The sequence below is a fragment of the Stegostoma tigrinum genome, chromosome 38 (assembly GCF_030684315.1).
Source record: "Stegostoma tigrinum isolate sSteTig4 chromosome 38, sSteTig4.hap1, whole genome shotgun sequence".
In the NCBI taxonomy this organism is placed as follows: Eukaryota; Metazoa; Chordata; class Chondrichthyes; order Orectolobiformes; family Stegostomatidae; genus Stegostoma; species Stegostoma tigrinum.
In genome coordinates, this window is record NC_081391.1 from 21,505,082 (window position 1) to 21,626,977 (window position 121,896).

General features: G+C 44.2%; 10 protein-coding genes across 12 annotated transcripts; 8 read left to right on the forward strand and 2 right to left on the reverse strand.

Moving 5' to 3' along the window:
- Nucleotides 1–2,825: 2,825 nt before the first annotated feature.
- Nucleotides 2,826–13,133, forward strand: LOC132206458 (ferritin, higher subunit-like; the record flags this gene model as incomplete). The annotated part of the gene is made up of 6 exons (XM_059640640.1): nt 2,826–2,918; nt 4,027–4,173; nt 4,704–4,829; nt 11,919–12,065; nt 12,637–12,762; nt 12,987–13,133. Coding segments are annotated over 6 exons (786 nt in total), but the record flags the coding sequence as incomplete, so codon positions are not given.
- Nucleotides 13,134–16,742: 3,609 nt separating this feature from the next.
- Nucleotides 16,743–19,710, forward strand: LOC132206541 (ferritin, heavy subunit-like). The gene is made up of 4 exons (XM_059640737.1): nt 16,743–16,844; nt 18,502–18,648; nt 19,190–19,315; nt 19,564–19,710. The coding sequence occupies exons 1-4, from the start codon at nt 16,743–16,745 to the stop codon at nt 19,708–19,710; spliced, it is 522 nt and encodes a 173-aa protein (XP_059496720.1).
- Nucleotides 19,711–24,004: 4,294 nt separating this feature from the next.
- On the forward strand, nt 24,005–26,387 carry LOC132206376 (ferritin, heavy subunit-like; the record flags this gene model as incomplete). The annotated part of the gene is made up of 4 exons (XM_059640436.1): nt 24,005–24,106; nt 25,185–25,331; nt 25,876–26,001; nt 26,253–26,387. Coding segments are annotated over exons 1-4 (510 nt in total), but the record flags the coding sequence as incomplete, so codon positions are not given.
- A 4,533-nt stretch (nt 26,388–30,920) lies between these two features.
- Nucleotides 30,921–33,279, forward strand: LOC132206542 (ferritin, heavy subunit-like). The gene is made up of 4 exons (XM_059640738.1): nt 30,921–31,022; nt 32,124–32,270; nt 32,771–32,896; nt 33,133–33,279. The coding sequence occupies exons 1-4, from the start codon at nt 30,921–30,923 to the stop codon at nt 33,277–33,279; spliced, it is 522 nt and encodes a 173-aa protein (XP_059496721.1).
- Nucleotides 33,280–33,645: 366 nt separating this feature from the next.
- LOC132206543 (ferritin heavy chain A-like) lies at nt 33,646–37,089 on the forward strand. The gene is made up of 5 exons (XM_059640739.1): nt 33,646–33,673; nt 34,681–34,772; nt 35,856–36,002; nt 36,602–36,727; nt 36,943–37,089. The coding sequence occupies exons 1-5, from the start codon at nt 33,646–33,648 to the stop codon at nt 37,087–37,089; spliced, it is 540 nt and encodes a 179-aa protein (XP_059496722.1).
- A 3,557-nt stretch (nt 37,090–40,646) lies between these two features.
- LOC125447290 (ferritin, heavy subunit-like) lies at nt 40,647–43,578 on the forward strand. The gene is made up of 4 exons (XM_048521596.2): nt 40,647–40,748; nt 42,389–42,535; nt 43,059–43,184; nt 43,432–43,578. Exons 1-4 carry the CDS (start codon nt 40,647–40,649, stop codon nt 43,576–43,578), a joined length of 522 nt encoding a protein of 173 aa, XP_048377553.2.
- A 4,813-nt stretch (nt 43,579–48,391) lies between these two features.
- LOC125447280 (ferritin heavy chain, oocyte isoform-like) lies at nt 48,392–50,498 on the forward strand. Its single transcript, XM_048521581.2, has 4 exons — nt 48,392–48,496; nt 49,330–49,476; nt 49,667–49,792; nt 50,346–50,498. Exons 1-4 carry the CDS (start codon nt 48,395–48,397, stop codon nt 50,496–50,498), a joined length of 528 nt encoding a protein of 175 aa, XP_048377538.1. The 5' UTR covers nt 48,392–48,394.
- A 12,707-nt stretch (nt 50,499–63,205) lies between these two features.
- On the reverse strand, nt 63,206–89,153 carry LOC125447281 (ferritin, heavy subunit-like). Of its 3 annotated transcripts, none has more exons than XM_048521583.2 (5): nt 89,117–89,153; nt 75,172–75,642; nt 69,766–69,912; nt 67,206–67,331; nt 63,206–65,800 (listed from the first exon to the last, which is right to left on the reverse strand). In XM_048521583.2, the coding sequence occupies exons 2-5, from the start codon at nt 75,271–75,273 to the stop codon at nt 65,648–65,650; spliced, it is 528 nt and encodes a 175-aa protein (XP_048377540.1). In that variant the 5' UTR covers nt 75,274–75,642; nt 89,117–89,153; the 3' UTR covers nt 63,206–65,647. The 3 variants fall into 3 exon arrangements, with proteins under 3 accessions (XP_048377540.1, XP_048377539.1, XP_048377541.1); XM_048521582.2 differs by lacking the exon at nt 89,117–89,153 and adding an exon at nt 85,919–86,176; XM_048521584.2 differs by lacking the exon at nt 89,117–89,153 and adding an exon at nt 77,338–77,423.
- On the forward strand, nt 86,375–97,130 carry LOC125447277 (ferritin heavy chain A-like). The gene is made up of 4 exons (XM_048521577.2): nt 86,375–86,676; nt 95,086–95,232; nt 95,339–95,464; nt 96,673–97,130. The coding sequence occupies exons 1-4, from the start codon at nt 86,407–86,409 to the stop codon at nt 96,826–96,828; spliced, it is 699 nt and encodes a 232-aa protein (XP_048377534.2). The 5' UTR covers nt 86,375–86,406; the 3' UTR covers nt 96,829–97,130.
- A 4,768-nt stretch (nt 97,131–101,898) lies between these two features.
- On the reverse strand, nt 101,899–104,409 carry LOC125447279 (ferritin heavy chain-like). Its single transcript, XM_048521580.2, has 4 exons — nt 104,145–104,409; nt 103,585–103,731; nt 103,335–103,460; nt 101,899–102,336 (listed from the first exon to the last, which is right to left on the reverse strand). The coding sequence occupies exons 1-4, from the start codon at nt 104,244–104,246 to the stop codon at nt 102,181–102,183; spliced, it is 531 nt and encodes a 176-aa protein (XP_048377537.1). The 5' UTR covers nt 104,247–104,409; the 3' UTR covers nt 101,899–102,180.
- Between the last annotated feature and the right edge of the window lie 17,487 nt (nt 104,410–121,896).

Genomic DNA, 121,896 nt, shown 5'->3' on the forward strand with positions numbered 1-121,896 from the left:
GTTCCCTCCCTAACAGCAGTATGGATTTGCCTACACCAAATGGGCTACAGTAATGCAAGAAGGCAAATCACCACATTCTCGAAACTAATGTTGGCCCTGATCTCTGAGGGGTTCAAATACCTCTGGATGGAGAGGTTTTGGTGAAATTGTCAAGTTCCTGTTCAACCATAGCTGGAGTGCACAGTTCTGGCAGGTTCGACCCAAAGATGGTTATGCACGGAATTTCTGGAAGTAACCTGGACAGAGAGATGGTTAATTCATGATAATGGCTTGTCCAGTCCGTCTGTGTAGAAGGTTAAGGGATGGCTGTAATTGATATTTTTCGGAGGATTAATGGATTTGACAGGGTAGAGAGGAAAGAACCCATTTCTTCTCAATGATCATCTCGGACTGTGCGTAGAATGGGATGACAATCTTCACATTAGAATTACATCATCCAGGACCATGTCAAAAACAGTTACTTTGTGGAAAGGACAATATCTGCACGCACAGATATTTACTGCACAAGGTTTGATGTTGCCAATCGCTTTCCAATTTCAAGACATAAAAAAAGTGAGTAATGCATTTTCGTAGAAGAAACACAGAAAGACAAAACAGGCTCGATGTTACAAATCTGATGTGAGTACAGGAGCTCAGAGACTTTCGGTTTCAAGTATGTGATTATCTGAAAGTGATCAGGCAGGATGAAACTGTTATTAATGGAGATTTAGCCACTTATGTGAACCTTGTGTTTTCAAATTGAGGCATCGAGTATAAAAGCAACGAATTGATGTTACACCTCTACAAATCATTGGTTAGACCACATTTCAATTATGTACTCAGTTCTGGGCGTGGCATTCAAGGCAGGACATGAAAAACCTCAAAAGAGTTCAAAGGAGATTTATTAGAATGACCCCAGGAGTGAGGAATTTTAGATACACGGAAAGATGAAGGAAAATGGGGTAAATCTCCTTGCAGGTGACCTTATTGAGAGGTGACCTTGTTGACGTGATCAAAACTATGAACAATTTTGATAGAGTAAACACGATATTCTGATTTCAGCAGTTGACTTGTCAGTGACGAGAAGTCACAGTTTGTCAGTAGGAGAGATCAGAGTGAAATGGGAAGAAACCTCTTTGCTCAAAGTTGTTCGGATTTGGAATGCGCTGCCTGGGAGAGTGACGGAGGTGGATTCCATGGGAGGTTTCAAAACAAGAGTTGGATATGTCCTTGGAAGTGACGAATTTAGAGAGGGACAGAGATAGGGCTGGAAAGTGGGACTAATCAGGTAGCTCTTTCAGAAGCTAATACAGGAACGGTGGGCTGAACGGCCTCCTGTTGTGAAGAACGCTCTGAATTTCCACCCAGGAAATTCTGAGAGTTTGGGGACGGGGTTTTTAATTCCACCTGTAGGAGGCACCTTGAATGTGGGAAAGCTGTTACACATCAGCAGAGACATGGTCCTTTACACAAGGTAGACCCAGTTCCACAGGTAAAGAAATGTTGACTGGGGATCCCCCCACTGCTGGCCAACACCCACTGTCACAGCCAACGATCGCACACACCTATCTTCCACTTGGATGGCCGGTGGGGACTGGTTTTGCATTGCACCTTATCAGGACCCTCCCCTCGATCATACCGTCCAGGGTGGCCCTGCCAGGAGGTGAAATCCTCTTCACTTATCACTCTGAGAACCAACAGAACACTCGAGGCTCTCCATCACTGCGAGGTGACAATCCACAGGCAGGAGCTGGAGGCAGGGAGATTCTGCTCAGGTACAGACCCACCACAGAATCGGAGAATTGTTATGGCACAGCAGGAGGCCATTCGGTCCTTTGTGCCTGTACCTGTTCTGGTTGTTTTCTAAATCTGCCTGTAGAGATGATTTAAGATCTCTGGATCTGGTAGGAACTTGTACCAAGGCCTCTTGGTCCAAAGCTAGGGACATTACCCCTAAACCACAAGACCCTGGCTGCGCTGGTTGCACAAACATAGAATCATAGAAAATAAATGTTGAGTCGGCCATTCATCCCTTCCAGCCTGCTCTGCCATTCCATGTGATTGTGGCTGATTCCAGAACTCAGCACCATATTCTCACCCTCTCTGCAATCCCTTTTGATCCAGCCCTCAAAGCTCTCCCCAATTCCTGTTTTGGCTTCAATCCTTTTCTGTGGCAGAGAATTCCACAGGTTCCACCACCCCGCCCCCCGAGGTGAAGAGATTTCTCCTCCCCTCAGTCCTAAACGTATCCTTAGATTGCAAACCCTGGTCCTGGCCTCCCCCATAATCAGGAACATCCTTCCTGTCTTTTCCACAGCAGACACTGTTATAATTTTTCTATGACCCAGAGACAATTTCCCACCCTTCTTTCCCAAATCCCAGCACAACAAGCTGAGAAACTGATGCCCCTCTTCCTCATTGAATCCCTCGTGCAGTTGCTCACAACCACCTTAATTTTTAAAAAATGTGTAACTTTTTTGAAACCAAATTGACTTCTTTTAGAAAAGAACCAAATGACCTATGACCTGAGTGAGTGGTGCAGAAGGTTTGAGATGCCGAATGGCCTCCTGCTGTTCCAATCACAGAATAACCATCCAGACCTGGCTCTCATCTCCACCTCTGATCAGCTCTGCTTAACACACCCTCCCCCTCTTTCTCATTGGTGCCTGTATGCAGGGGTGGTTCCTGATTGGCCAGCAGCAACTGTCAGTCATCATCAGTTCTGCCTCTCTCTGTGTGACTGCAGGATGGTCCCAGGACTATAAATACAAGAGCCTGTGGGAGAGAGAGACTTAGTTCTAGAGTTTTCTTGGTGCTTGTGAGCAGGAATAGTGAAGATGGTTTCCCAAGTGTGTCAGAACTACCACAAGGACTGTGAGGATGCTGTTAACAAGCAGATCAACCTGGAGCTCTATTCCTCCTATACTTACCACTCCATGGTGAGCTTTGTGGAATTGAAGCCTGTGCTATGATAGTGTTGACCTGTTTGGTTTTTACGCTGGGTTAATGAATTAGCTGTAACATGTATTATTTTCTGTGGCCCTTCCCCTGTTGCAATCTAGTGCAGGTCTTAACACTGACTCTCTGTTCAAAACCTGACCATTGTCTTCATGTCCAACTGGCTCCTGGATGTGGACGCCCAGCTTGCTGTCTCTGGACAATGTAACCCTTGGTGATTTTTCATCTAACTCTGGAGGGATGATGTGGTCTTTGTCAATAACTAACTTTTAAAATTGGTTGCATTCCTTTTCTCAACAAAAGCCTTCCCTGGTGGAAACTTTTCCTGACACAAATATACTCCTTTTTGTTTAAAACCTTGCCCCATTCACCAGACTGTCTTGTGCTCAAGATGTAAAGTTCCCTGAACTAAAAGAACAGCAGCTGCTGGACACTAAACACCAACAGAAAAGCTCTAAACATCTGGTTGAAAACCAAGCTCTGGGTCCACTGACCCTTTCTCAAGTGGCTTTGAGCTGTGCAATGTGAGGAAAGAGGCACATTTTCACACTATGTAGGTGATCTTTTTTCTCTCTCTAACAAAGCAGTTAGAATTCTGTGGAGTGGATGGTAGGACACTGGGGTTATTCAGGTGGGTGATGGTGATAATGAGGCTGCTGACTGAGCTTTCTGGCTGTGTTCACGAACACATGTCCCTTCATTCAGTTGGACAGGGGCCTAACTGGTCTCCACCTCCTGAACAATAGTGTTTCTAACCTGCAGAGCAGGGATGTCTAATGGCTATAGACAGCTCTCCCCTTCATCAGGCACCATGCCACATGTACTGTCTCTCTTTCTCGCTCACACAGGCCAGGGATTGCATTTGCTTTTTGTCCTTGATTTCCAGAAAGCTGGTGAAATATCTGCACAAAGGCTGCTTCAGTATTTGTTGTTTGGGTTATAATCCATGGAAGGTGACTTCCTGCTTTGTCTGTTTTTTACCACTTAAATGTGGAATCAAGATGGTGCCCAGGTTATTTCCTGAGTGAGGAGTGTCATTCACGAATTTCAGACAGTTTCCTTTTAACCTCTCTCTCTCTCCCCCCACAGTTCTCTTACTTTGAACGGGATGATGTTGCCCTGCATCACTTTGCTGAGTTCTTCAAGGAGCAGTCCCATGAGGAACGGGAACACGCTGAGAAACTGATGGCATTCCAGAATAAACGTGGAGGTCGAGTCCTCCTGCAGGACATGAAGGTTGGATTCTGAAGCCTTCTGTTTGTGTAGCTCTTTGTGAGCAGCTACAATCGACTGGTGTCTCCCTCTATTTAGCTTTAGCATTGAACAAATACTGTATGAAGGGGAGGTTGTTCTGCAAAATAGGCTTCCTTGAGGTGAAAGGAAATAATCATCAATTGAGACTCACCAGAATAGTGAGTAGATATCAATGTGAATGACTCTCCTTTAGACAGAATAAGGGAACAAAAGCTAAGACAGGAAATTGTTGCAGTGTGGAAAGTAGCAGTGTCCAGCCTAACAGAATCTGGAAGATGTTTCTAACACCACAATCGTGAAGCCTATTCTCTGCATGTGAATTGAGAATCGACATGAACAGTAGAATGTGTTTAGAAAATTTCTTATTCCCTCAGTACAAAATCTAGTTGTCTTGATCAAATTGAAGTTTGTTTGTTGTACCTCCTACAATGATGAGGGATACTAACCGATGTAGACTAATGATACAACTGCCTGCTGAACTCTGCTTTCTGTTCCCACTTCCCTCCCTCCAGAAGCCAGAGCAGGATGAGTGGGGCAATGGTCTGGAGGCAATGCAGAGAGCTCTGCAGATGGAGAAGGATGTGAACCAGAGTCTGCTGGATCTGCACAAACTGGCCTCTGGCCACACTGACCCTCATGTGAGTTTGTAAACTGTATTCTCTCTCTTCCTTGGAAGAAAGTGATGTGTTTGTGCACTCTCTCTTGGTTTAAAAATCCAATTACCTTCTCCAAGCTTCCTACCGGCTGGTAGAACCTTTCAAAGGCATCACCTAAGTGGACCTCCACGTGGTGGTGATGGTCACATCTGTCATGGGAAGTCACTTTCAGACACCTTTTTGATCCTCTGGACTAATTTTGTCTTCCAGCTGTGTGACTTCCTGGAGAGGCACTACCTGGATGAGCAAGTGAAGATGATCAAGAAGCTGGGAGATCACATCACCAACCTGAAGAGACTGGGAGCCCCTGACAATGGCACGGGAGAGTACCTGTTTGATAGGCTCACACTCAGCTGAGTGGGGTCAATAATATCTGTTGTACATGGTGACCTCATTCTCGTGAATGGCTTTGGTTGTGCTCTGAGCAAATAAAAGTAGTGTTCACCATGGAACTGAGTACTGTGTCACTTCATAGCTGCTTCTGGTTGCTGTTTTAACAAGTGATCACATAATGGATTTTGTTCTTTGGCAACCTTTTGATTCACTGCCTGCCCCAGTTATTGGCTCGGTGTTTGCTTCTGCTGAGCGTCTGTCTGTAGGGATTGAGTGGGCAATCTTGACCTTGGAAATGCCACAACTGGCAAACATCTGCATTGCAGACAATGCCACAACAAAATCTGTCCTCCGCTTCCCCAGGACAATTTTTCAGGACCAGCTTCTGGTCAAAATCATGACTGAAATCTGTCCTGTGCCTAAACAATTGGCATTGCCAAGGCCTGTCCATTCACTCACTCTTCAGCATTTTTGGAAAAACCAAGCTGACACTGGAAACCAGGAACAAAAGCTGCTGGGAAATCTCAGGTTTGGTAGTGAGAAGTGTTGAACAGAACCGGGACACGAGACACGTGTTTATCTCTTGACTGATTTTGTTGGCAGGCCCTGAGGTGTTTTGCACCTACTTGTTCTCTTGCTTCAATTCTACTGACTTTAATAGGTCACAAAATTCCTCATTAGAAGAATATAAAGTTGACCAATCGTGCAAGGTACACCTGCTTTTCTGCAACTGTTTACCATTTACATGTTTCCTGAGCTAGAGAATTGGTTTCTCTCGTATGTCCTTTCCATTCACTAGAATGAAAGCTCTGCTTTCTCCCTGACAATGCTAATGACTATGGCCTCTATTAGGCAATGAAGCAGTGCCCACCTTGTAAAGCATCTGCTGTAACTCCTGTCCTTGCTCTGCAATGCAAAGGTGACAAATGCTGAGGACACCTGGTGAAAATCAAGCTAAAAACAAAATACCACTTGCAGAAGTCAGTAGTTCCAATTTCCTTTACATTTAATTGTGAAGAAAATCAGCTTTCTGGTGTAATCTGTCCTCCATGTGGCTCCACACACGCTGCATTGGGTCTAGCTCATTGCTGTCAATCACAATCAGTCACTGGTTTCTAATGGGTGACCACTGACAATTCCTTGACAGGATAAGGATGTCACTGACCAGGCAGCATTTATCCTCTGTCTGAACTGCCCATGGGACAATTAGTCAACCACAGTGCTTTAGGCTTGGTGTCATATACTGGCCAGACCAGGTAAGGATGGCAGTTTGGCAGTTCCCTTCCCTGAATGACTTCAGTGAAAAGGATATTTTATTCAGACTAGGAATTGCATGCTCATTTTTAGGTTCTTAATGCCCGAAGAGAGTTGTTCAGACAGAATCAGGACAATGGGCATCAGTCCAACACTCCAGAAGCTTAACAGTTGCCAGCTCAGAGCAGCCACGAGATTCACTCCTTCCACACAGGGACTGCAATGTGTACTATCACCAAATGTTGTAGAAATCCACCAAAGCTCCTTAGACAACACCTTCCAAAGCCCCCATTACTTGCCATGGGACAAGGGCAGCAAATACATGGAACACAACCGCCTCTAAGTTCTACACCAAACCATTCACCATCCTGAGTTGGAAACATGGTCCCATTCCCCTAGGTTGCTGGATCAGAATCCTGGAATTCCCTCCCTAACAGCATTGGGGATCTGCCTACACCAAATGGGCAACAGCAATTCAAGAACGTAAGCCACCACATTCTCTCATCTAATGTTAGGCCTGATCTCCGAGGGTTTCAACTACCTCTGGCTGATGGTTCTTTTGTGAAATTGTCAAGTTCTAGCTCAACCACAGCTGGAGTGCTCAGTTCTAGCAGCTTCGACCCAAAGATGGTTATGCACAGAATTTCTGCAATGAACTTGGACAGAGAGCTGGTTCATTGATGATAACGGTTTGTCCCAGTCCCTCTGTGTAGAAGGTTAAGGGATGGCCGTGTTTGAAATTTCAAAGAGGATTAATGGATTTGACAGAGTGAACAGACAGAATCTATTTCTTTTCTATGGTCATTGAGGACTGTGTGCAAAATAGGATTATAGTTTTCACATTTCAACAAAATCATCCAGGATAATGTCAAAAACAGCTTCTTTGTGGAGAAGATAATATGTGCACGTGCTGTTAGATATTTATTGGGTAAGGCTTGACTTTGACAATCACTTTCTAATTTCAACACTAAAAATATGTGAATAACACATTTTGTTTGAGAAACATAGAAAGACAAAACAGGCTCAATGTTACAAATCTGATGTGAGTACAGGAGCAGAGAGACTTTGGGTTTCAAGTATGTGATTATCTGAAAGTGACCAGCCAAGATGATGCTGTTATTGAGAAGGCTGTGGTGAACCAAGCATGTGGATGAGGGAAGGGCAGTTGACATGGTGTACATGGACTTCAGTAAAGCCTTTGATAAGGCTCCACATGGTAGGCTATTGGAGAAAATACAGAGGCACAGGATTGAGGGAGATTTAGCAGTTTGGATTAGAAACTGGCTTTCTGTGAGAAGGCAACGAGTGGTGGTTGATGGAAAATATCCAGCCTGGAGTCAGGTCACTCGTGGTGTGCCTCAAGGATCTGCTTTAGGACCACTGCTGTTTGTCATTTTTATAAATGACTTGGACGCAGGCATAGGTGGATGGGTTAGTAAGTTTGCAGATGACACTAAAGTCGGTGGAGTGGTGGACGGTGTGGAAGAATGTTGCACGTTGCAGGGAGACTTGGATAAACTGCAGAATTGGGCTGAAAGGTGGCAAATGGAGTTCAATGCAGATAAATGTGAGTTGATTCACTTTTGGGGGAATAGCAGGAAGGCAGAATACCGGGTCAATGGAAAGATTCTTGGCAGTGTGGATGTGCAGATGGCTCTTGGTGTCCATGTACATAGATCCCTGAAAGTTGTCACCGAGGTTGATGATGCTGATAAGAAGGCTTACCGTGTGTTAGGTTTTATTAGTAGAGGGATTGAGTTCCGGAGCCGTGATGTCATGCTGCAACTGTACAAAACGCTAGTGCGGCCTCATTTGGAATATTGCGTGCAGTTCTGGTCACCCCATTACAGGAAGGATGTGGAAGCATTGGGAAAGGTGCAGAGGAGATTTACCAGGATGTTGCCTGGTCTGGAGCGCAGGGCCTATGAAGAAACGCTGAGGGACTTGGATCTGTTCTCATTGGAGAGAAGTAGGCTAAGAGGGGATTTAATAGAGACATACAAGATGATCAGAGGATTAGATAGGGTGGACAGTGAGAGTCTTTTTCCGAGGATGATGACTTCAACTTGTACAAGGGGGCATAGCTACAAATTGCGGGGTGGTACATTTAAGACATTTGTCAGAGGCAGGTTCTTTACTCAGAGAGTGGTAAGGGCGTGGAAAGCCCTGCCTGCCAATGTAGTTAACTCAGCCACGTTTGGGGCATTTAAACAGTCCTTGGATAAGCATATGGATGATGACGGGATGGTGTAGGAGGTGGGGCTTGGATTAGCTCACAGGTCGGCGCAACATCGAGGGCCGAAGGGCCCGTTCTGCGCTGTATTGTTCTAAGAACCTTGTGTTTTCAAATTGAGGCATCGAGTATAAAAGCAATGAATTGATGTTACACCTCTACAAATCATTGGTTAGACCACATTTCCATTATGTACTCAGTTCTGGGCGTGGCATTCAAGGAAGGACAAGAAGAACCTCCAAAAGAGTTCAAAGGAGATTTATCAGAATGAGCCCAGGAATGAGGAATTTTAGATACACGGAAAGATTAAGGAAAATGGGGTGAATTTCCTTGCAGGTGACCTTATTGAGAGGTGACCTTGTTGACGTGATCAAAACTATGAACAATTTTGATAGAGTAAACAGGATATTCTGATTTCAGCAGTTAACTTGTCAGTGACGAGAGTTCACAGTTTGTCAGTAGGGGAGATCAGAGTGAAATGGGAAGAAACCTCTTTGCTCAGAAAGTTGTTCGGATTTGGAATGCGCTGCCTGGGAGAGTGACAGAGATGGATTCCATGGGTGGTTTCAAAACAAGAGTTGGATATGTCGTTAGAAGTGACGAATTTAGAGAGTGACAGAGATTGGGCTGGAAAGTGGGACTAATCAGGTAGCTCTTTCAGAAGCTAATACAGGAACGGTGGGCTGAACTGCCTCCTGTTGTGAAGAACGCTCTGAATTTCCACCCAGGAAATTCTGAGAGTTTGGGGACAGGGTTTGAATTCCACCTGTAGAAGGCACCTTTAATGTGGGAAAGCTGTTACACATCAGCAGAGACATGGTCCTTTACACAAGGTAGACCCAGTTCCACTGGCAAAGAAATGTTGACTGGGGATCCCCCCACTGCTGGCCAACACCCACTGTCACAGCCAATGATCGCACACACCTAATCTTCCACCTGGATGGCCGCTGGGGACTGGTTTTGCATTGCACCTTGTCAGGACCCTCCCCTCGATCGTACCATCCTGGGTGGCCCTGCCAGGAGGTGAAATCCTCTTCAGGTATCACTCTGAGAACCAACAGAACACTCGAGGCTCTCCATCACTGCGAGGTGACAATCCACAGGCAGGAGCTGGAGGCAGGGAGATTCTGCTCAGGTACAGACCCACCACAGAATCAGAGAATTGTTATGGCACAGCAGGAGGCCATTCGGTCCTTTGTGCCTGTACCTGTTCTGGTTGTTTTCTAAATCTGCCTGTAGAGATGATTTAAGATCTCTGGATCTGGTAGGAACTTGTACCAAGGCCTCCTGGTCCAAAGCTAGGGACATTACCCCTAAACCACAAGACCCTGGCTGCGCTGGTTGCACAAACATAGAATCATAGAAAATAAATGTTGAGTCGGCCATTCATCCCTTCCAGCCTGCTCTGCCATTCCATGTGATTGTGGCTGATTCCAGAACTCAGCACCATATTCTCACCCTCTCTGCATTCCCTTTTGATCCAGCCCTCAAAGCTCTCCCCAATTCCTGTTTTGGCTGCAATCGTTTTCTGTGGTAGAGAATTCCACAGGTTCCACCACTTCGCCCCCCCGAGGTGAAGAGATTTCTCCTCACCTCAGTCCTAAATGTATCCTTAGACTGCAAACCCTGGTCCTGAACTCCCCCATAATCAGGAACATCCTTCCTGTCTTTTCCACAGCTGACACTGTTATAATTTTCTATGACCCAGAGACAATTTCCCACCCTTCTTTCCCAAATCCTAGCACAACAAGTTGAGAAACTGATGCCCCTCATCCTCATTGAATCCCTCATGCAGTTGCTCACAACCACCTTAATATAAAAAAATGTGAAAACTTTTCTCAAACCAAATCACCTTCTTTTAAAAAAGAACCAAATGACCTCTGACATGAGTGAGTGGTACAGAAGGTTTGAGATGCTGAATGGCCTCCTGCTGTTCCAATCACAGAATAACCATCCAGACCTGGCTCTCATCTCCACCTCTGATCAGCTCTGCTTAACACACCCTCCCCCTCTCTCTCATTGGTGCCTGTATGCATGGGTGGTTCCTGATTGGCCACCAGCAACTGTCAGTCATCATCAGTTCTGCCTCTCTCTGTGTGACTGCAGGATGGTCCCAGGACTATAAATACAAGAGCCTGTGGGAGAGAGAGACTTAGTTCTAGAGTTTTCTTGGTGCTTGTGAGCAGGAATAGTGAAGATGGTTTCCCAAGTGTGTCAGAACTACCACCAGGACTGTGAGGATGCTGTTAACAAGCAGATCAACCTGGAGCTCTATTCCTCCTATGTTTACCTCTCCATGGTGAGCTTTGTGGAATTGAAGCCTGTGCTATGATAGTGTTGACCTGTTTGGTTTTTATGCTGGGTTAATGAATTATCTGTATCATGTATTATTTTCTGTGGCCCTTCCCCTGTTGCAATCTAGTGCAGGTCTTAACACTGACTCTCTTTTCAAAACTTGACCACTGTCTTCATGTCCAACTGGCTCCTGGATGTGGATGGCCAGCTTGCTGTCTCTGGACAATGTAACCCTTGGTGATTTTTTTTCATCTAACTCTGGAGGGATGATCTGGTCTTGGTCAATAACTAATTTTTTTTAAACTTGGTTGCATTTCTTTTCTCAACAAAAGCTTTTCCTGACACAAATATACTCCTTTTTGTTTAAAACCTTGCCCTATTCACCAGACTGTCTTGTGCTCAAGATGTAAAGTTCCCTGAACTAAAAGAACAGCTGCTGGACATTAAACACCAACAAAAATAGCTAGAAAAGCTCTACAGAGCTGGAAGAAATCCAAGCTCTGGGTCCATTGACCCTTTCTCAGAAGTGGCTTTGAGCTATGCAATGTGAGGAAAGGGGCACATTTTCAGACTGTTTTTTTTCTCTCTCTAACAAAGCAGTTAGAATTCTGTGGAGTGGGTGGTAGGACACTGAGGTTATTCAGGTGGGTGATGGTTATAATGAGGCTGCTGACTGAGCTTTCTGGCTGTGTTAATGAACACATGTCCCTTCATTCAGTTGGACAGGGGCCAAACTGGTCTCCACCTCCTGAACAATCGTGTTTCTAACCTGCAGAGCAGAGATGTCTAATGGCTCTAGACAGCTCTCCCCTTCATCATCCATGGAAGGTGACTTCCTGCTTTCTGTTTTTTAACCACTTAAATGTGGAATCAAGATGGTGCCCAGGTTAGTTCCTGAGAGAGGAGTGTCATTCATGAATATCAGACAGTTTCCTTTAGCCTCTCTCTTCCCACAGTTCTCTTACTTTGACCGGGATGATGTTGCCCTGCATCACTTTGCTGAGTTCTTCAAGGAGCAGTCCCATGAGGAACGGGAACACGCTGAGAAACTGATGGCATTCCAGAATAAACGTGGAGGTCGAGTCATCCTGCAGGACATCAAGGTTAGATTCTGAAGCCTTCTGTTTGCAGCTTTTTGTGAGCAGCTACAAACTACTGGTATCTCCATCTATTTAGCTTTAGCCTTGAACAAATACTGTGTGAAGGGGAGGTTGTTCACCAAAATAGGATTCCTTTAGGTGAAAGGAAATACTCTGCACTTATGAGGGCAATTGAGACTCACCAGAATAGTGAGTAGATATCAATGTGAATGACTCTCCTTCAGACAGAATGAGGTAACAAAAGCTGAGACAGGAAATTGTTGCAGTGTGGAAAGTAGCAGTGTCCAGCCTTTCTGAATCTGGAAGATGTTTCTAACACCACAATAGTGAAGCCAGGAATTACTTCCATTGGTACCCATTCTCTGCATGTGAATTCAGAGAATCTACATTAACAGTAGAATGTGTTTAGAAAATTTGTTATTCCCTCAGTACAAAATCTAGTTGTCTAAGAAATTTAAAGTTGGTTTGCAGTACCTCCCCTACAATGATGAGGGATAACTGACTGATCAGATGTAGACTAATGACTCAACTGCCTGCTGAACTGTGCTTTCTGTTCCTGCTTCCCTCCCTCCAGAAGCCAGAGCAGGATGAGTGGGGCAATGGTCTGGAGGCAATGCAGAGAGCTCTGCAGATGGAGAAGTATGTGAACCAGAGTCTGCTGGATCTGCACAAACTCTCCTCTGGCAACACTGACCCGCATGTGAGTTTGTAAACTTTCTCTTTACTTGGAAGAAAGTGGTGTGTTTGTGCACTCTCTGGGGTAAAAATCCAATTACCTTCTCCCAGCCTCTGGCAGGCTGTTAAAACAAAACCGTTCCAAGGCATCACCTGAGTCCACCTCTGCTTGGTGATGATGGTCACATCTGTGATGGGAGGTCACTTTCAGACACCTTTTTGATCCTCTGGATTAATTTTGTCTTCCAGCTGTGTGACTTCCTGGAGAGGCACTACTTGGATGAGCAAGTGAAGATGATCAAGAAGCTGGGAGATCACATCACCAACCTGGAGAGACTGGGAGCCCCTGCCAATGGCACGGGAGAGTACCTGTTTGACAGGCTCACACTCAGCTGAGTGGGGTCAATAATATCTTTGTTTATGGTGACATAATCCAAATAATTTGGTTGTGCTCTGTGCAAATTAAAGTAGTGTTCACCATGGAACTGAGTACTTTGCATAATTTCACAGCTGCTTCTGGCTCTTGGTATTGCTGTTTGACACCTGATCATTAAATCCTCCTGTTATTTCTGATTAACCTTTGATTCAATGCCTGCCCCAATAGTTTGCTTTTTTTCTCTTGTCTATAGGAATTAAGTGGGCAATCCTTGTAGTGGAAATTCAGTGAGCCTGTGGTGTTTTTGGGTTTGGCTAGTAAGCAGTGTTGTACTGAATCAATTTTTCAGGACCAGTTTCTAGTCAATACCCTGATTGAGCAGCCCCCTGTCTAAATGTTTGGCTCTGAGCTGCAGCCCTTCCCTGTGCAATGTTTAGGTCTTGTTGAGATAAGCAGCTACTGGAAATCTCCGGTTTGGCAGCTTTTGCACAGGGGAAACTGTTCTCGGTCCCAGGACCTGAGACACATCATCTTTTGACAAGTGTTGCTAGACCTGTGAGGTTTTTCCAGCAATTTGTTCTTTCACTTGGAATTTAATATTTGTGCGTACATTCACTCTTTCAAACAGGAATACCAAGTAAAACATTTAGCATCTAAGATGCACTGCTTTTTTCAGTTTTTTTTGATAAGCAATTGCTTCCACAGGTAGGGAATCGGTTTCTCTCTCCTTTTCCCCTTTCTGCCTTATCAGTGGTGGAAGGACTTTGTCCAGTGGCTGCATCTTGGAGAATGGCAAAATCAGCTTTCCCTTGTATCAGTCTCTCTCGTCATTTAGAATGACCTGTATTTGGAAATGCAGCAGTGCGCACCTTGGAGCCCATGTGGTAGAACTTCTAGCATTGCTCTGCAATGCAGAGATAACAAATGCCAAGGGCACATGGTGAAAATAAAGCTGGAACCAAACTACCACTGGCAGAAAACAGCAGTTCAGATTTTTACTTTATTTACTTACAATGAAATCAGTGCTCCTGCTCCTGAGTGACCTGCACATGTGCTGCACTATGGCTGCCTAATTTGTGATGGTCTCCTTTTAATAAAAGGATAGTGTTTATTATCCATGTCTGATTGTCCCAAGGCCAGGCCAGAGTCAAACAATTACTGTAGTTGTAGGGTCATACGCAGGCCAGACTGGTTAAGGATGGGTTTTTGACACTTAAGCTAATGATTAGCATTAAGTTAATTCCAGAGTGTTGGTAGACAGAATCAGGAGAACAGTCCAACACTCCAGAAACTTGATTGGCTTCCATCTCCAAGCAGCCACTGGATTGCCTCTTTCCAACACTGATGTGTGGGGACTGCAATGGGTATCACCTCCCAATTCCTATACAAATCCAAAGCATTCTGAAGCCCCTATTACTTGCCATGGGAGAAGGATATCTGATACATGGGAACATCACGCTCTGTAATTTCTACACCAAGCTACTTGCTGTGCTGAGTTGGAAACATAAACCCATTCCTCCAGCATTGGTAGATCAGAATCCTGGAATTCCCTCAAAGGCAACATTGTGGATCTGCCTGCGCCCCATGGGCAACAGCAATTCAAGAAGGCAAGCCACCATGTTCTCTAATCTAATGTTAAGCCTGACCTCAGAGTGGTTCACATACCTCTGGACAGAAGTTCTTTGGTGAAATTGTCAAGTTCAATTACATGGGGACTCCACAGGTCTAGTAGTTTTGACCCAAAGCTGGTTATGCACAAAACTTCGAGAATGAACCTGGGCAGAGAGCTGCTTAATTGATTACAATGATAATGTTTGCCCAAGCGCCCCCCCCGACCCTGTGTAGAAGTGTGAAGGATGCCTGTGCTTGAAGTTTCCAAGTGAATTTGAGAGGATAGATAGAGAGATCCTGCTTCTTTTCAATCCTCATCTAGGATTGCGAGTGGGGAATATGATTACATTCCGAGCATTAGCTGTAAATCATCCATGATGAAGCCAAAAACAGCTTTGCTTTGGAAAGGATAATATGTGAATGAGCAGTTAGATTTTTTTTTTATTCAGTAAGATTTGATGTTGCCAATCGCTTTCAAATTTCAACATAAAAGATGAATGCATTTTGGTTGAAGAAACAGGGGAAAGACATAACAGGCTTGAGGTTACAAATGTGAGGTGAGTACAGGAGCAGAGGGACTTTGGGTTCAAGTGTATGATTATTGGAAAGTGACCGAGCGGGACTAAGCTGCTGTGAAGAAGGCTTTTGTGAAATGTGTGTTTTTAAATAGACGCAGACAGAATAAAAGTGAGGAATAGATGTTACACCTCTACAAATCATTGGTTCGACCACATTTGCAGTGGTGTGTTCAGTTCTGGGCGTGGTATTTAAGGAAGGACATTAAAGCCCTGGACAGAGTTCAAAGCCCACTTACAAGAATGACACCAGGAATGAGGGATTTTAGATACAAGGAAAGATGAAACAAATTGGGGTAAATCTCCTTGGAGCATAAATGTTTAAGAGGTGACTCTGTTGAAGTGATCAAAATAATGAACAATTCTGTCAGGGTAAAGGAGAACATTCTGTTTTCACCAGTTGATTATGGCAGTAATGAGGGGTCATAATTTGTCAGTAATGGAGCTCCGAGATGAGGACAAACCTCTCTATTCAGAAGGTTGTTAGGATTTGGAATGTGATGCCTGGGAGAGTGGCGGAGGTAGATCCCATAGGTGGCTTCAAAACAAGAGCTGGATATATACTTGGATGTGATGAATAAAGAGGGTATAGGGCTGGAGATGGGGACTAGGTGGGTAGCTCTTTCGGAAGCCGATACGGACATGATGGGCTCAATGGTCTCTGTCATTAAAAATCCTCTGAATGTCCACCCATGAACTTTTGTAAATTTTGGGTTTGTATTCCTCTCTGTCTTAAATGTCCAACCCAGTCCTCTTACATCAGGATACCCTGATCCTGGACTCCCCCCATCATTGGGAACATCCTTCCTGTCCTTGCCCCGTCTGATCCTGTCACAGTTTGCTACGACCCAGAGCCAATTTCCCACCTTTCTGTCTCATATCCCAGCACAACAGGCTGAGAAACTGACACCTCTTCTTCATTGACTTCCTCGTGCAGTTTGTCACAACCACCTTAATTCAGAAACAAAATGTTAAAGCTTTTTTCAAACCAAATGCAGTTCTTTTTAAAAAAGAGCCAAATAATTTATGAAGAAGTGTCCAGACCTGAAACGTCAGCTTTCCTGTTCCTCTGATGCTGCTTGATCTGCTGTGTTCATGCAGCTCAACACCTTGTTCTACAAATGACCCATGACCTGATTGAGTGGAGCAACAGGTTTGAGATGCTGAATGGCCTCCTGCTGTTCCAATCACAGAATAACCATCCAGACCTGACTATCATCTCCACCTGTGATCAGCTCTGCTTAACACACCCTCCCCCTCTCTCTAATTGGTGCCTGTATGCATGGGTGGTTCCTGATTGGCTAGCAGCAACTGTCAGTCATCATCAGTTCTACCCCCTCCATGGGTGAGTGCAGGATGGCCCCAGGAGTATAAATACAGAGCTTGTGGAAGAGCAACTCACTTCTTGAGTGGTTTTGGTTTTAGTCAGTGGGGATAGTCAGGATGGTTTCCCAAGTGTGTCAGAATTACCACAAGGACTGTGAGGATGCTGTTAACAAGCAGATCAACCTGGAGCTCTATTCCTCCTATGTTTACCTCTCCATGGTGAGCTTTGTCACATTGAGGACCTGACCTCAAATTGAAGCCTGTGATAGACTTGCATTGACTCTCTTAGGTTTATTTTCTTGCTTAGTTTAATGATTTAGTTGTAGCATGTGTTTTGGTCTGTGGCCCTTCCCTGACTGAATCCAGTGAAATGGTTCACACTGACTCTGTTGGAAACTTGATGTTTGTCTTGTATTGCAACTGACTCCTGGGTGACAATGGCCACTTTGTTATCTCTGGACAATGTACCCCTTTTGTGATTTTTCTCCTTGCTCTGAAGGGATGAGCTGGTGTTGCTGATAAACCTATATTTTCCTTTAAATTTGGTTGCAATTTTTTAAAGAAACACTCTTTTCCCTAGTGTAAATGTTTCTGTGCAAAATGTACTTGCACTCTTAAAATGTTGCTCCATTTGCCAGGCTGTCCTCTGCTCTGGCCCTAAATGAGTTTTTCTGTTCTAAAAGAACAGCAACTCCTGGAAATTAGGAACAGCATAAAGAGCTGGAATAGCTTTAAAGATCTGGCAGGACTTATAGAGAAATCAGTTCATGTTTTGCGTCCAGTGACCCTTCCTCAGAAGTCATCCTCCTAGCTATTCAGTAGGAGGAAAGACAAGTGTGGTATGTTCTCACACTCCAAATGTGAAATACTGAAGAAACAAGTTAGAACTTAGTGCTGGGGAGAAGGTAGGACAGAGTGGGGTTATTCAGGTGGGTGATGTTGGTAATGCTGGAGCTCACTGCGATTCATGGTTCTGTTCATCCATGTGTCCCTTCATCCACTGCAGCGTTCCTGATTGGCTGGTTCTATGTCCTCTCTTTTGGCTATAATCCATGGGAGAAGACCTCTTGTTTCTGCCTGTCTATCATGTTCCAGTAATTAAATGTCCAGTTCTGGTTGCCACACTAACAAAAGGATGTGAATGCTTTGGAAGGGGTACAGAGGAGGTTCACCAGGATGTTGTCTGGTATGGACGGTGTGAGCTAGAAAGCAAGGTTGAGTAGATGAGGCTTATTTTCACTAGAAGGTGGGAGATTTGGGGGTGTGGTCCTGATTGATCCCCTCAAATTCATGAGGGGTGTAGACAAGGTGGATAGCAAGAAGCTTTTTCCTAGAGTGGGGGACTCAATTACAGGGGTCATGAGCTCAAAGTAAGAGCAGTAATGTTTTTAGGGGAGATTGGGTTAGATTCCTTTCAGTACGGAAACAGGCCCGTTAGCTCAAAGTCCACACTGGCCCTTGAAGCATCCCACCCAGACACATTCCCCTATATCCCCCATACTTCTGAATGCTATGGGCAATTTATCATGTGGATATGCTTGGAAAGCTCATTACGCAGAGGTTGGAGGGAGCCTGGCACACACAACCTGTGGAGGTGGTAGACGAAGTCACGCTAGTGTGTTAAGATCCAGCTGGACAGGTACATGGATGGGCAGGGAGCAAAGGGATACTGACTGCAGAAAAGAGATGACAGACGTAAACAGGATCTCAATCGGTGCAGGCTTGGAGGGCCAAAGGGCCTGTTCCTGTGCTGTGATTTTCTTTGTTCTTAAATGTGGAATCAAGATGGTGACCAGGTTAGTTTCTGATTGAGGAGTGCCACTGATTAACTTCAGATATGTTTCCCTTTCCTGCCTTTCTCTCTCCCTCCCCACAGTTCTCTTACTTTGACCAGGATGATGTTGCCCTGCGTCACTTTGCTGAGTTCTTCAAGGAGCAGTCCCATGAAGAGCGGGAACACGCTGAGAAACTGATGGCTTTGCAGAATAAACGTGGAGGCCGAATCCTCCTGCAGGACATCAAGGTTGGATTCCAAAGCTTTCTTTTGCCGCTTTTTGTGAAATACCACTCAATTGTGGCTAGCTCAATCAGTTTAGCTTCAGGACTGAACAAATGCTGTATGAATGGGGGGTTGCTCACACAATAAGATTCCCTTCACTAAAAGGAAACACTTTTGCACTTGTGATTGAACAACAGTTGACAATTGAGATCATCCAGTATTCTGGATGGTGAGCAAATATCAGTGTCCACCGTTGCTTTGGACAAGATGAGGTGTCAAAAGGGAAAACCGAAATCTTTCAGGTGTGGAAACCATCAGTATGAAGCCTTTATACATCTAAAGATGTTTCTGATGCCTTGTGATCATTCTGATCACAGCATAGCAGGATCTGTTTAGAAATGTCCCCTTCAAGAACAGTACCAAATACAGCAGGTGTTTTGCCAAGGTCAAGTTGGCCTGTAGTACCTCCCCTACAATGATGAGGGGTAACTAACTGATCAGATGTAGACTAATGATACAACTGCCTGCTGAGCTGTGCTTTCTGTTCCTGCTTCCCTCCCTCCAGAAGCCAGAGCAGGATGAGTGGGGCAATGGTCTGGAGGCAATGCAGAGAGCTCTGCAGATGGAAAAGGATGTGAACCAGAGTCTGCTGGATCTGCACAAACTGGCCTCTGGCCACACAGACCCTCATGTGAGTGTGGTGTATTTAAATCGGGGATTTTGTATAAAACCAGGAATCAGACACTTGGACCTTTTCGTTAGCCACAAGATCTCAGTTGACATTGTGGAGGGTTTTCTTGGGTTATACCAAGATCCTCCAGTTTCTAAAACTGAGCACTTGCTCACGTGTATTTGGCAATCTCCATGACATCACTTCACTGTTTGGTCTCCCAAGCTGTATTTGGTCAGATTTAACCAGTTCCCCTCTTTGCTTTCCAGCTGTGTGACTTCCTGGAGAGGCACTACTTGGATGAGCAAGTGAAGATGATCAAGAAGCTGGGAGATCACATCACCAACCTGAAGAGACTGGGAGCCCCTGACAATGGCATGGGAGAGTACCTGTTTGACGGGCTCTCACTCAGCTGAAAGGGGTCAATATCTATATCTGTTGTACAAGGTGACCTCATTCTACTAAATGACTAGTTGTGCTCTGAGCAAATTAAAATAGTGTTCACCATGGAACTGAGTACAGTGTGTAATTTCCATAGCTTCTGGTTCTTGGAGCTTTTTGTGTTTTCATGTCTGATCATCAATCCTTTGTTCTTTGTGACATCCTTTGATTCAATGCCTGCCCCAGTAACTTGCTCAGTGTTTGATTTTCTGCTGTGTCTGGGGATTGAGTGGGCAATCCTTTTATTGGAAATTCCATAACTGGTAAGGTTGTTGACAGATAAATCAGCATTACTGACATGTACTCACAGGGACAAGTTTGCAGGACCAGCTTCTAATCAATACACTGACTGAAATCAGTCCTTTGCCTCAAGGGTAGGCACTGATCCAATGTACTGCCCTTGGCCATGTGTTTGGGTCTCTTTAAATAAGCAGATTATGGAAACCAGGAACACAACCTGCTGGGAAATCTCAGGTTTGGCAGCATTGGGAGGGAGAAGGGTTGAACAGAACCTGGCCGTGAGACACGTGATCATCTCTTGTTTGATTTTGTTGCCTGACAGTGAGGTGTTTTCCAGCAATTTGTTCTAATGCCTAGGTGTTACTCATTTTTGTAGATCCTAAAATTCCTCCTCCCAAAGAGTAAGATACAATGCTGTTCGACAGTTTTTTTTCTTTTGACCTAAGCAATTGGTTATTGCACTCTTCCCTGAGCTAGGGAATTAGTTTCTTCAGTATCTCCTTTTATACATGGAAGAGAAAGGAAACATCTACCTTGTCTTACAATGCAAAAGATGAGGAACTGCTTTGGGAATGAAGCAGTGCCCACCTTGTTCCCTGTGTGATAATTTCTATTATTACCCTGCAACAAAGAGGTGACAAATACAGAGGATGCCTGGTCCAAACTCAAGCAAAAATGCAAAGAGCAAATGCAGAAATCAGCAGTTTCAATTTTCAAGCAGATCAGATCTCCTGCTGTCGACTGGCTGATCTGTGACTCCACACAGTGCACGCTGGGGGCCTAATCACTATCAATCAGCCCTGAATTACAGTGTTACTGGTTTGTGTAAGGGCTTTTAACAGGATCAGGCTATCACTGACAGGCAGCATTTATTATCCATCCCTGATTACCCACCCAGCCCATGAGTAATTCAAATTAAACCCCTTTGCTGTGGCCGTAGGGTTACACATAAGCCAGAGCAGGTAAGGATGGCAGTTTCTTACAAACAAGGACAGTAGTGAACCAGAAGAGGCTTGTTTGGACCATCACTTCTGGCATGAGAATGATGTGCAGGAAATTCAGTGATGTCAGACAGAATCAGGATAACAGGCAGCAGTCTAACACTCCAGAATGTTGACAGCCTCCAGCAAACGAGCAGCCACTTTAGTCAATCCTTCCACCACTGACATACGCAGAGGCTGCACTATATACCATCTACCAAATGCTGTAGGAATCCACCAAAGCTCCTCAGCCAACTTCTTAAAACCATAACTACTTTCCATCAGACAAGGGCCGCGGATATGTGGGAACACCATGCCTCGCCACGTGCTACACTAAGCCACCGCTCATCTGGCGTTGGAAACAAAGCCCCACATTCCCTCCTTAACAGCAGTATGGATTTGCCTACACCAAATGGACAACAGTAATGCAAGAAGGCAAGTCACCACATTCTCGAAACTAATGTTAGCCCTGATCTCTGAGGGGTTCAAATAACAAATGGAGAGGTTTTGGTGAAATTGTCAAGTTCCTGTTCAACCACAGCCGGAGTGCACGGTTCTGCCAGGTATGACCCCAAAAATGGTTATGCACAGAATTTCTGGAAGTAACCTGGACAGAGAGATGGTTAATTCATCATAATGGCTTGTCCAGTCCCTCTGTGTAGAAGGTTAAGGGATGGCTGTAACTGATATTGTTCAGAGGACTAACGGATTTGACAGGGTAGAGAGGAAAGAACCCATTTCTTCTCAATGATCATCTCGGACTGTGCGTAGAATGGGATGACAATCTTCACGTGAGAACTACATCATCCAGGATCATGTCAAAAACAGTTACTTTGTGGAAAGGACAATATCTGCGCGCACAGATATTTACTGCACAAGGTTTGATGTTGCCAATCACTTTCCAATTTCAAGACATAAAAATAAAGTGAGTAATGCATTTTCGTCGAAGAAACACAGAAAGACAAAACAGGCTCGATGTTACAAATCTGATGTGAGTACAGGAGCTCACAGACTTTCGGTTTCAAGTATGTGATTATCTGAAAGTGCTCAGGCAGGATGAAGCTGTTATTAATGGAGATTGAGCCACTTAAGAAGATTTATTAGAATGACCCCAGGAATGAGGAATTTTAGATACACGGAAAGATGAAGGAAAATGGGGTAAATCTCCTGGCAGGTGACCTTATTGAGAGGCGACCTTGTTGACGTGATCAAAACTATGAACAATTTTGATAGAGTAAACACGATATTCTGATTTCAGCAGTTGACTTGTCAGTGACGAGGGGTCATAGTTTGTCAGTAGGGGAGATCAGAGTGAAATGGGAAGAAACTTGTTTGCTCAGAAAGTTGTTCGGATTTGGAATATGCTGCCTGGGAGAGTGACGGAGGTCGATTCCACGGGTGGTTTCAAAACAAGAGTTGGATATGTCCTTGGAAGTGACGAATTTAGAGAGTGACAGCAATAGGGCTGGAAAGTGGGACTAATCAGGTAGCTCGTTCAGAAGCTATTACAGGACGGTGGGCTGAATGGCCTCCTGTTGTGAAAAACACTCTGAATTTCCACCCAGGAAATTCTGAGAGTTTGGGGACAGGGTTTGAATTCCACCTGTACAAGGCACCTTTAATGTGGGAAAGCTGTTACACATCAGCAGAGACATGGTCCTTTACACAAGGTAGACCCAATTCCACTGGCAAAGAAATGTTGACTGGGGATCCCCCCACTGCTGACCTTCACCCACTGTCACAGCCAACGATAGCACACGCCTATCTTCCACCTGGATGGCCGTTGGGAACTTGTTTTGCATTGCACTTTACCAGGACCCTCCCCTCGATCGTACCGTCCTGGGTGGCCCTGCCAGGAGGTGAAATCCTCTTCAGGTATCACTCTGAGAACCAACAGAACACTCGAGGCTCTCCATCACTGTGTGGTGACAATCCACAGGAAGGAGCTGGAGGCAGGGAGATGCTGCTCAGGTACAGACCCATCACAGAATCGGAGAATTGTTGTGGCACAGCAGGAGGCCATTCGGTCCTTTGTGCCTGAACCTGTTCTGGTTGTTTTCTAATTCTGCCTGTAGAGATGTTACAAAATCTCTGGATCTGGTATGGACTTGGACCAAGGCTTCCTGGTCCACAGCTAGGGACATTACCCCTGCATCACAATACCCTGGCTGCACTGGTTGTACAAACTTAGAATCATCGAAAAAAAATTGTTGGATTCGGCCATTCAGCCCCCTCCAGACTGCTCTGCCATTCCATGTGATTGTGGCTGATCCCCTAACTCAGTCCCATCTTCCCACTCTCTCTCCATACTCTTTGATCCCTGCAGCCCTCAAAGCTACACCCAACTGCTCCTGGAAAACATTCAAAGTTTTGGCCTCAAATGTTTTCTGTGGCAGAGAATTCCACAGGCCCCCCACTCTGTCGGTGAAGAGATTTCTCCTCATCTCAGTCCTAAATGTGTCCTTAGGCTGTGACCCCTGGTCCTAAACTTTTCCATCATCAGGAACATCCTTCCTGTCTTTTCCACAGCTGACACTGTTACAATTTTCGATGACCCCGAGCCAATTTCCCACCTTTCTTTCCCAAATCCCAGCACAACAGGCTGAGAAACTGACACTCCCCTTCCTCAATGAGTCCCTTGTGCAGTTGATCACAACCACCATAATTTAAAAACAAAACGAGCAATCTTTTCTCAAACCATATTTACTTCTTTTAAAAAAGAACCAAATGACCTCTGACCTGATTGAGTGGTGCAGAAGGTTTGAGATGCCGAATGGCCTCCTGCTGTTCCAATCACAGAATAACCATCCAGACCTGGCTCTCATCTCCACCTCTGATCAGCTCTGCTTAACACACCCTCCCCCTCTCTCTCATTGGTGCCTGTATGCAGGGGTGGTTCCTGATTGGCCAGCAGCAACTGTCAGTCATCATCAGTTCGGTCTCCCTCTGGGTGAGTGCCGGTTGTCTCAGGAGTAGAAACACAACAGCTTTGGGGATTGAGGCCTTTGTTCCAGAGTTGTCCTTGTGATTGTGAGCAGGAATAGTGAAGATGGCTTCCCAAGTGTGTCAGAACTACCACAAGGACTGTGAGGATGCTGTTAACAAGCAGATCAACCTGGAGCTCTGTTCCTCCTATGTTTACCTCTCCATGGTGAGCTTTGTGGAATTGAAGCCTGTGTGATAACAGTGTTGACCTGTTTGGGGTTTTTATGCTGGGTTAATGACTTAGCCGTAGCATGTATTGTTTTCTGTGGCCCTTCCCCTGATGCAATCTCGTGCAAGTCCTAACACTGACTCTCTGTTCAGGTTTTGAACACTGTCTTAATATACAACTGGCTCCTGGGTGTGGATCCCCAGTTGTCCATCTCGGGACAGTGTAGCCTTTGGTGATTGTTTTCGTTGAACTCTGGAGGGTTGAGCTGGTTTTGCTGATAAATTTAACTTGGTTATATCCCTTTTCTTCAGAAAACCTTCCCTGGTAGGACACAAATGTATCCTTTTGTTTGAACCTTGCCCCATTTGCCAGACTGGCTTATGTTCAAGATCTAAAGTTCCCTTAACTAAAGACAGCAACTGCTGGAAATCAAACAGCAACAAGAATAGCTAGAAAAGTTCTACAGATCTGCAAGGAATGGTGGAAGAAATCCGGTCAAATTTTGGGTCCACTGACCCTTGCTCAGTGTGTTTTGTGAGCTATGAAAAGTGGCACACACTTGAAATATTAACTCGTGTACAACAAAGCAGTTAGAATTCTGTGTGGAGTGGGTGGTAGGACACTAGGGTTATTCAGGTGGGTGATGGTGATAATGAGGCTGCTGACTGAGATTTCTGGCTGTGTTAATGACTGACTGCATTATTCATAGCATTTCATTCAGTTGGACAGGGGTCTAACTAGTCTCCACCTTGCGAACAATAGTGTTTTATCACCTGCAGAACAGGGATATCTAATGGCTATAGACAGCTGTCTCCTTCATTGTGCACCATGCCACACTCTATCGCACCATTTTAGCAAAACACAGGTGAGGGATTGCATTTGGTTTTTGTCCTCTATTTCCAGAAGTCTGGCTAAGTATCTGTTACATGGGTTATAATCCATGGAAGGTGACTTCCTGGCTCTCTCTAGTTTTGCCCACTTAAATGTGGAGTCAAGATGGTAACTGGGTTAGTATCTGAGAAGAGGCATTGATGTATTTCAGTCATTTCCCTTTATTGCCTCTTTCCACCGACAGGTCTCTTACTTTGACCGGGATGATGTTGCCCTGCATCACTTTGCTGAGTTCTTCAAGGAGCAGTCCCATGAGGAGCGGGAACACGCTGAGAAACTGATGGCTTTCCAGAATAAACGTGGAGGCCGAATCCTCCTGCAGGACATCAAGGTTGGATTCCAAAGCTTTCTTTTGCAGCTTTTTGTGAAATACCACTCAATTGTGGCTAGCTCAATCTGTTTAGCTTCAGGACTGAGCAAATACTGTATGAATGGGGGGGGGTTGCTCACCACAATACGATTCCCTTCACTAAAAGGAAACACTTTTGCACGTGATTGAACAATAGTTGGCAATTGTGATAATCCAGTATTCTGGATGGTGAGCAAATATCGGTGTCTACCGCTGCTTTGGACAAGATGAGGTGTCAAAAGGGAAAACAGAAATCTTTCAGGTGTGGAAAGCATCAGTATGAAGCCTTAATACATCTAGAAGATGTTTCTGATGCCTTGTGATTACTCTGATCACAGCATAGCAGGATCTGTTTAGAAATGTCCCCTTCAAGAACAGTACCAAATACAGCAAGTGTTTCACCAAGGTCAAGTCGGCCTGTAGTACTTCCCCTACAATGATGAGGGATAATTAACTGATCAGATGTAGACTAATGATACAACTGCCTGCTGAGCTGTGCTTTCTGTTCCTGCTTCCCTCCCTCCAGAAGCCAGAGCAGGATGAGTGGGGCAATGGTCTGGAGGCAATGCAGAGAGCTCTGCAGATGGAGAAGGATGTGAACCAGAGTCTGCTGGATCTGCACAAACTGGCCTCTGGCCACACGGACCCTCATGTGAGTGTGGTGTATTTAAATCAGGGATTTTGAATTAAAAACAGGGATCAGACACTTGGTCCTTTTCGTTAGCCACAAGATCTCCTTTGACATTGTGGAGGGTTTTCTTGGGTTATACCAAGATCCTCCTGTTTCTAAAACTGAGCACTTTCTTGAGTGTATTTGGCAATCTCCATGACATCACTTCACTGTTCGGTCTCCCAAGCTGTATTTTGTTGGATTTAACCAGTTCCCCTCTTTGCTTTCTCCAGCTGTGTGACTTCCTGGAGAGGCACTACTTGGATGAGCAAGTGAAGATGATCAAGAAGCTGGGAGATCACATCACCAACCTGAAGAGACTGGGAGCCACTGCCAATGGCATGGGAGAGTACCTGTTTGACAGGCTCACACTCAGCTGAAGGGGGTCAATATCTATATCTGTTGTACATGGTGACCTCATTCTACTAAATGACTAGTTGTGCTCTGAGCAAATTAAAATAGTGTTCACCATGGAATTGAGTACAGTGTGTAATTTCCATAGCTTCTGGTTCTTGGAGGTTTTTGTGCTGTCATGTCTGATCATCAATCCTTTGTTCTTTGTGACATCCTTTGATTCAATGCCTGCCCCAGTAACTTTCTCACTGTTTGATTCGACTGTGTCTGGGGATTGAGTGGGCAATCCTTTTATTGGAAATTCCATAACTGGTAAGGTTGTTGACAGATAAGTCAGCATTACTGACATCTACTCGCAGGGACAAGTTTGCAGGACCAGCTTCCAATCAATGCACTGACTGAAATCAGTCCTTTGCCTAAAGGGTAGGCACTGATCTAATGCACTGCCCTTGGCCATGTGTTTGGGTCTCTTTTTAAATAAGCAGATTCTGGAAACCAGGATCAAAACCTGCTGGGAAATCTCAGGTTTGGCAGCATTGGGAGGGAGAAGGGTTGAACAGAACCTGGCCATGAGACACATGATCATCTCTTGTTTGATTTTGTTGCCTGACAGTGAGGTGTTTTCCAGCAATTTGTTCTAATGCCTTGGTGTTACTCATTTTCGTAAATCGTAAAATTCCTCCTCCAAAGAGTAAGATGGAATGCTTTTCTGCAGTTTTTTTCTTTGACAGAAGCAATTGCTTATTGCACTCTTCCCTGAGCTAGGGAATTAGTTTCTTCAGTATCTCCTTCTTACATGTAAGAGAAAGGAAACATCTACCTTGTCTTACAATGCTAAAGGTGAGGAACTGTGTTGGGAATGAAGCAGTGCCCCCCCCTTGTTGCCTGTGTGATAATTTCTATTACCCTGCAACGAAGAGGTGACAAATACTGAGGATGCTTGGTGCAAAATCAAGCTAAAATGCAAAGAGCATGTGCTGAAATCAGCAGTTTCAATTTTCAGGCAGATCAGATCGTTGCTGTCGACTGGCTGATCTGTGACTCCACACAGTGCACTGTGGGGGCCTAATCACTATCAATCAGTCCTGAATTACAATGTGACTGCTTTGTGTAAGTGCTTTTAACAGGATCAGGATATCACTGATGGGCAGCATTTATTATCCAGCTCTGATTACCCACCCAGCCCATGAGTCATTCAAATTAAACCCCTTTGCTGTGGCTGTGGGGTTACACATAAGCCAGAGCAGGTAAGGATGGCAGTTTCTTACAAACAAGGACATTAGTGAACTAGAAGAGGCTTGTTTGCACCATCACTTCTGGAATGAGAATGATGTGCAGGAAATTCAGTGATGTCAGACAGAATCAGGAAAACAGGTAGCAGTCTAACACTCCAGAATGTTGACAGCCTCCAGCAAACGAGCAGCCACTTTAGTCAATCCTTCCACCACTGACATACGCAGAGACTGCAATATATACCATCTACCAAACGCTGTAGGAATCCACCACAGCTCCTCAGACAACTTCTGAAAACCGTAACTACTGTCCATCGGACAAGGGCTGCTGATATGTGGGAACACCACGCCTCTCCACGTTCTGCACTAAGCTACCGATCATCTGGCATGGGGAACATAGTCCCACATTCCCTCCCTAACAGCAGTCTGGATTTGCCTACACCAAATAGGCAACAGTAATGCAGGAAGGCAGGTCTCCACATTCTCTAAACTAATGTTAAGCCCTGATCTGAGGGGTTCAAATACCTCTGGATGGAGAGGTTTTGGTGAAATTGTCAAGTTCCTGTTCAACCACAGCCGGAGTGCACAGTTCTGACAGGTTCGACCCCAAAAATTGTTATGCACAGAATTTCTGGAAGTAACCTGGACAGAGAGATGGTTAATTCATGATAATGGCTTGTCCAGTCCCTCTGTGTAGAAGGTTAAGGGATGGCTGGAATTGATATTTTTCAGAGGATTAATGGATTTGACAGGGTAGAGTGCAAAGAACCCATCTCTTCTCGATGATCATCTCGGACTGTGCGTAGAATGGGATGACAATCTTCACATTAGAACTACATCATCCAGGGTAATGTCAAAAACAGTTTCTTTGTGGAAAGGACAATATCTGCACGCACAGATATTTACTGCACAAGGTTTGATGTTGCCAATCACTTTCCAATTTCAACACAGGAAAAAAAGTGAGTAATGCATTTTCGTAGAAGAAACACAGAGACAAAACAGGCTCGATGTTACAAATCTGATGTGAGTACAGGAGCTCACAGACTTTCGGTTTCAAGTATGTGATTATCTGAAAGTGGTCAGGCAGGATGAAGCTGTTATTAATGGAGATTGAGCCACTTTTGTGAACCTTGTGTTTTCAAATTGAGGCATCGAGTATAAAAGCAACGATTTGATGTTACACCTCAACAAATCATTGGTAAGACCACATTTCCATTATGTACTCAGTTCTGGGCGTGGCATTCAAGGAAGGACATGAAAAACCTCAAAAGAGTTCAAAGGAGATTTATTAGAATGACCCCAGGAATGAGGAATGTTAGATACATGGAAAGATTAAGGGAAATGGGGGAAATCTCCTTGTAGGTGACCGTATTGAGAGGTGACCTTATTGACGTGATCAAAACTATGAACAATTTTGAAAGAGTAAACAGGATATTCTGATTTCACTTTCCAGCCTTATCTCTGTCACTCTTGAAATTCGTCACTTCCAAGGACATATCCAACACAAGGTTCACAAAAGTGGCTCAATCTCCATTAATAACAGTTGACTTGTCAGTGACGAGGGGTCACAGTTTGTCAGTCGGGGAGATCAGAGTGAAATGGGAAGAAACCTCTTTGCTCAGAAAGTTGTTCGGATTTGGAATGTGCTGCCTGGGAGAGTGACGGAGGTCGATTCCATGGGTGGTTTCAAAACAAGAGTTGGATATGTCCTTGGAAGTGACGAATTTCAAGAGTGACAGAGATAGGGCTGGAAAGTGCGACTAATCAGGTAGCTCTTTCAGAAGCTATTGCAGGAACGGTGGGCTGAACGGCATCCTGTTGTGAAAAACACTCTGAATTTCCACCCAGGAAATTCTGAGAGTTTGGGGACGGGGTTCGAATTCCACCTGTACAAGGCACCTGTCATGTGGGAAAGCTGTTACACATCAGCAGAGACATGGTCCTTTACACAAGGTAGACCCAGTTTCACTGGCAAAGAAATGTTGACTGGGGACCCCCCCACTGCTGGCCAACACCCACTGTCACAGCCAGCGATAGCACACGCCTATCTTCCACCTGGCTGGCTGCTGGGGACTGGTTTTGCATTGCACTTTATCAGGACCCTCCCCTCGATTGTACCGTCCTGGGTGGCACTGCCAGGAGGTGAAATCCTCTTCAGGTATCCCTCTGAGAACCAACAGAACACTCGAGGTTCTCTATCACTGCGAGGTGACAATCCACAGGCAGGAGATGGAGGCAGGGAGATTCTGCTCAGGTACAGACCCACCACCAAATCGGAGAATTGTTATGGCACAGCAGGAGGCCATTCGGTCCTTTGTGCCTGTACCTGTTCTGGTTGTTTTCTAAATCTGCCTGTAGAGATGATTTAAGATCTCTGGATCTGGTAGGAACTTGTACCAAGGCCTCCTGCTCTACAGCTAGGGACATTACCCCGAAACCACAAGACCCTGGCTGCGCTGGTTGCACAAACATAGAATCATAGAAAATAAATGTTGAGTCGGCCATTCATCCCTTCCAGCCTGCTCTGCCATTCCATGTGATTGTGGCTGATTCCAGAACTCAGCACCATATTTGCACCGTCTCTGCATTTCCTTTTGATCCAGCCCTCAAAGCTCTCCCCAATTCCTGTTTTGGCTTCAATCCTTTTCTGTGGCAGAGAATTCCACAGGTTCCACCACCCCGCCCCCCGAGGTGAAGAGATTTCTCCTCACCTCAGTCCTAAACGTATCCTTAGGCTGCAAACCCTGTTGCTGGCCTCCCCCATAATCAGGAACATCCTTCCTGTCTTTTCCACAGCTGACACTGTTACAATTTTCTATGACCCAGAGACAATTTCCCACCCTTCTTTCCCAAATCCCAGCACAACAAGCTGAGAAACTGATGCCCCTCTTCCTCATTGAATCCCTCGTGCAGTTGCTCACAACCACCTTAATTAAAAAAAATGTGAAAACTGTTCTCAAACCAAATTAACATCTTTTAAAAAAGAACCAAATGACCTATGACCTCATTGAGTGGTGCAGAAGGTTTGAGATGCTGAATGGCCTCCTGCTGTTCCAATCACAGAATAACCATCCAGACCTGGCTCTCATCTCCACCTCTGAGCAGCTCTGCTTAACACACCCTCCCCCTCTCTCTAATTGGTGCCTGTATGCAGGGGTGGCTCCTGATTGGCCAGCAGCAACTGTCAGTCATCATCAGTTCTGCCTCTCTCTGTGTGACTGCAGGATGGTCCCAGGACTATAAATACAAGAGCCTGTGGGAGAGAGAGACTTAGTTCTAGAGTTTTCTTGGTGCTTGTGAGCAGGAGTAGTGAAGATGGTTTCCCAAGTGTGTCAGAACTACCACCAGGATTGTGAGGATGCTGTTAACAAGCAGATCAACCTGGAGCTCTATTCCTCCTATGTTTACCTCTCCATGGTGAGCTTTGTGGAATTGAAGCCTGTGCTATGATAGTGTTGACCTGTTTGGTTTTTATGCTGGGTTAATGAATTAGCTGTAACATGTATTATTTTCTGTGGCCCTTCCCCTGTTGCAATCTAGTGCAGGTCTTAACACTGACTCTCTGTTCAAAACTTGACCATTGTCTTCATGTCCAACTGGCTCCTGGATGTGGACGCCCAGCTTGCTGTCTCTGGACAATGTAACCCTTGGTGATTTTTCATCTAACTCTGGAGGGATGATCTGGTTTTGGTCAATAACTAATTTTTAAAATTGGTTGCATTCCTTTTCTCAACAAAAGCCTTCCCTGGTGGAAACTTTTCCTGACACAAATATACTCCTTTTTGTTTAAAACCTTGCCCCATTCACCAGACTGTCTTGTGCTCAAGATGTAAAGTTTCCTGAACTAAAAGAACAGCAGCTGCTGGACACTAAACACCAACAGAAAAGCTCTAAACATCTGGTTGAAAACCAAGCTCTGGGTCCACTGACCCTTTCTCAAGTGGCCTTGAGCTATGCAATGTGAGGAAAGAGGCACATTTTCACACTATGTATGTGGTTTTTTTTTCTCTCTCTAACAAAGCAGTTAGAATTCTGTGGAGTAGATGGTAGGACACTGGGGTTATTCAGGTGGGTGATGGTGACAATGAGGCTGCTGACTGAGCTTTCTGGCTGTGCTAATGAACACATGTCCCTTCATTCAGTTGGACAGGGGCTGAACTGGTCTCCACCTCCTGAACAATAGTGTTTCTAACCTGCAGAGCAGGGATGTCTAATGGCAATAGCCAGCTGTCCCCTTCATCAGGCACTATGCCACATGCTCTCTCGCTCTCGCTTGAACACGGGCCAGGGATTGCATTTGGTTTTTGTCCTTGATTTCCAGAATGCTGGTGCAATGCCTGCACAAAGGCTGGTTAAGTATCTGTTGTTTGGGTTATAATCCATGGAAGGTGACTTCCTGCTTTGTCTGTTTTTTTTCCACTTAAATGTGGAATCAAGATGGTGCCCAGGTTAGTTCCTGAGTGAGGCGTGTCAATCACAAATTTCAGTCAGTTTCCTTTAGCCTCTCTCTTCCCACAGTTCTCTTACTTTGACCGGGATGATGTTGCCCTGCATCACTTTGCTGAGTTCTTCAAGGAGCAGTCCCATGAGGAACGGAAACATGCTGAGAAACTGATGGTATTCCAGAATAAACGTGGAGGCCGTGTCCTCCTGCAGGACATCAAGGTTGGATTCTGTCTTGTAGAGTAAATGCAAATTGTGTAGTTTCCTGCTTGTACAATGGCCTTGCTGTTCAAGACTCCCCTGTACATCTTGTGTGGAGATGAGTGAAGTGTCTTGGTAGAAAGTCTCTTCTTGATGTGAGTTGGTTTTGCTAATTCTTGCCTTTCTAAAAATTCAACAAATCTGAACGCTCAGAATGTGAGGGTTTTAGCACTGACCTGGCCCAAATGTCAGTTTAGACTATGATACATTACTGTAGACTTGCCTGAATACAGGTAATGTTGTCCTACTGTTTCAGCCAGTTTTTAAATCCTGATCTGTCAGCAGTTCTTCATGATGGATCAAATGTCTGATAATGGTCTCCATGACCTTATCTGAATTTTGAATTGACGTTCATCCTTTGGGTGGACTGAGCACAGAGATTACCATATGTCTCCATTTCCTTGCCCTCATATGAGTCTTGGACCTTCTAACCACACTAATGACCATCCTTCTCCCTCCAGAAGCCAGAGCAGGATGAGTGGGGCAGTGGTCTGGAGGCAATGCAGAGAGCTCTGCAGATGGAGAAGGATGTGAATCAGAGTCTGCTGGATCTGCACAAACTCGCCTCTGGCCACACTGACCCTCATGTGAGTTTGTAAACTTTTTTCTCTCTCTTACTTGGAAGAAAGTGGTGTGTTTGTGCACTCTCTCTCTGGGTTAAAAAGTCCAATTACCTTCTCCCAGCCTCCTGCCGGCTGTTAATGCCTTTGAAAGGCATCACCTAAGTGGACTTCCACGTGGTAGTGATGGTCACATCTGTCATGGGAGGTCACTTTCAGACACCTTTTAGATTCCTCTGAATTAATTTTGTCTTGTTTTCCAGCTGTGTGACTTCTTGGAGAGGCACTACTTGGATGAGCAAGTGAAGATGATCAAGAAGCTGGGAGATCACATCACCAACCTGAAGAGACTGGGAGCCCCTGACAATGGCACGGGAGAATACCTGTTTGACAGGCTCACACTCAGCTGAGTGGGGTCAATAATATCTGTTGTACATGGTGACCTCATTCTCGAGAATGGTTTTGGTTGTGCTCTGAGCAAATTAAAATAGTGTTCACCATGGAACTGAGTACTGTGTCACTTCATATTTGCTTCTGGTTGCTGTTTTAACACCCGATCACAAAATGGATTTTGTTCTTTGACAACCTTTTGATTCACTGCCTGTCCCAGTAATTTGCTCGCTGTTTGCTTCTGAGTGTTTGTAGGGATTGAGTGGGCAATCTTGTCCTTGGAAATGCCACAACTGGCAAATATCTGCATTGCAGACAATGCCAGAACAAAATCTGTCCTCTGCTTCCCCAGGACAATTTTTCAGGACTAGCTTCTAGTCAAAACCATGACAGAAATCTGTCCTGTGCCTAAACGTTAGGCATTGCCAAGGCCCATCCATTCATTCAATCTTCAGCATTTTTGGAAAAATCAAGCTGACCCTGGAAACCAGGAACAAAAGCTGCTGGGAAATCTCAGGCCAAGCAGCATCTCAGGCGCACAAAAGCTGACGTTTCGGGCCTAGACCCTTCATCAGAGAGGGGGATGGGGAGAAGGAACTGGAATAAATAGGGAGAGAGGGGGAGGTGGACTGAAGATGGAGAGTAAAGATGATAGGTGGGGAGGGGATAGGTCAGTCCAGGGAAGACAGACAGGTCAAGGACGTGGGATGAGGTTAGTAGGTAGAGGGGGGTGCGGATTCGGGTGAGAGGGAGGCAGAGACAGGTTGGACTGGTTTTGGGATGCAGTGGGTGGGGGGGGAAGAGCTGGGCTGGTTGTGTAGTGCAGTGGGGGGAGGGGATGAACTGGGCTGGTTTAGGGATGCAGTAGGGATTTTGAAACTGGTGAAGTCCACATTGATACCATTGGGCTGCAGGGTTCCCAGGCGGAATATGAGTTGCTGTTCCTGCAACCTTCGGGTGGCATCATTGTGGCACTGCAGGGGGCCCATGCTGGACATGTCATCTAGAGAATGGGAGGGGGAGTGGAAATGGTTTGCGACTGGGAGGTGCAGTTGTTTGTTGCGAACTGAGCGGAGGTGTTCTGCAAAGCGGTCTCTAAGCCTCCGCTTGGTTTCCCCAATGTAGAGGAAGCCACACCGGGTACAGTGGATGCAGTATACCACATTGGCAGATGTGCAGGTGAACCTCTGCTTCATGTGGAATGTCATCTTGGGGCCTGGGATAGGGGTGAGGGAGGAGGTGTGGGGGCAAGTGTAGCATTTCCTGCGGTTGCAGGGGAAGGTGCCGGGTGTGGTGGGGTTGGAGGGCAGTGTGGAGCGAACAAGGGAGTCACGGATTGAGTGGTCTCTCCGGAAAGCAGACAGGGGAAGGGATGGAAAAATGTCTTGGGTGGTGGGGTCGGATTGTAAATACCTCCCAAGCGTGTCAGAACTACCACCACAAGGACTGTGAGGATGCTGTTAACAAGCAGATCAACCTGGAGCTCTATTCCTCCTATGTTTACCTCTCCATGGTGAGCTTTGTGGAATTGAAGCCTGTGTGATAACAGTGTTGACCTGTTTGGGGTTTTTATGCTGGGTTAATGACTTAGCTGTAGCATATATTGTTTTCTGTGGCCCTTCCCCTGATGCAATCTCGTGCAAGTCCTAACACTGACTCTCTGTTCAGGTTTTGAACACTGTCTTAATATACAACTGGCTCCTGGGTGTGGATCCCCAGTTGTCCATCTCGGGACAGTGTTGCCCTTGGTGATTGTTTTCATTGAACTCTGGAGGGTTGAGCTGGTTTTGCTGATAAATTTAACTTGGTTATATCCCTTTTCTTCAGAAAACCTTCCCTGGTCGGACACAAATGTATCCTTTTGTTTGAACCTTGCCCCATTTGCCAGACTGGCTTATGTTCAAGATCTAAAGTTCCCTTAACTAAAAACAGCAACTGCTGGAAATCAAACAGCAACAAGAATAGCTAGAAAAGTTCTACAGATCTGCCAGGAATGGTGGAAGAAATCAGGTAAAATTTTGGGTCCACTGACCCTTCCTCAGTGTGTTTTGTGAGCTATGAAAAGTGGCACACACTTGAAATATTAACTCGTGTACAACATAGCAGTTAGAATTCTGTGTGGAGTGGGTGGTAGGACACTAGGGTTATTCAGGTGGGTGATGTTGATCATGAGGCTGCTGGCTGAGATTTCTGGCTGTGTTAATGACTGACTGCATTATTCATCGCACTTCATTCAGTTGGACAGGGGTCTAACTGGTCTCCACCTCGTGAACAATAGTGTTTTATCACCTGCAGAACAGGGATATCTAATGGCTATAGGCAGCTGTCCCCTTCATTGTGCACCATGCCACACTCTATCGCACCATTTTAGCAAAACACAGGTGAGGGATTGCATTTGGTTTTTGTCCTTTTATTTCCAGAAGTCTGGCTAAGTATCTGTTATATGGGTTATAATCCATGGAAGGTGACTTCCTGGCTCTCTCTCTAGTTTTGTCTACTTAAATGTGGAGTCAAGATGGTGACTGGGTTAGTATCTGAGGAGAGGCATTAATGTATTTCAGACATTTCCCTTTCTTGCCTCTTCTCCCCTCCGCAGTTCTCTTACTTTGACCGGGATGATGTTGCCCTGCGACACTTTGCTGAGTTCTTCAAGGAGCAGTCCCATGAGGAACAGGAACACGCTGAGAAACTGGTGGCATTCCAGAATAAACGTGGAGGCCAAGTCCTCCTGCAGGACGTCAAGGTTGGATTCTGACGCCTTCTGTTTGCAGCTTGTTGTGAGCAGCTACAATCGACTGGTATCTCCATCTCTTTAGCTTCAGGATTGAACAAATACTGTGTGAAGGGGAGGGTGTTCAGCAAAATAGAATTCCCTTTTAGGCAAAAGGAAATGCTTTGCCCTTGTGACTCTTCAGCAGAAGGCAATTGAAATGAACCAGAATAGTGAGTGGATCTCATTGTGAATGACTCTCCTTGAGACAAGTGAGGTAACGAAAGGTATGACAGGGAATTTTTGCAGGTGTGGAAAGTACCAGTGTCCAGCCTTTGTGAATCTAGGAGATGTTTCTGAGAACTTGTGATAATTCCAATCACCACAATAGGAAAGCCAGGAATTACTTCCATTGGTACCTATTCTCTGCATGTGAATTCTGAGAATCTACATTCACAGTAGAATGTGTTTAGAAAATTTCTTAATCCCTCAGTACAAAATCTAGGAGTCTTTACCAAATTAACATTGGTTTGTAGTACCTCCTACAATGATGAGGGATGACTAACCAGTGTAGACTAATGACTCAACTGCCTGCTGAATTGTGCTTTCTGTTCCTGCTTCCCTCCCTCCAGAAGCCAGAGCAGGATGAGTGGGGCAATGGTCTGGAGGCAATGCAGAGAGCTCTGCAGATGGAGAAGGATGTGAACCGGAGTCTGCTGGATCTGCACAAACTCTCCTCTGGCAACACTGACCCTCATGTGAGTTTGTAAACTTTCTTCTTGGAAGAAGGTGGTGTTTGTGTGCACTCTGGGTAAAAATCCAATTACCTTCTCTCCACCTCCTGCAGGCTGTTAAAACAAACCTACAAATACATCACCTGAGTGGACCTCCACATGGTGTTGATCGTCCCATCTGTCATGGGAGGTCACTTTCAGACACCTTTTTGATCCTCTGGATTAATTTTGTTTTCCAGCTGTGTGACTTTCTGGAGAGGCACTACTTGGATGAGCAAGTGAAGATGATCAAGAAGCTGGGAGATCACATCACCAACCTGAAGAGACTGGGAGCCCCTGCCAATGGCACGGGAGAGTACCTGTTTGACAGGCTTACACTCAGCTGAGTGGGGTCAATGTCTATGTTGTACATGGTGACATAATGCTCGTAACTTGGTTGTGCTCTGAGCAAATTAAAATAGTGTTCACCATGGAACTGAGTACTTTGCATAATTTCACAGCTGCTTCGGGCTCTTGGTATTGCTGTTTTCACATCTGATCATTGAATCCTTTTCTGTTACTTTGGATTAACCTTTAATTCAATGCCTGCCCCAGTAGTTTGCTCCTCTTTTGTCTGTACGAATTCAGTAGGCAATTGATTAGTGGAAATCCCACAAGTGTTCAGTTCTTTTTTTGTCAGTACAATACTGTCTACTAGCCAAACAATTTTTCAGGACCAGCTTCTAGTCAATACCTTGACTTAGACCAGCCCCCTCCTTAAGTGTTGGGAACTGAACTAGAGCCCTGCCCTGTGCAATGCTCAGGTCTCATTGGAATAAGCAGCTGCAGAAAATCTCAGGTTTGGCAGCACCTGTGGCAAGAACTGTTCAGTCCCACGACCTGAGACACATTATCATCTACTGACAGATGTTGCCACGCCTGTGAGGTTTTCCAGCAATTTGTTCTAGCACTTGGAATCTAAATGATTTGAGCATACATTCACTTTTCAAACAGGAACATAAAGTAAAAAATGTAAGCTTGAGGATGCACTGATTTTTAAACTTTTTTTAGATAAGCAATTGCTACAAATTGGTTTCTCTCCTATTTCCTTTGCTTGTTGATCAGTGGAAGGAGTGAGTCTAATGGCTGCCTGTAGGAGAATGGGAAATCTCGTGCGCTCTCTCTCAACTTTTAACATTGCTCTGCAACGTAAAGATGACAAAGGCGAAGAACACCAGGCAAAAATAAAGCTAGAACCCTAAATACCACTCAGAGAAATCAGTAGTTCCAATTTTTAGCTCTTTATTTTCAATGAAATGAGCTCTCCTGCTCTCAAGTGACCTGCAAGTGACAGCACATGCACTAGTCTATGCCTGCCTAGTTCGTGATGCTCAGGGGGACAGTCTCCTCGAGTCAAAAGATGTGGATGTCTCTGAGCTGACAGCATTTATTATCCATTTCCAAAGTGCCCCAAGGCCAGGTCAGAGGTGCACACATCACTGTGGTTGCAGGGTCATGTGCAGGCCAGGATGGGTTTTTGACACTGAATTTAATGCTCCTCATCAGCTCCTCAATTCCAGAGCGTTATCAGATAGATAGAATCAGGAGATCAGGCCAACACTCCTGAAACTTGATGGCCTCCAGCTCTGAGCAATGACTGTCAAGCTCATTATTAGGTTCTTATTGCCAGAAGAGAGTTGTTCAGACAGAATCAGGTCAACGGGTATCGGCCCAACACGCCAGGAGCTTAAGAGCCTCCAGCTCAGAGCAGCCGCGAGATTCATTCTTTCCACCACTGACACACAGGGACTACAATATGTGCCGTCTAACAAATGCTGTAGAAATCCACCAAATCTTCTTAGACAACACCTTCCAAAGCCCCCATTCATCCAGTGTTGGTGGATCAAAATGCTGCCATTGCCTCACCAGAAGCATTGGGGATCTGCCTCCACTAAATCAACAACAGTTCAAGAAGGCAAGCCACCACGTTCGCGAATCTAATGTTAGGCCTGATCTTGGACCAGTTCAAATATCTCAGCGTGGAGGTTCTTTTGTTCTAGTTCAAACATATCTGGAGTGCACAGTTCTAGCAGGTTGGACCCAAAGATGGTTATGAACAGAATTTCTGGAATGCCCCCGGACAGAAAGTTAATGGGTTATTATGATAATACTTTGCCCAAGCCCTTCTGTGTAGAAGTGTAAAGGATGTCTGTGCTTCAAGTTTCAAAGTGGATTGATGCATTTGAGAGGGTAGAGAGAGAGATCCTGCTTCTTTTCAATCCTCATCTAGGACTAAGAGTGGGGAATATGATTACAATCCTCGCATTAGAAGTAAAACATCTATGATAAAGCCAAAAACAGCTTCGTTTTGGAAAGGATAATATGTGAATCAGCAGATACATTTTTATTTGGTAAGATTTGATGTTGCCAATTGCTTTCCAATTTGAACATAAAAGATGATTGCATTTTGGTTGAACAAACGTAGAAAGACAAAACAGGCTCGATATTACAATTCTGAGGCGAGTACAAGAGCAGAGGGACTTTGGGTTTCAAGTATGTCATTACTGGAAAGTGGCCGAGCAGGACTAAGCTGCTATGAGAAGGCTTTTGTGAAATGTGTGTTTTCAAATGGACGCAGAGAGTATAAAAGGGAGGAATAGATGTTACACCTCTACAAATCATTGGTTAGACCACATATGCAGTGTTGTGTTCAGTTCTGGGCATGGTATTTAAGGAAGGACAGAGTTCAAAGGGCATTTACGAGAATGACACCAGGAATGAGGGATTTTAGATACAAGGAAAGATGAAACAAATTTGGAGTAAATCTCCTTGGAGCATAAATGTTTAAGAGGTGACTCTGTTGAAGTGATCAAAATAATGAACAATTCTGTCAGGGTAAAGGAGAACATTCTGTTTTCACCAGTTGATTATGGCAGTAATGAGGGGTCACAATTTGTCAGTAATGGAGCTCCGAGATGAGGACAAACCTCTCTATTCAGAAGGTTGTTAGGATTTGGAATCTGATGCCTGGGAGAGTGGCAGAGGTAGATCCCATAGGTGGCTTCAAAACAAGAGCTGGATATGTACTTGGAAGTGATGAATATAGAGCGTATAGGGCTGGAGAGGGGGCCTAGGTGGGTAGCTCTTTCGGAAGCCGATACAGACATGATGGGCTGAATGGCCTCTGTCGTTTAAAAATCCTCTGAATGTCCACCCAGGAACTTTTATAAATTTTGGGTTTGTATTCCTCTCTGTCTTAAATGTCCAACCCAGTCCTCTTACATCAGGATACCCTGATCCTGGACTCCCCCATCATTGGGAACATCCTTCCTGTCTTTGCCCCGTCTGATCCTGTCACAGTTTTCTATGACCCAGAGTCAATTTTCCACCTTTCTGTCTCATATCCCAGCACAACAGGCTGAGAAACTGACACCTCTTCTTCATTGACTTCCTCATGCAGTTTGTCACAACCACCTTAATTTAGAAACAAAGTGTTAAAGCTGTTCTCAAACCAAATGCAGTTTTTTTAAAAAAGAGCCAAATAATTTATGAAGAAGTGTCCAGACCTGAAACATCAGCTTTCCTGTTCCTCTGATGCTGCTTGACCTGCTGTGTTCATCCAGCTCGACACCTTGTTATACAAATGACCCATGACCTGATTGAGTGGAGCAACAGGTTTGAGATGCTGAATGGCCTCCTGCTGTTCCAATCACAGAATAACCATCCAGACCTGACGATCATCTCCACCACTGATCAGCTCTGCTTAACACACCCTCCCCCTCTCTCTAATTGGTGCCTGTATGAATGGATGGTTCCTGATTGGCTAGCAGCAACTGTCAGTCATCGTCAGTTCTACCTCTCCATGGGTGAGTGCAGGATGGTCCCAGGAGTATAAATACAGAGCTTGTGTGAGACCAACTCACTTCTGGAGTGGTCTTGGTTTTTGTGAGTGGGAATAGTGATGATGGCTTCCCGAGTGTGTCAGAACTACCACAAGGACTGTGAGGATGCTGTTAACAAGCAGATCAACCTGGAGCTCTATTCCTCCTATGTTTACCTCTCCATGGTGAGGCTTGTGACATTGAGGACCTGACCTCAAATTGAAGCCTGTGATAGACTTGCATTGACTCTCTTAGGTTTATTTTCTTGCTTAGTTTAATGATTTAGTTGTAGCATGTGTTTTGGTCTGTGGCCCTTCCCTGACTGAATCCCAGTGAAATGGTTCACACTGACTCTGTTGGAAACTTGAAGTTTGTCTTGTATTGCAACTGACTCCTGGGTGACAATGGCCACTTTGTTATCTCTGGACAATGTACTCCTTAGTGACTTTTCTCCTTCCTCTGAAGGGATGAGCTGATGTTGCTGATAAACCTATATTTTCCTTAAATTTAGTTGCAATTTATTTTAAAGAAAAGCTTTCCCTAGTGTGAATGTGTCTATGCAAAACATGCTCCCCCTTAAAATGTTGCCCCATTCACCAGGCTGCCCTCTGCTCTGGCCCTAAATGAGTTTTTTCTTTGCTAAATGAACTGCAACTGCTGGAAATTAGAAATAGGAACAAAAATAGCTGGAATAGCTTTACAGATCTGGCAGGACTTAAAGAAATCAGTTCATGTTTTGGGTCCAGTGACCCTTCCTTGGAAGTCCTCCTCCTAGCTATTCAGTAGGAGGAAAGACAAGTGTGGCATGTTTTCACACTCCAAATGGGAATTACTGAAGAAAAAAGACCCGTTAGAAGTCAGTGCTGGGGAGATGGTAGGAGAGTGGGGTTATTCAGGTGGGTGATGTTGGTAATGCTGGAGCTCACTGCGATTCATGGCTTGGTTCATCCACGTGTCCTTCCACTCAGTGCTGTGTCCCTGATTGGCTGGTTCTATGTCCTCTCTTTGGGCTATAATCCATGGGAGAAGACTTCCTGCTTCTGCCTGTCCATGTTCTAGTCATTAAAATGTCCAGTTCTGGTTGCCACATTAACAAAGGGATGTGAATGCTTTGGAAGGGGTGCAGAGGAGGTTCACCAGGATGTTGTCTGGTATGGAGGGTGTGAGCTAGGAAGCAAGTTTGAGTAGATGAGGATTATTTTCATTTGGGGGTGGGTCCTGATTGAGCTCCTTAAATTCATGATTTGTGTAGATAAGGTGGCTAGCAAGAACTCTTTCCTAGAGTGGGGGATTCAATTACTAGGGGTCATGAGTTCAAAGTAAGAGCAGGAAAGTGTTTTTTTTTGTTTGGAGATTGGGTTAGATTGCTTTTCAGTGTGGAAACAGGCCCTAAGTTCCAAGTCCACACTGGCCCTTGACGCATCCCACCCAGACCCATTCCCCTATAAACCCCATACCTCTGAATGCTACGGGCAATTTATCACATGGATATGTTTGGAAAGCTCTTTACGCAGAGGTTGGAGGGTGCCTGGCACACATTGCCTGTGGAGGTGGTAGATGCAGTCACGCTAGTGTCTTAAGATCTATCTGGACAGGTACATGGATGGGCAGGGAGCAAAGGGATACAGACCCTATGAAAATAGATGACTGATTTGAGACAAGATCTCACTCTGTGCAGCCTTGGAGGGTCAAAGAGCCTGTTCCTGTGCTGTAGCTTTTTTGTCATTAAATGTGGAATCAAGATGGTGACTGGGTTAGTTTCTGATTGAGGAGTGCCATTGAATTTCAGATACATTTCCCCTTCCTGCCTTTCTCTTCCCCACAGTTCTCTTACTTTGACCAGGATGATGTTGCCCTGCGTCACTTTGCTGAGTTCTTCAAGGAGCAGTCCCATGAGGAGCGGGAACATGCTGAGAAGCTGATCACATTCCAGAATAAACGTGGAGGTTGTGTCCTTCTGCAGGACATCAAGGTTGGATTCTAATTTTTTTCAGCTCACTACAATTGACTGGTATCTCAATATGCTCAGGTTCAGGATTGGGCAAATGCTGTGTGAATGGGAGGTTGCTCACCACAATACGATTCCCTTCATTAAAAGGAAATACTTTGTACTTGTGATTCAACAACAGTCAGCAATTGTGATCCACCAAAACACTGGTGAGCAAATGTCTGTATACAGTGCTGCTTTGGACAAGATGAGGTGTCAAAAGGAAAAACAGAAATCTTTCAGGTGTGGAAAGCATCAGTATGAAGCTTTATGCATCGAAGATGTTTCTGATGCCTTGAGATCACTCTGATCACAGCATAGCAGGATCTGTTTAGAAATGTCCCCTTCAAGAACAGTACCAAATACAGCAGGTGTTTCACCAAGGTCAAGTTGGCCTGTAGTACCTCCCCTACAATGATGAGGGATAACTAACTAACTGATCAGATGTAGACTAATGATACAACTGCCTGCTGAGCTGTGCTTTCTGTTCCTGCTTCCCTCCCTCCAGAAGCCAGAGCAGGATGAGTGGGGCAATGGTCTGGAGGTAATGCAGAGAGCTCTGCAGATGGAAAAGGATGTGAACCAGAGTCTGCTGGATCTGCACAAACTGGCCTCTGGCCACACGGACCCTCATGTGAGTGTGTATTTTTAAATCAGGGTTTTTGGGATTTTAAAAATAGGGATCAGACACTTGGTCCTCTTTGTTAGCCACAAGATCTCATTTGACATTGTGGAGTGTTTTCTTGGGTTATACCAAGATCCTCCAGTTTCTAAAACTGAGTGCTTTCTCAAGTGTATTTGGCAATCTCCATTACATCACTTCACTGGTCTCCCAAGCTGTATTTTGCTGGATTTAACCAGTTCCCCTCTTTGCTTTCTAGCTGTGTGACTTCCTGGAGAGGCACTACTTGGATGAGCAAGTGAAGATGATCAAGAAGCTGGGAGATCACATCACCAACCTGAAGAGACTGGGAGCCCCTGCCAATGGCATGGGAGAGTACCTGTTTGACAAGCTCTCACTCAGCTGAATGGGGTTAATACCTATATCTGTTGTACATGGTGACTTCAGTCTACTAAATGACTAGTTGTTCTCTGAGCAAATTAAAATAGTGTTCACCATGGAACTGAGTGCAGTGTAATTTTCATAGCTTCTGGTTCTTGGAGGTTTTTGTGTTTTAACATCTGGTAATCAAATCCATTTTCTGTTCTTTCCTGCAACCTTTGATTCAATGCCTGCCCCAGTAACTTGCTCAGTGTTTTCATTCTGCTGAGTGTCTGTTGGGATTGAGTGGGCAATCCTTAGTTGAAATTCCACAACTAAAAAGTTAATGCTGATTTATGTCATCTACTTGCAGGGACAATTTTGCAGGACCAGCTTCTAATCAATACACTGACTGAAATCAGTCCTTTGCCCAAAGATTAGGCACTGATCTAATGCACTACCCTTGGCCATGTTTTTGGGTCTTTTTTCCTTTAAATAAGCAGATTCTGGAAACCAGGAACAAAACCCCCTGGGAAATCTCCTAGTTTGGCAGCCTTTGTAGGGAGAAGCATTGAACAGAACCTGGACCTGAGATGTGATCATCTCTTGACTGACTCTGCTGGCAGACCTGAGGTTTTATCCAGCAATTTGTTCTAATGCTTGGATGCTACTGATTTTAGCACATCATACAATTCCTCATCAGATGAATATCAAGTTAACATTTATCTAGTAAGATACATTGCTTTTCTACTCCTTTCTTTTAGCTAAGTAATTGCTTATGATGTCATTGTTCTGTGAGCTAGGGAATTAGTTTCTCCAGTATTTCCTCTTCCTTGCAGGAGAATGAAACATCTGCCTTCTCTCACCATGCTTGGAAATGAAGCAGTGCCTGCCTTGTGACCTGAGATAATTTCTCTCATTGCCTGAGAAGGCAGAAGTGACAAATACCGAGGATGCCTTGTGCAAATAAAGCTAGAATGCAAATACCACTTGCAGAAATCAGCAGTTCTGTTTGTAGCAAGGAAATGAGCTCTCCTGATGTAGACTGACCAGCAGATACCGACACCTGCAATGCACTATGGCTGCCTAATTATTGATGCTCAGGGGTGACAGTTTCCTTTTATTTCAAGGATGAGGCTGTCTCTGAGCTGCCACCACTTATTTATCCATGGCTCATTGCCCCCTCCACACTCACTCTCCTTTCTTTCCCCGGCCCCACCCCAAGGCCCGGTCCCAGTCACACACATTGCTGTGGTTGCAGGGTCATATGCAGTACGCAGGCCAGACTAGGTAAGGATGGGTTTTTTGATCCTCATCCCTCCCAGCTGTCACTAGATTCATTCTTTCCACCACTGACACGCAGGGACTACACTGTGTACCTTCCAACTGCTGCAGAAATCCACCAAAGCTCCTGAGACAATAGTTTCCAAAGCCCTAATTACTTGCCATGGGAGAAGGGCAGCTGTTACAGGGGCGTACCACCCCCCTCTGAGTTCTCCACCAAGCGACTCGCCATCCTAAGTTGGAAACGTGACCCCATCCTCCAGTGTCGGTGGATCAGAAACCTGGAATTCTCTCACTAGGAACATTGTGGATCTGACTACAGCAAATAGGCAACAGCAATTCAAGAAGGCAAGCCACCACGTTCTTGGGCCTCATCTCTGAGGGTTTCAAATACCTCTGGATGGAGGTTCTTTTGTGAAATTGTCACGTTCTAGTTCAACCACATCTGGAGTGCACCGTTCTAGCAGGTTGGACCCAAAGATGCATGTGCACAGAATTTCTGGAATGAACCTGGCCAGAAAGTTAATTGGTTATGATGACAATAGTTTTGCCAAGCCCCTCTCCGTAGAAGTGGAAGGGATGTCTGTATGTCTGTCATTGAAATTTCCAAGTGGATTCACGGATTTGATAGGGTAGATAGATACTGCTTCTTATCAATTCGCATCCAGGACTGAGAGTGGGGAATATGATTACATTCCTAGCATTAGAAGTGAATCATCTACGATAAAGCCAAAAACAGCTGCTCCTTGGAAAGGATAATATGTGAATGAGCAGTTAAACACTTATTCAGTAAAATTTGATGTTGCCAATCACCTTCCCGTTTCATCATAAAAGATGAATGCATTTTGGTTGAGAAACATGGAAAGACAAAACAGGCTCGATGTTACAAATCTGAGGTGAGTACAAGAGCAGAGGGACTTTGGGTTTCAAGTATGTGATTATCTGAAAGTGGCCGAGCGGGACTAACCTGCTCTGAAGAAGGCTTTTGTGAAATGTGTGTTTTCAAATAGACGCAGAGAGTATAAAAGGGAGGAATAGATGTTACACCTCTACAAATCATGGGTTAGACCAGATTTGCAGTATTGTGTTCAGTTCTGGGCATGGTATTCAAGGAAGGACATTAAAGCCCTGGACAGAGTTCAAAGGGCATTTACGAGAATGACACAGGAATGAGGGATTTTAGATACAAGGAAAGATAAAAGAAATTGGGGTAAATCTCCTTGGAGCATAAATGTTTAAGAGGTGACCCTGTTGAAGTGATCAAAATAATGAACAATTCTGTCAGGGTGAAGAAGGATATTCTGTTTTCACCAGTTGATTATGGCAGTAATGAGGGGTCACAATTTGTCAGTAAGGGAGCTCTGAGATGAGGACAAACCTCTCTATTCAGAGGGTTGTTAGGATTTGGAATGTGATGCCTGGGAGAGTGGCGGAGGTAGATCCCATAGGTGGCTTCAAAACAAGAGCTGGATATATACTTGGGAGTGACGAATATAGAGGGTATAGGGCTGGAGAGGGGGACTAGGTGGGTAGCTCTTTCAGAAGCCAATACGGACGTGATGGTCTGAATGGCCTCTGTCGTTAAAAATCCTCTGAATATCCACCCACGAAATTTTGTGAATTTTGGGTTTGTATTCCTCTCAGTTTTAAATGTCCAACCCAGTCCTCTTAGATTAGGATACGCCGTTCCTGGACTCTCCCATCATCTCCTCTCCACCTATCTTCTTTCATCTCCATCTTCGGTCCGCCTCCCCCTCTCTCCCTATTTATTCCAGAACCGTCTCCCATCCCCCTCTCTGATGAAGGGTCTAGGCCCGAAACGTCAACTTTTGTGCTCCTGAGATGCTGCTTGCCCTGCTGTGTTCATCCAGCTTCACATTGTGTTATCTTACTTTTAGATTGTTATTGGGTAAGGTTTGACGTTGGTAATCATTTCCTAATTTCAATACAAATGTGAGGAAATGCATTTTGGTAGAAGAAATACAGATGGGCAATATAGGCTCAATGGTAGAGCTTAGAGGTGAGTACAAAAGCAGAGAAAGCTGAGTTCAAGTACATAATTATCTGAAAGTGGTCAGGCAAGATGAAGTTTTTATTAAGAAGGCTTATAGAATCCTTGTGTTTTTAAAGAGAGGCATAGAGTACAAAAGCAAGGAATTGTTGCGAAACCTTTACAAATCATTGGTCAGACCACATCTGGAGTTTTGTGTTCAGTTCGGGCCACCACTCTTAAGGAGGGATGTTAAAGAGCTAGGGAGAGTTCAGACGAGGTTGACAAGAATGAAACCAGGAATGAGGGATTTTAGACACAAAAGTATATTAAAGAAATCAGGCTTTTTCCTCCCTGGAGCAGAGAAGATTAAAAAGTGACCTTATTGAGGTGTTCAAACTCAAATAATTTTGTCAGAATAAAGGGGGACATTCTGTTTACAGCAGGTAGTACGTCAGTGAGTGGCGGTCATAATTTGTTAGCAATTAGACATCAGAGTGAGATGAAGAGAAACCTCTTTATTCAGAGAGTTGTTTAGATTTGGAATGTGCTGCCCGGGAGAGTGGTGGTGGTCGTGGAGGATTCCATGGGAGGTTTCAAAAAAATAAAGAGCTGGATACATATTTGATAGGAAAACCAAAAGAACTCTGTTTGCTGTAAATCAGGAACAAAAATAGTTGCTGGAAAAGTTCTGCAGGTCTGGCAGCACAGATGCCACTGATGTACTCTCTGATGAAGGGTCTAGGCCCGAAACATCAGCTTTTGTGCTCCTGAGACACTGCTTGGCCTGCTGTGTTTATCCAGCTCCACACTTTGTTATCTTGTATTCTTCAGCATCTGCAGTTCCCATTACCACTGACGTACTACCTGCTGTAAACAGAATGTCAGGATAAAGGGGGACAAAATTGTTTGAGTTTGAACACTGCAATAAGGTCACTTTTTAATCTTCTCTGCTCCAGGGAGGAAAAGTCCTGATTTCTTTGGCCTACCTCATATCTTTACACTGCGACCCCCTGTTCTGGACTTCCCCCCCCCCCCACCATGGTGAACATCCTTCTTGTTTCTGTCCCATCTGGTGCTGTTACAATTTTCTATGTGCTCAGGCTAATCTTCCACCTTTCACACCCAAATCCCAGCACAACAGGCAGAAAAACTGACCCCCACCCCCTTCAATGAACCGCACCTGAAGTTGGTCACAACAGAACTTATCTTAAAAGGGAAACTTTTTCTCAATTCAGATCAATTTCTTTTTAAAAAAAAGAACCAAATGACCTATGACATGATTGAGTGGTGCGGCAGGTTTGAGATGCCGAATGGCCTCCTGCTGTTCCAATCACACAATAACCATCCAGACCTGATTACCATCTCCACCTGTGATCAGCTCTGCTTAACACACCCACCCCCTCTCTCTAATTGGTGCCTGTATGCATGGGTGGTTCCTGATTGGCTGTCAGCAATTGTCACTCATCATTGGCTCTGCCTCTCCCTTGGTGAGTGCCGGACGTCCCAGCAGTGTAAATACAAGAGCTTGTGGGTGAGAGGCTCAGTTCTGAAGTTGTCTAGGTGATAGTGAACAGGAATAGTGAAGATGGTTTCCCAAGTGTGTCAGAACTACCACAAGGACTGTGAGGATGCTGTTAACAAGCAGATCAACCTGGAGCTCTATTCCTCTTATGTTTATCTCTCCATGGTGAGGCTGGTGGCCCTGATTAAAATTCAGAATGTGATTATATTTGCATTGAGTCTTTTAAGTGTTTTCTTGACCAAATAATTAGCTCACTTGAATGTTAAGTCTGCCAGTCTTTCTTTGACTGAACCTGATGAACACTTAATGAGGAAACCTTTTGTTCCAATGTTTAGAATATATTTTGGGTTTCTGCTGCATGAATGTCCCCAGTTTGCTGTAACTGAACAGCATACCTACTGGTTCCTACTCTCCTAGCTGTGGAAGGCTGGTCTGGCTCAAAATGTGTTTGGTTTTTTACTTCTTGTAAAACAAGCCTAATTAACCAGGCTGTTGAAATCTGAGTAAGCTTATTAACTATTCAACATGAAAGTAGCTAGGTGTGGTACACTTTTTTCACTTGAAATGTGAATGTTTTAAATATACAGTTAGAATTCTGTGTGGAGTAGATGGTAGGACACTGGGATTATTCAGGTGGGTGATGTTGTTCGTGTGGTAGCTGACAGACTGATTACTGTATTAATCAACACATTTCCTACTGAAACACAGGGCAATGTTCTGACTGTGTCTTCTAGCACTGAGCAATAGGGCTTTTAATGAGCCTTGCAGGTTCAAGTCTAATGGCTGTGCCCCACCTGTGACCTTCATATTCCAGCATACTGGACTTATGCACTCTGTAACCACGATACAGGTCAAGGTTACATTTGTGCTTTTGACTTGTTTGGGGTTTTTTTTCCCCTCCTTAAGTAAGATCAAGTGTCACTGGGTTAGTTCCTGGCTTAAGTTCTGTGGGTGAAAGTGAGACTCAACTCCCCTCTTTTTGTGTTTTACTTTTACAGTTCTCTTACTTTGACCGGGATGACGTTGCCCTGCGTCACTTTGCTGAGTTCTTCATGGAGCAGTCCCATGAGGAACGGGAACACGCTGAGAAACTGATGGCATTCCAGAATAAACGTGGAGGCCGAGTCCTCCTGCAGGACATCAAGGTTGGGGTCTTAATTTGGCTTTCTTTCTACTAGATTAGAAATAACGCTATTCTGTCTGGATTTGAGGTGACTTAACTCCAGATAATGGCAATTCCAAACTGATGCCCTGTTAGCCCCTTCTCTTGCATCTTTACTGGATTGAATGCTCACTAAAAAAATGACCACCTCTTCTCTTCTGTTCTGCCATCAGAAGCCAGAGCAGGATGAGTGGGGCAATGGCCTGGAGGCAATGCAGATAGCTCTGCAGATGGAGAAGGATGTGAACCAGAGTCTGCTGGACCTACACAAACTCGCCTCTGGCCACATGGACCCTCATGTGAGTTTGTCATGCTCGTGACCCATGAGGAAAGCTTCAGATTACTGCTGGAAGGTGACTCTGTCCTTTTATAGCTGTACTTCTGAATGAAGCTAAACTACCTAAATTCAAACATGTAATTGAACAGGTGTTCATAAGCAGACATAACTGAAAGCTGTATCTAGCAGCATCTGTAGACAGAAAGCAGGTAATGTTTTGGGCCCAGCAACCTTTCAGAACACTTCCTCCCTTTTAAGGTAGGGTTGCTAAATTGGAAACACGAATAATCCCTCTCCTCAGATGCTGCCAACCTGCTGAGCTTTCCAAAAACTCTTTTGCTCTAGAGGCTGCAGTCCTTCCAGTTTTAACTTTTTTTTAAACTTGTACAGTCTAGCAGATTTCAGCCACTATTGCTACTGTTATAGAGCAGTGACTTTGTTTAGTGCCATGTCACAAGTGACTTGTGACTCCCTGGATATGACTCTCTACTAGCTGGCAAGAGCATGCTGTATTAACTTGTCTCTTAGTTTTAAAACCTTGTTTCCAAAAGTCTGCTCACTTTTCTCCTTCACAGCTGTGTGACTTCCTGGAGAGGCACTACCTGGATGAGCAAGTGAAGATGATCAAGAAGCTGGGAGATCACATCACCAACCTGAAGAGACTGGGAGCCCCTGACAATGGCATGGGAGAGTACCTGTTTGACAGGCTCACCCTGGGGGAAGAGTGACTGAACTGCCTGCAAGGAGCAGGACCATATCTGGGGTGGGGAAGATATACATCTTTAAGACTTGAGCAAGCTTGTGGCTTTGCATGTTTTGGGAGCATGTTTGTTTTCAGATTTGGAAGAAAACACTTCAGGTGCTGATGTCTCCAAATACTTTAACTGTATCAAGTAAAAATAAAAGTGCTGGAATATGAAATGGCTTGCTATATATCAAGCAACACGAACCAGTAACTAATCAGTTTTGCCTCCACTTAAAACACACTCTCTTGCATGAGCTTTACTTCATCTTCTACATCCTTTTGCGCATGAAGGAGTTACAGTTTGTCCAAGTTCTGAAGCCTCTTGAGCCGCCTTTGCCACTTTTTTAACACCCAAAAAGTAGATGAGCTATTTGTCTGTCTGCCATGTTTTCCATTCAATCTTCCACATTGACAGGATGTGTAACTAGTTTCAAGTTTAATTACGATTTCCCAATTAACCAAAAGGTTGCGTCAACCCTGATGTGGATCTGGAGTCACATGTAGGTCAGACCAGGTTAGTTGGTTTTTTCTTTTTTTTAAAAAATGCAAGTGTAAATTATCTGGTTGGCTTAATGACCAAGCAGTTGCATCGTTGCTATTAACATTGCATTTTTTTTTTGGTAAACATGACCTTATTCCTTGGTGGGAATTAATGTCTCAAGAATATTTGTCTTGAGCTCCACGTTGAGTTAGCCACTACCACTCCATCATCCCTGCCCTAAATCAAATGGGGCCGATGCTTAAATTCTTGCCTATAAGACAGTTCTGCCCTCTTAGAATTCTCACAATGGGTTTTCCTTTCCTGCTTCTGTTAGCTAAACTAAGGCCAGCTTTCAATTCTATTGTAATTAGTAGCAAATGCCACTAACACTTCAGTGGCTATGACTTTCTCTCCTGGGAGAAGATGCCCCCTGCCAATTTCCTGTTGCAGACAGGAAAACACTAATCATTAAGCTCTCAGGTGCTGAGATGAAGTGGCTCCCATTTAACAATCTGTTGCATTTCCTTTCCCCCATCCCTTATCTTTCAATGTATTCACAAATATTTAGAGCACTCTTAACCAGACTTCAAGCTTACTGTAAAATATGAAGTAATATTGAAACCAATACAAATTGTTTTAATTGAACCATCTCATTGATTTCAGTAAATGGAACTTTTGTCCTCAAATTGCCAGTATGAACTTTTTTTTTCATTGCAGTGTAGGTGTTCAATGGCTGTTATTCCTGGTCCTAACAGACTAGGGGTTGCAATCACTTTTTTTTGGTCTTTTCAGCTCGATCTTCTCCAAAAGGATCCTGCACTCAAACAGGATATCACCTGCTGATGAGGTGCAGGGAATGATGTTAAAAGGAGAAAGTTGAGCTTAGTCAGCCTCCAATCTTTCTCAGCCCATTCTCATTTGTTATTTTTTTTCCCTGACTTAGTTAAAGTCAAATTCCATATGGAATTTGTTTCTGGTGTGTTGATGCTGGTCTTTGACTACAGCAGTCAAAGTCACAACACCAGATGACGGAGCAGCACTTGGCTTGTGATTTCAAATAAATCTATTTGGTCTATAACCTGATACTATGTTTCTTACTTCAGCATCTTTGTTTTTTTTTTCCTTATTTTAAAAGTTGGAATAAAGTTTGTTCATCAGAACTCCAGGATCCCAGTCCAACACCACGATGGTATTCAAAACTCATCAGAAATGTGTTTAAATTTTTTTAACATCCTGCTTAAAGTTTAATGCTTTTTGAGTTGAATAACTAGTTAATTGGTTCAAATTCCAAATGAGTAATATCCTGTTTGCCCCACCCCCTCTTCAGGTTGGCCAGCTTTGGATATGCTTCATCTATCAAAGGTTTTATAGCTGTTGCCTTCACTTTTTTAATTGACTACTTGATGGTTATTTGGTTTGAGTGGATATAATTGCTGGGCATGAGAAGACTTGACTGGAGAAAATCAAATGCTTCAGGAAAATCTCTAGTGGAGTTTTGATGCATTTTGGCACTTAAATATAAAATATCTAGAGGACAACTGACAATTTGACTTAGCCTTTTTAAGGTTTTACCCAGAAAGACAGGTATTTATTCATGCCTCTTTTTGTAAGAAAAGCTTTGATCTGGCAGTGCTCAGGGGATTGGACAGCTTACTACTTATCCAGTCCTACTATCTGCTTAATCTTTTTGGCCAAGTCAGACCCTCTAATCCCTGAACAGAATCCCCAACTAAACTAGTCCCACCTACCTGTTCCTGATCCACATCCCTCCCAAACTTCTTTATTCATGAAATTATCCAAATGTCTTGTCAACATTGTATCTGTACCTGCATCCCTACTTCCTCTGGAAGGTATGACACAAATTACCCTTGGTAATAAAAATTACCCCTCTGGCTTTTAAAGTCTTGCTCCTAGCACCTTAATATGCCCCTCGTCTTGATGTCTTTCCCAGCCTGGGGGAGTAATGCTACCTTTTAACTCTAACTCTACTTTTTCATGCAGTGGCCTTCACGGGTCCTCTTAAGCATGGTGGTCCTTGACTGCGTGACCCAATTTAAAACCAAAAGAACTGCAGAGGCTGTAAATCAAGAACAGAAACAAAGTTGCTGGAAAAGCTCAGCAGGTCCGGCAGCATCTGAAGAGAAAACAATTAACATTTTGGGTTTGGTGACCCTTCCTCAGCTCAGTCCCGAGGGAAGGAGCACCGGACCCGAAACGATAACTGTTTTCTCCTTCTCAGATACTGCCTGACCTGCTGAGTTTTTTTCCAGCAACTTTGTTTCAGTTCCTCTGTGGCCAGAAGTTGTGATCGGCAGGAGGCCAGCCCAGTGGACGTCAGTGAGCTCCCTGATTAGACCAAGTTAACAGCCTTAATCTGTCAGCCAGGGCTCCTGAAATAAACAAGTGTCAGGGGTTCTTTACACTATGCGCTGGATCAGTCTCAGACCGGTAACAGATAGTGGCCCATGGAGTTACTTTACTCATCTTTCTCATGCAGATGACAGCTTTGTACAAGCTGAGTTTGTTGGTATATGAGCAACATACTTGTTTACAACAATGGGCTGATCGCTTCCCAGAAAGGAAGCAGAATGCCGAGTTCCAGCTTGGATGTTTGGGCTGTGGTGCTGGGAATGAATCGCCTGTAACAGGGTATCATGGTCAGAAATTTTTTTTAGCTTTGTTCACAGCTGTAGGTGTTGCTGACTTTTCCGGCTAGTGAAAAGTTGCTGCCTTGAACCACTATTGCTTGTGTGGGTAGGGATGAGCAACCACTCTTCTCTTATGAAGTGCCAGACATTGTTCCAGCAACACAAAAGGAACACTGTTTGGAGTCAGATAATAGGAACTGCAGATGCCGGAGAATCCGAGATAACAAGGTGTAGAGCTGGATGAACACAGCAGGAAAGCTGACATTTTGGGCAAGAGGGTCTAGGCCCGAAACATCAGCCTTCCTGCTCCTATGATGCTGCTTGGCCTGCTGTGTTCGCCTTGTTATCACTGTTTGAGGTCAGTGTGGCTTTCACATGGGTTTCTGTGCATCTACCAGCGTCTTGCTGTATTAACGCACAATTGATGCAGCTTTAGTGAGTAATTCCTGTGTATCTTGGACACTGTCTTTCTTGGTGACCAGTAAGCATTTAAATGTGGATGTAGTGCCAACTACTTTGGCCTAGGTGGACTCAATTCTCATGTACTGTGGGAGCTATGCTCATCTGGGAAAGTGGAAGGCATATCAAACACTGGCTTGTACTTTGCAGACGGTGGCAATGCATTCGAAAGTGAGATACCAGTGTAGATTTCCTTGCCTCGGAGTTACTCTTAAATACTGTAGGTATATCAGGATGCATCAGTTTCTGGTCAATAGTAATAACAGGATGTTGATGGTGGATTTATCAGTAATGCTATTGCCATTGTTTTTAATCTAGCAGTCTTTGAAATTCAAAGCTATGGATGCTGAAAATCAGAAAACCAGGAGTGGCTGGAAAATTTCCGGTTCTAATAGTACCTGTGGAGAGAATCCCAAGCTAACGTTTTGGATCCAGTGACACTTTGGAGCAGGATGATTAAAGTTATTTTCTTCAGGGAAATCTTAGAACCCAGACAGGAAGAAGCAGGCTGTTCCACCCTCAGAGCATCGCAGTCAGGCTCCCACTCATACCCTAGCCCTGCATTTTCCCATGGCTAATCTACCTTGCCTGCACCTCTCTAGACACTATGGACAATATAGCATGTCCAATCCACTTATCCTGCATAACTTTTGAATTGTTGGAGGAAACTGGAGCAGAAACAGGAGGAGAACATGCAAACGCCACACCTACGTGAGGAAGCAATATTAACCACTATGACACCGTTTACTGTGTTGTTTGCTCATACTTTATCAGCCTGGGATGAGATGTTGTCCAGGTCTTGCTGCATCTGGTTATAGATAGCTTCAGTTTGTAGGGAGTCCTAATAATGCAGAACTTTGCAATCGTCAACAGCCATCCTTACTCTGTGAAGGCACAAAAAAATCTGCACACTCTGGTTCTGTCCAAGAGTTGGCCACAGCAAGTTCCCAGCTACCCTTGACATCAGGCATTCTGCTCTACTGAGCAATCACTTTCAAATTAGTTCCTCCCATTCACCAATAATCTGAAGCACTTTAGTGTGATATTTAACCCTCTATGCAGGATACAGCAGCCTTCAATAATTATGTACGCTGTGGTTTTAAAAAATATATATAAAATGGTTACACCCTGTAACATCTGGCCTATGTAAACTCCATTCACAAAGCCACTTTACCACAAGTGGAGGGTGATTGATTGATTTCAGAAGTGGATGAAATCTACGTACACCTCCAGGCAGCAGAGAGTTTCAACCAAGAGGTTCAGAAAGGAATTCAGGTTCCATCCGAGATAACAAGATGCAGAGCTGGATGAACACAGCAGGCCAAGCAGCATCAGAGGAGCAGGAAAGCTGATGTTTCAGGCCTAGATCCTTCTTCAGAAAAAGGGTCTTGGCCCAAAATGTCAGCTTTCCTGCTCCTCTGATGCTGCTTGTCCTGCTGTATTCATCCAGCTCCACACCTGGTTATCTCAGATTCTCCAGCATCTGCAGCTCCTAGTACCTCAGGTTCCATGCGTCTTTTCTCCTGCCTGTCTGCTCCTCATCTAGCCTCCTTGACCTGTCCATCTTCCCTCCCACCTACCTCCTCACTGACCAACCCCCATCCCAACTCCCTACCTACACTCACCTTTTACTGGCTCCATCCCCACCTCCTTGACCTGTCCGTCTTCTCTCCACCTATCTGCTCCTCTATCCACCTTCTATCATTGCGTTCCCCCCTCTCTATTTATTTCGGAGCCCCCTACCCCTCCTCCATTTCTGAAGAAGGGTCTAGACGCCAAACGTCAGCTTTCCTGCTCCACTGATGCTGCGTTCGTCCAGCTGTACACCTTGTTATGCCAGGTTCCATGTGAGCTGCTGGTTCTACTTTTCCAGCAGGTATTTTTGACTCCTGTACTTTCCCGTCTCATTGTCTTTTGCCACATTGTTCTCCCCATCCTGCCATAAATCCGTCCCTGCTCTTCGCTTCATTTAAGGGGAGAAGTGCAAGTTTCTGGTGTGGCAGCAGAGTCGCTAATCCTGAGCTACTGGTGGTCAGGGTTCATTTCCCACTTCCCCCTAAAGCGCAGTAAGGTGATTAGAAATCCATTGACCAAATAATGGATGGGGCATGCTGGCAGGTATAAGGGGAAATACCACTAGAGACAAATGGGCCAGATGGTCCATTTCTCTGCTGCTGTTCTGTTCTGTCACATGTGTAATTAATAGCACAAAAGTAAGAAACTTAGCACCCCATTACAGAATGAAGTAGGAGTGATGGCAATAGTGTCGCTGAAGTAATCCAGACCCCACCCTCATGATCCAGAGAGGCAAATCCCCATGACAGGAAATTACTTAATTCAATTAATTTATAAATTGAAACCATAGATTTGGCAGAGATAATGGGAACTGCAGATGCTGGAGGATCGAAGATAACAAAGTGTGTAGCTGGATGAACACAGCAGGCCAAGCAGCATCTTAGGAGCACAAAAGCTGATGTTTCAGGCCTAGACCCTTCATCGGAGAGGATGCTCTCTGATCTTCATCTCTGATGAAGGGTCTAGGCCCGAAACGTCAGCTTTTGTGCTCCTGAGATGCTGCTTAGCCTGTGTTCATCCAGCTCCACACTTTGTTACCATAGATTTGGCAAGCTAGTTTCAGGAATGCTGATCATGGAACGAGCATTGATTGCCACTGTTAAAAAATCTATGTTTGTGACTGCTCTGTTCTTGCCCAGTCTGGTTGATGTGTCTCCAGATCCGTAGTGATATGGTTGACAATTAACTACCCTCTGAAGTGGTCAGGTGAGCCACTCACTTCAAGGGCAACTTGGAATGGGGTGTGGGTGTAACAATGAGGGATGGCACGGTGGCTCAGTGATTAGCATTGCTGGATCACAGCGATAGGGACTTGGGTTCGATTCCATCCTCAGGCAACTGTGTGGAGTTTGCGCATTCTCCCAGTGTCTGCGCGGGTTTCTTCCAGATGCTCCGGTTTCTTCCCACAGTCCAATGATGTGCCAATTAGGTTAGATTGGCCATGCTAAATTATCCATAGTGTCCAGGGATGTGTAGCTTAGATAACAAAGTGTGGAGCTGGATGAACACAGCAGGCCATGTAGCATCTTAGGAGCACAAAAGCTGACGTTTTGGGCCTAGACCCTTCATCAGAAAAGTGGGAGGGGTAGAGGGTTCTGAAATAAATAGGGGGAGAGGGGGAGGCGGATCAAAGATGGATAGAGGTGAAGATAGGTGGAGAAGAGACAGACAAGTTAAAGGGACGGGGATGGAGCCAGTAGAGGTGAGTGTAGGTGGGGACGTTGGGGGATGGATCTGGGTGGGATGCTCTGAGGGTCGGTGTGGACTTGTTGGGCTAAAAGGCCTGTTTCCACACGGTAGGGAGTTTAAGTCTAGATCTTTAGCCTTGCCAAGAATGCCCCAATCCTAGGGGAAGTATTTCTTTCATAGCTCGCACAAAACTAAACATGCAGAAATAAAATAAATGCTTGCTATGACAGAAATATCAATGCAGTGAGTTCCAAAATCCACACACCTAATAAGTTGATTGCAAAATTGGCTACACCCTCCAGCCTTCAGACCCTTGAGTGAAAATCGACTTGACACCCAACAGGCCAAGTGTAATGACAGCTCTGAAGGTGAGGAGAGGCTAATCATCTGATCTCATAAGAGCTTTGGAAAGTTGAATTGATTTAATGTGAAAGAAGTGGATCTCAGGAAGGCTATCACTTTTAAAAAAATGAAACCGGCCATCATTTAGGCCTCAGCTGGAGATTTTGAGTTGACTCTGGGCCCTAAGTGGCTTAGGAATGATGCCAAAGCATTGGCAAGGGTCTACTTGAGGTTTTCTCAAATGGTAGCAGTGACGAAGGAAGAGGACTTCTTTCGAGCAGGTTAAGGGGGAGATTTAAGCAACTTTGAAAATTCTGAAGGAGTAAATGAAGTTTCAACTGAGGGGCAAGTAGGTAACCAAAGGTAACTGCCATTATAATCCAAGAGTTGAGGCATTTTTTTTCCCACAACAATTTGCTGTGATTTGGAACATGCTGTCTGTAACAGCAGTGGACAGAGGTTCAATAGGAGCTTCAAATTAAGAATCAGATACTAAGGTGAAAAGGATAAATATGGAGAACTGTGAGAAACAGCAGAAAGGAGTGGGACAGTTGTAAAGCTTCTAAATGGGGAAAAATTATCTGAGTGGAATCATTCTGTGCTGTATAATCCTGCAATTTGGATAATGCACCCGGATTGAAGGGAAAATATATTAACCCCATTGTCAAACAACTTCCTGACCCCATGCCTATCTTTCAGAGTTCAAACATTTCTTGTTCAATTTCAAGTCAATTTATGATCATATAGTAAGCCCACACTTGAAAGGTATTTGGTTAATTGCATGTAATTGAGGGTCAGAACATTAAATATATTTATAAATCTGTAGATTTGTCAACTGCTCGAGCATATGGCATTCTCCAAAGGCTCTTAGTCTATAACTAGAAACTGCAGAAAATAGGTTCAAGGTTTTTGAAACATAGAAGGTTCTCAGGGAACTTGATAAAGTAGATGTTAAAGTTTGTTTACCCCCTTGCAAGACAATCTATGACCAGAGGACATCATGTCAGAATAAGACATTGCTCATTTAAGACAAAGATGAAAAGGAATTTCCTCTTTCGGAAGGTAGTGAGTCTGTGGAATTATTTGCCATGGATGATGAAATGCCTGCTTCCAAGAGTGGTTTGATTTCTTGCCCTGCCAATCCACTTCATGAAGTTGCATTATGACTCACAATTACAGTTGGATCTACTGGCGAATCAGTGCCAGAACGTATAAGGGAACTGGCCAAGTACTGGAAGATGAACCTAGAGTAGTTAGATGTTTGATGATGGATGTGGATGTGATGGGCTGAAGGGCCTTATTCCATGCTGTAAAAAAAATCAAAGACTCAAAGGGAAAGCAGAACATTTTGGATATTTGTAAAATTGTCTGAAGAAGTCCCAGGTAAATGCCTGTTTATGAAGATTTGCAGGAGTAGGTGAGAGCTGTGGGTGACCACTGGTACCTGAGAGAATTTCAACACAAGAGGTGTCTCTCAGGGTGTAAAGGACTGTTGTAATGAGGAGCTAACCAGCTGTTCTTCACTTGGCTGTAAGTTGTGAACTTACTCTTAAGTTGACCCTGAGCTGCCACGAGACTATCATGGAGATCAGACCTAATATGTCACTTACTATTGAATGGAGGTGTAAGAAAAAATTTCTATTCTATCCATCGAGATCAAATTTAACTTCTGTGAACATATCGGATAGCTCCCTTCCACACTTGGTGAAAGCTACATCACAAAAAGTTTTGGGAGTCTTCATGCATTAATCACAAAAACCCAGCATCAAGAAGCTAGCATTCAGCAGGTAATAGGGAAGGCAGGGAATGTTGGCCTTTATTTCAAAGGCATTGGAATAGAGAAAACTTGTTATAACTAAGCAAGGTACGAGGCAGATCACAGCTGCAATATTGTAAACTGGCTTTGGGCCCTTTTACCTAAGGAAAGATATTCTGATATTGGAAGCAGTCCAGAGAAGGATTACCAGGCTAACCCCAGATATGGACGGACTGTGTTACAAAGAGAGATTAAGTAGGTGAGGACTGTGCTCGTTGGGGTTTGGAAGAATGAGAGGCATCTTTATTGAGATGAATAAGGTTCTCAGAGGACTTGACCGGTTAGATGTTGAAGGAGAGTCTAGGCCCAGAGGGCATAATCTTCGAATAAGGGGTCACACATTTAAAACAGATGAGGAGGAATTTCTTCTTTCAGAACGTAGTGATTCTATGGAATTAGTTACCGTGGAGCTGGGTCATTAAGTATATTCAAGACTGAGATAGACATTTTATCATCAGTAAAGGAATTAAGAATTATGGGGAAAAGGCAGGAAAGTGTTCCCATATTCTCATTGAATGGTAGAACAGGCTCAATGGGCCGAATGGCCTACTTCCGCTCCTGCGCTATTTGATCTAGGCACTGCCATCATAGACTAATAGCAACAAGGAGATTGATGGCAACAAATCCATCCAGGGTGTCTCAGATTGTTCTTGTGTTTGTTTAAGGATTCATTATGTTGTACAATTACGTTGGTCTTGCTGGTATCCAACATTATAATAAATTCTTGATTTTAATATGCACTGTTCTGCAGCAGCTGTAATGCACCTGTAAAAGCAAATGGATAGCTTCTCTGTCTTTGAATCTCTACTGTCTAAGTATCTTAAGGCCCCCGTGTTTCAAATAACCAGAAAAACCTATTCCACTTCTAAGGGTATGATAAGGGATCATGTTTCCATTCTCCTCATCTTTTATGTATTCACTCATGGGATGTGAGCATCATTGGGTGATAAGTTTGCATCCCTAATTGCCCCTTCAAAAGGTGAAGGTGAGCTGCCCCCTTGAACTGCTGCAGTCCATATGCTGTAGGTAGACCCATAATGCCCTTAGGGAGGGAATTCCAGGAGTTTGACCCTGCAACAGTGAAGGAACAACAACACATTTCCGAGTCAGGGTGGCTGCAGCTTGGAGGAGAACTTTCAGGGGGGTGGTGCTCCCATGTATCTGCTGTCCTTGTCCTTCTAGATGAGTGTGGTCATGGGTTTGGAAGGTGCTGTCTATGAGCCTTGGTAAATTTTCTGCAGTGCACCTTGTAAATAATACACGCTACTGCTACTGAGCATCGGTGGTGGAGGGAGTGGACGTTGAAGCTGGTGAAGGGGGTGCCAATCAAGTGGTTAACTTTGTCCTGGATGGTGTCAAGCTTCCTGAGTGTTGTTGGAACTGCAGCCATCCAAGCAAGTAAGAAATATTCCATCACACTCTGACTTGTGCCTTGTAGATAATGGACAGACGTTGGAGTCTGGATGTAAGTTACTTGTTGTGGGATTCTTGGCTGTTCAGTTCAGGTTATTGATAAACCATAGAGTATTGATGAACCCAGGGGTTCAGATGCATGGTTCTTTGAAAGTTGTGTCGCACACAGACTGGTTGGTTGAGAAAGCGTTTAGCACACTAGCCTTTATTGCTCAGGCCATTGAGAATAGGATTTGGGACACCATGTTGAGGTTATACAGGAAGTTGGTAAGGCCTCTTTTGGAGTACTGTGTATAATTCTGATTGTCCTGCTATTGGAAGCATATTATTAAATGGGACATGTTTCAAAAAAGATTTACTAGGATATTGCTAGAACTGGAGGTTTAGGCTATAAGGTGAGGTTGGATAGGCTGGGACTTTTCTTCATTGGACTGTAGAGGCTTAGGGGTGACATTTTACAGAGGTTTATAAAATCATGTGGGCATGGGTAAGGAGAATAACAAAGGTCTTTTCCCTAGGGTGGGTGAGTTCAAAATTAGGCAGCATATTTTTAAGGTGAGAAGAGAAATATGTAAAAGGGGCCTGTGGGGCAACCTTTCCACGCAGCGGGTGGTTTGTGTGTGCAACGAACTGCCAGAGAAAGTGATAGATGCAAGTACAGTTGCAACATTTTATAAAACATTTGGACAGATACATGGATAGGAAAGGGTTTAGAGGGATATGTGCCAAACACAGGCAAGTGGGACTAGTTTAGTTTGGGATACGTGGTCAGCATGGATGAGTTGGGCTGAAGGCTTTGTTTCCATGTTGTACGACTCTATGACCTCTTGCCGAATTTCAACCTGGACTGTGCGTTCACTGCACTGTCTCATGCCTGCCTGTATTGTAATATACATACTCATGTGGTGAGTGCCACTGGCTCAACTGTGCAGCCACGATGCTGCAGCTTAATTCCAACACTGTACCTGAGCAGTTAATGGCTAGGTGTATACAAGGAAGTTAGGGGATAGCCAGCTTCACAGGCCTTTTGTGCAAGATGAAACCAGGCACTGCTTGTTTAGCAGGAATCTGGGTGACAAGGATTGCTAAAAGGCTGCCTGATCTTCATAGTTATCCAGGTTACTCAGATAGAGGCAGTCGGAAGGACAATGAAACTGATGCACCATATCTATACGACCTTTGGATGGATGATCTCAGAGTCATGAGGGCCCTGAGCAGGAGTCAAACTTTCAAGAGAAAACATGTATTTTGAAGACATCAGCAGCTTAATCTAGGAAAACCATCACTAAAGCAGGACCAAATTGAGCTTGAAGTTCAGGGAAGGAGGACAGACCCAGCTGAGTGAGTGTAGCCTCGCCAGCTGTGCCTCACCTCGTGCTGGGTAATACTACAGCTGCACCTTTGTGTTGTGATTTTATGATTTGATGCAATGGTTTTAAACTGAGTGAGTGATAAATAAAACCATAGATTGCAGTAACATTACAGACTGTAATTATTGTGTTGACCGGTGTTAATATGGAGTGGACAATGGGCAATCAGCATTTGTTGCCAATTCCTAATTGCCCTTTAGAAGGTGTGCCGCCCTTGAACTAAGTGGCTTTCAAAATCATTTCAGGAGCAATTAAGAATCATCCAGTAGACGCGGAATCACCGATTGGACAGATTAGAAAAGCCTAGCCAACTTCCTCCTCTAAAGGCATTCGTTCCAACTATGGTTTTCACAACAATTGATTGGTTTTCTGGCCACACCATGAAATGGTTCAGGGCCCCATCTTGTGTTTTAGCCACAATGATGCATAGAATCTGTGCAGTAACTTGTGTTAGTAATTGTATTGTACAGGCCGTGAGAAAAGTTAATTCTGACAGACACCAAGGGAACGGCATCAAATGTAGAGATGGTTGAATACACAATGGAGAAAAGGACTATAAAGAATTGTTGTTTTAAGTGGCAGTGCTTTCGTTTGTCCCAAAAACTGGCGAGGACAACCTCAGCGCTGTTTTAATTTTCAAGTAATTCAGTGTATCAATTTTCTTTCCAGCTCGGTATATATATAACATTTCAAAGAGGTTCATGTAGGGAAAAAAGTGAGAAGAAAGGATAAACTGGTGTGGAATTAATATTGAGCTAACTATAATCTAAATAAAATGCAAATCAATTCCTAGATCAAAAAGGACACAGGTTTATTTTGAGACTGATGTTGCACCACTGCTTTGGAACACAATCAGCTGGAATTGTCAACATCGAGATCTGAATTTGCATTGGACCCTGTATGTGATCTCCACTTGCTTGCACCTTGTACCATGCAGCTTACAGTCATGGGATAAAATATGCAGCTGGAGACCATTCAGCCCAACAAGCCTACTCCACCATCTAATATGATCATGGCTGGTCTTGGGCTTCAATTCCACATTCCCACCCGATTTCCCCCATATCACTTCAATCCCATGATCCATCAGAGACGGTCCCCTATTTCACAGGTTAAACAAATTTGTTAAAGTCATGTACAATGCTATGATTCATGAGAGTGTTAAGTAATCGCAGTGAAATTTCACCTGGGAGAAATTCTACCTTATCAAGCCACTGAGAGACAATTAAGCCAAGACCATTTACAGCGATAGAATTCTATAACAACATTGTGCATGATCTGGTTTTATTGACTAAGTATTGAATTACATGCAATGGCAGAGTGCTCCATCAGTGATTGAAAGGTTAGGGATTTCTCACAAAACTGACATTCCAATTTTACATAGTTCTCGAACAATCTGGATTGATAAAACTGCATAAAAGCAGGAGCGCAATTTCCAATTGCTTAATTTACAAGGCATGCTCAGAATTGGGTCCTGCACGTCAGCTGATTTCCACAGTGCTAATTTGATAAGTTACCAACTTAAGCTTGTACTGCAGAAATGGAGCTGCCCCAGATCCCTGGAAATCACTTGAGGGGTGGGGGGTGGTGGTGGGAGAGAAAGGGGAGTAGAGTCTGGATTCTGCTGGAGATTCTCAATCTCAGTTGAAGGTCTGTGGCTGTGTTACAATTTTTATTGGTTGCTGCAAAAGGATACATTTTCTCAATGCTTTGTATCTTGCACTCAACAGGACAATTTGCAAGAAATACGAATTTGAAAGGAAAATCAACATTTTTGCTGTGTGAGAAGAGATTACTAATTGGTTGGCAAGTGGACGTTTATTGATAGAGGGCTTTGAAAGCTTGTGATTTCAAGTAAACCTGTTGAACTAAAACCTGGTGTCATGTGACCTCTGACTTTGTCCACCGCAGTCCAACACTGTTGTCTCCACATCCTGGTTAATGATGACTGGGGGTTAACTGCCAGGCTCTGTTTAAATTTTGAACCAGGCAGGTTGCATCTGATTGGTCACTCAGATTTGAATTTGCAAAGAGTTGTCACCTATTTTGGTGTAAAAGTCAAACGAAGCCTGGTTGTTAACTGCCAATCACATTAACTAGTGCATTCCCCATAGCAACACCTCTATCCATCGCAGTTAACTTGCCAAATAATCAGCATTCTCCTTTTGTTGGTTTTCCCCTTTAAATTGGTATCTTTGCGAATTGCCCTGCTGAGTAAAAGATGAAAAGCTTTGTCAAGAGTCTTTTCTTCACCAGTACTCAAATTCTATGCTTTAAAAAACAATTTTGATTTAATTCTGATATAGTAGGATAGGACGACAAAGGATGAGCTGATTCATTGACTCATTCAGGAGGCAACAGCTGGCAGTTTTGTCCTTGACACCAGGTAAGGTTTTGAGGGAGCAGCTGCATGTATGCACCTTCAGTTTTAGCTATAACTGCGGGCTATGGAAACTCAGTCACCGTATACATTTGAGATTGATATTGATGAAGTCTTGGACACTGAGGGAATCCAGGAGATTTGGACAACACCTGGAAAATGGAGTGAAGGTAGAAGATTCAGCCATAATCACATTGGCTATTTTCCCTGAAGCGTCGGGGGCTGAGGCATGACCTTTTAGATGTTTATAAAATCATGAGGTGCATGGATAAAGTGAATAGCCAAGGTCTTATTTGCAGTATAGGGAAGTCCAAAACTAAAGTGAGAGGGGAAAGATATAAAGAGGACCAGAGGGACAACATTTTCACACAGAGGGTGATGCGTGTATGGGATGAGCTGCCAGAGGAAGTGGTGGAGGCTGGTACAGTTACAGCTTTTAAAAGGCATCTGGATGGATAGATGAACAGGAAGGGTTTAGAGGGATATGGGTCAAATGCTGGCAAATGGAACTAGATTAATTTAGGATATCTGGTCGACATGGACAAGTTGGACTGAAGGGTCTGTTTCCATGCTGTATGTTTCTATAACTCTATGACTGGCAGAGAACACTGGAGGGATTACATGGTCTCTTGCTACTCCAAAAAGTGAGTTATTATTCTCAATTACTTATTCAGTCAAAGTCAGGAATTTGTTCACTCTACTGCCTAGGATTTTTTTTATTCGTTAATGGGATGAGGGCTTTTCTGGCCTAATTATTCAATGAAGGGAATTATGCACAGTGCTTGCAATCCAGCAATGTTAGCCGCTAAACTAAATTGATAAACAGTGGGCAGTTTTCTAATGGATAACAAACAAATTCTAGAGTGAAACAATATTTATTCAAGCTCCGGGGATTTTTTTTGAGAAGTAGATACCATCGCTTTCAAGAGTTGGAGGGTATTGGAGACTGGTGTTTCCATTGTCTACTCTGCTCCCAAAGTGTGCTTGTTGAACAGATACTCAGCCATGCTATTCTGAGGGGCACCTAAGCGATGCAGGTTGGTGATGTGGTCGCCAAGTTTCTTGATGGTCTTGACTTGCTTCTCCAAGTAGTGGGTCTCCAGAAAGTTAGACAACTGGAAGAGAATGAAATGTATCCACTGTTTACTAAGCACAAAATATGGACTGCTTTTGAAAGTTAACACAAACCCAACAGTTTAGGCATGGGCAGGTTGTCCAATTTTTTCTGCGGTCTCTGTTTTTAGTGAAGGAAAATGAAAGAAAAATATGAAGGAATAATCAATAAATTATTCACCTGAATCTGTTCCTCACCTAACGATGCAGTCATGACAGACTACTACACCAAGTCCACTCTCTCACCTTAGGATCGTACAATACAGAAGAGGCCCTTTGGCCCACTGAGTCTGTGCAGAAAGAAGCACTGCCAGCTGTACTAGTCCTATTTTTCCATACTAGGATCCATTACCGTGAATGGTATGACACTTCAAGTGCTCTTCCAAGTTCCTTATAAAGGTTTTCTGCCTCAACTACCCAGGCAGTGCATTCTAGACCCTCACAGCCCTCTGGGTGACAAAGGCTTTCCTCAAATCTTCTCTAAACCTCTTGTTCTACTCAATTGTAAGTTCACAGGAATGTAGAAAACAGGAGCAGAAGTAAGCCATTCAGCCCTTTGTGCATGCTCTGCTCTTCCCTCAACTACATCATTGTTAATCTTCTACCTCAACACCCTTTAGCCACAGTATCCTTACCGCACTTCATGTCTTAAGGATTGTTAGGTTTATAGATCTCCGATGGCTTGACTCTACAGCCCTCAGATTGAGAACATTCCATCACCTTGTGTGTAGAGAAACTCATATTCTATCAGTCCCAAATGTCCTAAGAGGCTTTTTAGTCTGGGGCTCTGTCCCCTGATTCTAGATTCCCACTCTCCAGCCAGAGGAAATCTCCTTCCTGCTTATACCTGTAAGAACTCTGCTTTCTTCCATGAGATCACCTCTCATTCTCTAAACTGTAGACAGCATGGGCTCCTCATGTAACAATCTGGCCACCTTGGGGATTATTCTGGTGAATCCTTTGTTGCACAAACTATCGGCATCTACCAAGACATGTCTTCCTCCCAAAATCTGAGTGATCTAGAACATTGTAGTCACCATTAAAAGGGCCATAATTGGCAAGTCTGCAAGTAATTCTGAATCCCTTTGTGTAAAAGGATTGAGTTGTCATTTCTGAATGTAGCAGCAAGCTGAAGAGGGTGGAACAACCTCAAGTTAATATCCAGTTGTAAAAACTCATGTGCCTGTAGGAGCAGCCAAACTCACAAGAAAATGCAGAACCATTCCAAGTGGCAAACTTACAGCATTTCGATTTCCTGACCATTCACATTAACATTGTTTTCAGAGATGGTCGCAATATCAATTCTGGGTGAAAAAAATGTCTCAATCTCTCTCTGCCAATATGTTACAAGTTGAATACCCAAAACCCAACAAATTTAGGTTACAGAATATTTTATTGAATACATACATGAGGGTCACTTCTATCCTTGGACAGTTTGTACAGCTCCAGTAGGGTTTGGTTAATGTTCTTCTCCAACTGCAGAGCGCACTGCATTGCCTGCAGACCACTGTCCCAGTCATCTTGTTCAGGTCTCTGGAGGGAAAAGTGTAGCCTGGTTAGTGATAATCAGGGTGGACAATGAAAGCAGGGGGAATCCATGGAATCTGGCTGTCCAGTTAGTCTTCACAACATCGATTCCCTGAGATGAAAGGGTTGTCTTATGAGGAAAAATTGAGCATTTTGGACCAGTGCATTTTGGAGTTTAGAAGAATGAGAAGTGATGTTATTGAAACAATGCTCATGAAACAAATAGACAGGGTGAATTGAAGATAATAAAATGTGAGGCTGGATGAACACAGCAGGCCCAGCAGCATCTCAGGAGCACAAAAGCTGACGTTTCCGGCCTAGACCCTTCATCAGAGGGTCTAGGCCTGAAACGTCAGCTTTTGTGCTCCTGAGATGCTGCTGGGCCTGCTGTGTTCATCCAGCCTCACATTTTATTATCTTGGATTCTCCAGCATCTGCAGTTCCCATTATCACTGAGACAGGGTGAATTGAATGGGAATCTGGAAATAGGAGGCACAATTTCCAAATGAGGAATCTTTCACTGACAACAGATGGAGGAGAATACCTGCTCACTTACATTTTGGAATTCTCTATCCTAGGCAGCGATGAAGACAGGGTCATATGACATATTCAAGGCTGAGTCATATTTTTGTTTACAAGGCTGTAGGGAGTAGGTAGGACTTGAGACCAGGATTATATCAGTCAAGATTGTTTTGAATAATAGGCAGGCTCAAGGGGCTTAATAATCTACTGCTGCTCCTATTTCTCATGTCAGAATCTTACCCAATTTTCCAGCAAGCTTTTTGATTGTCAGCGAATCTGCTGAGGGTGACACCTTAGGCAGTAACACAAGAATAAAGAGATAACACAGTGTGGAGCTGAGGAAACACTGCAGGAGCAGGGCAATTGACGTTTTGGGTTGGGACCCTTCTTCAGAAATCCGTCCCGACATGCTTTCCTGCTCCTCTGATGCTGCCTGCCTGCTGTGTTCCTCCAGCTCTACACTGTGTTATCTCCAGCTCCAGCATCAGCAGTTCTTGCTACCATGAGAAGGAAGGCTTCTTTGTTAAGCAAGGGTGTTAAGGAATATGGGCTAAAGCTGGGAACATGGCATTACACCACAGATCAACTATGATCTCATTAAGTGGCAGAACAGGGGCTGCATGCCTTATTTATAATTCTATTTTCCTTTCTCACTTTGATGCTAATTGGACACAAACATCTCTAGTAGCATGTGCTCTGAGGGGAAGCAGAGTTAATATGGAGCTTCAGGGTTGAATTACAGTAGAGAATAAGGCTATGAGAAACAACACAGAGCTGCTGTTACACCAACATGTTAATGTCCTAATCTCAGAAGAGCATTCTATCTGGCTCGGCGTGATGATCCCTTCTCATAATTATGGAGGAGTAAACAGAGAACAGATTTGTTCAAGAATTCTTCCAGAGTTGTGTGTAAAACAGGATGGGTTATAGAATCATATAGAACATTACAGCACAGTACAGGCCCTTCGGCCCTCGATGTTGTGCCGACCTGTCATACCCATCATACCGACCTGAAGCCCATAATCGCCACCCTTCAGGCCACACCAATTATGTTCCTAAATTAAACTAGTCCCACTTGCTTGATTTGGTCCATTTTCCTCCAAACTGTTCCTATTCATTTACTTATCCAAATGTCTTTTAATTGCTGTAACTGTACCTACATCCACCACTTCCTCTGGCAGTTCATTGCACACAGGAACCATTCCCTGTGTATAAGGTTGCCCCTCATTTCCTTTCTAAAACTTTCTCTTCATGCCTTAGAAAATGCCCCCTTGTTTTGAACTCCCCCACTTCAGGGAAGAGACCGTTAATAGTCACCTTATCTATCCTCCTTGTGATTTTATCAACCTCTATAAGGTCACCCTCAACCTCCTACGCTCCAGCGAAAAAAAATCCCAGCCTATTTTTATAACTCAAACCCTCCATTCCCAGCAACATCCTGGTAAATTTTTTGCTGAACCCTCTCCAATTTAATAATATCTTTCCTATAGCAGGGCGACTAGAACTGTACACTGTGCTCCAGAAGAGGCCACGTTCTTGCACTGGTTCAGGGCTGATGCAAGAATGCCAATTATAAAATTTAAACACAGGGCCCCACTCTCTGCAAACAGAAAAAATACACCCAGGTAATATGCCTTTTACAATTAAGCAAAAGTATACGGGACAATGGTTCCCCAGTGCATTGTCAATGTCAATGTCTTAAGCAATAAGAGTTCATTTGCCAACTAATCAGTACCTTTGTCTCATTCAGCAAAAGTTATTCTCTTTGAAAACTAGCATTCTTGCATCTGTCCTGATGAATGTAAAGTGTAAAATTTCAACAGAGTCTCTCCTTTATCAGCGACATTTAGTTAGACAATGTTCGCAACATTTGTCACATGACAGAACTGCTCCTATTAGTTGCTTTCAACAAACTAACCTTGATATCTTGCAGGGTGATTCGGCCCCCTCGTTGATTCTGGAATTTCATCAGATTCTCTGCTTGTTCGCGTTCCTTGTCTGACTGCTTCTTGAAGAACCTCATAAAGTTGTCCAGGGCCACAGGTCCTTGGTCAAAGTAATAGGACTGCAAAATAGGGGACAGGGTGAGGTGAAATAAAAGAGAAATCAATCAAACGGATTTCTGAAGACAGATTGTCCGCTTGCCTGAATGAAAAAGATACAGAAGGATTCTGATTTATTCACTCTTAGGGTATGTATGTCACTAGGAAAGACCAGCATTTATTGCCCATTCCCATTTGCCCCTTGAGAAGGTGGTGGTAAGCTGTCTACTTGAACCACTGCTGTCCATGTGGTGTCAAAGGAGAATTAAGAGTCAATCGTGTTGTGGTGGGGCTGCAGTTACCTGTAGGCCAAGACATGAAGAATTCAACTCATTTCTTTCTCTTGAGAGGCAGGAGCAAACCTGACAGTTCAATAATTACAAATTCAATAGTTCGATGGTCATTATTACTGAAAATTGCATTTTAGTTTGGATTTATTCATCAATTGAAGTTAAATTCCACCAACTGCTGTGATGGTACTTGTCCTCATAGAACCATAGAATCACAAAATCATACAGTCCAGAAAAGGCTCTTCAGCCCATCAAGTCTGTACTGCTAGAAATGTATAGCTACCTTATAACCTTATAGTTATTCCAGTCTATTTTGACCTGATTCTCATGTCTCTGGCCACTGATTTAGGTCTTTGGATTCTTAGTCCAATAATATTTACAACAATGCTACCATCCCTTTGTTCTGATACAATCACATAATCCTTACCGTATTATCATAGATTCACCAAATTATATAGTATTGAAGAGGCTCTTCAGACTATTGAGTCTGCACTGTCAAAAATAGACCAAATCTGAACTGGTCCCACTTTCTACACATGGCTCAGAGCCTCAAATGTTGTGATGCTTCAAGTGCTCATTTTTAAAGGTTGAGGTTCCTCATCTCAACTACCCTCTGGGGCGTATATCCCAGACTTTTCCCCCAGACTACCCCACCAACTCACACCTCTGTCCCTCCCTCCCTCCCTCCCCCCACTATCCACCGCACTCTGAGTGAGAAAATAATTTCTCAAATTTTCATTGTCATTGTGTCAAACTGTACTTCTTTTGTATTAAGAAATCAGCAAAAGAAGATGCTGTTTCCCTCAGGTTGTGCCTTAATCGCAAAAAAAAAACTCTTTAGAATCAGAGATAACAAGGTGTAGATCTGGATGAACGCAGCAGGCCAAGCAGCATCGGAGGAGCAGGAAGGCTGATGTTTCAGCTCTGGACCTTATTTCTGAAGAAGGGTCTAGGCCCGAAACATCGGCTTTTGTGCTCCTCTGATGCTGCTTTGCCTGCTGTGTTCATCCAGCTCCACACCCTGTTATCTCAGATTCTCCAGCATCAGCAATTCCCACTATCTTTAGAATCAGGATTATTTCAGTAGTGTCAGAGATAATGGGAACTGCGGATGCTGGAGAATCCAAGACAACAAAATGTGAGGCTGGATGAACACAGCAGGTCAAGCAGCATCTCAGGAGCACAAAAGCTAGTTTCAAGGCCGCAGAGATTACAAGAGAGTTGCAATGGGAGAGAGATTCCCTGAGGTTGGTCCGGAGGGAGGAGGGTAACTTCTTCAGGTTAGGCATCCCTGGAAGAGGCTTCGCAGTGAGGTTAAAATAGTATCAGAGATAATGGGAACTGCAGATGCTGGAGAATCCTTTTGTGTTCCTGAGATGCTGCTTGGCCTGCTGTGTTCATCCAGCCTCACATTTTGTTGTCTTATTTCAGTAGTGTGTCAGTTTTAATGGCCGTCAGTTATTAACACACATTGGAAGAGAAATGCCTCAGCTCTCTTCAGTTTACTGAGGCTCATAATCTGTTATCATTTCATTAGAATCAATCCATTGTTCTCAATGCACTAATACACACCCATGCCTATTCATTTTCTTGGGAAATCATGCAATAAACATATGCCTGATCTCATTAATAACAAGGCATTTCCATTCAACTGTAATATAATAGCCATTAGCGAAGATTAAATATCAGTCTTCAGTTTGCTTTTTGACAGTTGAAACTTTAGGTGATTTAGGACAGTCAATTCAACAGATTTAGGACAGTCAAAAATGAACGCTGAGACAGAAATTGCCAGAGAAACTCAGCATGCCTGGCTGCATCTGTGGAGAGAAAGCAGAGTATTCATTTCAGGTCCCGTGACCCTTCTTATAGAGTCATAGAGTTGTACAGCATGGAAACAGACTCTTCGGTCCAATCCATGCCAACCAGATATCCTAAATTCATCTAGTCCCGTTTGCCAGCATTTGGCCCATATCCCTCTAATCCCTTTCTATTCATATACCCATCTAAAGATCTCCAGCAATTTCTGTTTTGGTTTCAGATTTCCTGCTTTGGTTTAATAAAGGCCAAGAGATGGTTCCCAAAACCAAGTTCCCAAGTGAGTTGGAGCGAACAGAGAACATGCTGGATAAACTCATCAAGTCTGGCAACATTTACGCCGAGAGAAACGGAGTTAACATTTTGAGTCCAATATGACTCTTTCTCAGAACTGAAAGCTGGTAGAGTCATAGGGGTCTGCAGCACAGAGAAGTCTGAGCTGGTCAAAAACAACTAATTTAATCTTATTGGGTGTTGGAACTTCTTTTAATACATTTTTGACAGAGTCAGAGGCCCAGTGCAAAAGGATTGCTAATGGTGGAGAAAGAGATGGGGAGATGTAAATGGGTGTGTATTAAGGTTTGAAAGGAAGAGGAAGGGCTCTAACTACTGAGAGCAGAATAAATATGACATGAACAATAAATAAGACTGTGGGGGGAATGGGGGGGCAAGAATGTACAACAAATGGAGAACAATCAATTTCAGAAGTTGTAGAATTTAACATTGAGACTTTGAGGCAGTAGCTTTTCGAAGGAAATAAGATGATTAGCTCAGACAGAACTGTCTCAGAGGAAGGGTTACCAGACCCGAAACTTTAACTCTGTTTTTTCCTTCACAGATGCTGCCAGACCTGCTGAGCTTTTCCAGCAACTTTGTTTTTGTTAGGACTGCCTTAGACTCTGCTTTTAGACTGCTTGTAACTATCTTAACTCTGCTCTGAGCAAATGTTAGGCCCCAAATCATGTTTGTCAATAAGTGAAAAGCTGCCTGTCTGAGAAATTCAAGGTATCTGTACAAGCATTGAGGCTTTCCCCCTTCAATGGCGAAGATAATGACAAATACCTGGGCAACTTATGACGGATTGAATTGCTGCAAGATTGATTTAATAGCATTGTACAAGTTTATGACTGGCTTATACGTAGGTGACAATATAAACTCTGATGAGCTGATAGTACAAACATTTCAAAGTTTTGGGCAATAGTTTGTAAGGAAAATTCTATTAACGCATCAAGTGTAATGATCTTGAAATTGCTGCTGAGAGAAGGGTCAAAGTGCAAGTGGAGATGATCAATGATTTCAAAGGAAATTGGATGGAAAGAAATTTGCAAGGCAATGAGGTGAGGCCGGGGGAATAGGGATGATTGTACTGCTCTACAAGAGCCAGCATAGAGATATCAGGCTGAATGGACGCTTCCTATCACAAAATGGACTCTTTACCTCACTTTGACCTCTACACAGTCACAGTATTGCCTTGATGCCTCGTGTTCAGCATTTATGATTAGTTTATACATTCGTTACATCAGAATTATGACTGGATTTTAAGTGCAACTGGTAAAATGTTTCATCATTGAACAGAGGTAGTGGGGACTGCTGATGCTGGAGAATCCAAGATAACAAGGTGTAGAGCTGGATGAACACAGCAGGCCAAGTAGCATCAGGGTAGCAGGAAAGCTGACGTTTCGGACCTAGACCCTTCTTCAGAAATCTCAGCTCTCCCGCTCCTCTGATGCAGCTTGGACTGCTGTGTTCATCCAACTCTACACCTTGTTATCTCATCATTTTGGGGCAGAATTTGCTCTTGTTAATGAACTGGCAGACAGCTGCTGGTGATTTAACCTGAGGGTTAAACACACCTCAGGCAAGGGGAGAGTTTGAGAAGGAGAATCCTTCATGTCACAATATTGCCAGCTAATGTGGGAGTTGAACCCAGTCGGTCGGCATCACTTAGCATCACAAACCACACATCCAGCCAAGTGAACAATATTATGCACCATCTAGAAAGACATGGGTGTGACAGTCTTTGACAGGGTGCAGAGGAGATTTACCAGGATGGTTCCAGAGATGGAGAACTCGAGCTATAAGGTCACACAATGTGAACAAGTGAACAGCTCACACCATGATATGACCTATTAACAGAAATCAGTTTCTCTCTGGTCAGTCATTTCCTTTCAAGAATTTGGGAAATTGTGCCCAATAACATTTAGTGGCACTGAATGATGAGTTTGAAATTACACGCTGCAGAATTCCACCATTGGAACCATTAACTTTGCCTTACCGAGGGTTTTGAATGCAGAGGGGCATTTTTATCTGTATGTCATGATGATGAAGGACAAATTTATGGATACAATGTGGCAAGAAAGAAAAATGAGGATTTGACAGAGTAGCACCTTTTCCCACTGGATTCCCGAGGTGCTTTATGAAGTTTTAATGAGATACACGTCATAATGTTGGTATACTACACTTTTTAATCCGTATTTACACTTCCACCAAAAATGCGGAGAAAGGCATCTGCTCCCAGGTTTTTTGAGTTTTAGAAAAACTTTAACGGGTTACACGAGCACAGGTTAGATAGGACACATGCAATATTCCTTAACACTATCTCACATTGAACACAACGTCAAACTGCATACCTGGGAATATAGTCTATACATGTTAAAGATCCCTAATAATTGGAAGTCCTGCTCGTAAATATTATTAAATTGAATTCGTTTGATTGTCACATATGTTCAAGTGAATACAGTAAAAAGTTTACAGTTGCTGCATCACTGCACCATCTTAGGTACAAAAATACAGATGCTTCAGATCAAATTCTTAGAAAACAAAACAAAATTAGTAAAGAAATAGCTCAGCATTATAGATCATAGGAATAAATTAGAAAAATGAACAAGTTAAAAATGCAGAGTATCAATCTTTATGACCCGTACATGCGGACACCCATCCCCATCTTAGTTATTCAGCTTAGAATTATGACAGTGCAACAAATGTTCAGTAAACTCAGTCACTTCATGCAAAAGATTGGGAGAAGGAATTAACTTAAGTTCAGGAAATTTTTTTTAAAAATTGCTTTCTGTGCAAGTTGCCACTGATCCTCCAAGAGGAAGGCGCATTTTGAAAAGACCAACATGAAATCACTAGCACCCCGACAGGTTTGAAATTTGCTTCAGATACAAAACTCACCATGGAGAGGTAAACGTAGGAAGCATAGAGTTCCATGTTGATCATGCGATTGACAGCACTCTCACAGTCCTTGTGATAATTCAGGCGTATGTTATGGTCCATGCTGAACAGGTCTTCAATACAGGCTCAAATTGCCCGAAGTGATATAGACTCAGGAATAGCTGCTGCTACCAGGCACTCAAAGTTGGCAGTCTGAAAATATTTCGCAGGTGCCTCTGAATTTATATTGTTACTCAGGCACAACCCACTCTCCCTTCAAGTTGCTACATGCTTAATGAGTGACAGATCTTCCAACTAATAAAGCAGCTCAGGCGTGAACAGCAGGAGATGGCCTGAGATTTGGCAAGGATTGACAATTCGCTTGGCACCTTCCTGACTTTGTCCTGGTTGTTTAGCCTGCATCTGGAAGATTTCCGACAGGAGAATTTCAGAGCTTTCCCTCCGAGAGGAAGTTTCCACATGTGGGCCAATCTGGAACGAGAGGTCAGTTTTAGGATAAGGGGTGGCAGATTTAAAACAGAGACAAGGGGAATGACTTCTCTCGGGCTGGGTGCCAAGACACAGAGTAAATTTAGGGATAAGATAGACAGATTTTTAATTAGTAGTTATTTAAAAGATTATGGAGAACAGGAAAGTGGGTTGGAGCCCAAGACGAGATCAGCCATGATCGTATTAATCATATAGGAGGCTCAGAGATAACAAGGTGTAAAGCTGGATGAACACAGCAGGCCAAGCAGCATCTTAGGAGCACAAAAGCTGACGTTTCGAGCCTAGACCCTTCATCAGAGAGGGGGTAGGGGGAAAGGGTTTCGAAATAAGTAGGGAGAGACGGGGAGGCGGATCGAAGATGGATAGAGGAGAAGATAGGTGGAGAGGAGACAGACAAGTTAAAGGGGCGGGGATGGAGCCTGTAGAGTGGCTAAATGGCCGACACCTAGTTCTTCTGTTTTTCGTTTATATTAGGTTAAAAACGATCTTTGGAGAAGTCAGCAGGGAAAAGGAAACATTTTGGGTGTGACAGTCTTCTCTCAGTAATCCTAACAGGTGTTGATCGATTTTTTTTTAAATTTCTTTTTCTCTGTCTGTCTATCCCAATGGGTTCAGCCCTCCTGGAATTTCCTCTAATGTTTGATGTTGATGATCTTAGAGTCATAGAGATATATGGCATGGAAACAGATCCAAGGGTGCCACCTGTCCATGTGAACGAGGTATCCTAAATTAATCTAATCTCACTTCCAAGCATTTGGCCCATATCCTTCTAAACCCTTCCTATTCATATACCCAACCAGATGCCTTTTAAATGTTGTAATTGTACCAGCCTCCACCACTTTCTCTGGAAGCTCACTCCATACATGTGCCACCCTCTAAGTGAAAATGTTGCCCCTTGGGTCCCTTTTAAATCTTTCTTCTCTCAACTTAAACCTATGCCTTTTAGTTCTGGGCTTCCCCACCCCTGGGAAAAGGCCTTCACTATTCATCCTATCCATGCCCCTCATGATTTTATAAACCTCTATAAGGTTCCGATCTCCAAGGAAAATAGCCCCAGTCTATTCAGCCTCTCCCCTTGACTCAAATCCTCCAACCCCAGCAATTTCCTTGTAAATATTTTCTGTGCCCTTTCAAGTTTAGCGACATCTTTCCTACAGCAGGGAGAGCAAAATTGAATGCACAATTCCAAAAATGGCCTAACCAATATCCTGTGCAACTGCATGATGATCTTCCAAGTCCTATTCTCAAGGCACTGGCCAACAAAGGCAAGCATACCAAATACCTTCTTCATCACCCTGGCTAACAGCAACAACACTTTCAAGGAACTTATTGAAACATAGAAGGTCCTAAAGGCATATGAGACTCAAAGGAGGTTTCTCCTTGTGGGAGAGGCTACAACGAGGGAACACGGTTTAAAAATATGAAGTCTCCCAATTAAGTCAGAAATGTGGAGAATGTTTTTCTCTCTGACAGTCATGAGTCTGGAATTTTCTTCCATGGAGGAGGAGTCATTGAAGTCTGTAGCTTTGAAACAGATCTTTCGGCCCAACTTGCCCATGCCACCCAGTTTTCACAATTAAACTTGTCCCATTTGTCTATGTTTCGTCCATATCCCTCCCCACGTATCCAATCCATGTATGTGTCTAAATGATTCTTAAATGACAAAATTGTACTCACTTCCACCAGTACCTCTGGCAGGCCATTCCAGACACTCAACATCCCCTGTGTGAAATGATTTTAAGTCAGAGATGGTGAGATTCATGACTAACAGTGGTGTCAGGGCATGGTATGGTGGGGTGGGGGAGGGCTTGCAAAGGAAGCAATGAGGAGTGGAGGTCACTGTCAGATCAGCCATGATCATAACGAATGGTAGAGCAGGCTCGAGAGGCCAAATGTCCTATTCTTGCTCTTCACTTGTAATTTCATTGTTCAACAGTTAGCTGCTTTGATCAGAAATGAGCTGCCTGTGGTGGATCAGATTCAAACAAGGCATTCAAAACAGGGAAAAAGCAAAGGACTGCAGATGCTGGAGACTCAGAATAAACACGAAGAATGCTGAAGAAACTCAGCAGATCTTTGGAAACAGGAAGAGAGTTAATGTTTCAAGTCCTGTATGATGTTTTTTGGAACTCAGAACACTTATGAAGGAGTCATACTGGACTGGAAATGTTAACTGTGCTTTTTTCTCCACGGATGCTACCAGAACCATTGAGCTTCTGTTGCACCTGTCAGTTTTCAATCAAAATGGGAACTGGATCATTGTCTAAAGAGGAAAACTTCATGAGGGAGGAGTGGCACTAGGGTGAATTAAGCTGAATTGGTATAATTTCTGATCAAATTAAATTTAAGAGGGACCGAAACCGTTATTTGTAAATGGACAATGTGATGCGAAGAATGGCACAAAAGTGAGATGTTCAAAGAACTAGCACAGACAAGATGAGCTGAATGGTCACTCTGCACCAATAATATGACTCTGCATAAGGTGTTGGACAACGAATGGACTGTATATTTTCATCATACCTTCTATTTTCTTTTTTGTCTTACAAACTCAGTATTCTATCAAGTATAAGGTAAATTCACTATAGTCTGACCAGTCCATAGCACTGCTCACTCATTAGGTGGTGGTTTAAACTGAGGGTCACCATGCCTCAGGTGAGGAGAGGGGATGGGAAGGAGAGACCTTCACAATAACCTCAGCTGACACAGTAACTGAACCCACAGTGTGAGCATCACTCTGCTCGTAAACCAACCAGCAGCCAACACACCCTATCCTACCATTAGGCTTGCAGGAACACCCACTCTGTCAAAATAGGGAGAATCCAGTGGAATTGCACAGGGAAAGTACAAAAATAAACACCAGAGTGCAATCCTCTGTTTTCAGTAATATTTCCTTTGTTAAATTGAACTCAAAACTTTAACATACATAAAATCCCATTCTATTTGAGGCAATCTACTAATCGCAAACAAAGTTGCTGAGAAAGCTCAGCAGGTCTGGCAGCATCTGTGAAGGGAAAAAGTAGAATAAACATTCTGGGTCCAGTGACCCTTCCTCAGAACATTTCTGAGGAAGGATCACTGGACCCGAAACGATAACTGTATTTTTTCCCTTTACGGATGCTGCCAGACCTGCTGAGCTTTGCCAGCAACTTTGTTTTTGTTCTTGATTCACAATATCCGCCGTTCTTAGTCTATCAATCTTCATGAGATTATGTCATACAATCGAATTAGACAATGGTAGAAGGAAGTAATGATGCTTTTTAATCATTCAGGGATGTGGGAATCCCTAACTGCCCCTTGAGAAGTTGGTAGCGAGCCACCTTCTTGAGCTGCTTCAGTCCTTAGAGTGTGGGAACACCCACAGTGCTATTGGAAAAGCAGTTGCAGGATTTTGATCCAGTGACACTAAAGGACAGCAATATATTTCCAAGTCAGGATGGTAAGTGGCTTCGAGGGAAACTTGCAGGTGTTTCTAATCCCATGTATCTGCTGCCTTTGTCCTTCAAGTGACAGAAGTCATGGCTTTGGAAGATGATGCGGGAGGCTTGATAAAATTCTTCAATGCATCTTGTAGATGGTACAACACTACTCTGGGGTTTTGAAGAAGGCGAATGTTGGACTGGAAATGTCAGCTTTGTTTCTTTCTTCCATAGATGACACTGACCTGCTGAGTTTCTCCAGCACTTCCTGTTTTTAGCTGAGATTTCCAGCATCCACAATGAAGTCAGAATCTGTACACGATGAAAAGAGGCCCTTCGGTCCGTGCCATCCGCACGCAGTTATCAAACATCAACCCATTCTAAAATAGTTCTGAGGAAGGTTGCCTGGATCTGAAATGTTAAATATGCATTCTCTCCACAGATGCTGCCAGATGTGCTCAGTTTCTCCAGCACTTCCTGATTTCATTTCCGATTTTCAGTATTTTGCTTTTATATTATTGTTATACCACACCTCTAGCTCTGATCTATCTTTTTAAAGCAGGCTACAGACTCATGTTTACAGCACTCAAGGAAATATACGCATGCCAGTTCCGATCTGTCAGAGCAAATCAGCTAATCCCACCCTTTTCCAATTGTATGAAAGCAAAATACAACATATGCTGGAAATCAGAAAAATCAAAAAGTCCTGCAGAAATTCGGCATTTGTGGAGACAGAAACAGAGTTAATGTAGCAAGTTCAGTATAGCTCTTCTTTGGAAGGTGGTGGTTAAGATTTACAAGGATGTTGCCGGGCTGGAGAGTTTGAGCTGTAGGGAGGGGTTGAATAGGCTGGGGCTATTTTTCCTGGAGGGTCAGAGGCTAAGGAGTGACCTTATTGACTTTTATAAAATCATGAACATCATGGATAGGATGAAAAGCCAAGGTCTTTTCCCCAGGGTAGGGGAGTCCAAAACTAGAGGTCATAGGTTTAAGGTTAGAGGGGATAGGTTTAAAAGGGACCTAAGGGGCAACTTTTCACACAGAGGGTGGTTCGTGTCTGGAATGAGCTGCTGGAGGAACTGGTGGAGGCTGGTGCAATTGCAACATTTAAAAGGCATCCAGATGTATATGAAGGGTTTAGAGGGATATGGGTCAAATGCTAGCAAATGGGATTAGATTAATTCAGGATATCTGGTCAGCATGGACAAGTTGGACTGAAGAGACCAACTTCAATTTCATGCTGCACAGATCTATGACTCTATTTAGCTGTTGATAGAGGGGGAGGAGAAACAATTGGCACTGATGGTTAGTGTGCCCAGAGCAACAGACAAAGGGAGTGCCAATGGTGGTGAGAGAGTAATAGAGATGGAGGTGAGGCAGTGATAGAAATGGTCAAGAGGTGTAAATGTTAGCTGTGTAAAGGAGAAAATGAGTCTATACCTCAATGAGCAAAGTTGGCGACAGGCAAAGTGCCTTACGCATTTTACAGCCCCTAGGTCTCAACTTGAGTTCTATATTAAGGTTGTGATAACCCCAACAAGGCCCATGGGAAATCACTAATTAATCTCCACATGAAGCTTGGTGACCATGTGATCGTTGGGTAACAAGCAATGGCTTGTCCAGCTGGAAGTCATCACCTGAACCCTTTGATTGATGTACTGTCACGAATACCAAAGTACTGTGAAAAGCTTTGTTTACAAAAAATACAAGCAGATCATGGTAAACCACGATGTACAGATCAAATGCATAGTTAGAGACAGAGGCATACATGTTACGTTGCACTGGGCAAGATCAACATTCGCAAGATCAGTGTTATTTGAAGCTGGAGAGTTCATTCATCGGTCTGATAACGGCTGGGAAGAAGCTGTTCCTGAACCTGTTGGTGTGTGTGTTCAGGCTTCTGTAATTTCTGCCTAACGGGAGAGGTTGTAGGAGATCATTACCAGTGGGATGGGTCTTTGATGATGTTGGCAGCCTTTCCGTGGCAGCGAACCATGTAAATAGAGTCCATGGAGGGAAGGTTGGCTTCTGTGATGGCCTGGGTGGTGCACACCACCTCTGTATTTCTTACGGTCCTGGGCAGAGCGGTTGTCACACCAGGCTGTTATGCACCCAGACACTATGCTTTCTATGGTATACCTCTAAAAGTTACTGAGGGTCCTTACTGATATACCAAATTTCCTGAGCCACCTGAGGAAGAAGAGATGTTGTTGTGCCTTCTTGACCGTCGCATCTACATGGGAATTCCGGGACAGGTTGTCAGTTATCACCACTCCAAGGTACTTGATGCTCTCCACCCTCTCAACCTCAGTTCCATTGATATGGATGGGGTCGTGCTCTCTGCCTTTCTGCTTTTTGTAAAGTAGGCCCATGCCATACAGGGTGGTAGAGAAAAAAATTAAAATCTAGTCATAATGGTGTCTTCTTTTTCTCAGAAAAAGGAAAGCAAAAGGACAGGGAGTGGGACCCTCTTGTGGTGAAATTGTAGAGTCTCTACCCCTGGACCAGGAGACCCAAATTTAAGTCCCACTAGTGCCAGAGATGTGTAATTACGTCTTTGAACAGGTTGAATCAGAAAACATGTTAAATTAAGAAAAAGTAAAGCAAATCTGTCTGCCTATAATAAGATTTGCTATTAAATACTCAGTTACATGCACAGATGTTTTTACTAGTGGTGGGTACTGGTTGTAAAAACAAGTAAAGCAGACACTAAAGGCTCTTGTAGTGTTCCTACTTTTGAGCCAGGAGTCGCAGCTTCAAGTCCAACATATTGCAGTGGCATGTCATAACATCTTTAAGCAGGTTGATTTGAATAAAAAAACAAACAGACCCACACCACTGGAAACCAAAAAAAAACTATGGATGTTGGAAATCAGAGGCTGCTGGAAAAGTTAAGCAGGTCTGGCAGCATCTGCGGAAAGAAATCAGAGTTAAACATTGCAGTCCAGTGACCATTCCCCAGAAGACCTACATCAATTTTTACTTTGATTAGATTAGATTCCCTACAGTGTGGGAACAGGCCCTTCAGCCCAACAAGTCCACACTGCCACTTGAAGCATCCCACCCAGATCCATCCCCCTATTACCCACACACCCCTGAACACTATGGACAATTTAGCATGGCCAATCCACCCAGCCTGCACATCTTTGGACTGTGGGAGGAAACTGGAGCACCCAGAGGAAACCCACACAGACATGGGGAGAACGTGCAAACTCCGCGCAGACAGTTACCCGAGGCTGGAATCGAACCCGGGTCCCTGGCGCTGTGAAGCTGCAGTGCTAACCGCTGAACCACCGTGCCACCCCAATTTTTATTGATCTAGGTCTTCTGTTCAGAGATGTTATTACCCACCATTGGAATATGCTACACATGAAGCCATGCCTTCTGGTTCAGAGGTACGGACACTACAAGAACTTTATGAGTCTGCTTTACTTTTATTATAATCAGTAACCAGTACAAAACTCCTGTGTATCCAATTGAGTATTTACAAGCAAAGCTCATTGTCGGCAAATAGGTCTGCTTTACATTTTGTTTTAAATATCTAACCAAACTGTTCAGAAATGTAATTACACACCTTTGCAACAGGTTGATGTTGAACCTGGGTCTCTTTGTCCAGAGATAGGGACATTACCACTGCACTACAAGACGCTGACCTTCTTTTTCTTGATGCCTTTAGAGTGAAATGGGCATACAGTGCTTTATTTTCCTCTCTAACTCCATTTTAATTTAGACCTCCCTAATCTCCCTACCACCCCACCTCACCCTACTCCCTTCAATTTTGGTGTCCATTGCCCGAATTGGGCTTTGTATATAAACTTCTAATTAGCTACGTGGATGGTTTATTCGTGGCACAAAATGGTTTTTTAAAAGGTTATGGTGATTTGGTAGTGGGAATGTTGTTCGGTTGCATGTGATAACATCTCCGGATATATTTTTTCAAAAGGCCGAAGTCATGGCAGAAAAAGAGCTTTGCTTTGTGTAAGGGCACTTCTGGATATTCAACAAAGGAAAAATAAAGGAAGGAAGTCCCAGATGAGCTCCTGTAGAGCAATGGTAGTACCCTAACTCTGAATCAGAAGACCACTGATGCAGGAGTAAGAGATAACAGATATTGGAGCTGGACGTACACAACAGGCCAGGCAGCATCAGAGGAGCAGGTTGCTGAGAAAACATCTTTGAACAGGTTGTTGAGAAAGAATGCAGCCCTAGAGAGACCTATTGGTATAATGGTAGTGACCCTACCAGTGATCTGTGGAGGCCTGGGTTCAAATCTGACCTGTTCCAGAGGTGTGTAAAAACATCACAGATCAGATTGAAGATAATAAAATGTGAGGCTGGATGAACACAGCAGGCCAAGCAGCATCTCAGGAGCACAAAAGCTGACGTTTCGGACCTAGACCCTTCATCAGAGAGGGGGATGGGGTGAGGGTTCTGGAATAAATAGGGAGAGAGGGGGAGGCGGACTGAAGATGGAGAGAAAAGAAGATAGGTGGAGAGGTAGGGAGGGGATAGGTCAGTCCAGGGAAGACGGACAGGTCAAGGAGGTGGGATGAGGTTAGTAGGTAGATGGGGGTGCGGCTTGGGGTGGGAGGAAGGGATGGGTGAGAGGAAGAACAGGTTAGGGAGGCAGAGACAGGTTGGACTGGTTTTGGGATGCAGTGGGTGGAGGGGAAGAGCTGGGCTGGTTGTGTGGTTCAGTGGGGGGAGGGGGCGAACTGGGCTGGTTTAGGGATGCAGTTGGGGAAGGGGAGATTTTGAAACTGGTGAAGTCCACATTGATACCATTAGGCTGCAGGGTTCCCAGGCGGAATATGAGTTGCTGTTCCTGCAACCTTCGGGTGGCATCATTGTGGCACTGCAGGAGGCCCATGATGGACATGTCATCTAAAGAATGGGAGAGGGAGTGGAAATGGTTTGCGACTGGGAGGTGCAGTTGTTTATTGCGAACTGAGCGGAGGTGTTCTGCAAAGCGGTCTCCAAGCCTCCGCTTGGGTTCCCCAATGTAGAGGAAGGCACACCGGGTACAGTGCATGCAGTATACCACATTGGCAGATGTGCAGGTGAACCTCTGCTTAATGTGGAATGTCATCTTGGGGCCTGGGATAGGGGTGAGGGAGGAGGTGTGGGGGCAAGTGTAGCATTTCCTGCGGTTGCAGGGGAAGGTGCCGGGTGTGGTGGGGTTAGAGGGCAGTGTGGAGCGAACAAGGGAGTCACGGAGAGAGTGGTCTCTCCGGAAAGCAGACAGGGGTGGGGATGAAAAAATGTCTTGGGTGGTGGGGTCGGATTGTAGATGGCGGAAGTGTCGACCCCACCACCCAAGACATTTTTCCATCCCCACCCCTGTGTGCTTTCCGGAGAGACCACTCTCTCCGTGACTCCCTTGTTCGCTCCACACTGCCCTCTAACCCCACCACACCCGGCACCTTCCCCTGCAACCGCAGGAAATGCTACACTTGCCCCCACACCTCCTCCCTCACCCCTATCCCAGGCCCCAAGATGACATTCCACATTAAGCAGAGGTTCACCTGCACATCTGCCAATGTGGTATACTGCATGCACTGTACCCGGTGTGCCTTCCTCTACATTGGGGAACCCAAGCGGAGGCTTGGAGACCGCTTTGCAGAACACCTCCGCTCAGTTCGCAATAAACAACTGCACCTCCCAGTCGCAAACCATTTCCACTCCCTCTCCCATTCTTTAGATGACATGTCCATCATGGGCCTCCTGCAGTGCCACAATGATGCCACCCGAAGGTTGCAGGAACAGCAACTCATATTCCGCCTGGGAACCCTGCAGCCTAATGGTATCAATGTGGACTTCACCAGTTTCAAAATCTCCCCTCCCCCTACTGCATCCCTAAACCAGCCCAGTTCGTCCCCTCCCCCCACCGCACCACACAACCAGCCCAGCTCTTCCCCTCCACCCACTGCATCCCAAAACCAGTCCAACCTGTCTCTGCCTCCCTAACCTGTTCTTCCTCTCACCCATCCCTTCCTCCCACCCCAAGCTGCACCCCCATCTACCTACTAACCTCATCCCACCTCCTTGACCTGTCCGTCTTCCCTGGACTGACCTATCCCCTCCCTACCTCTCCACCTATCTTCTTTTCTCTCCATCTTCAGTCCGCCTCCCCCTCTCTCCCTATTTATTCCAGAACCCTCACCCCATCCCCCTCTCTGATGAAGGGTCTAGGTCCGAAACGTCAGCTTTTGTGCTCCTGAGATGCTGCTTGGCCTGCTGTGTTCATCCAGCCTCACATTTTATTATCTTGGATTCTCCAGCATCTGCAGTTCCTATTATCACAGATCAGATTGATTTTTTTTTATAAAGAGGCCCAGGGATAGATGCTGTCTTGGGTTGGGGCGTGCCTATGTCCTGCCACGAGTGGTGGCTGTATTTCGGGGTTCAACAGTAAATGATATTGCTTTCCAGTCAAGTTTCCTGAGTTATTACAACTAAGATCTCTGTTCTCCATGTTTCTTACATCCTGCGAGCTGTCTCACAGCCCTGGCTGGTTTGTGCCTGCTCTTAGCAGCGCAGACCCATTATCCCTTTTGACTAATATCGACAGCCATTGATAACACAGCGTGAAGCCGGAGGAACACAGCAGGCCAGACAGCATCACAGGTGCAGGACAGTTGACGTTTCTGGTCAGGAGCCTTCTTCACAAATGACCCGAAACATCAGTTTTCCTGCTGCCCTGATGCTGCCTGGCCTGTTGTGTTCCTCCAGCTCCAATCTCTGTCAGCTCTTACTCCTGCATCTGCAGTTCTTACTGTCCTCAGTGAATTAACACCCATCTAACATCTCTATCACTCCTTTGCCACCACAGGCACTCCCACCGTCTTTTGCTCTGGGTTCCCTTATGATTTGTTCCACTTGCTCCACCTCCACTTCCCTCAGCGGCATCGAAAACACCATTTTCCGCTCCTTTCCAGTTCTAAAAGAGTCCAAATCGATTTGACGCGAAAGCTTTGTTTCCCTCCGCTGAATTTTCACCAGCAATTCCTGTTTTTGATGTAAAACAAGGGTCAGTGCCACACTCAAGATGGCAGACCAACGGAGCCGACCCCGCCCTGATGCTGCTCGAAATGGCGGGCAACGGACACGCCACGCTCAAGATGGCGGCCACATGGCACCGCCCCTTCCCCCAACACGGCGGTTGGGCTGCGCGCGACGCTCCGCCCTTTAGAGCCAATCAGCGGCAGCGGACCCGGCGTGCGAGTTCCCGGCCCGGGCGCTAGCACGGCGACGTGCGCGTGCCCCTCGCTGCCCCCCCCATTTCCCCCCCCCCGCCTCAGCCGCCGCTGGTCGTGCCTGAGCTCAGGCGATGGGCAGCCTGTGGCGCCTGTTACCGGGACGTTGCCGCCTCCTCCTGGTCGCACCTCGGCACCCCGGCCTGCCGGGCCTGTCTTGCTCCCTCTTCGCCGCCCGGACACAGCTGCGGGTCCAGGGGGGGTCTCAGGGCCCGCGGAGATGGGGGTCTCAGGGCCCGCGGAGATGGGGCCACAGCCGCCAGGACTACCCGAGGGAATGTGAGGAAGGCATCAACAGACAGATCAACCAGGAGCTCACCGCCTCCTACGTCTACCTGTCCATGGTGAGCGGGGATCCAGCAGATCCCAAGAACTCCAGCACACCTCAGTGGGCAATACAGCACATCCCATTTCCTCCAGCAGGTCTTTTTTGATCCAGTATGTCACATTAGGGCATCCAGTGGATCCCATTCACCCCAGCACACCCAGTGGAGAATCCAGTAGATTTCCATTCACCCCAGCACACCCAGTGGAGAATCCAGTAGATTTCCATTCACTCCAGCACACTTTAGTGGGGAATCCAGTGGATTCCATCCACTCCAGCACACCCAGTGGAGAATCCAGTCGATTTTCATTCACTCCAGCACACTTTAGCGGGGAATCCAGTGGATTCCATCCACTCCACACCCAGTGGAGAATCCAGTAGATTTCCATTCACTCCAGCACACCCAGCGGGGAATCCAATAGATTCCATTCACTCCAGCACACCCCTTGGAGAATCCAACAGATTCCATTCACTCCGCACAACCAGTAGGGAATCCAGCAGATTCCATTCACTCCACACCCCAGTGGGAAATGCAGCTTATCCTATTCATTCCGCATCCCAGCAGGAAATCCAGCAGATCCCACTCATGCCAGCACTTTTCATTAGGGAAATTCAGCAGATCCTCACTGCCTCGTGCATAACGGGGCCAAATCCTGGCCCATCCTGTTCACTCCACCATGTTCCAGCAGAGAGCCTAGCGCATTCCCATGCAGTACAGCCAATTCCAGCAAGGAATCTCAGCTCAACCAAGGATAAAATCCCGAAGATTCCAATATATCTCAGGAGAGAACCCAAGCATGTACTCACTGTCTGATAAGTCCCAGAAAGGAATCCCAGCACACCCAGAAGACCTCAAGGGAAAATCCTGCCAGTCATTGTTCAACTCAACACATGCCAGGAGGGAAACCCAGCACCAAACCCAGTACATTAAGGAAAGAATCCAGCAGATACCATTCAGCCTAACATTTCCCTGGAGAGAAATCCCAGGAGAGAATCAGGCATGTCCCATTCAAAACAATGTATACTGGTGCAGTGTACAGAGCCCAGGGCATGTCACTAGGAATTCCAGCACATCGCTGTAGTAAATTTCACACATCACATTTGAGAAACCATGGCCTTCTGCATGGCATAGCATATCCCACACCCCCACACCCACCAAGTAATATCTCCCCCACCTCAGTTCCCCCAACAGTAAATCCCAACAAATCCTCACTGGCTGACATCACTTCCCAGCAGGAAATTCTAGCAGGCCCCCACCAGCTAGCACATCCCAGCAAGGCATGCCAGTATTTTCTTACATCTTGAGAATAACAACCATCACATTGCCTACAGTATAGATTATGTCAGTTTCAATGCGGAAGTAGCAAGGCTCCACAGTACCAAGAGAAATATCTAGTGCTACTTATACAATAGAACTTTATCCAATCAGCGCAACAAGAAACTCAGCATATCTCCTTTCAATCAAAACACGTGCCCTCCAACAATTCCAGCATCTTCCTTCAGTTTCCCAACCCAAAATATAAAATCAGTTTGGCTGGAGTTGGGGGATATAGGAAAAACATCACTGCTGGGAATGGTTTATATCACTAACAATAGTTAAAAGTCTAGTTCAGAGTGTGTAACACTATTATTCAAGAAAGGGCAGAGCCAAAATGCAGGAAACTATTGCCTAAGGTTGGGAAATTGCAAGAATTCCCAAAGTAGCAGGTCATTTAGAACATCATAATGCAATCAGACAGAGCCAACATGTTTTTGTAAAAAGGAAACTGACAGATTTATTACAGCTGTTGGTGAATGTTACATGTAAAGAAGGTGGGAACAATATTTGGATGTATAAAATGCTGAGGTGATACGTTAGCATGGATAGAGGGAAGTGACAGCGTGGTGGTATTATCACTGGACAGTAACTCCATTGACTCGGTATTAATCCATCATGGTGGTTCAGTGGTTAACACTGCACCCTCACAGTGTCAAGGACCAAAATTCAGTTCCATCCTGGGCGACTTCTCTGTGTTGAGTTTGCACATTCTCCCAATATCTCCATGGATTCCCTCTGGGTGCTCCACTTTCCTCCCAAAGTCCAGAGATGTGCAGTTTAAGTGGATTAGCCGTGCTAAATTATTCCATACTGTCCAGGGAAGTGCATTCTGGGTGGATTCGCAATGGGAAATGGAGGAATACAGGGAGAGGATGGGCTGGATCTGAGTGGGATGCTCTTTGGAGGATCAGTGATTGATTGGCTTGATTGGAGGAACTTGATTGGCTGAATGGCCTGCTTCCACACTGTAAGGATTCTACAATCTAGAGAATGTTCTGGGGACCTGGGTTCAAATCCCACCATGACAGATAGGGGAATTTGAATTCAGTACAAGTCTGGAATTAAGAGTCTAATGACAACCGTGAATCCTTTGTCAGTTGTTGGGAAAAAGACCATTTGGTTTACTAATTACCATCCTTACCTGGCTGACATGTGACTCCAGACCCATAGCAATGTGGTTGACTTTTGACTCAATTAGGGATGGGGTGATAAATGCTGGCTGTGCATGTGACTCCCCCAATCCTGTGAATGAATAATAAGAGAAAAGGATTGCTTGACAAACAAGAAACAAGAGTCAGAATAAAAGCTCATTTTCAGACTGGTGAACTATCATGTAGTCAGATAACACAGAACCAGTGCTGAGGCTTCAATTATTTGCAGTCACTATTAGTCACTTGAATGAAAGGTCAGTCTGTATTGTAGTTAGATTTACTGATAAGATTAGGGTAGGTAGGAAAGCTAGGTCTGAGAAGGGTAGAAGGATTTAAAAAGATATTGAAAGGTAAAATTACAGAGTATAACGTGGGAAAATGTGAGGCTGTCCACTTCAATAGAAGAATAGAAAAGCTAAATATTACTTAAATGGGAGAGAGTGTAGAAAGCTACATTACAGAGGGATCAGGATCATATATGAATCACAAAAGTGAGCATCGAATTACAGCAAGTAATTGTGAAGGCAATGGAACATTAGCCTTTATTGGAAAGAGGATGGAGTATTTAAAAAAACAAAATTGTGCTACATTGGTACCCGCTGTAGGATATGATTTTACTGTCAATATTGAAGGAACAATATACTTGCATTGAAAGCAATTCAGTGAAGATTTGCTGGTCTGATTTGTTTGGATAAAGGGAACAAAAACAGAAATTTGCTGGAAAAGCTCAGCATGCCTGGCAGGATCTGTGGAGGGAAATCACGTCAATGTTTCAGGTCAAGTGACCCTTCCTCAGTGCAAATGAAAAAAGGGATTTTGTCTTACAAGGAAGGGTTGAGCTGCACTCATTGGAGTTTGGAAGAAATCAGTGATCTTATTGGAATGTAAGATTCTGAGCACATCTGGGAGGGTGGATAGTGAAAGGATGGTTTTTTTTTCTAGTGGGGATGTGGAGCCAGGGGTCACAGTTTCAAAATATAGAGTCACACTTAAAATAAAAAGAGAACGTGCTGAAGAAACTCAGAAAATCCGATAGCACTCGTGGAGAGCATTAGCATTTCGAGTGTGATACAACTTGTCTTCGAAAAAGAGAATCAGCAGCATTTTGAAAAGGCAAATTGGGCAGGACTTGTACACTTAATGGTAGGGTTCTGGGGAGTGTTGCTGAACAAAGAGACCTTAGAGTGCAGACTCGTAGTTCATTGAAATTGGAGTCACAGGTAGACAGGATAGTGAAAAAGGCATTTGAAATGCTTGCCTTTAGTGGTCAGTACATTGAGTACTGGAGTTGGCACGGTATGTTTTAGCTGTACAGGACATTAGGCCACTTTTGGAATGTTCTGTTCACTTCTGGTCTCCCTGCTACAGGAAGAATGATGTGAAACTTGAAGGAGTTCAGAAAAGATTTAAAAGGATGTTGCCTGAGTTGGAGGGTTGTGCTATAGGGAGAGACTGAATAGCCTTGGGCTATTTTCCCTGGACTGTTGGAGGCTGAAGGGTGACCTTATAGAGGTTTATAAAATCAAGAGAGGCGCGGATAGGTTGAATAACTAAGTTGTTTTCCCCTAAATGAGGGAGTCCAGAACTAGAGGGCATAGGTTTAAGGTGAGAGGGGAAAGATGTAAAGGGGACTTAAGGGGCAACTTTTTTTACACCGAGGGTGGTGCGTGTTGGGAATGAGCTGCCAGAGGAAGTGGTGGAGGCTGGTACAATTACAGCATTTAAAAGGCATTTGGACGCGTATATCAATAGGAAGGTTTAGAGGAATATGGGCTAAATGCTGGCAAATGAGACTAGATTAATTTAGGATATCTGGTTGACATGGGCAAGGTGGGCTGAAGGGTCTGTTTCCATGCTGTACCGCTCTATTGATAAATTGAAGAATTGATAATGATTATAGTGATGAATCAAAGTGTCGATCCAGTCTAGGTGTTAATGGCAGATTAATGGGCTGTTGTGGTGTGGTGGCAGTGTCGCTGTCTCTGAGTCAGGAGGCTTGGGTTTAAGTCCCACCTACTCTAAAGATGTGTAATAATATCTATGAACAGGATGATTAGAAAATATAGACCCAGGGTTGGTGCTAGTGACAGATTTATGGACCCTTGTCATGCAGGTCTAGTGTCCCTATCTTTGAGTTAGAAGGACCAGGTTCTAGTCCCATCTACACAAAGGTGTATCATAACATGACCAGACAGGCTAAACACAAAACAACAGTAATGGTGAATCAAACGTTATCTCTGACCAAAAACAAGGATATGAAACAAGCTGAAGGCACAGAGATAGAGAATCAATAGTTTTTGAAATTCTTTTCCACAAAGAACGTCAGAGATTGGATCATTGAATATATTCAAGGTTACTTTAGAAGTATTTTTGACTGGCAAAGAATTAAAATGGACTGACAGAAAAGTGTACTTAAGGTCACAATTAGCTCACTGATGATCCTATCAATTGGTGCAACAGGCTCAGTGGGCCAAATGGCATACTCCTGTTCCCATCCCGTGTAATCTTACGATCATTAACTCTCAACTCCAGTACATATTCATATTCGATCCTCATATGCCCTTGTACAACCCTAGGACATCAGATAATCTTCTTCATAGCCAGCAGATTTGACAAATTATAAAGCAACATGTAATCTCATTGATTTGCATTAATCATAGGACAGGGCATGGTTTAAAATGGAAGTTTTAAATCATGCTAAATAATTAAAGATATTAGAAAGTATTTCTTGAGAGCATTGAGGCCTAAAATAATTGAGACTAAATCCAGCATAGTATTTTTTTTAATTGAGAACAGGATAAATATAACATGAAAAGAAAATACTATGATGGCTGGAAATCTGAAATGACAAATAGCAAGGGCTAGAAAGCACCCAGGAGGTCGGGTAGTACCTGGATAGAGATTGAGAATTAGCTTTTAAGTTTACTGACAATTAAATATGTGACCTTGGTCTTAGCTGTGCTCTCTAACTGGATTCTCAGCTTTCTGACCCATAGACCACAATCAGTGAGGATAGGTAACTGCACCACCTCCACAATAACTCCAAACACTGGAGTTCCCCAAGGATGTGTCCTTGGCCCCCTACTGTATTCCCTGTACACCTACTACTGTGTTGCCAAATTCTGAACGAATGCCACCTACAGGTTCACTGAAGAGACCGTGTAGTGGGACTGATGGCTAACAACGATAAGTCAAAACCCAGAAGGGAGATGGAGGGCTTGCTGATGTGGTGCAATGAAAACAATCTGTCTCTGAACATCAGCAAAACTAAAGAACTGATCATTGACTCCAAGAACAAAAGAGGAGAATATGCCTCCATCCACATCAGTGGAACAGAGGCTAAGAGAGTGAAGAGCGTCAAGTTCCTAAGAGTGACAATAACCGGCAGCCTGTCCTGGACTCCCCATGTAAATGCAACAGTTAAGAAGGCACAATAACACCTCTTCTTCCTCAGGCGGCTCAGGAAATTTGGCATGTCCATAAGGTCCCTTGTCAACTTCTATAGATGCATCATTGAAAGCATAATGTCCAGGTGCATGTTGAACAGCTACTTCTTCACCATTGAATAGACTCTAGTCTCAAATAATTTAACCTGTACATCTTTTTGACCTGTACATCCTTTGCTTACTGTGATCTGCCTGTACCATTCTTAAACAAAGCTTTTCACTGTATTTCAGTACATGTGACAATAAAATCAATCAATCAATCATCCAAACTTGAAGATGTTGAAGACTGGTCATCATTAAGTGGAGACAAAACATGACTGTAAATTGAATTAAAATCATACAAATAGTTATACAAATTATACAAATAGTTGTAAACTGTGTAGATTTACATTGAAGGGCTTATGTCAGCTCATACTCAACTAAGGCTGGCTTTTTCTTTTCAATTTCCTATACTTGTTTATAAAGAAGTGTCATATTGTCTTGCGTATAATATTGTTATTAACTCTAATAGTTGCAAAATGCTGCAGAACCTCCAGGAGCAGGTGGATGTAATTGCAGTATGACATGTTTACATTCAAAATTTAGAAACATAAAAGATTGGAGCAGGAGAAGGCCATTCAGCCCTTTGAGCCTGCTCCAACATTCTTCACGATCATGGCTGATCATCCAACTCAATAGCCTAATCCTGCTTTCTCCCCAAAACTTTGATCCTATTCGCCCCCGGTGATATATGTAGTGGCCTGTTCAATACGTTCACTCTTTTGGCATCAACTACTTCCCGTGGTAATGAATTCCACAGGCTCACTGCTCTTTGGGTGAAGAAATGTCTCCTCATCTCTATCCTAAATTGAATATCCCAAAACCTCAGACTGTGACCCCTGGTCTTGACGCACCCAACGTCGGGAACATTCTCCCTGCATCTACTCTATCCAGTCCTGTTAGAATGTTATAGGTCTCTGTGAGATCCCCCTCATTTTTCTGAACTCCAGTGAAAACAATCCCAACCTATTCAATCTCTCCTCATATGTTAGACCCGCCATCCCCAAAGTCAATGCGGTAAACCTTCACCACACCCTCACAAACCTTCAGCCATGATCGTAAAGAATGTCAGAGCATGACTCAAAGGGCTGAATGGCCTCCTCTTGCTCTTTACGTTTCTAAATTCTGAATATAAACATCACTGCAGTCACATCCTCCTACTACTGGAGGTTCTGCAGCATTTCCAACTACTACAAAGAGCAAGAGCATCCTTCCTCAGAAAAGGAGACCAAAACTGCACACGATATTTCCAGCTGTGGTCTCACCGGTGGCTGTACAACTGCAACAACACATCCCTGCTCCTGTACTCGAAACCTCTTGCATTGAAGGTCAACATACCATTTCCCTTCTTTATCGTCTGCTGCATCTGCATGTTTACGTTCAGTAACTTCTGCACAAGCTATGAACTGACATAAGTCCTTCAACGCAAGCCTACACAGCTTACACATATTTGTATAACTTCCAATTTTAATTCAAATTATAGTCATGTTTTGTCTCTACTCAATGATGATCAGTCTCCAACATCTTCCAGTTTAGATTATTGATTAATTGATTTTATTGTTACGTGTACCAAAATACAGTGAAAAGCTTCGTTTATGAGCGGTACAGGCAGATCACAGTTAGCTAATGATGTACAGATCACAAAGGTTTAGAGGCATACAGGTTACATTGTTTGAGGCTCAAACCCATTCAACAGTTTCATTGTTGAAGAAGAAATTTTATAGCTCCTTTCTCAACCTCAGGACATTCGAAAACACATAACAGCCAGTGAAGTGTTTTGCTGATGATTAGTCACTTATGCAGGAAATATGGGTCACCTTTTCCTTAAAGCAAGCTTAAACACAATCACAAGTGACTAAACAATGAACTACGGATGATGGAAATCTCAAACAAAAAGAAGAAATTGCTAGAGAAACTTAGCAGGTCGGGAGAGAAGACAGAGTTAACATTTGGAGACCAGTTCTGAGAACAGATCACCGGACTTGAAATGTTAACTCTGCATTTCCTCTCTACTGAATTACCTGTCTGATTTACAAGTTATGGTGGAAAGATAAATACTGGCTGGGAAACAAGGGATAGCAGCCCTGGTCTTTGAACTATGGTAAAACCATTGGGTTCTTCGTGTGCACCTGAGGGAATTTTGCAAAGGAAGATGTCGCTTTGGAAAACTCCCTGAGATAAATGTAAATAACTACAATGGACATGTCTCCTCTCTGGAGAAAAATTCAAACCACAATCTTCTGACTGGGGTCAGTGTGAAATGCCGGTACAAAGCTGACATGTACTTGTACCAAGAAGATTGTGGGATTGTCTCTCGAAGGCTTAAATATTTCGTAGTCTGCTCTGACTAGGTAGTGAATGGTAGAGTGTTGACAGGGTGACCATGAATGAATGGTGAGGTATATTCGTGTTGGGATGGCATGTGCCTTGGTGTTTTAAATATTGTCATCGCCTGCTGTTTTTATCTGCCTCAGTCGTACTACTTTGACCGGGAAGATGTTGCTTTGCGCAACTTTGCCAAGTTCTACTTGGAGCAGTCACTTGAGGAACAGAAACATGCAGAGATGTTGATGAAGTTCCAGAATCTGCGTGGTGGCCGTATCATCTTCTCGGACATCAAGGTTAGTGGGCAAGAGCTGTCTCTACCCTCTTCACTGTTCCAATGGCTTCTCCCTAATGTTAAGCGATTTGGTTCAAGTCCATTGACCCAATTATCTTTATTCATAGAAACCCAGCCGGGATGAATGGGGCAATGGCTTGGAAGCGATGGAGCAGGCCCTGGAGCTGGAGAAAACGGTGAACCAGTCTATCCTGAATCTACACAAAGTGGCATCCGAGCAGAAAGATCTTGTTGTGAGTTGGGCAGACGTTGCCAAACCCTAGCCACTCTGAATTGGTGTATACATTTGTTGCCCTCAGAAGTGAAAAGGTTCTGTGTAGATTTGATGTGATTGTTTAAAACTATGAGAGGCCTTCATGGAGTCAATAAGGGGAAACTGTTTCTGCTGCTGGAAGGTCAGTAACATAAAGATTCGGGTTCAAGATAATTGGCAAAAGAAACAAAGGGATAGATAGAGACTTTTTTTAAAAACTTAACACAGCACATTATTCTGATTTGGAACTCACTGACTGAAAGAACGGAGGAAGCAGATTCAATGGTAATTGAATGGTAACATTTGAAGGGCTGAGGGGAATGAGAATGGGAATGAGAGAAATTGGATGACTCTTCCTTTGACCTAGCATGGGAGTGTCATGCTGCACAGTCTCTTGTGCTAAGCAGTTCTATGATTAAACAAAGAGGGTTGAATTTACAAAGCAGCATACTTTATAGCTGAGGTAATAAGGTGTAGAGCTGGATGAACACAGCAGGCCAAGCAGCATCAGAGAAGCAGGAAAGCTGATGCTTCGGGCCTAGACCCTTCTTCAGATAAAATTTCAGCTTTATTTGAACGACAGCAAGAAGATTCAATGGTCCTTCGTATCCAGAAACTTTTAAGAACTCATTCAAAGGACGTCGCTGTTGTTAGCATATTTCCTATCTCTACTTGACCTTGAGACAGTGATGGTGAGCTGTCTTCTTGAACCGCTGCAGTTCATTTGCTGTAGGTAGCCCCACTATGTCATTAGGGAAGGAGTTGCAGGATTTTGACTCAGGAGTAAAGTTGCCATAGTCCTACTGGACCAAAGGACTGTTCTGTCACTAGAGACAACTGGCAATGATTTAAACTGAGGGTGAACCACTCCTCAGGCAAAGGGAGAGGTTGAGAAGGAGAATCCTTCATGATTACCTAGCTGGTGTGGGAATTGAACCCACATTGTTGTCATCCAGCCCAAATGAACTAGCCCACCACCAACTCAGGAGTAAGATCTAATTTTAAAGAACTCTCTGACTGGTCGTGGACAATTTCTAGCTTGAAATGTGTTTCACTATTCAGCTGGATAATGTCCATGAACAGGGGCTGGTATTTAAATCTATGAGTGGAGTTTGAAGTCTCCTCTGTTAGCGTATTAAGTGACGGTGTAGAGACACTCTTCACCAGTGCATTTTCTTTCTGTTTCAGCTATGCGAGTTCCTGGAATCAAACTACTTGAAAGAACAAATTGAGGCCATTAGGATGTTGGGAGACCACATCACCAACCTGAAGCGGTTGGGAGCTCCTGAAAATGGCATGGGAGAGTACCTGTTCGATAAGCACACGCTGGGGGAAGGCAGCTAACAGTTGAGAGCACTTGGCCATCCTAGGCCATTAGGGCATAGCCTGTGTCAGTTAAGCCCATCTTTTCTTCATGTTCTGCCAGCTCATCATCCTGACCAGCCAGAAGGGAATCCATTGCTAAATTGAGCAGTAGATTCTGTTATCCCATGTGTTGCGTTCTAGCACTGTTATGCTGGAACCGTTACGAAAAATGGAGTGTGGCATTAAAGCAAATCTGTTTGGGCAACAGTAATCCATTCAACAAGTACTCTGGAAAGAACACACTTTTGCAATCTGTTCCCAAATAAAAATGGTTAAGTCTCTACTGTTTTGCGCTTCACTGTTTCTTGGGTCCATTCTATAAGATTGAGGGGCCCCTTTTAACATTGGGGAAACCTGCATTGGGCCAGTGTATGAATATAGAGGATATCCTGAAGGTGCTTAGCTGGGTGACCAATTCGATCCCTCTCCATTCTGCCTGTCATTTTTTTTTGTTAGCAATCAGACTCAGGAAGCACCTTCTTTTGAACCTATTGTACATAAACCTGGTGCAGACGTGACAATATAACCACCCAAACCTATGTTTAAACTGGATTCCTTTCTGACCTGTGCCCCAATCCCACACAAAATTTAAGGCTGCTCAAGGAACAAACCTGCAGGGGCATCTCAAAGAACTTACCTTTATAGGTGAGCTTTCGAGTTGGTGTCACACACCTGAAGGGGAAGCCGATGTGTACAGCAGAAAATACAAGATGACCGTATGATGTCTGAGGGTTGAATTATGGGCCAAAATACCCAAGAAGTTGAACATTAATTCCAAAAAACAGCAGCTCAGACATTGCAGCACTCCTTCATTACTGGCAATACCAGATATGACTTGTGTTCAAAATCTTAGGAATGAGGCTTGACCCAGCAGGTTATTTGGAAAGGTTATACAAGATTGCACTTAAAGAAAGGTGGAAACCAAGCTGGAGGAGTTTAGCAACATTGATACTTGTACTTCCAAAGATTTAGGTTCAGATTACTTATTTAAAAATAGTGTTTATAGATGTGACTCAAATGGATCTAGTAACATTTTGACATCAGACTGTAGGAAGTCTATTACAAGCATAGTTTTCTTAGCTAAGTATGTAGCCTGCTATACCATCCCCATTGAAGTACAAGATTATCATGAGAAGAAGCAGCTGATTGATGCAAGTGGACAGAAATTAAGGCATTACCATTGAAAATGTACTCAGGAACAGTTAAAGTGTTTGTTCATTCAACAAGGAAATAGTTATTGAAAGGAAGAAGTTGTACACAATCACTCAGTAGTACAGAACTTGAGTATTGCTGAGAAAGAACACACCGTCTTAACATTAACTAGGACAGATGCAAAATTAGTGACACATTTCATAAGAAACAATCCATTGTATTTACCCTGGCAGTGGCTTGATTAGTCAATTGGCTTGGTTTGAACTGGAACTAAAATTTGGGGTTAGCTGTTCCCAGGTGTATTCTCATCTAGCAACACCTCAATCATAGTTTGCTAGGAAATTGGTGATGGTGGCTGTGTCATTACTTCAAAAGATGCAGTTTTAGGTCCCACTTTCTCCAGCGGTGTGTAATAAATATTCCTGAACAGACTGATTACAAAATTATAAACCAGAGTTCCCTTTTCAGGGACCAACTTCTCATTGGGCCTGTGTACGGGGACAGCGATACAAAGAGAGATAAGGAGGAGAGACAGTACACCCAGAAGGGAACGGTGAGACATTTGTAGTAGTTTTCATGAAATGTACCATTGTACAAAATATAACTGGTATCACTTAGAAGTAGGAGCATAGTCTAAACATAGAGCCAGACCCTTTAGGAGATATGTTATGAAATACTTATACATTCAAAGGGGTAGTAGAATTTTGGAACACTTCCACAAGCTGCAGTTCATGCTAGATTAGTTAAATGTTTAAAGAAAATCAGAGAATTTTTTTCAAGCAAGACTTATTTAGAAATATGGGCCAAAGGTAGGTATATGGAGTTAGGCTAAAGATCAGCCACGGTCTCATTATATGACAGAATAGGTTCAAGGGGCTAATGGCCTTCTGATGTTCTTATGATTAGTAACTGATCCTTAAACATCTTTTAAAAGTCAGTCACACAATTTCAGTACATTAACTCTTAATACAGTTGTTAACAAATTAGAAAAGATGTGATTGAACGTTTCTGTGTTTTATATACTGCACAGTAAACATTGTTCGCTAAAATTGTGTTGAAATCCAGCAACTTACTACATGATTGCAGCCCAGAAGAGATGATTTTGGTAATTTATAATCCGTCTAAAAACACATAGATTTGAAGAAAATAGTCACTACTGCCACACGCACCAACAAGAGAAGAGAGAGTAGATAAAAGAAGTCGTCTTTATGTTGACCCTCAGGAGATGGGAGAGATATTAAATGAATATTTTGTGTCAGTTTTTACAGTGGAGAAAGAAACGGAGGCTAGGGAACTCGGAAATAAATATGATGTTTTGAAAACAGTTCACATTATAAAAGAGGAAGTGCTGCAGGACTTAGAAAATATTAAGGTGGATAAATCTGCAGGACCTGATGTAGTGTATCCCAGGATGTTAAGGGAAGACAGGGAGGCAAGGAATGATTAGGGATAGTCAACATGGTTTTGTGCAGGGGAAATTATGTCTCACAAACTTCATTTGAGTTTTTTGAAGAAGTAGCCAAGAAGATTGATGAGGGCAGAGTGGTAGATGTTGTTTACATAGACTTTAGTAGAGCCTTTGACAAAGTTTCACATGGTGGACTGATTAGTAAAGTTAGATCACATGGGATTCAGGGTGAACTTGCTAATTGGATACCTTCAAGATAGCAGTATTCAGGCTAATGATACTGGAGCTCGTCGATTTCCATCTGCCTTTCTTTCTTCTTTTTACTTCTGCTTTACTTTTTCTTTAAAGTCTTTTCTCTTTTTGCCTCATTACAGCAGCATCAGTGAGAGTGGGCTCTGCACGGAAAGGCTAACTAAGATGGCAGGGCAGGCCCATAGAGTGGTGTGGACGAGTAAATGACAAAGGAGGAAACATTCGGCAGCGCCGGGATGAGGCGGAGGTGGCTCCACACCAGCCCAAGGTCTCCTGGCAAAGAAGGAGCAAGTCCCAGGCTTAATCCCCCAGATCAGACTCACAGGCAGAGTTGAGGCTTCAGGTCCATGGCTAGGTCCAGGCAACAGAGGCAAATTTGGTCCCAGCGACACCAGCTGTATCGGTGAGGTTGGCCCAGCATGAAATCATGGTGGCAATGTTGTTGGAGATGGCGTGGTGCTGGAGAGCAGTGACTTTGTTCCAGTGGTGTGGCAGAGGTCTGGAGGACTGGTACCAATGGTGTACAAGAGGGATCGGTGCTGGGTACACGTGTTTGTCATTTATATGAATGATTTAAATGAAAATGTAGAAGGCATGGTAAGTTTGCAGATGACACCAATTGGTGGTCTCGCTGACAGTGAAGGTTTTCTAAGATTACAAAGAAATCTTGACCATTTGAGCCAGTGGACTGAGAAACAACAGTTGGAGTTTAATTTGGAGAATTTGCATTTTTAGTAAAAGTAAACAAGGACAGGAATGCAATCAAGAGTAGGGTCTTGGGTAGTGTTTAGTAAAATGCGAGGTACTGCATCTTCCAAAGGCAAATCAGGCAAGGACTTATATATGTAATGGTAAGGCCCTGGGGATTGTTGCTTAACAGATACCTCAGAGTGCTGGTTCATAGTTCCTTGAAAGTGGAGTCACAGGTAGGTAGGCAGGCTAGTGAAAAGGTGTTTGGTATCCTGGCCTTTATTGATCAGTGAATTGAGTATAGGAGTTGGGAAGGTCATGTTGCAGCTGTACAGAATACAGAATATTGGTCAGGCAACAGAATACCGCATGAAATTCTGATTGCCCTGCTATAGGAGAGACACAGTGAAACTTGAAAGGTTTCAGAAAAGATTTACAAAGATATTACTAGGGTTGGAGCCAGGGAGAGGCAAAATAGACAATAGACTGGGACTATTTTCCCTGGAGCACAAGGGAACTGGGGAACTGAAGGGTGACCTTAGAGGTTCATAAGGTCAGGGATAAAGTAAGATATAATAAAGTAAGATATATAGTATATATAGTAAATAAACAAGAATACAGTAAAAATAAGCAAGGTTTTTTTACCCCCCTGGGGTAGGGAGTCGGGAGTCAAAAACTAGAGGGCACAGATTTCCGGGGGGGGTGGGAAAAAAGGAAAAAGACTTGAGGGTCCCAAGGGGCAATGTTTTCCACACAGGGATGGGCATAGGGCTCATGTATTGAATGAGCTGCCAGAGGCTGGTACAATAACATTTAAAACAGCATCTGGACAGGAATCAGGAATGTGAAGATTGAGGAATGGGGGAAATCAGGAATCAGGAATGTGAAGATGGGGGAATTATGGATTTGGACCAAATGGGAACTAGATTCATGTTGGATATCGGACAAACAGGGTTTCTGCACTGTACCCCTGTTGTAGAAGGGGGTGGGAGTGTTCTGGTACAGTGTCTGCGGCTGGTAGCCACCCACACACACACGACCTGGGGAGTACAAGAGTTAAGGTCTCAAGCTGAGGAGGGTCTGGGGTGGGTGGCAGATGGGAAACCCCATCCAGCTTGTTGCTAAGGATAGAAGGTTTGGGGTTATAAAGGATGCTAGGAACCCCTTTCCCTTCTGTCACTGAAGTGAGAGTGTGATCATCTGTGAGTGGCAGATGAAACTCCACCCATGTTAGGGGAAAGCTAAGAAGGCACATTTAAAAGGCAAGGGTCTTGAAAGATAGGGCTGGAGAAGAATGCAAGTTTTTTTTGAAACCCTAAAAAAAACCTCACATGGAATAACCTTCCAGCTGAAGTGATGGTACATGAGTAGTGAGAGGTTGAGTGAATTAGACTTATTTTAGGGTTACATTGGCATAAACTAAAGGGTCTGTTTGTCCTCTATGCAGAGATTTCAACTGGGTGTGGCAGGACTGTTAACAGTATTGTGCCTACATGTTGGAGAATGTCAGACAATGAAGTGCAGTATTTTAAATAAAGAAACAGCTCTTAACACTTCACAACCTTTACTTAAGTGATCAGCAACTGTGCCATATACAGTTTCACAATTTGTTCACTTGATAGAATGTTTCATTACAAGTTTATTCCCTTACCTAGCATCTGTCTCTTCACCTTGCCATTTAATTTATAAAACAAGGGAGTTCAAAGTTAATAACCCACAAAAAAGGTACCAAAAACCTTACTCCATTCAAAAGAGTAGACAAACATTCACTTGTAGAAAGCCAAGCACATGGATAGAATTTGAGGCACAGTGGTTTTAAACTTAGATCTTTAGCTGCTTTCTCCTAGGGTATGCTTGTCAAACAGGTACTCTGCCATGCCATTCTGGGGAGCTCCCATGCGGACCAGGTTGGTGATGAAATCCCCAAGCTTCTTGATAGCCTGGACTTGTTCATCCAAGTAGTGAGTTTCCAGGAAGTCACACATCTAGAAGGCAGGAAATTTAAAAGTTAGGTTTTTGAAAACTAATGTATTAGTTGAACTTGGGTCTCATTAGCTAGTGGTATCACAAAAAATCCTGCAGTGTGAAACAGCCATTTGGCCCATCAAGTCTCCAACTGTCTAAAACAGCATCACACCCTATCCCTATAACCCCACATATATCCTGCCTAATCCAGACAACCATCATAGCTTTAGACAAGAGGGTGTCCCAAGTGCACATCATACAGATGTTCAAGAGGCTAGAAGTGAACCCAGACTCCTGAAATTGGAGGCTGTGCCAACTAAGTCAGTGCCACCCTCCAGTTTAAACCTTAAAATGCAATTGGGCCTGGCACTACAAAATATTGGTTAGCTTGTTTAGTTGTTTTGAGATGCCAACACCACATGCTTAATTGTTTGAGAACAAGTCAACCAGTTCAGTCCCACCTTCCCAGGCCCCTTAGGAAGGGGGCAGGAGTCTCATCTTACATACAAATATCTCAGATCAGTCCTATGGATCTATGGTGACACTACATTCAATTGGGTGTCCTTGATCCCAAACTCACTCCATAAACCAGTTGTGCTGATATTCTGTTCTTGACTGGATCAGTTTGAACTCTTGTACAAAACTACACATTTCAGTTACAGCTTGTTAGACTTGCTACAAGCAATTTGTTGGTTAAAAAAATGAACCAAATAAAAAGGCATTATACAAATTTGTAGTAGGAACCCTGCTGTCTTAAACAGACTAAGCGACAAGCTCAATTTGATGGTGGCATGGGCAGCAGGAAGAAAAAGCAGGTTAGATTAGATTCAGTGTGGGAACAGGCCCTTTGGCCCAACAAGTCCACACCACCCCTTGAAACATCCCAACCAGGCCCATCCACCTATAACCCACACCCCTGAACACTACAGGCAATTTAGCATGGCCAATCCACCTAGCCCACATCTTTGTGCGGTGGGAGGAAAGCTTGAACAAGAACAAAGGGAATCACTATACTCACATGAGGGTCAGCCTTGTCAGAGGCCAGTTTGTGCAGTTCTAGCAGAGACTGGTTCACTGTTTTCTCCAGGTGAAGGGCACACCTCATTGCTTCCAGGGTATTGCCCCATTCGTCACGATCAGGTTTCTGGGGTGGGCACACAGGAGGAAAGACAGATCAGACCAGACTTTTTTTCCCGGAAGCGCCATACAGGAACAAACGAGCCCTGAACACGAGGGCAGGCAAGCCAGTTTTAAAGCTAAAAACTAACCGCAACATCCTGGAGAATCACACGGCCCCCTCGTTGGTTTTGAAACTTCATTAGCTTCTCTGCATGTTCCCGCTCCTCATGGGACTGATGCTGGAAAAATTTCGCGACGTGTTTCAGGGCAACATCATCCCGGTCAAAGAAGGCATACTGGCGGAAACAGAAGAGAGCTCAAAATCTGCCATGAGCACATTTTAGATGAAAAACACAAGCCACTGAAGTTACATTGGAAGGCTGCAAAGTGTCATGCAATGGGGATTATCAGTCTGTTTACTAAATTATCAGTTTGTCTTGGTATTCATCCAGAAAACGACGGTGCTGGGGAGGGAGTGAGCGAGCGTGCGTTGTTCGAGGAAGAGAAACACAGAATCCAGCTATGAGAGGAGGTTAGGGGTTTAAAGCGAGGTCCCTTGTAATTCCTTTTTCGTTGGAGGGATATTAATTTAGAACATGCCCATCTCTCCCAAACCAGGAAATTAGAACTGATCAACTTTCAACTCGAGTGGAAGACGACTTTTGTTAAGAGAGAGAGTGTGAGAGAGAGAGAGCGCGCCCCGCCTTACCATTGACATGTAGACATAGGAAGCGTAGAGCTCCATGTTAATCTGGCGGTTGATAGCCGCTTCGCAATCCTGGTGGTAATTCTGGCGGACCTGGGAAGCCATTCTCTGATCTTGCTGTGGTTGTCCAAAGGCGGGGGGGAAAAGTGTTAAAAAAAATTTCCTGAAAAAAGTGGAATTAGCGAGGAGGAAACTTGGGTTCTATTCCGTTCAAACACTGTTGAAGCAAGAATACAACCCGAACTCTGAGCTAGCGCCTTGCCGGAGCCTCCTATTTATTGGGCTGTTCACCGCCTACAATCTTGTTACCGCCTCTCTGAGATGATTCAGCAAAAAAAAGTTAACTCCTCGAGTGCTGGGCTCCTCACTGGTCAACCCCCTTAACCATGGTGAATTAACAAAGGAATCTGTTCATGTTGTAACTGGGATACCTTGATACCCAGTTTGATGGGACGACAGAGATAATGGGAACTGCAGAGGCTGGAAAATCCAAGATAACAAGGTGTGGAGCTGGATGAACACAGCAGGATAAGCAGCATCTTAGGAGCAGAAAAGCTGACGTTTCGGGCCAAGATCCTTCATCAGAAATAGGGGAGGGGAAGGGGGTTCTGAAATAAATAGGGAGAGGGGGAGGTGGATAGAAGATGGATAGAGGAGAAGATAGGTGGAGAGGATCAAAGATGGATAGAGGAGAAGATAGGTGGAGAGGATCGAAGATGGATAGAGGAGAAGATCGGAGGAGAGGATCGAAGCTGGATAAAGGAGAAGATAGGTGGAGAGGATCGAAGATGGATAGAGGAGAAGATCGGATGAGCGGATCGAAGATGGATAGAGGAGAAGATAGGTGGAGAGAAATAGAAGATCGATATTGGGGTAGAATGCCTGTAGTACAGAAATAGGCCATTCGGCACATTATGTCTGCCCTGACTCTCCTGAGAATATCCCACCCAAACTCCTTGGATATGATGATAGCCAGTTTGGTTTGATGATAGAATCATAGAGTCCCGGCAATGCAGAAAGATGCCATTCAGTCCATCTAGTCTACCCCAACCCACCAAAGAACATCACCCAGACCCCTACCTTATCCCCATAACCTGCCATTTCCCATAGCTAAGCCACATAGCCCAAATATCTCGGGATACCCTAGGCAATTTGGCATGGCCGGTTCTGGTAACCTGCACATCTTTGGATTGTAGTAGACAAGACTGTACAAAGTGCAGGTGAGGTGCTGCCTCATCATGAAGGTATGTTTGGGCCTTTGAAAATTGGGGAAATATATCAGCACTCCGCTGGGTCAAAATCCTGGAATTCCCACCCTAAGGGCATTGTGGGTCAACCTACAGCACATGGACTGCAGCAGTTCAAAATGGCAGCTCACCCCCAATATTTCCTCTCAGAGCAAGCAGCCATTCCGATGGTCTGTACATGGAGATCGATGAGCGAAATGCACTGCCTTCCTGCATTGCAAGTTGGTGCCACCTGTTTACCTGAAAAATAAATTTGCAGGTGCAATGGTCTCTAGCATCTTCTCACTAGGAAACTGGGGTTGTGCACTGAATACTAGCCTTGGCTGTGACATTCACATCCCTAGAAATAATTTTTTAAAACTCTGCAGCCATACTGCCAGTACAAGATGGCGTCCTCGCGTTAGTCTGGCTGAGTCTGAGTGATTTTACCTTGAGTTTACAGATTGCATGTTGAAGCCCAACTCCAGATTCGCAGTATGTGGTGACAATTTTAAACACAAGCCCAACTATTTAATGAACATTTTAAATTCATTGTTTCGTGGGATGTTAGCATTGCTGGCAAGGTCAATATTATACTGTTCACACTGACTTTCCAAGCCAGTTCACAAGGCTGTTTGGAAACAACCACATTGCTGGAACTCTGGAGTCACATGTAGGCCAGACCAGATAGCAGCTCTCCTTCCTCAAAAGTAGACCAGATGTTGTTTTGCTGACCATCAATGATCATTTAATGGTCACCACTTACTGGCACTGGCTTTCAATTCCCGATTTATTAATCAAATCCAAATTCTACCAGTTGCCATGGTGAGGATTTGAACCCAGAGCACTGATGCTCTGGATTATTGACATTACCTCTGCACTACCATCTCACATCTGGTGCATCTTCTGCTCTGGTCCAAACCAGTCAACAAGTCTCACAGTGCTCAGTGGACACTAGGGGGCTATAACCTGAACCACGTGAGGTGGAGGGGCCTGCTCACTAACCAGTGTCTCAAGAAGTAAAGTTGAGTTTGCACTCAGAACCAATGGATGGGCAAGTGTAAGAGAGTCTGACTATTCATGGACTTGCAGATGGCCATGAGGTATTTTTGGTCCAGGAAGAAATGGAACTGTTTTGACTGCTCTTCACCCGGGGGAAAGCGAGCAGAGAGTGTCTGGCCCACAGTGCACCCATTTAAACCTGAAATCTGCAAAATAGCTGACCTGTAAATTACTGTCGGATGCTAATTTGCCTGGTGTAAGGATTATTCTCATGATAGTCACCAAAGGTTTCTTCATTCCAAATGAACTTCCATCGTGGACAATGATCAACTTGAGGTAAATTTTACAATCAAAAATTTTCCCCAGTTATATATTAAAAATGGTAGAAAGAATACAGTAATATATTGGTCAGGCTCAATGTTTAACAGTCATTAGAGTTTATTGATTACATGTATGAGATCTGGCGTTTGATTTGTCTTAAATTAGTCTTGAATTGGATAATCAGTCATGATCATAATGGATGGCAGAAAGGGCTAAATGGCCTACTCTGTTCCTAATTTCCATGTTAAATCTTGTTTTACATCTGAACCGAGTCATTTGTTTTGAGTTCTAAAGCTTCCACTATGAGATTAGTCTGAGTGAGCGAGGGGGTAATAAAGGTGATATGCAGTGAGGAGGTTGGGTAATGCAGTGGGTAGTGTCCCTGCCTCTGAGCTAGGAGTTGTGGGTTTGATTCCCACTCTAGGACTTGACAGCCCAAGGAAAGCGCATTCATAAATGGCCGTACAGGTTGAATATCAACCTGCAAATCGTCCTGACAGACGCCAGTGAAACATTGAGGACATTGGTGAGGTTACTGTTAGAACACTGCTTTCAATTCTGACCATGCTGCTATAGAAAGGATATTGTTAACGAGAGGGGGCACAGGAAAAAAAAAATGACAATGATGTTGCCAGGACTGGAAGGTTTGATTTATTAGGAGAGGCTGGATAAGCTGGGGCTATTTTCCGTGGACCATAGGAGGCTGAGGGGTAACCTTACAGAGCTTTATAAAATCATGAGGGGCATGGATGGGGTGAATAGCTGAGGTCATTTCCCCAGTGTTGGGGAGTCCAGAACTAGAGGACATAGGTTTAAAGTGAAACGCGAAAGATTCAACAGGGACCTGAGGGACACCATTTTCATGCAGAGGGTGGTGCATGTATAGAATGAGTTGTCAGAGGAAGTTGTGGAGATAATGGGAACTGCAGATGCTGGAGAATCCAAGACAACAAAATGTGAGGCTGGATGAACACAGCAGGCCAAGCAGCATCTCAGGAGCACAAAAGCTGACGTTTCGGGCCTAGACCCTTCATCAGAGAGGGTCTTGATGATGATGAAGGGTCTAGGCCCGAAACGTCAGCTTTTGTGCTCCTGAGATGCTGCTTGGCCTGCTGTGTTCATCCAGCCTCACATTTTGTTGTCAGAGGAAGTTGTGGAGGCTGGTACAATTACAACATGTCAAAAACATTTGGACTGGTATGTGAATAGGAAAGGTTTAGAGGAATTTAGGCCAAACGTAGGCAAATGGGTTTAGTTCAGTTTAGGAAACATGGTCAGCATGGATGAGTTGAACCGAAGGGTCTGCTATGAATCTCTCTACGGACCCTCTGACATCACTGTCCGTAGCTTCAGGCTACAACATGCATGTAAAAGGTGCCTGTTGCCATAGCAGCTCAGATCCCTCAGTGATCTGTACCGCACCAATATGTAGTGAGGTTTGGAGTTTAATGTCTGTCTCTCAAAATACCTTAGAGTTGATTGCATCTATTCTCAAGTAACTCCACTCTGCGATCATGTCAGCGAATAGCTCTAATGAGAATGATTCTGTAAACCCGCTTTGTTTACACTGATGGCGAAACAGAAATTGCTGGTGAAATTCAGCATCAGTGTACACCTCACACCTCATTTGAGGTCGGAAAATTTGCTGGCCACCCATGACAGAGCAACCGTTTCTTTAACCCCTAAGAGCAGGCTGCTGACACTATAGCATAAGGAGTTAAGTTTGACAGTGAGCGATTCTAATCAGACTGTGTGTCATCACAAGAACCAATCCAATGTCACATGAGTGATCTTGCTCACTCTTGCAGCATCACATTGAAACCACAATAAGATGTTTCTGAAATAAAATGATTTCCTTAACTCAGCGCCCTCTGTAAATATTCCCCGGCCATCCAGTGAGTTCAAGATTATAATAAGTACCACCTCCTTGTTGTAAATCTAGACTCGTCCTTCAATACCAACCTAAATCCCAAGTGAATGAGGCACACTGAATGCTTACATGTCAGGATATTATTTCGTAGTTTTCTGCAAAAAGAGAACATGTTTTCTCACAACTTTACAAATGCTAAATAGAAATTGTTTATCCCCTTGAAGTAAGCAATTCATTACCTTGCCATTTAATTAAAAATGTGTGCACAAACAGTGGTCACACCTCTGGATTATTCATGGTACAATATAGGGCCATCAATTCTCACAGAAAAGTGAAGCATCAGGCCACGTGCAGACTGGCTAACCATATTTGTGTTGAACTTGGCTCAGTGGATGGTACTTTCTCCTGGTTAGAGGTTGTGGCTTCAAAGCCCAAACCATCTATTCAGTGACACTGACAGTGCAGCACTGAGGGAGCTCCACAGATCTCTCAGATCCAGGCCATGCCTGACTTCTTGCATGGCTGCAACGTATACAATCCTTTGGACAGTTTTGGGAAGAAGAGCTGGAGCAATATCCCAGACCCTGAGCAATATTTATCCCTCATCCACTTTGGCTGGTCATTACCACATTCATTCACAGGGTGAGGGCATAGCCAGTTAGGCCAGAATTTATTGCCCAGTGTTGGTCTGGAGTCACATGTAGGCCAGACCAGGTAAGGATGACAGTTTCCATCCCTAAAGGACATTAGTAATCACAGATGGGTTTCTTCCCCCCTGACAATCAACAAAGGATTCATGATAATCATTAGATGATTAATTTCAGTTATTTATTCAATTTAAATCCCACTATCTGCTGTGGCATGTTTGAAACCTGGGTCCCCAGAGCATTAACTGGGCCTCTGGATTAACAGCCCAGCAATAATACTACTAGGCCATTGATGGGATCTTGTTGTGCATTGGAAGAGTAATGACACATCAAAGGTTCATTGGTTGTACAGCCCATGTGATGCTTTTCTTTTTATTCATTCATAGGATGAGGGCATCACTGACCAGGCAGCATTTATTGCCCATCCCTAATAGCCCAGAGGGCAGTTAGGAGTCAGTCACATTGCTGTGGGTCTGGAATCACATATACACCAGACCAGGTAAGAATAGCAGTTTCCTTCCATAAAGGACATTAGTGAACCAGATTCCAACAATTAGTAATGTATTCATGGTCACCATTAGATCTTTAATTCCAGATATTTATTGAATTCAAATACCACCATCTGCCGTGGCAGGATTCGAGCCCCCAACCCCAGGATATTACCTGAGAACTCTGGATTAACAGTCCCATGATAATACCACAAGGCCATTGTCACCCTAGGTTGCGAAAGGCACAAGTATGTGTAAATCCTTTCATTTCTATAAGACTTGATGGAAAAATCAGAGGCGACATGGTGGCTTGGTGATAACGTCACTGGACTATGAATGCAGAAACCCCAGGCTAATGCTCTGCGGACACTGGTTCATATCGTAGCTGATGGGATTGGACTGACTGAATAAAAGCTGGAAGTGAAATCCAGTCTCAGTAATGGCGACCAGGACAACTATCATTTATTGTCATTAAGAACCCATCAATCTTTGAAGGAAGAAAATCTGACCTACCTGTGACTCCAGACTCTCTGTGGCTGACTCTTAGTTGCCCGCCCCCAACCCTGTAACGACTGAACAAGACTCCTAGCTCAAGGGGCAGTTACAGTCGGGAACAAATGCTGGCCCAGCCAGTAAAAGTATAAAGAAAACTAAAATTTGAGACCAGGTTTGGGGCATGTATGTAATTAGTACAAACATAGAAATTCAGCATGTCTCGCAGTGTCTATGGAGAAAGAAAGAAACAGAGTCAATGTTTCAAGTCCTATGACACGACTTGTGTAAAATTGATTGTGGGGTGGTTTAAAACAAACACGAGAAGACCCCCCACCTTCGTGTTTCTCTGTAGCACCTTAATCAGACGGGATTCATCGGGAAGCTGTTCATCTCATTTCACCTTATCTCTTCCTAAAACAGCAAAAAGTAATTACATGAGTACAAAGCGATTGAATGTGGGTAAAGGATGATAAATGGATGTGTCAGCAGCAAACACAAAAAATGTGCAGAGTGCAAAACTAATTAATAGGTTGTAAATATTAACGCCAGATATGAAACGTGATTGAAATCATGTTTAGAGCCCAGGTATTCTCAACATGTCTCAATGCCAACCTCATAAGGTCTACCTTCAGTTCAGTCACGTTGTCAGAGTTTGAGGTAAATGATGTCAGCTACTGTAATACTGCTGACCAGCTAGCATTGAGTAACATAGACCCATTAGCATGTCTACATGGTAATGTTCTTACTGCACAGCATGAGACTATGAGTTACTTGAGGGAATTTTTTAAGAGTTTGATCATGTGATGTGGGCAAAGCCAGCATTTATTGCCCATCCCAAATTTGCCCCTGACCTGAGGGTCATTCTAGAGGACACTTAAGAGTCACATTGCTGTAGGTCTGGATTCACACACAGGTCGGACTAAGTAAGGCCAGCAGATTTCCTTGATGAATATTAAAGAACCAGATGGTCTTTTCTTTGTATTCACTCATGGGATGTGGGCGTCACTGTCTAGGCCAACATTTATTGCCCATCCCTAATTGCCCAGAGGCATGCATTATTATGGGCCAGGAGTCATACATAGGTTAGACTAGGTAAGGTTGGCAATTGCCTTCCCAAAAGACCATTCATGAAACAGCACAATTAACCGTTAGACTGTTTTTTTTCATTGAATCATACAATCCCTAAAGTGTGGAAACAGGCCATTTGGCCCATCAAATTACACTAACCATCCAAACAGCATCCCAGCCAGATCTGCACACCCCTACTCCATCCCTGTAACCCTGCATTTCCCATGACCTAACCCACTTAACTGTATAGTCTGGACAATTTAGTATGGACAATGCACCAAAACTGCATGTATTTGGACTGTGAGAGAAAACCAGAGTACCTGGAGGAAACCCACAGAAAGAATGTGAGAGGTAGTGGGATCAGTGCCCACATTCTCCACTTTGGTTTTAGGGGTGGCTCAATGGTTAGCACTGCAGCCTCACAGCACCAGGGACCCAGGTTCAATTCCAACCTCGCGCAACTGTCTGTGTGGATTTTGCACATTGTCCCTGTCCCTGTGTCTGTGGCTGTGTGGGTTTCCTCTGGGTGCTCCAGTTTCCTCCCACAGTCCAAAGTTGTGTAGGGCAGGGTGGATTGGTGTGATAAATTGCCTGTAATGTTCAGGGATATGTAAATTAGGTAGGTTAAAGAAGATGGGTCTGGGTGGGTGCTCCAAGGGTCAGTGTGGACATGTTGCCCCAAAGGGCCAGTTTTCACACTGTAGGGATTCTATGAATGTACCAGCTCTACACAGGCACTTGCCCGAGGATGGAATTGAACCCAGGTCCCCAGCACTGTGGGGCAGCAGTGCTAGCCACTGATCCAAAATGTTGCCCAGATTTCAGATGTTTAAATTGGATTCAAAGTCATATCTCCAGAATATTAGACTAGGACTCTAGATTACTGGTCTAATGCCATTACCGCCACAACCCCAGTCTTCCCTAACATTGGCACATACTCTCAGCCTTTAAGCCATTGTAAGACTGAAGGAGTGCTCAGCAGGATTGTCAGAAATGCTGATCCAATAGCCCTGTCTGCATCTAATGTAAAAATTCCCATAACACTATGCAAAGAAAAAGCACAAAATTATTCCAATGTCCTGTCTATTATGCTGTTAATCTGAGGCCAATCAGTTGTACTTATGTTACATGCTGAGCGTACAAAACAGATGGCAAAGCAGGCAGGCAGAAAATACAGGAACTTAAGCGCATGTACCAACAGGTTCAAGAACAGCTTCTTCCCCGCTGTTATTGGACTGCTGAATGGACCGCTCTAATTTCAAACCTAATGTTGATCTTGCTTTGTGCACCTCCTGTGCAGTGTAACCTTGTGTGCCTCACTCTGCCCAGACACCCTATGATATGTATGCCCTTGTATGTTATGATCTGCCTGCACGGTTCACAAAACAAAACTCTTTACAGCGCTCAGGTAAATGTAACAACAATAAATCAAATCAAATCAAAAATATTATGTCCAGACTCTATCAAATTTATCGCAACAAAATTAAAGTGTGTGCCATATCTCTAAATCTTCTTGCCTGAATGATGTAACATGGCTTCCAACGATCCTGCAATGATCCAAATTCCGAGCATCAGCAAAACTCTTATGGAAAGTAGTGACTAAGGGAAGCGCAACACCGTAATATTGAGTATTTGGAATAGGCAAAGTACAGATCATTCTCAAACGGTGCATTGTTTGTAAAACTGAGAACATAATGTCTGACATTTGATGTAATTTCACATTTGGACAACACTTGAAGAATAATCTGTATGTGCCAAGAATTACACTAACAGCTAGTTTAAGGTTCTCAGTCCAGCTTGCAGTATGGCTCGCTTATTGGAAGGGCTGTAGATTTTTAAGCAGGTACCAATCCTATTCAGAGATAAGGAACATACCTAGATGTTGTGCCTTTTATGATTTAAACAAAGATCTGAGGGAGAATAATTCCCTGGAATATCTAGGGCAATGCCTCAACCAATCAGTGCCAACCTGTCTGCCAATCAGCACACTTTACTCACATAATATAAAACATTATTCCCTTTGTAATTTGACATTCTTGCAATCGTGTCCTGATGGGTTCAAGACAAAAAAAGTTCGACATGTCTCTTTTTCAGCAGCAGTCACAGGGAATGCCTAAGTTGAACATTTCTCTCCCAATCCCTCAATCCGACAATCCGCCAGTGTTGAAATAAAAATGGATAATCCATGGACCTCTCAGCAGCATTAGCAAAAAGAAGAAAGTTAGGGGTTAAGCTTTCAGGGCGATGACCTCTCGTTGGAACCCTTCTTTCACAGATTGTACTCAATCTGGCTCAGCGAGTGTTTCTAATCACTTTCTGTTCTCATTTTCAGACTTTCAGCATCCACAGTACTTTTGTTCTCTGTCAGTGCTGTGTCACCATGGGGTTATGCACGGAAGACCTGGACTGGGGCTTGAACCCATGACATTTCAACTGAGTCATGCTGACAGTTCATTCATCAGTGCTGACTGGGTAGTTGCCCATTGGGGATATTTACCTTGCAGCCTAACGTGAATGAGCCCAGGGATGTACAGGCTCAGTGGATTAGCCGTGCTAAATTGCCCGTGACGTTCAGGGATGGGATGGTTCTGGGCAGGATGCTCTGAGGGTCGGAGTGGACTTGTTGGGCCGAAGGGCCTGTTTTCACACTGTGAGGATTCTATGAGAAAGGCCAAATGACAACCCCTTCTACTGGCGCAATTTGACCATACAAACTGGAGCTGTTTGCGGAGTCTTGCTGTGCACAAGTTCACCCCCTGAATTTGCCTCCTCAAGTAGCAGTGAGAGCACTTCAAAACGATTTGAAAAGCACTTTGGGATACCCTGCGAATGTGGCAGGTTCTACATAAATGCAACTTCCTTCTCAGCTATGACTTCTGTTCTACCAGCTGCTTAGCCTTAAGCTCTGGGATTCTTTTCCTTCGGCTTCTCTCTGCCTCTTTGTTCACAAATCCCTCGCAGTGCCAAACTATCCAGTGAGTCCAGAACCAGGTGTCATGGTCTAAGGGTACAGGCAAAGCCATTTAGCCCTGAGAGGAGGAGACATTTGTTCACCCAAAGAGTGGTGAGCCCGTGGATTACACTGCCACACAAAGTAGGTGAGACCAGATATTGTATTCAATCAGTTGGACATAACATTTAGAGATAAAGAGATCAAAAGATGTGGAGGAAAAGCAGGAACACGCTATTGAGTTGGATGATCAGCCATGATGATACTGAATGGCAGAGGCAGCTGGAAGGGCTGAATGGCCTACTGTCTAAGTTTCTACATCATCTCTCCTAATATCTTATCATGTGGCTTGGCTTCAAATCCAGCTTAAATCATCGCTCCCGGGAAACAACTTGAGATGTTCTCAAGCACATTACGAGGTCTTTTTCCCCAAGGTAGGGGAGTCCAAAAGTAGGGGGCATAGGATTAAGATGATACAGGAAAGATTTAAAAGGGACCTGAGGGGCAACCTTTCCACACAGAGGGTGGTGCTTGTATGGAATGAGCTGCCAGGAGAAGTGGTGGAGGCTGGTATGATTTTAAAGGATCTGGATGAGTACATGATTAGGAAGGGTTTAGAAGGATATGGGCCAAATGCTGGCAAAAGGGACCAGGTTTATCTAGGATTTCCGGTCAGCATGCATGAGTTGGGCTGAAGGTCTGTTTCTGCGCTGAACAGTGTCTATGACTCTGTGACATTAAAGGTGCTGCACAAATATAAGTTGTTGTTGTAGTAGCTTTTTTACATGCTGAGTTCTGCACGTCTCGGGAGCTCACGTGAGTCATACGGTTCCAGTGACAGAGTACAGTTCCTCCCCATAGGATGTGCACCACACACGTTCAGAACACTGACAGCCACGTATGAATGTGTGATTCTAGGCCGAGTTAGCATCGCTCCCTGTCCCCCTTTCCCCTCCTCCCAGGACCTGACACTGAGGCATGCAGGATTATATGGTAGCAGAGTGGGGTGAAATGGACAGTGTTGATAGGGAGAAGCAAAGTAGGAAATGCTGGGAGCGAAAGGCAAGTCATCGACAACAACAGCCTGCCTTTATGTAGCCTCATTAATATCCCAAGGAATTTCACTGTTAAGACACATTTGACATTGAGCCTCACGAAGAGATGTTAGGAAAGGCCGTCAGATTTTTGGCCGAAGATGGGTGAAAATTCTGGATCTTATTCACAATATTCCCTGTAACTGTTTTTTTCACAGCGTGCAGACCTGTGTGCTCTGAGAGCCGCAACAAACTCTGTCCCTGCAGGTCCCTGCATTGGCACACTGTGCACAGAATCTCAGAGTAACAGTGCAGCTTAGAGGAAGCCCTCTCCAATTGGATTTGATTTATTACTGTCGCATGTACCGAGACTCAATCAAAACTATTGTATTGCAGGTCATCAAGACAAACCATACCATACCTAAGTACTGAGGGTAACAGGACAGAATGCAAAATATTGTGTTACAGCTACTGGGAAGGTGCAGAGAAAGATCAACACTAATATATGAGAGGTCCGTATGAAAGTCTGATAACAGCATGGAAGGAGCTATTCTTGAATTTGTTGGCACACGTTTTCAAACTTTTGTGTATTTTGCCTGATGGAAGAGGATGGAAGAGCATATGACCGGGGTGGAAGGGGTCTTTGCTGATGTTGGCTGCTTTCCCGAGGCAGTGGGAAGTAAAGATGGAGTCAATGGATGGAAAGCTGGTTTGTTGACGGTCTGGTCTGTGTTCACAACTATTTGTATTTTCTTGTGGTCTTGGGCAGAGCAGTTGCCAAACCAAGCAGTTATGCATCCAGATTGGATACTTTCTATGGTGCATCTATAAAAATTGGCATGAGTCCTTGTGGACATGTTGAATTTCCTTCACCTCCTGAGGAATAGAGATGTTGATATGCTTTCTTGACCATCCCTAATGTCCCTTTTGGCACTTCAGGTGTCCCTACACCAAACAGATTGCAGCAGAAGGCAGCCCACCAACTTTTCAGGGGGGAAAATAGGAACAGGCCCAGCCAGAGACATCCAGAGCCCACAAATGAATAAAACAAAAAATGTGGTAGTTAATAAGCACCTTAAAAGTAGAGGAAGGAAGCTCAACCAGGCAAACAATATCTGCAGAGAAGAGGGATAAAGGTATGATTTTGGATTAATGATTGTGAGTGATAGGGATATCAGCTATGATTGAATGGTGGACCAGATAGATGGGCTGATTAACCGAATTCTGCCCCTATATCTTATGGTCTTGAAAGACTGAGCTCCAATTTTCTGGGAGTAATGACAGGAAACTTTTAATGACTCTAATGGTATTTTACCTCAAATTTGCAATGATACACTCAGGGGGATTACAACCACTAGAAGATACAATGAAAACTGAAAGAACTGCAGATGCTGTAAATCAGAAACAAGAATCAGAAATTGCTGGAACTGCTCAGCAAGCCTGGCAGCATCTGTGGAGAGAAAGCAGAGTTAATGTTTCGGTTTGAGTGACCCTTCCTCAGAGTTGAAGATACAATGGATATGTGATTGGCGTATCTGAACTGATGAAGGGTAAGTGACCTGATAATACTAAGCCTCCCAAAGTGATTGATGGCCCATGAAGCCATGTCTTAACATGAAAACATGAGAAAGGCCTCAATACTAGCTGACACCCTAATGTTACCTGTTACTGGGCTTGTAGGGGATTTCTCCAAACACCATTAAGGCCAATAAAGAAATCACTGTACGTGCGCAGATAGCGTTCCAGAATGCATCCACACGAGTTCCATTCATAGTGATAACAATTTGTGCAGAAACTGTCCCCATCTTCATTTCATGGTGGTTAGCTATTGCAGAGGTGAGCCTTAAGGGACTTGACCTGTTGGATATGGGGAGGATGTTTCCTCTTGTGAGTGAATCTAAAACTTGGGCTCGTTGCTTAAAAATAAGGGGGTTCCCATATAAGACAGAGATGTGGGATCTTTGTTTTCTCTCTGAGAGGGTTGTGAGTCCTTAGAATTCCCTATTTGTGGGATTATGTTCGATAATGACTGAAGTCGGTGAGTGGTGAAAACAGCCTCTTCATTGGGCATCCGCAGTATCACAGTTCAAGGCAACGATGGAATCCAACGTACAGTTTAACAGTAGCCTCTTTTATCCACAGGTTTTGCACACATTAAAATATTAGCATTATGGTGACACATAAAATTGTATCAATTGTACACAAATTTGTGTGACGTCTGTCCTGGGGATACAGGAGATAGTTTAAGCACCTACTAAATGCTAGCTGTTACTCCTGATGAGATTAGAATTTCTGTCCGGTCTGAGTTTGCATAATTAAGAGGTGTTAGTCCTTTTGTCTTTAAATTTAGCAACATTAGTAAAAATACTAGATCTATATGACCTACGCAAGTGAAAAATTATACATGTACAAAATAAAAAATATAGGGGATATTAAACTGATCTTCCACAACTGGTTCATGAGATTTTATTTACTATTGCCAGTTTTGACAGTTCTTACACATTCATTCATGCAGCTTCACTGAAGCACTGTTTTAATGGTAAGTTTCTTAAAGGAGGTAGCAGCCCTATTTAATACTTACTTAAAAAGTATAAATCCATATTACAGCACAAGATGATAGTCCTAAACAAAAGTTAGAAATAAGTAGTACAACATTATTGAGATAGGTAGTGTATAGGGAAATTTCAAAGAGATAAAGAGCAGCAGGCTGTAGAGATAAGCTGGTGAAGGAAACTGATGTCCCACAACGCATTCAGGTCCCAAGAGATGGTTGCTAAGGGATAATTAATATGATAATCTTTCCATAGTTTTCAAGTGAGTTATTGAGACACGTTGGTGGGGTCGCATTGTTCTGAGTAGGCCACAGTATTAACATTTATTCAGGGGTAGCCTTTGATACAGAAATAGGTCTAAACACTGCTTGCATCATGGGGTTGTTAAGAACTGAAAGGTATAAAAAAGCAGTAATGGGTTGGAAGGGATGTTTAATTTAGTTTATCTTGTAAGAGTAAAATGTGTTACAAAAACACAGTTTTATGAATGAGTAAATGGAAATGTGGTATAGTAAACATTGAGCGCTTGTGAGTGAGTTAGTGAAGAGAATCATAATACAATATCTCAAACAGTGGATGCAGAATCTTTAAATATTTTTAAAGCAAATTTGGATATATTCTTGATGGCCAAAGGAATGAAAGATTATCGGAAATGTGTAAGAATGTAGAGCTGAGGTTAAAATCAGGTCAGCAATGGTCTTATTGAATGGGAGAGCAGGTTTGAAGGGCCGAGTGGCCTACTCTTGTTCCTTGCTTGAGTGAGACAATCAAAGTGGTGGCAGTAAATGATGTTTGATTTTGGATCCATGTTACTGCTTTGACATATGCCTGAGAAAGAATGTGAGTAAGTTGCAGTGAAAGTGCGCCCACTCCTGCTAGATCGGCAAACACAAAGCACATTGTCAGCATGCTGTACTGTGGCTGGGTCGCGATGCCGTGCTGCAGCACTGTCTCCTTGTGCATGCACAGCTCGTTACTCCAGCTGGTGCTGGTGTTCACAATAAATGCAGCCGGTGTACACCCAAACATTCAAGACCAGGAGGAGGCCATTTGATTCATCATGTCAGTCCTGGCTGAGAGGAAAGCCATCTAGTTTAATCCTACTCTTCAGCTCTTGGTCCAGAGCCCTGCAGGTTACCCCACTTCAAATGGAAATCAGGGAATTTAGTTTTAAATGTGTTTGGGTTTCTACATCTTTCAGACAACCGATTCCTGACCCTCTCCATCTGGGGAAAGCTCATTGGTCTAGGGGTTCGATTCTCGCATTGGGTAGTGAACAGTGTTGACCTCCAAGACGGCCTGGGTTCAACTCCCCAACAAGCCCAGATTTCTTATTGGCAGCACGGTGGCTCAGTAGTTAATGCTGTTGCCTTACAGTGCGAGGGTTCCAGGTTCGATTCCACCCTCGGACAACTGTCTGTGTAGAGCTTGCACATTCTCCCTGTGTCTATATAGGCTTCCAGGAGCTCTAGTTTCCTTCCATAGTCTGATAATGTGCAGGCTGGGTGGGTTGGCCATGCTAAATTGCCTGTAGTATTCAGGGCTGGGTGGGATGCTCTGAGGGTCAGTGTGGACTTCCTGGACTGAAGGGCCCGTTTCTTCACAATTAGGGATTCTAAGGGTGAACAGATTCTCATTTATCTACAAGTGTGGGATGTCTGAGGAGAAAAAGTTTCGATTTTTTTTATTCATTCACATGATGTCAGCTTCACTGGGTCAGCAGCATTTATTGCCCAACCCTAATTGCCCAGAGAGCAGTTAAGAGTCAACCACATCGCTGTGGGTCTAGAGTCACATGTAGGCCAGACCAGGTAAGGATGGCAACCTTCCTTCCCTAAATTACGTTTGTGGACCAGATGAGTTTTCCCAACAATCAACAATGGCTTCATGGTCATCATTAGATCCTTAATTCCAACTATTTTTTGAATTCAAGTTTCATCATCTGCCGTGGTGGGATTCAAACCCAGGTCCCCAGAATATTGGAGATAATGGGAACTGCAGATGCTGGAGAATTCCAAGATAATAAAATGTGAGGCTGGATGAACACAGCAGGCCAAGCAGCATCTCAGGAGCACAAAAGCTGACGTTTCGGGCCTAGACCCTTCATCAGAGAGGGGGATGGGGAGAGGGAACTGGAATAAATAGGGAGAGAGGGGGAGGCAGACCGAAGATGGTGAGTAAAGAAGATAGGTGGAGAGAGTATAGGTGGGGAGGTAGGGAGGGGATAGGTCAGTCCAGGGAAGACGGACAGGTCAAGGAGGTGGGATGAGTTTAGTAGGTAGATGGGGGTGCGGCTTGGGGTGGGAGGAAGGGATGGGTGAGAGGAAGAACCGGTTAGGGAGGCAGAGACAGGTTGGACTGGTTTTGGGATGCAGTGGGTGGGGGGGAAGAGCTGGGCTGGTTGTGTGGTGCAGTGGAGGGAGGGGACGAACTGGGCGGGTTGAGGGATGCAGTGGGGGAAGGGGAGATTTTGAAACTGGTGAAGTCCACATTGATACCATATGGCTGCAGGGTTCCCAGGCGGAATATGAGTTGCTGTTCCTGCAACCTTCGGGTGGCATCATTGTGGCAGTGCAGGAGGCCCATGATGGACATGTCATCTAGAGAATGGGAGGGGGAGTGGAAATGGTTTGCGACTGGGAGGTGCAGTTGTTTGTTGCGAACCGAGCGGAGGTGTTCTGCAAAGCGGTCCCCAAGCCTCCGCTTGGTTTCCCCAATGTAGAGGAAGCCGCACCGGGTACAGTGGATGCAGTATACCACATTGGCAGATGTGCAGGTGAACCTCTGCTTAATGTGGAATGTCATCTTGGGGCCTGGGATAGGGGTGAGGGAGGAGGTGTGGGGGTAAGTGTAGCATTTCCTGCGGTTGCAGGGGAAGGTGCCGGGTGTGGTGGGGTTGGAGGGCAGTGTGGAGCGAACAAGGGAGTCATGGAGAGAGTGGTCTCTCCGGAAAGCAGACAGGGGTGGGGATGGAAAAATATCTTGGGTGGTGGGGTCGGATTGTAAATGGCGAAAGTGTCGGAGGATGATGCGTTGTATCCGGAGGTTGGTAGGGTGATGTGTGAGAACGAGGGGGATCCTCTTAGGGCGGTTGTGGCGGGGGCGGGGTGTGAGGGATGTGTTGCGGGAAATACAGGAGACGCGGTCAAGGGCGTTCTGATCACTGTGGGGGGAAAGTTGCGGTCCTTAAAGAACTTGGACATCTGGGATGTGCGGGAGTGGAATGTCTTATCGTGGGAGCAGATGCGGCGGAGGCGGAGGAATTGGGAATAGGGATGGAATCTTTGCAGGAGGGTTGGTGGGAGGAGGTGTATTCTAGGTAGCTGTGGGAGTCGGTGGGCTTGAAATGGACATCAGTTACAAGCTGGTTGCCTGAGATGGAGACTGAGAGGTCCAGGAAGGTGAGGGATGTGCTGGAGATGGCCCAGGTGAACTGAAGGTTGGGGAGGAAGGTGTTGGTGAAGTGGATGAACTGTTCGAGCTCCTCTGGGGAGCAAGAGGCGGCGCCGATACAGTCATCAATGTACCGGAGGAAGAGGTGGGGTTTGGGGCCTGTGTAGGTGCGGAAGAGGGATTGTTCCACGTAACCTACAAAGAGGCAGGCATAGCTGGGGCCCATGCGGGTGCCACCACCCAAGACATTTTTCCATCCCCACCCCTGTCTGCTTTCCGGAGAGACCACTCTCTCCGTGACTCCCTTGTTCGCTCCACACTGCCCTCCAACCCCACCACACCCGGCACCTTCCCCTGCAACCGCAGGAAATGCTACACTTGCCCCCACACCTCCTCCCTCACCCCTATCCCAGGCCCCAAGATGACATTCCACATTAAGCAGAGGTTCACCTGCACATCTGCCAATGTGGTATACTGCATCCACTGTACCCGGTGTGCCTTCCTCTACATTGGGGAAACCAAGCGGAGGCTTGGAGACCGCTTTGCAGAACACCTCCGCTCAGTTCGCAACAAACAACTGCACCTCCCAGTCGCAAACCATTTCCACTCCCCCTCCCATTCTCTAGATGACATGTCCATCATGGGCCTCCTGCACTGCCACAATGATGCCACCCGAAGGTTGCAGGAACAGCAACTCATATTCCGCCTG

Bases quoted from the DNA above. Each gene is read 5' to 3' on its own strand.
- LOC132206541 (XM_059640737.1), top strand. From the start codon at position 16,743: ATGGTTTCCCAAGTGTGTCAGAATTACCACAAGGACTGTGAGGATGCT. The intron at 16,845-18,501 runs GTGAGCTTTGTC...CCCTCCCCACAG, and splicing joins CCTATGTTTACCTCTCCATG to TTCTCTTACTTTGACCAGGA. The intron at 19,316-19,563 runs GTGAGTGTGGTG...TTTGCTTTCCAG, and splicing joins CTGGCCACACAGACCCTCAT to CTGTGTGACTTCCTGGAGAG.
- LOC132206542 (XM_059640738.1), top strand. From the start codon at position 30,921: ATGGTTTCCCAAGTGTGTCAGAACTACCACCAGGATTGTGAGGATGCT. The intron at 31,023-32,123 runs GTGAGCTTTGTG...CTCTTCCCACAG, and splicing joins CCTATGTTTACCTCTCCATG to TTCTCTTACTTTGACCGGGA. The intron at 32,271-32,770 runs GTTGGATTCTGT...TTCTCCCTCCAG, and splicing joins TCCTCCTGCAGGACATCAAG to AAGCCAGAGCAGGATGAGTG.
- LOC132206543 (XM_059640739.1), top strand. From the start codon at position 33,646: ATGACAGAAATCTGTCCTGTGCCTAAAC. The intron at 34,773-35,855 runs GTGAGCTTTGTG...TCCCCTCCGCAG, and splicing joins CCTATGTTTACCTCTCCATG to TTCTCTTACTTTGACCGGGA. The intron at 36,728-36,942 runs GTGAGTTTGTAA...TTTGTTTTCCAG, and splicing joins CTGGCAACACTGACCCTCAT to CTGTGTGACTTTCTGGAGAG.
- LOC125447290 (XM_048521596.2), top strand. From the start codon at position 40,647: ATGGCTTCCCGAGTGTGTCAGAACTACCACAAGGACTGTGAGGATGCT. The intron at 40,749-42,388 runs GTGAGGCTTGTG...TCTTCCCCACAG, and splicing joins CCTATGTTTACCTCTCCATG to TTCTCTTACTTTGACCAGGA. The intron at 42,536-43,058 runs GTTGGATTCTAA...CCCTCCCTCCAG, and splicing joins TCCTTCTGCAGGACATCAAG to AAGCCAGAGCAGGATGAGTG.
- LOC125447280 (XM_048521581.2), top strand. From the start codon at position 48,395: ATGGTTTCCCAAGTGTGTCAGAACTACCACAAGGACTGTGAGGATGCT. The intron at 48,497-49,329 runs GTGAGGCTGGTG...TTACTTTTACAG, and splicing joins CTTATGTTTATCTCTCCATG to TTCTCTTACTTTGACCGGGA. The intron at 49,477-49,666 runs GTTGGGGTCTTA...TTCTGCCATCAG, and splicing joins TCCTCCTGCAGGACATCAAG to AAGCCAGAGCAGGATGAGTG.
- LOC125447281 (XM_048521583.2), bottom strand. From the start codon at position 75,273: ATGGACCATAACATACGCCTGAATTATCACAAGGACTGTGAGAGTGCT. The intron at 69,913-75,171 runs GTGAGTTTTGTA...CCTATTTTGCAG, and splicing joins CCTACGTTTACCTCTCCATG to TCCTATTACTTTGACCAAGG. The intron at 67,332-69,765 runs GTTAGTTTGTTG...TTTTCCCTCCAG, and splicing joins TCACCCTGCAAGATATCAAG to AGACCTGAACAAGATGACTG.
- LOC125447277 (XM_048521577.2), top strand. From the start codon at position 86,407: ATGGGCAGCCTGTGGCGCCTGTTACCGGGACGTTGCCGCCTCCTCCTG. The intron at 86,677-95,085 runs GTGAGCGGGGAT...TATCTGCCTCAG, and splicing joins CCTACGTCTACCTGTCCATG to TCGTACTACTTTGACCGGGA. The intron at 95,233-95,338 runs GTTAGTGGGCAA...CTTTATTCATAG, and splicing joins TCATCTTCTCGGACATCAAG to AAACCCAGCCGGGATGAATG.
- LOC125447279 (XM_048521580.2), bottom strand. From the start codon at position 104,246: ATGGCTTCCCAGGTCCGCCAGAATTACCACCAGGATTGCGAAGCGGCT. The intron at 103,732-104,144 runs GTAAGGCGGGGC...TGTTTCCGCCAG, and splicing joins CCTATGTCTACATGTCAATG to TATGCCTTCTTTGACCGGGA. The intron at 102,337-103,334 runs GTGAGTATAGTG...CCTGCCTTCTAG, and splicing joins CTGACAAGGCTGACCCTCAT to ATGTGTGACTTCCTGGAAAC.